Here is a 144,179-nt window from a genome sequence, read left to right as displayed (position 1 = left end):
CGGCATCGAGAACCAACGCCCGATTTCTCTCACCTCGTGCGTGGGAAAGCTGTTCGAACACATGGTGCACGACCGCTTAACCCAGTACCTGGAACATGGTGGACACCTACCGGACACCATGTTTGGCTTCAGGCAGCATCTTTCGACGCACGACGTGCTCTTACTACTCAAAGAAGACCTCCTTGATCACCTCACCCATCGAAGTAAGTACTCCATACTCGGAGTTGACGTCAAGGTGGCCTTCGATAACGTCAGCCACGACGCGATCCTCAACAACCTCGAAGGCGTTGGCTGCGACATTAGAACCTACACGTATGTCAGAAACTTCCTGACAGACCGTACAGCAACTGTGGGCATATGCAACATCCGCAGCAAAAGCTTCTACCACCGAAAAAAGGAACGCCGCAGGGTTCGGTCATCTCGCCGTTACTTTTCAATGTGGCTATGATCAATCTGCCAAAAATTCTCGACAAAATACCTGATTTACGGCACGCGATCTACGCTGATGACATCACGCTCTGGACCAGGGCTTCGAACACTGGGAGACAAGAGACCTGCCTACAAACTGCCGTAGATGCCATCGAACGGTATCTCAGAGACTGCGGTCTCTGCTGTGCCCCCGAGAAATCCCAGCACCTCGTCCTGAAAGCGAGAACAAGAGGCAGACCCCCCTCTATACGACGAGCCCGACCCTAGCGTAACGCTGAAAGGGACCTTAATTCCAAAAGTCGAGACCCTGCGAGTGCTTGGAGCTCACATCTACAAGGATGGATCGGGAGCTGCCACCATACCGAGACTCCAACTCACACTATCACAACTCACGCACCTCGTCAAGAGGATCGCGAATCAACGAAACGGACTCAAAGAGCACGACACGCTACGTATAATGCAAGCTCTGTTCACCAGCCGCATTACGTACGGCACGCTGTACCTAAATTTGAAAACCGCTGAAATTGAAAAACTTAATATCATAATAAGAAAGGCCACTAAAGTAGCCCTGGGACTTCCGCCAATGGCCTCTACCACACGTCTCCTAAAGATGGGCGTCCACAACACATGGCAAGAGCTCAATGAAGCGCATAGGAATAGTCAGCTGGAGAGGCTCAAGCTGACACCCACGGGGAGGTCGGTGCTCCGGTACCTCAACTACAGCGACACGTTCATCGCCGATGCAGACCGGAAAAAGCGCCTCCCGCTGTACATTAGAGAGTCGCTGTCCATCGCACCTATTCCACGCAACATGCATCCTACTTTCCACAAAAGTAGACGCAAGGCTAGAGCTAATGCTATTTGACAAAAGTTCAAGCAAGACTCGGACGCCCGCTACCCTGACGCAGCCAAGTATCCGCATAGAAACGCGTACGCTGTCAGCGTCGCAGATTCTCAAGGCCGATAATTAGCGTCTGCAACGGTCAACGCCCTCAATTCAGACGCCGCAGAAGAGTCGGCAATCGCTCTAGCAATCACAACATGTACAGACGCCGCGGTGATTTTCACCGACTCACAAGCCGTCTGCAGGAATTCTGCTAAGGGCCGTATCTCAGCCAATGCCATCAATATTTTGAAATGGCGAAGCACTCTACTCTCATACACTTGTGTATTATGGGTGCCAGGACACGAGGGTCTGCAGGGAAATGAAGCGGCCCACGCCGCTGCCCGCGAGCACGTCAGCCGGGCTGCCCCCTGCCCACAGGACATTCGACCCGTCGTTGAAGAGACGGAAGTTGTTCAAAACACCTACTCGTCGTTACTCCAGCATTACAGGCTGGAGCGACGAATATACCCTCCACCACACCCAAAACTTACAAAAGAGGAAAGCGTAATACTGAGACGCCTGCAAAGCAGCACATACACACACGGGGCCCTAATGCACCGTCTCTACCCAACGAGATATAGCTCTATTTGTCCGCTTTGCAACGTACCGGACACCCTGGCAAACTTGCTTCTTGCATGCCAGTGTATTGCCAGACGTAATCTGCAACAACACACGACTGATAACGAAGCAGGACGGACGAAGGAAGACCTAACCGAAACGTGGGAGGCGAAGCTCGCCCTCGAGGACCTGGAAGAGCAACAACAACTCGTCGCCAGGGCCAAGAGGGCAGTAGAGCCAGAGGGTTCCTGGACTAAGGAGCCCTCCCACCTCAGGGTGACATCGGGCATTGCTCGGAACACCGTTTCCAAAATAAACGTTTACTGCTATCTCTCTCTCCATTCCTCCTTTTTTTATTGATAAGTGGGGTTTAACGCCTCAAAACCACCACATGGTTACGACAGACGTAGTGCAGGGCTCCGGAAATTTCGACCACCTGAGGTTCTTTAACATGCACGCAAATCTGAGCACACATGCCTACAGCATTTTCGCCTTCATCGGAAAAGCAGCCGCCGCAACCGGGATTCAATCCCGCGACCTGCGAGTCAGCAGTCGAGTACCTTAGCCACTAGACTGCTAGACCAATGGTGGCCTACCAGGAATCTTTTTAAAGTAGTTTTCTGCATTTCAAGTACCGCTTCTTCACTACAAATTAAGCTTTCCTTCAGCCAACACTAAACAGAACACCATCGACGGCCTATACTCTCTCACTAGATATAGTCTTAGTTATACTCACCTTAACAATATATATATATATATATATATATATATATATATATATATATATATATATATATATATATATATAAAGTGATATACAGTAATCATATATATGAACGACTGTCACCTAAAGTAGAAAACCAGAAGATGAACCAGGCTAACACTTGCGAGGTTATCTATCTATCTATCTATCTATCTATCTATCTACCCATCTATAAGCGCTTCTTTTAATACTTCTTTCAGTGTAATTTACTTGATCAGGCGTCAGAGACACCAAATATCCCACTTATTTTTCGTAAAATACACGTTAATTATCCTGAAAACGCCATTCTTACAACGACATGACGCTTGGTAAGGGAGAAAATGCGAGTAAAGCAAATGCAGGAGGAGACACCACCTTGAGATTTCCGCACCAAACACTATGACGTCATAAATTTTGAAGACGTCTAGTGGATCTTACACAGACTTTAATTATGAGCAATAAAGTACATTGTCATACGTGGATTCCACAGCCTTGCATACAGAGTTTAAGAAAATTTATTTGAGCCATTGTTGCCAAAATAGAAATATACATTGTGAAATTTGCTGTGTGAAACGCAAATATTTCCACGCCATAGCAAAAATGAAACTTTAATGTCGATTTTGAACACAAAAATGTTTTATGCTGGAGTCCATCATGGCTCCTCTGTCACATTTGCATCAAGGATACGACGTATTAAAGTATATACTAAAAGGTGCAAGAAAAAACTCAAAGAAAAAATTGGCAGATCCCACGTACAGTGGGAATCGATGATATGCGAAGCACGAATGAGAAATGTTGATATGTCACTTTAAGATCAGATCAACGTTACGTGGAAGGGATAAATGATGCCGTACATGACTTCTGTGTCATGGTTATCATGTTTAGATGTTTTGGTTGCCCTCGTCATCTATTCACGTCACGTGATACCAAATTTAGTATAGGTGGAGCTAGCGAAACGGCCGCGAGCACGCTATGAGCTTGGTATGTTGCCATGTTCTTACATGGCAGGCGCATCAGGATTATTATGTCTGCTCCAGTCATATATTTCGTCATCCATTGACGTCAGGCAACACCAAATTTTGTATATGCGGAGCTAGCAAAATGACCGTGACCACATCATGAAGGGCCCAATATACTCCTATGTAGCGTTGACGCTCGAGCACGCTGGGCACAGCGACGCTGCGTTAGCAAAACGTGAGCACTCTGTAGTCTGACGCCAGGCGCGACCAGCGTCCGTTAGTGCGGTCCGACGGCAACCGGCGCCAAATGCGGCATGCTGCGTTTCGCGCCGATGCGTTACCCAGGCAACACTTCGTTTCTCTCATTTCTTGACGATGCGCTGAAACGCGCATGCGTCGAAGCAACGCAGCGCGGAGCGCACTTTCGAGTATATGGCAGGACCGGCGCCTGGCATGGCAACGCCGACGTGATTCGACGAAATGAACGCCGGTGAGCACGCGCACCACGTCAAGTCGAGATGTATATGCGCCTTGACTTTGGCATGTAGTCAAGTTCTCACATGACATCCATCTAAAATTATCTTCTTTGCACCAGTTCCATACCTTAGTCATTCGTTGGGGTCACATAATACCAAAATTGGCATATGTGAAACTAGCGAAACGGCCGCGACCGAATCATGAGCGTAGCGTGTAGTCATGTTGGTACATGACACGCATATCACGTTTATCATGTTTGCACCAGTATCATACCTTCGTCATCAATTCAGGTCCCGTAGTACCAAATTTGGTATAAGTGAAGCTAGTGAAACGGCCGACAGCGCATCATGAGCATGGCACATAGTCATGTTGTTACATGACACGCATCTCATGATTATCATGTTTGCACCAGTCACATACCTTTGTCATCAATTCACGTACTGTAATACCAAATTTGCCATATGTGACACTTGCGAAACGGCCGCGAGCACATCATGAGCGTGGCATGTAGTCATGTTGAAACATGATACGCATGTCATGATTTTCATGTTAGAGTCTGTCACTTTTGTGCGCCATGCAATCATGTCATACCATAACAGTTTTGTAACTTGCCATGTGAACAGAACCATGACATGTAAATCATGACATTCATGACATGCATATCATGATTTTCTTGTTGTGACTAGTGAAATAGGTTCTTCATACAGTCATGTTATGCTATACCAAGTTTGGTATCGATATCATTACCGAAACGGCCCGGAGAGCTAAAAGTCGTAGGCGGATAGATAGATAGATAGATAGATAGATAGATAGATAGATAGATAGATAGATAGATAGATAGATAGATAGATAGATAGATAGATAGATAGATAGATAGATAGATGAACGGACGGACGGACGGACAGACGGATAGATGGATGGATGGATGGTTGGATGGATGGATGGATGGATGGATGGATGGATGGATGGATGGATGGATGGATGGATGGATGGATGGATGGATGAATGGATGAATGGAATCTTTTCGAATTTGCTATGCACCCAATACTTGTACTTCAGGAAATAGGCGCAGTAGCGTGTGTGCCCTTTAGTAGTTGGATACCGGATTTCAACCACGGAGCTAATATAACTATCACATACTCCGACGCCCGTTGGCAATGGGCGCTTGTACCACGCATTATTGCTGGAATATTTCATGTTGCATTGTGAAGCACATATATACAGGACGTGTGTGCTTGTAAAGCATGAGAGCTGCTTTCACTGCATTTTCAAGCAGAGGAAGTTCTTTTCACTGTTTTCACAAAAAGAGGCATGGCCGTGGGGTAGAATGTCCGCTTGTCGCGCAAAGGTCCCGGATTCGATCCCCACTTAGACCCGAAAAACTCTGGTTTAGTCCCCATTCTGCTTTAGGATTTTGATCATTTACTTATTTTTATTTGTATCGTTCTCGGTTTTTTGGTCACACATAAGATAATTTTTCGCTCACAACCCACGTCGCCGAGGCCGAAACCAACGCCGAAATTCCTGCGAAATGAGCAATGTAACGCTATCGCGTAAAAAATAATCAGAAGGACTGTGCACATATAGGGCGTATAATGCATGAACGCAGTCTATAGACACACATTAAGCTGTTGTTCTGGCAGGGAACGCTTGCAGAAGGCTTATTCAAGTATATCGTCATGACGTGGTGCGCAATACTACCAACGGATAAAGGAACACAGAAGATTGTGAAAGTTGCGGACTAAGAGAGTGAGTGGTCAGAGACGGCGTTGGCGTGAGCACTGTGTCCATTATTCAGCCTCTAATATCAGCTAAATGCCACAGCGTAAGAACGTAATGCATTGAGAGGAAACCTTCGCTGAAAGCGGTGGTCGTTTACTTATTCATGCAGCTGGCACATACGCGTTCTATGCAGTCTATTACATTATTGTCGAACCACAGGACAGCGCCAAGCTCTGTTCCGCGAATATGTGTATACTCTCCCTTTTGTGTATGCGATCCTCCAGAGTGGCGGGCAGTGCGGCGGGCACGCAGTGCGGCGGGCACCTGCTAGTATATGGCAGGACCTGTGCTTGGCGTGGCAAGGCCGGCGTGACGCGGCGAAATGAACGCGGGTGAGCACGCGCACCGCGTCACATCGAAATGTATTGGTGCCTTGACTGTGGCATGTACTCAAGTTCTCACGTGACACGCATCTCATGATTACCATATTTGCACCAGTCGCATACCTTCGGAATCCATTCACGTACTGTAATACCAAATTCGGTATATGTGATGCTAGGGAGACGGCCGCGAGCCCATCATGAGCGCGGCATGTAGTCACGTTGTTACATGACACGCATGTCATGATTTTCATGTTAGGGACTGTCGCTTGTGTTCACCATGCAATCAAGTCATACCATACCAGTTTTGAAACATGCCATGTGAACAAAATCGCCGCAAGAGCTGCAGCACAATAAAACGTAAATTATGACATTCATGACATACATGTCATGATTTTGATGTTATGACTAGTCAAATATGTTTTTCCTACAGTCATGTTAGGCCATACCAAGTTTGGTATCAATACCATTGTCGAAGCGGCCAGGAGAGCTAAAAGTTGTAGGCGGCTAGACAGACAGACAGACAGACAGACAGACAGACAGACAGACAGACAGACAGACAGACAGATAGATAGATAGATAGATAGATAGATAGATAGATAGATAGATAGATAGATAGATAGATAGATAGATAGATAGATAGATAGATAGATAGATAGATAGATAGATAGATAGATATAGATAGATAGATAGATAGATAGATAGATAGATAGATAGATAGATAGATAGATAGATAGATAGATAGATAGATAGATAGATAGATAGATAGATAGATAGATAGATAGATAGATAGATAGATAGATAGATAGATAGATAGATAGATAGATAGATAGATAGATACGCTCAAAGTCGCCGATGTTCGCTAAGAAATGCTTCGGATTTAAAAGTTCCCTGATAGGTCGCGGGATCAAATCCTGGCTGTGGCGGCTGCATTTCCGATGGAGGCGGAAATGTTGTAGGCCCATGTAGTCAGATTTGGGTGCACGTTAAAGAACCCCAGGTGGTCAAAATTTCTGGAGCCCTCCACTACGGCGTCTCTCCTAATCAATTAGTGGTTTTGGGACGTTAAACCCCACAAATCAATCAATCAAAAGTTCCCTGATGCGGCATCGAACCATTGACATTTCAGTTCGAAACGCACGGCAACTCCTCAGCCACGAAGTTTACGTTGTCAAGCTTGCTAACGGCAAGCCATTAATATGCACCATATGTGGCCCTCATAACTCCTCAACTTCATGGCATTTTTGTTATCATTCACGAGATGGTGCAACGGGCTCACATTGTTTAGAGTTACTGTATATACTATCATTAGGTAGCGGAGTTGCGCCACTGATTAAAGTCGCTGCTCTCACGCCCATTCGTCAAGCGCGCTTACGTGCGCAAAAACGTCCATTTCAAAGAAAGCCAACTTTACGGCCGGGCAGGTGCTGCCGACCACCGCGCCATTGGCGCCACCGCCAACACTGCCAAAACAGGCAGTTCCGCGAGTCCGGCGAGGCGATCTTGCTGTATCACTTCGTTGGTGTTGTGGCTATGTCTTGTGTTCTCTGTTTACAGTGAGGGTCAGTGTTAGCGGTGTCTGTGTGGTGCAGCTCCGGGGCTCAGTGCTGTGAAGTTAGGACGATGACAGAATGCTATGTTCTCCACTGCACGAATCGACTAGAAAACCGAAAGGCTGCACATCACCAGAGACGCCATTCCTGACTGACATATGCCTATGAAGTGTCCTTATAAACTTCATGACGATATTCTTGCGACTAGAGAGAGTAACAAACAGAGCATGTATTCTTTTGTGTGTGCTCATTGGCCTACATGGAACGGGACGGAATGATACAATTGTGCTCGAGTCAATGTTCGAATAGCACCTGACAGAATTATGAAAACAATGAATTCAGTTCGGACACTGTGCGGCATTACCTTCGAAACCTCACCGATTGTTTACTTCACGCCTCAGATATGTATAGATATGCCGACAATTCTCGCTTGCTTGCGTTATTTGTAAAACACGGAAGAACTATCAATTGGTTTATTGAACCAGGTACTTATTAGTATAAAGCGGCTAAAAAAAACTGAATCGAGAATTTTGCGGAACCTATATGCGTGTGGTATTGGGTATACGATTCTCGACAAATCAAACCAAGGCTTTCTTGTTTGCTGTTTAAAACAAAACAAACTATCTTCCTATGGTGACTGTCATCGAACATGCTATAGCACCAGTAGTATCAAGACCATTATTCTTGCGAGTTTTCTTTTTTTTTTCTTCGAAGCGGAAGTCATTGCGCTAGCGACGGGTTATGAATGGGCGGGAAAGCGCACGGAGCCGCTGGGCTGCGTCGGCTCCTACATTCGGAAGGGTTGGCTTTCCTGCATGACGTGGACGTCTCAGTGGGCAAGTTGGTGAACCTATGCACAACTATGCTACCTAAAGGTAGCATATACAGATACCCTAGCGTTTATTAGCGTTGAGTGCCGCCTCTCACGTTTCTTCGAGCACGCGCCTCCACAAGGCATGGTCTCTCCTGCGCGCGCGCTCATCAGACCAGCTTTGGGATTCAGGAGAGCACGAATGTCACATAGCTCGCTGCCACGGAAGTACAGCTGCTCACACGCGATAAATAGCGCGCCTTGATGTGCGCGCGCCTCCAAAAATGGAGCCTGTGCGCACATGAAGGCTTCCTCACGATAAAGTAAGAATATAACAGTTGTTCGCACTTCTCCTGTGTATGCTTGTTCGTTCGTTTCGTGGGTCTTTCTTTTTCAGCACCGTGCATGAAGTGTCGAGCTTAGAGAGTTGTTTGTCTCCGCTCATGCTGTGTATGCTCATTTCGTGGGTTCTTTCTGCATGATGTGCGCTCTGGACGTTTCGAGCTCCTAACCGTTCTTCGCGTCAAGTTACAGTTTCTTGATGTAGAATTCACTCCTTCATGCCCTTGTGGTGACACAATGAAAAATAAACGCTCAACTGCCTCGGTGAAGACTTGTTTCATTTTCGTGGTATACGGATTCCTAAAAAGAGGGACCAGTCATGTTTTTTTTCTGCTAATAATGAAGTTATGACAGTGAAACATGTTTCATTAGAGTTCTCAGAGCACAGTTTATGGATCTAAACCAAGGAATTGTTTCTCTTTACTGCTCTTTTAGGAGAGACTTAATGCAACTTTAGTTCGTATGTGATGCACATTTAGTTGACAATAATTTGCATTTTATTCGACAATAATTTACTTCAGTTTGTCTCAGAAGAATGCGGGTGTTTGCCACACGTTGTTTTTGACACAATACTAGTTGTCTACGCCAGACACTCAATTTTCTTTTCGCTTTTACTCATTTATGGCCGAAAGAACGCTTTAAACTTCAATACTGGTTACGGTGCATGTGATAAAAAAATCAAGACAAAAAGTTTGGGGGATTATGCACAATATCTTGGAACAGACATCATACGCGTAAGTGCTTCTCTCGATAATAACTTTCGATCAACTTGACGTCTCGATGGCTCAGGCCGTGACAGTGCAATATGTGTTCAGCTTACTAGGCAAAAAAAATCTGTGGACCATAAAATTGCCTTTAAGAGTTAGACATGACGGGGATATCTCGTACCTATAGTACGTACTCCAAACAAAGTGCATAAATTCTTTTTGAACTTGCTATGCACCCAATGCGTGGTCTTAGGGGAATAGGCGCAGTAACGCGTGTACCTTGTGTAGCGGGTTACCGGCTTTACGCCAGGGAGCCATTATGATTAACGGATGTTATGACTCCCGATGGCAATGCACGCTTGTACCACACATTATTGCTGAAATATTACATGTTGTATTATGAGGCAAGTGTATACAAGACGGGTGTGTTTGTAAAGCATGGAAGTTACTTTCACTGCATTTCGAAGTGGAGGAAGTTATTTTCACTGTATTGTCAAACAGACGCGTGGCTGTGTGGCAGACGTCCCACTTGTCACGTAAACAACCCAGGTTTTATTCCCACCCGGACGCGGAATTTTCTATTATTTATTTTATTTGCATCTTTCTCAATTTTTCGGTCGCGCACAAGATGACGATTTTTCGCTCACAACCAATGACGTCGACTCCTACGCCGGAATGTACGCGAAACGAGCTCTTTACCGCTATCGCGTTGAAAGCTTCAGCTGTGTTTCTTTTATGGTTGACCATTCGTGAAGCGTTATATTTCAGACGAACTAGTTTCCCGTAAAAAGACATTCTAGAAAAGAACCCATAAATGATCGAGCAATGCTGCAAGAAAAGAATGCCAAGAAGGTGGCTGCGAGCACGGATGCTCCCGGCAATACGCTTCGCGAACACGGAGAACAATGAGCAGCAGCATGGCACACACTGCGGAAGAAACAAAGTTCATTTCATGCGTGCATATAAACAAGCGCCAGCGAAACGCAACAAACCGAGGCAGGCCGAGCAATACGAGCTGGGCGACCACTGCAGGAGCCGTCACTGGGAGATCTCGGTGAGCGAGAGCGCCAATATTTCCCTATTAAGCCTGCCGCGCTAACGGACGCTCGCACGTGCTGTTGCCGAGCGGCAGAAGCACGCTCCAGCAAATGCACTATGTGACAGCGGAGAATGCAATGAAAGAGAGACCAGAGACATCGGGAATGCTGCATCGTCTTTCAGCGTCGAAAAGAGTGTTTCGGAGACGTACGTCACTCTATATAAGTATAGGGTTGGGAGGGAGACAATCCTTGGTGGTCGCGGAAAAGATGAAGAGGGCATTGCCGTTCTGCGGATGACGTCCTCTGTGGCGAGAATGTCCATTAGTCTTACTATACGCTCGTAATTCGCGAAAGGGAAGGCTAACGCAAAGACACGAGGTGGTTGCTGTAAAACAAATCTCACACAAAGCATCGACTGATCTTCTGTCTCGCTTTCGTGAGATTGTGACACCGCGGCAAAAAGAAGTTACAGGAAATGACGGAAGGTGAGAAAAATGCCACAAAAGAGTCATTTATGTGGTAAGTCATGAATACCTGTTAGGAGACTCAAATATTCTTTTTTTTGTTAAATTGTATATAGCCCCAACTATACATGCAGTAAATAACATTAATATCGCAGTAAATACCATTGATTCAGAGGGCACACATGTAAAAAAAAGCAACAAAAATCTACACAATGTCGCACATAGAGTGAGCTCGTACAAAGCAGTCAAACCGTGAAAATATTGAAAGCATAAACTACATTCCAATACAGGAAAGCTACCGTGTGCTCAGATTTGGGTGCACGTTAAAGAACCCCAGGTGGTCTAAATTTCCGGAGCCCTCCACTACGGCGTCTCTCATAATCATGTAGTGGTTTTGGGACGTTAAACCCCACATATCAATCAATACAGGAAAGCTAAATATGAAAAAAGTCATCCTATAGTCGCATCATAAGGCTAAATTTTACTTATGCAAACATATGACAGCTCGAGCAAACTGAATAATTGCATAGCATGGGCAACCAGTGATTCCTGATCGTGTAGTTCCTCACTGCCCTGTTTACCAAAGTATTTATAATGTTTGAAGTGAGCAGGTAGGGCTTTTTTGGCCCGAGTAAAATCTTTACAGCGAGATTCACAAACTGGGTTCGTGGCGTTTGAAGTATATTTTTTCTTGTGCTTTATCGAATTTCTGCTTCTTACGGCAGTTGAGACAAGCGTCTACTTCAACAGATGAAAATCTGTTGAATAGGACAGATGAAAAACAGTGGGAGATACATCAATTGACATACCCGGCGAGGTGGTGGTGTCCTGTCAAGTGAGGTGCCGGAGTCGGACGCGTTTTTTGTACGCTTTTAGCGATTTAAAATTAATTATTGCGATTATTTTAAGTTATTTCTCTTGAGTATATTTAAGCACTGATTGTTCATTTTAGCATGGTGATATTGAACTTTGTTAGCCTTGTTTCGGCTTATATTGACCGCTTCCCTATGAGCGTCATCACGCCACAAGAGGTCCATGCGTGGATGCATAACAGGCCGGGCCACCAAAGTACGGCGTGCCTAAAAACGCACGAATAGAGATTATATACACACAATGATCCATGTTGGAGTCGAAGCATTGACACATCCAGAAGGTACACTAATGTAAACCACGAAGGCGAGGACTTTGAATACTAAACAATGCTTCATATGATCAAAGTAGCACGCCATTGTTTCGTAAAATAAAAATAATGCAATTCGATCGTTTACGACGGCAGAAAATAACGTGATTTATTACAACCTGCCTTAACATATCTAAATATTTTCATCCTCTTCTCACCTCGCCATGCTTGCAACACTACAAAATTTCAATGTTTCACCTACTAACAAGGTTAAATGATTACTAAAATTTGCAGGAAATCGCATCTTTATTAACATATCCTATCAAATAAAAGAAAGCCGAAGCATGCCTGTGCACTTAAAAAATACTTCACAAAAGGTAACGACTGCAATGCCACAAAATTTCGCTGCGATCTCTGATTCATTGCATCTTTATTGTACGCCTACAGAATAGCTAATTTGACATGGTTTACGTACTTATCTGTATTGATATTTGATGTATAGTATACATGCGATCACTTGCATTCAAATATGTTGAATGATAATGCAATGATTCTATAAAAATGTTTTCATTTTTTTATAAATGGGTCCCAATTTTTCGTTTGTTCTTATAATTGATGTTCGTATTTATATCTGCCTTTTAAAGCAACCTGTTCTTTTCAATGCGTATTTGTTGAGATCCCCTACTAACCAGTAGCAATTAGTTGAACCAGTGTTGTGTATTTTCATTGAATAATAAGCACCCATTAAAATGAATGAATGAATGAATGAATGAATATTTAACCATGTATCGACCTACTAGCTTAGTTACACGTTCCCTAATCATCACACGGCTTATGCAACGGTTCTATCCCTTCGGCATTTTAGGCATATCAGTTTTGCAGTAAGCTTCTCTTTCCCTCTGACCTACATACTGCGCACGATTTCTCTCCCGCAAGTAGGCGTGCAAACCTTGTTAGTTATCTCGTACCTTTTCACAGCTTTAGAAGCTACCTTATTTCAAACCTCTCTCGAATAAGTTTTATACAACTTATGTTTCTGTACTTTCAAATTACAGTTCTACTTGTTTAAAAGAGTAAAAATGCGAAGCGTTAAGAGACGTCATTTCTCGGGAAACCAATGCATACCGTGTATTTCCTTATATACTACGCCCTTGGTCAGCGAATGGGCACACTTTAAGGATAGTTGCCGTCAGGTTGTTATTCTTAAAATTCGTTAAATCAAGCGAAATTAATTTCCGCCCACCCATACTGACTGGATGAAGCTTAAGCAACGGAGACCTCTAAATCTAGACACATATTGCTCAGGCACGTGTGCCATTAGTAAGCCACTAACTTCTCGACGCACAAGAAGACGAAACGTAATATTCGATTTAGTTCACCTTAACGCTGATTGGAACCGTCCCGGAAGCTGCTGAAATCCGGAATTTCACTCAGGGTTTGTTCTTTTAGTCTTGTATGGGCCACATTTTCATCTCTGTGAAAGAGTTGGAACGCTGCGGGCCCCGGGCTATAGTCGTAAGCAAAATGCGAATACCGTTCTGTTTGTTTTCACAAGACAAAAGTAAACAAAGAACGGGAGGTCTGCGTGGAAAACGCAGCAGCGTCCCAGAAAAAGCTAGAAGGGCGGGCTTTCAGAGCCTTTCCTAAAGACTCATTGGGTAACTGCTGCAAGCATGCTTGCTGGGTACCCACAATGGCATTATTATTCATTTCTGGATAGTAGACCAGCATTTGCTAAGGTATTTTTTATCATTCTTCTGAGAAGCGTGGTATGCGCTAAACACTTGCAAGGAGTTTTGTGCCAATTTTTCATGCAGTGGCTGACGACGATGAGGAATTATGCCTAAAGTGGGCATGCGCCACAGTTAACAAGTGATAGAAAACAAGCTTTTGTTGTGGGTCTGTGCATTGCAAGATGCACTCGTTACGCTATTCGCATTGAGTGACGCCCATTTGTTCGTTTGCTGTTACAAAACGCTTTGTTACTCATATTTACGCAATTTTTTTGCTAATATCAAAACTTTCTAACGCATGTTTGCGAACAAGTTCGAAGCATCGTCGTGGCTCAGTGGTAGAATAATGGGCTGGCACGCAGCAGACCCGGGTTGGGGCCCCCTGTGTCCTCGGTGCTAGGTTTTTTTAGGGGCGAAGCTTCTTATGGCGTGGCTTGTGCGTCCCTCGCAGTACGTAACCACAAGTGGCACATACCCGAAATAGGTATAACATTTGACCTCCAAGGTGGTGCCGGTGAGAGATTTCTTCTGTGCGTTGTTTAACAATAAAACATTGTACTCAATGTACATGCTAATGGCTGCTAATGGGGAATGAGAGACAGGAGCATTCGGCTTTTAGTCAACGCGCACGCTGCGATCCCTATTAGCAGCCATTGGCATGTACATTGAGCACTATCGGACATGAAAGGGTTTCTACATTATACTCGCTGGGTGTAACCTCGTTAGTTTTAGAAAGGTTTAGCGAGCGTTGAGCCGCAGGGTCATGAATACAATGAACTAGTATATACCATGAATGAATTCGAGGTGGTTAAAGGGGGGAAGCAGATACGAAGCGCAAGCCGTAATAAATTAAAAGCTGAATCCTCCTGTCTCTCATTTCACATTAGCAGCCACTGGCATGTACATTGAGCACTATCTGACAGGAAAAGGTTGCTACGTTATACTCGCTAGGCGTAACCTCCTTGGTTTTAGAAAGGTTTAGCGAGCATTGGGCCGCAGTGCCATGAATACAGAGAACTAGTATATACCATGAACTCAAGGTGGTTGAAGGTGGGAAGTAGACCCTAAGCGCAAGCCATAAGAAAGTGTGCATGTGTCACCTCTCGTTTAGTCCTTGGAATGTCCACTGAATGGCGGTGCTTCTATATGGAGAATATATGATAAAAAGATGCGAGATGGTGGGACTTGGAGTGTTTAATAGATGGACGAACGGACACACAGACAGATACATGGACGGACGCATGAATGGACGCAGGGGCAGATGGATGAACGAACACAGGGACAGGCGCACGAACAGACGCATGGACGGTCACACAGACGGACGCATGGACGGACGAATGCTTCGCCCCACTCTCCATCATTCACTCCGTGGATATGCTGCCATTTTTTTTTCTAATTTCGCGAAAGTGGTTACGCACACAGGCGGCTGCGGCGGGCACCTACGGCGCCCCGTGTGACCCGAGCTTTGATCTCATAACAGCTTTCGCTGTAAAACTGACAGGGCTCTTTGGAGATTTTGTTGCTGTTGTTCATTCACATCGCACCCACCTGACTTTCACATTTATTTAGTTTCTTTATTACTATTCTTTAGTGCTGCTGACATTAAGTGCATTTCAATTCGCGTGCTGTAATTATGTCTGCGAGCGTTCATCTCAATGTGCAACTCTTTCCGGTCTCTTTTGCTGTTGGCGCGCATTTGCTCAAAGGCGCGTCTCCACAAAATTGGCTTCGAGCGAAAGCAATGCGTAGTACATCGTAAATTATGATATCAACTAAAAAGCGCGCGTCAACAAACAGAGTGGCGAGGGGATTACCAGAGCTGCCAACGCAAAATTGAGTGGGGATTAGAGCCTTTTGGTTGGGGATTACGGAAAGAGCAAGTGGAACTCAATTTCTTTGCGACATAAATCCTTGGAAGTTTAGCTTCAGTTTATCGAAAATATCGTTATCAACATACGTGTTTCGTAATATCTGGGATGTGCCTAGAAAGGAAATACAGGCTCTGGTGTTTTAAGGCAAGGCTGCCTGCACTTTGAAATCGTCGTCCTCGTCGTCGTAGTAGTAGTAGTAGTAGAGGTCACGGCTAGTGCCAATCGATTGAAGAAATAATTAAATGAAACGAAGACATGATGGCGCTAGAACAGACGACGATGATGATGACTTTCAGTACACCATGCTAGGAAAGCAATTCGCACGTTGCTTCATTGCGCTGTTTAGATACTTAAGTAAGGTGTAGTGAACTGAAGCGACGTTGTAATTTCATTGCTAAATTATTTAAATTTTCAATATTGTAATATTCTAAGGGGAAGTGTGAATCACGAGGCTCTGGCTGAAGCACCCGTGACTGCACTTACAGGTCCCGCGGTTTCTTTTTGCCCAGTGAGGGGACAGGCGCAAACATTATTTCTAGCTGTAAGTTGGTGATAACACGCCATCTTGCTGGCCAATGACATGTACTCGTGTGCTTAGACCTTCACTGCCCGACGGCTCTCGCATTGTTTACCAAGCTGAATATTTTGTTCAGTTCCTTCTTTTCCGTGCGACACTGCAAAGCAGTTTAAAAGAACCACTCCAGAAAAATTTAGCAACTAATTCGGAGGCAAGCCAATTCCAAAAGATCTTGATTCGTGATGTTGCTAATTCAATAAAGCATGGGCAGTTTCGAGTATTATGTACTGCAAGGAAATAATACCCAGCAATGCTGAATGAATGCAGTATTATAATTTTGTCTCGTGGCAATAGCCTGGCGACTAGTGGGAAATGGGCATACCTTTTGGCGTGGAAACTTCATTTCCAATGACTAAGTTGGCTTCGCTGAAACACAGCACTCTCGTCCTCAGGAAAGGAGAAATACTATCGACGGGTGAAAAGTATTACGCATGCTAGGTCTGACGCCTGAGTAAGAACAAGTGCACCCCGACAAAGGCCGCAAGACCCTTAAGCGATCGTTGGAGTTCAAGTTCCCAGGCCCCACATTGCTAGCGTTAGTGCATCCCTTGTGAGCAAAATTTATTAACAGCATAGCCGTTATAAACACAGTGTTTCGCGTCCGGGATCCATGGGCAATATAAACTGGTATGCACCAAAGTCATTGCGTAAATCCTGGTACTTGTCAATGGCTCAATAAAATTGAAAGCAGTAGTAAGTACAGCTAAGTGCCACAGAAAACTGTGCAGCTTATGAGAAAACTATCCTTCTCATGAAAGCGTAAATGGCAAGTAGTGTCGCAAATGGTACAGATAGAGACCCATTTTTATTTATTATAACAACCATTATCCCTAAATGAGAAGCAGTACATCCTGACATTAGTCCATGCCCTTTAGTGGTTCGTAAAGGTATATACATTAGGGCTAATGCAAAAGCGGCCCACCATATAGAAAGCACCAAGCTACAGGTAATGCTGTGAACAAGGCTTTGCACATACCGAGTCGGAGTAACAAAACAAACGCGGATTGTCATCTTGCTAACATACCGAGCTACAGCTACAAGCAAGGAGACTAATCGTGCAGTCTATTAAACGTTTTCTAGCAACTTACTTTAACAAGGTTCACTTCATTTAGGTTTTTGTGGTTGCACTGAATCTCCGAGTACGCGTTTGTGTATATGCACACATTCGCGGTGATACATATCAACCTACGTCTGAATATTTTGTCTTCATGCGCTACGCTTTTGAATCCTTATCGTATTCTTCACTCATCCTTCTTCTCTATACCTACTTTTCGTTGCTATAAATCCTTGTAAGTGCTGTACAGCTTCTCATGACAGATGCCAACAAACTCTCTCTTACCTGACAGTGTTTTCAGCCCGCGTACGTTATAAGTTACATTGAAGATGCTGAATTTGTAGTTTCTCGTTCCACAGACCAAAAAAAAAACCATTCTTCGATTGTATACGTCACCGAAAACATTTATAGAAGGAACTCCGATGCTTACACGGCAGGGTTTCTCCAGACTCACGTAAAAACGGATTAACTTACAGTGAACTTCCAGGTTCCGAATTTCCACGAATGTTCAAACTGCGTTCGTTCTTCCCTGTTTAGTCTGTCAATCTCAAGGATCAGAGAAAGAATCTGTGTAGCAACAAGAAGAAATATACATTAGTTAACACAAAGTAACGCCGTGCCAGGGCGAGAAAACAATGGTGCGTTGCCAAAGTAAACTCCCCTAACTTCAATCTTACCGAACCGTTTCGCACGAGTGCCTGCTCTGGGAAAGATTGTTTCTCCACAAAATCGCCGTACAAGAACGATCGACCGACTGCTCTTGGCTCGGCCGAAGTAGAAGGGCTAGTAAGACGCTGGCTCATCGAGAAGGGGAAGAGGCTCGGTCCTTGATCGAATTTCGCTTAGCTTATGACCACGACAACTTGCTCCCTCTTTCACGTCTCGGTTACCATTTCCAGCCAGCCCACCACATCCTGGTGCCTCACGAGTACACACCGGACTTGCTTCAATCTGCGCTATCTGCTGCTTTGTTACTTTCACTCCGCCAGACGACATGCACAGTTTGTTTACCCTTTCATGCCCGCCTGCTAAAGGTCTATTTGCACCCCGTTCGTCCGAAGAGCGGTAAGCAGCCGATAATCGGGAAAAGAGAGCAACAAGACAGGGTACATAGAGATTTTTTCGAGCGTACGGCGTGTTCGCATGTACTGTTTTTTATTCGGGTGCACTAAGTAGCTTTTTTAAATTGTTTTTTACACGTAAGTGTTCCATGCCGGAGTCCACCAAGATTTCGGTGACGTATTTCGGTCACGGCCATGACGAGATGGAAAAGAGAAAAAAACTTTCGTCAACGGGAGTCTAACCCAACCCAAAACCTCACGGACGGCTACCACATATGGCGGGCACACTATTCCCTACGACACGTTCCACGACTATGGAGGCCCTAAAAACACTTCTTCTGAATCTGATCCTTTCCTCTTACAATGCTCTTGGCTGGTGGCGTGCTGTCGCCGTCTGGGAGAACTATAGTGAATTATTTCATCGTGGCGATGGCCTCCGTGATTAGCTTCTAAAGCACTTCATTGCTACGAGTCCATTCGATACGGCGCGTTTAAAAGTGCAATGGTGTCAAGAAGTGCAATTTTGTCGACGCCTTAACGCACTTTAAGATGGCGACTTTAGCCCAAGCCCCGTCCGTCATCACTCATAACATCCACAAATACCAAAAATAGCGCTGCGACGGGCGCCTGCCTAGCCTGGTTAACTCTGTGTTTGCAGGTTACGCTCACTCTGAGAGAAATTGTGGCAGGGCTGCAGGGGGGCACCATGCGTGTTTTGTTTTCCTCTAGCTCAGCCGTGGTGTTGTGTTCTTTCTTCTGTATGCCGCGGGATGGCGACTCGAGCCTAAGATCTGCGTCGAATCAACGACGCTCTTCTGACTGCCACAACACTTTTTTCTGTTTACGCTGTCACCAGTTACTACAGCTCTCACTAGAGTTTTTTTTAGTCATTGATAATTGTCGGTATTCGTCGGGATGAAGAACCACCAAATGTAAACTTGGTTGTAGACCGATAGACGTTTCGCAAGAATTATTACGTCAATTTACAGTACATTCCACTACTTCTGTAAGGACAGGTCTTACTTTCGCGATATACCAAGCACTGTGACAGGAGGACCAAACATGTTTTTTTTTGTCTTTTGTATAAGCCTGATCTTCTATATATCGTACTACTGCATAGAGCGGGCCGATGGGGACGAACACAAGCGCAAAATGCAGTATGTAAACAAGTTTAAGCTTGTCTTGTTTCCTGCTGTGCCATTCGTGGCTATTAGCCGTAATCCGATCTTTACTACTAGTACTACTGTGAAAAAAAAAACACTAAAAAGAAAAAATGTTGGGATACGTCTACAGTGCTGTTTTTGCACCAATGAGGTGGTCGTCATAAAATGGGAGCCCCCGTAAAAGTTCTGATTTGCGCTACACTGTTTTGTTAGTAACAATGTTTCTCTTCTCTCAACGTGTAAGCGAATTGATTTTTGAAGGAAAACAAGTATATGCTTCACGATTGATGTGAAAACTCACCGATTCACCCGCAAAAGAACTGTTACGTGTTTTGTAGGGGTCTTTTAATTACAAAATTTAATCATTCTCTTCAGTTGCTTGTCAACAAAAAGTTTTTCGAAAGCAAAGAAAGTGAACGAAAAAAACACACATAAGAATAATGGTCAAAATTATCTGACTGTTGGCGTCAGCGAATGAAAGTGATTGAAGCTGATTCTAGCCGTCTTTTTTGCTGCAAAGTGTTACCACGGAACAACGGAATCTTGCATCAAGGCGTCGAACACTTGAAACAGCAAAACTGGATGACTCTGACGACAAATCTGGTTGCTTATACGTTGTCTGTTGACATTAGTTACGTAAAACAGCTTCTTTTTATGTTAGTTACCTGTCGTTACAATAGACTTTAGATAGGTGATTCTTCGCTGATTCTCACCGCATAGAGGTTCGAGTTTAACTAAGAACCACAGACAGTAACACGCACGAAACAGATTTCCCAACTATAGAGAAAAGAATTCGCGCTGAAACAAAATATTCCCCTCTTTTATAGGATCCGGAACCACCCGATTTTTGACTAGTGGCAGAAGTTACGGGTAGCTTAAACCACCGCTAGGTCTCTGTGAAACACGCTCGGGTTCTTCCACACCCGTCTTTACCGCTTAGATTCACACCTACGACTTACCATTCAATCTGGTTTATTTAGATCGGAGACAACCGTTGTCTGTCGCATGTGACTTGGGTGTCTTTTACGAACGCTTTTGCTTGTCGCATTGGATGGCCAGACAGTGTTGCGTGTGACCATTGCGGCGCTGATGAAACCATCGAACGTATTTTGTGTCGGTGCCCTCTGTACAAAAGTCAGAGACAGTCCCTGTCAGCAATGTTTACACACCTCGACCACCAGCCGGTTTCCGTAAAATGGATTTTGCAATGTCGGAAAGATCGAGCTTCACGCCGAAAAGCGACGAACGCCCTCCTGAAGTTTCTGCGATCAACCCGCCTCGTCCAACAATTGTGACATTCTAGTGTGTGTTTTCGCCTCCTTCCCGCTCTTTTTATCTCATTCACTTTTTCTTACTTTTCTGTTTCCTATTCCCCCTTCCCCAACGCAGGGTACCAAACCAGATACTTGCTTTCGGTTAACAAGATAAGCAACTTTCGTAACTTGATAAATTACGGTGGAGATCCGATACCGCTGCCAACCCGAAGATGATGTTTTAAGTAGTAACGACGAACGTTTGCTTTACAACGTGCATAGTATGGACTGGGCTTCCTTGCTGGCCACTGTTCCACTTAGACACATTGACTTTGCAGACACGTTTCTAGACGTGGTGTTTGAAAATACATGACTTCTCGCAGCGGTGCACGTTTATGTCTGCAGGTTTAGGTATGGAGGAAGCTTGAGAGCCTTGATGAATTTTGTCGGGGATAGTGACAGAATTGCTATGCCATACCTGATTATTTACGCAGTAATGATGAAATTTCATATAATAATGAGCATATAGCATGGAGGGGTGGCAAGTAGTGCGGTTTCACCGAATTTTTCGTAGCGCATACCTGTGACCATGGTGACAGTACACACCGAAAAGGCGAGACATTTAGGGACGTAGCCGCTTAAAAGCCAGCAAGAACAAGTGCTCGGAGGTTCCCAAAAAGATATTTAATAATATAACACACACATAACATATATATATATATATATATATATATATATATATAAAGTGTGTGTGTGTGTGTATGTGTGTGTAATTCCTGCAGTATTGCAAAAGCTCTGATTACATGAATGGTCATCAACCTATAGAAAGCTGAGTCGGCTCCACGCACGGCTGGAGGCGCGAATACGGCAATTTTTCATACATGCTGGACTGCTTTTACATGCTCTTATACACGCTGCACTGGTCGCACGGGACACGTACACGGTTCTCGACGTTCACCAAACAAGGTGAACGCTGAGCCCGACTTTGCAGCGCTCCCATGGCAGCCATCAAGTGTGTCTTTATTTGGAAAAGCAAAAGAAAGAAGAAAACGTCGCAACAGCGCTGTGTCAGCCACGCCGCCTCTTCGTGCTCAACGAGCTGTCACCAGCTCCGTATCACAAACGAACTTTTGAAGAGCCCCGGCTTCGCGAATTTCGCGAGCACACCTCGGGTCGTTTATTTCTGTCACGGAGCGAGATAGAAAGAGCAACCTTGCAGAGTGAAGAGTGGATGCCTTCGCCACGTGCACGGCGCTAGGCCATATTACTCAAGCTAATGGCTCTTGAAGCAGAATAAAGCAAATGGAAGTTGGGTTACTGCACAGATCATTGCGTGTACAATACACACCTCCTACCTTCAGTCTACCGTCTCTCACTTTCGTTCTTGTCTCCATTCACTGAGCTTGTATTTAAAACAATGTAACATGAACGCTGATGTGAAAAGTTATACAAAACCTGCGCTTTTTGCAAGCCATAATGTAGCATTGCACTAATAAAAGGACTACTTCTAGGTGCCTTTATATTATACTCCACGAATCAATACACAAAGTTTATACTTACGAAGATCAGACACCGGAGAATATTGTTTTATTCAAGCTTCATTTTTACGTACACAATCACTTTACTTAAAATGAAAAGAGAAAAATAAATAATTAAAGAACTTTCACATTTTTAAGGCTCAATGTCATTATACAGAGGAAAGAGAACTGTCACCGCTTCCTTTAAACGTGTAGCATCATATATCGCAGTGATGAGGGTGGTAAGATTTTCATACCTGATAGCTGTTAAGAGAAAAATGAAATGAAGCCCGTTATATAAAGCCGATACTGTGTGGAAATTTTTGCTCTTTAACACGTAAAGTTGACGAAAAAGAAATTCACGCTGTTGTTTTACAGCGACCGCAGCATACAAGATCTGTTAAGACGCAGAAAAACCAAAGTATGACCAGATTGCCAGTGGTGCTGCTGACGCACATGTCTCAGGACTGCTTGCTTGCAGCAGGAACGCGGAAGTGCTTGCAGGATGGAACCGAAGACAACTGGCTTACCATTCAGGTTGCGAGAACATAATGTTGTACTTGAGTCAAGGCGTCAAACTAATATAGATCCGCACTTGTCCCTCTTAAGAGTCATACCACTAGCACCATGGCGTAACGACGACGACAACGACAACGACAACAACACAAGCAATAATAATAATAATAATAATAATAATAATAATAATAATAATAATAATAATAATAATAATAATATAGGAAATAATGACTATAAATCCATCAATTATTTATTTAACGTGCTCTAAAGCAACCATGAAGTTTTAGTGTAGGCACACACAAAAATAACACAATAAAAATAAGCATTACAAGGCCGACAATATTCAGAAAATATAAAATAAAATACATAAAAAGAGGGCAAACGCACATACAAAAATAAATCAGTGCAAAATGTAAAAAATAAAAAAGACAGGAGAATTATGAAATGGCAGCAAAAAATAAAGGGGAATATACACACCTTTTTAAAAGCCTTCCTTAAATATAGGAAACACACCGAGATCATGAAAGTTCACATTATAGAGACTTAGTATTCTGTGAGCGATGGATTGTTGAAAGAAGTTAGTAGGTACATGAAATGGTGGATTCTCTCTGGTTAAATTTCGCGGAATCCGGAAATTTTACAACTGAGAAGTAGAGGGCAGCGTATTATACCGTGAACTAGTTTGTAAAAGAGTCAGAGGTCAGCGTGATTTCGTCGGCAGGGAAGTGATGGCAATGATGATAATCTGGCAGTGTTGGAACGAGATCCAGATGCAATTCTAGGGAAACGATGGTTGCGAATGCTTATGATTTTTTTTCTGGACTCGTTCTTAGCGTCACTGCCAGATTTAGCTATGCCATTCCAGACCACAGACGAATATTCAAGTTTAGAAAGACATATTTTGGTCTACAATTTGTGAAATGCTACAGGAGTACTGAATACTCGCGAGATTATAGACTGCTGAGAGAATGGAGGCAACGCATGGCAGCACACTTTGTGTGAGAAAGAAAATTTAACATGCTATGAAAAAGAACACCAAGATCACTAAATTGACAAACCTTGCATAACAACATGATATTGACAGAGTATGGAAATGACACGACGAATGATTTGAGAGACATACTAATGAATTCGTTTTTGAGGTATTCCGAGGGAGGTTATTGTTTTCGCACGATTTGTAGAAAGAATCGTTGCGACTTAGTGTAAAAAAAAACGCGACTTAACTAGGCGGGATGCCGTAGTGTTGGGATTTAGAAATTCCGAGCACTTAGAGTTCATTAACGTGCATTTAAATGTAAGTACACGACGCTGGACCATTTTTCCCTACAGTGAAAATATGAAAATGCGACAGCCGCGGCCAATATTCGATCCGGTGGCCTCCATATCAGCAGTCGAACCCTACCACCATGACGGGTACGATTGTGGCATACTTATCAATTTCCATTGAGCGGATGAGACAATTACTAATAACGCAATAAGTTACACAGCAAGGACCAAAAATAGTTCTATCGGAGTTTTTATTGTTTGTATTGTTGTTAAAATATCTATGAGATGATTATGATCAAGATGAAAACTGTATTGCTCCCAAAAGAGGGCACCGGCCGAGAGGCCGGTTACGCTGCTTAGAGGAGGTCAGCGGAGATCTCTTGGGACACGGCGCCCTCCAATGCGCGTGAGATTACCCGGCGTTGCTGTGCCAAGTCAGTGATACGCAGAAAGGGCTCCCATGTATCTTCTGTGTGAAAAGCGTCAGCGTACCGTGGGCACGTTCATGCCATGTGTATGAGGGTGGCCGATTGTGAACAGTATTTACAGTGTGGTGTCACGAGGTGTGGGTATACTTTGCTACAGAACCAGGGGTTGGGAAAGACACCTGTCTGAAGTTTGCGCCACAGGACGGCATCACCTTTGGTCACTTACACAGACATCTATGAGAAAAATTAGTGCGTTCAAGAGCGAACCTTGAAGTACTTTAACAGTCACTGCAGTGAAGGATGAATTATACCCGTCAGTAAAAACAAGCTCATACGTATACGAGGACTTTTTCTAGTCAAAAACGCAAAGAAAAAAAAAGAAAGAAAGAAAGAAAGAAAGAAGGAAAGAAAGAAGTAAAAAAAATAAAGAAAAAAAGAAAGAAATAAAGAGAGAAAGAAAGAAAGAATGCTGGGCCAAACCTTGCGCCAAGGCAACTGTGATTCCTTTCAAGCTGTCAAGCTAACGTGTACATCAACCGTGGATATCCTAACACAGTCACCATAGTGTCGACATGCAAATAAAAAAAAACGAGATATTGCTTTAACGAACATCTTCGGCAATGTTAACTCCACTTATATCTACTAAGGCAACAATATTACACACAAGATTGTACAGGCGTCCTAATTTATGCGTGCGATGGACTGTGTGTCAGCCATTCCATAAAAGGAAACTCAGTACGGGCGGGACTACGTAGTCTTGCGTTGGCCTGACTTACGAGCCACGCTTTCGAAAATCAATATCGCATGCAGGAGCCGCTGACATGGCATGAAGATCTGTTTTGATTCATTTCCCAAAGCTGTATCGACGGAAGCACAAGAAAATAGATAATAAACACACTTCAAAGACGACATTTCTTCTTTTTCTTTTTATCTTGAAAACTAAGCGAAACCTTAAATGAAATTTGTAGGGGAAGGGGTACTGACAGTGAAGTCGATCTATAAAGTTGATGGAATCACTGCTCCACCGAATCGTATCGGGGATAGAGCTTTGGAAAATTAATTGTGTCATAGCACCCGGCTTGTTTATCTTTATATACGCTACCGCTGAACCGAATTTGTTGCTCGAGGATCAAGGGAGCGCAATCAATTTCACGCATATAAAGTTCCTGCCTGAAGATCGATGCTGCCGTCGCTAGGCTCCACAGGGGACCTTTTTATCTTACTGTCTCCCTATCAAACTGATTGAAGGCATCGACTGTATGGGAGTTGTCTATAGACGGTTTTGCCAGAGCCTGCCGGTCTCTGGTAACATTGTGCGTTCACCGGGAAACCACCCCTAGAAACTTCCGGTTTAGCTTGATTTTGCGTGGTTTTAGCATTTGTTGTTGGCCGCGGCTGCTTGTGTTCCGATGCTTATGCGGATAAAATTATTTCGATGAAGCGCTGGCAACTCGAGTACAGCTGTATCAAGCCAGGATACAGTCTACATGCCTGAATTAATTTTATATGCCAGTCAAAACGTTACGTTTTCTGACAGATGACGATAGAAAGAGTGCCTGCATTGCAGCGATCACGCGAGAATGCTGGATTCCCACCAAGAGCTTGTAGGTTTGTCCTACCGATTTCATCAAAGGTAATGTAAAGCTCAGCGCAGAGTAATGGCACAGAGCCGATACTCAGATGTTGGACTAGTCGAAGGCCCCGTTACCAGGAACACATCAGTCACTCTCGTCTTCCACCCATGGCAGATAAGTGTGCTGACGCGGGAAATGGGTAGCAAAACGTGGAAGCTAACACTGGAAATCCGTCTCAAAGGTGTTTATTTTATAGTTTGAGCTATATCAATGATGCGTTTTGTTTAAAACAACACGGGACTTTCAGTAGCCGCACTTAACATTGATCGCCGCACAGTGTACGCCATGGTGTCCAGGTTTCGTTGTCGTTGCATTTGGTTTTTTCAAAAGCGACGTCGGCGAGTCGGCGCTCATCTGTGTGAGCAAATGTCTCATCGTCTCTCTTTTTGCCGCTAGTAAACATCACTGCATTCAAGCTCATTTATCTATTGGGTGTGTTCAACTTGAAAGCTTGGTTCATGAATAGCTTGTTCGTGCGTAAAACATAATAGTTCGCGTGACCCTGCAGCCGCAGTTTACGTCATCACATCAGTAAACTTTATAATTTCTTAATCACGCGAACACTTCGAATTGCGAGCGATTTCGATCGCCACTGATTTCTTTAAAAAGTGTCCGGTGTGACACAGGCGCAGAAATAAGCGTTTTATCCTCAGGTTGTGTGCTTAGACGAAAATACAAATATGTTCGGGGTTCAACAGGAGGAAGGTTTTCAGTTCTAGTCGAAAAGCTGAATTGAACAACTTCACTTTTCTCCTGCAGATCGTCGATGTGTGTGCGCTTTAAAAACGTGGCCAGGGAAAATACAGGCGTGCGCTGTCAATTCCCGGTCCGCGTCTTCAAAGAAGCGCATCCACATTGTCGACATGTAGAACCAACTGGCCCAATTAAGTTCGCTGACAAACTTGTCCAGCAATCTATGCATTTTCTGTTTGTATAGGCACGACCACTATCAAAGGTAAAATGGAGCAGGGGGCTGCACTCATTGATATCTTGCACGGCGCCCGTCGGCCACGCGAGCCGCGTTACCTGCAGCGGAGGCCGCGCCTGTGCCGGCCGTGTGCTACGTCGAGCCCCTTCGTGTAGCCGCTACACGTTGCTCCAAACAAATCCTAAGGAATGCGCCAGAAATACTAGAGCAGCAAATTCAAACACACCACGAAGACACCACCGGAACCATTGAAAAAGCAGTGCCGGAAGTGCCGCAACGGAAGTCTAGCGGGGTAGGCCGTTCGGCGCGAGCGCGTTCGTTTACAAACACCGAAACCGTCTATACAGTTCATGATCACACAAAAATCAGAGCTATAGCGTAGCACACAGTAGAAAGTAAAACATAGGGATAGTTTTCATGTTATTTATGAAATACCTATGGTTAGTACTCTCAATTAAGCTCGGGAAATGAGTTTCATTTGAACCCAGAGGCTACTTTAGAAACTTCTGTTTATTTTTGTGTAACAGAAGGCTTGATAAAAAAGAGCGAAATATAGTGGTGATTATTTTCAATTAGACCCTGCAAGTCAATAAGGCAAGCATATAAGGAGCATAAAAGAGCCGAAAGTATTCCAATCGATTGTTTACACTTGGTTTCATTCTGATGCTAACTGGCTGATAATTGTGAAACGTATGCGATCTATTTGTCACACTAACGAATTAGCAAAAGTCAGTGAATCATTAAAGTAGCAGCTTCTTTGTTCACCTTCTAAATGAAAGGACTGTGAGCCAAGTTTACTGGCATTTCTTCCTTCTATTTCCTTACGTTTTTTTTATACAAGACTGAAGGAACAGCCAAGGCTCCAACTTTTCACTGTCTGTATGAATGAATACGTGGTTGGGCAGTCGTAGCCTTCCCATTACTTCATTGTTTTACCTCCTACGCCCGTCTTAATACATAGTGGTACATTTGTTGGCTCAAGAACGCATGCCGCACTAAACTTTAAAATAAGCAGTGACGTTTTTTTTTTTGATATTCACCGATTTTATTAGAACTTTGAAAATGTGTTCGCGTTGGTACCGTGGTGATATGTGCCAAATTCTATACCCATAAGTAATTTGGTTTTTAAAGAACAAATTCTACAATTGGTAGCCGATTCTGGGATCACACTTGTGAACGTGGGGCACCCTGCGTATATGACGTCAGGGCCTACCTTTTTTTCAAAAACCCTGCCTTTTCTAGCAGACGGATGCAGCGCACGATTTCTGCTACGAGGTTCCGACGAGCGGCACAACTTCATTCCGCGTCAGATGACATCGCCAACTTGCTTCTCGCGCATTAGAAGATCGAGGCACGTGAGCTATATATGTTTACACACTGGCCTGTCGTGGCGGGGTGTTGCGGATCTCGTGACCTAATCGGCAACGACTTCTTGTGACGTGATTGGATACCCACCATAGATGACAGAGCCACTCCCTGTTTCGGAGTCTGTCTTGACTCGTCGTTTTTCGCTTAATTGATATTATTTACCAGTGCCTGGGCAAAATGAACCACCCTAGCTTTTTCAGGACTGTCAATACTATTAGAAAACAGCATTATCTCAGTATTGTTCAAAATGCACCGGAATTTCCCTTTAAGCGTGTTGTTCATCCGTGTAGCCATATATAAGCGCGAGTGACCAGAGAGCTGATCCATGTGCAACTTTCTTAAGGCTGAGCGAATGGTTTCGCGCGCGATGAGCTTCCCGTCTCGGTGCTTGCTTTTATCGACGCACTTGGCGTCAATTTGCTTCGGACGTGCAAGACTCGCCTGCACTGGTCAACGGGCTGTGCAACTTTGCAAATGGTGATGGCTCTGGGGTGTAAGTGAAAAGAATATTGAAATAGGGACGTCAGGAGAACGGGAACGGTGTGATTTTCTTGTTTTATAATTCCGTGAACCGGTGTCACCTTTTGACAAGGGCATTCTTACGCTGTGGAACATTGTTTAGACGACATTATATTGTATCTGTTCTTTCTTTCATGAACACCCGCAAGTACTATTAGTCGAGAGGACAATCCTCCATAACAATCCCTAGTACCTCTCGCTCCAATAAAAATATTGGGACAGTATTTCAGGCATGCTGTTTGGTACCTTTCAAGGGTACCTCATGAGATAAATCTCCTATATTGCCCTAAAATCATTAACTGTCGAAGCAGTACCCATCTCGCTGAAGAAGGACTGTTACGAGAATAGCCTTGCAGTTTGTCCTTATAGGACACTTGGCCCTTCTATAGCAAGGTTCATATGGCGTGTGCGTGTAAAAGAGGTACACTGAAAAAAATACCATCATGATGATCACCCTGAATGATCACCCTGATGGTATCACCCTGAATGATCACCCTGAAGATCACCATGAAGATCACCCTGATCACTGCGATGCGTGCGCGGCTCCAAACACTATCACTTGTACTTTGCCCTACAGGGCACGGTGTCCAGTGCACACGCGCTTACATCGTGATGGGGGTTGTTTGAAAGTGTAGTGCCTTTCCTGCAAGGATGAGGAAGCAACGAAAAGGAAGAAGGCAGGGAGGTTAACCAGAAAGACATCCGGTTGGCTACCCTATACTGGGGGATTAGGGAAGGGGACAAAAAAGAGGGAAGAGAGGGAAAAGAAAGAAAAGGTGGGGGAGAGACTGACAGTAATTTCACTGCAGCGTGTAGAACCCTATCACATGTCAGAGGCGTTCACACAAGCCTGTCTTTCTCAGGAAACACAGCAGGGCTTTCACTGCCTTGTGGGCTGTCGAGGCATGTGGACGTTGCTGTAATAGCACCTGCACAGAAAGAGGCCGATCATTCAGTCGCCGCATTGTGTTGGCAAGTACTTGTCTATCTGAGGCAAATCGACGACAATGGCACAGCAGGTGTTCGATATTTTCGTCGGTGCCGCAAACATCGCACGCCGCGCTGTCAGCAATTCCGATTAACGTGGTATAAGCTTTCGTGAAAGCAACTCCCAGCCAAAGGCGATAGAGAAGCGATGCTGTACGTCGATGTAGGCCGGGTGGAGGCCGGAGTTGTAGTGAAGGGTCGAGCTCGTGCAGTCTTGTACGTCGTATGCTTGGTGTGTTCCACTGAGTCAGTGTGAGACGGCGGGCCAGTTGACGAATCTGCCTCGCCGCATCCGCTCTTGAAAGCGGAATCGGAACGCTGTTCGCTTCTTTATGTGACGTGCGAGCAGCATGATCTGCAGAATCATTGCCGCCTATACCACAATGCCGAGGTAACCACTGAAAGACGATGTCATGGCCTTTTTGTATTAAAAGGTGGTGAAGTTTCACTTTTTGGTAGGTCAACTGGTCGTGGCATCCGCGTCGGAGAACTGATATCAGGCACTGTAACGCTGGTTTTGAGTCAAAAAACACAGCCCATTTACCTGGTCTTTCTTCTGAATCGATGTGTTCCAGGGCATTGCGCAGAGCCTCGAGTTCCGCCGTCGTTGAAGTTGTCACATGTGAAGTCTTAAAACACAGAGTTACCCCTTGTGATGGTATAACCACTGCTCCACCTGAACTAGACGGCGTAGTAGAGCCATCCGTATAAATGTGCTTGTGGTTACTGTAGTTTTGTTCCAGTAGGAATAGACTCAGTTGTTTCAGGGCATGTGTCGGTAAGTACGATTTTCTCCTCATTCCTGGAATCATTAAGTGAACTCGCGGCCGGCTCAAGCTCCAAGGAGGAAGCAGTGGCTTTGATGCAGGTGCGTATGTTTCACCAAACGATGAACGATGCTTGTAGATAATAGTGCCGTATGTCGTGCGGGGCCTTTCAGCAGTTGAGCTCGCCAGGTGGTGAGAAGGGGTCCTGGCATAATGCCTGAGCTGCATGCGCATTGTGTCGGTAATGATATGCGTCTTTATTGAGTGATCTTGAGCGATGGAAATGGTTTCAGCCATTGAAGCACTGCGGGGTAATCCAAGGCATATTCTAAGTGCTTGGGCTTGAATGCTCTGAATTGCGCGCCGGTTGGTCTTGCTGGTGTTAGATATTGCAGGTAAGCTGTACCGTAAGAATCCGATAAACAGCACTCTGTACAGTTGTAGCATAGATGGTATGGGCACTCCCCAATTCTTTCCAGCAAGGAATTTGAACATGTGGCATGTTGCGATCAGCCGCTTCTTCACATAGTTCACGTGTGGAGTCCACGACAGGTGTCTATCTATTATGACTCCCAAGAACCTGTGGCTTCTGCTGAATTATATGTATTCTTCATTAATCGATGTACTGTAAGCAGACATTGGTTTCCGCGTGAATGCTACCACTGCACATTTTCCGCAGGACACCTCGAGGCCTTGTTTACGAAGATAGCATGACGTCGTTGTAGCAGCCTTCTGAAGGCGGGCGCGAAGCTGAGGCCTTGTCAGACCTGATGTCCAAATGCAGATGTCATCAGCATAGACAGAAAGTTCTACAGTGCTAGGTAGCAGCTGCTCGACTAGACCAATGAGAGTTAGGTTGAAAAGGGTAGGGCTTAGCACTCCTCCCTGAGGAACTCCTCGGCTGCTGTAATAATCAGGTGTTGGGCCATTCGCTGTCATCACGTAAAATGATCTCAGCTGTAAGTAGCTGTACACCCACATATATATCTTGCCACCAAGACCTACTGTTTACAAAGCACTAAGGATGGCTTCATGGGTGACATTGTCGTAAGCCCCCTTAACGTCTAGAAACAGGGCGGCGCACAGTCTCATACAGGCTTTCTGGTGTTGAACATATGTCACCAGATCAACAACGTTGTCGATTGACGAATGGCCGCGCCTAAATCCGGTCATGGATACTGGATAGATTTCGTAGTGCTCTAAATACCACTCCATTTGTGTTAGAATCATTCGTTCCATCGTTTTTCCCACTCAACTGGCAAGTGAAGTAGGACGGTATGAGGCAATATCCAAAGGAGATTTACCAGCCTTTAGAAGTGGAATGAGGCGACTTGACTTCCATGCCTGGGGAACCGTACCAGTCTGCCAGGAGTCGTTGTATAGGCGTAAGAGTGCCTTCCGAGCTTCGTCTCCAAGATTACAAAGGGGACGATAGGTAATGCCGTCAGATCCGGGTGCTGAAGAACGTCTGCACAGAGCCAGTGCCGCCTCTAGCTCATCCATAGAAAACTTGCATTCCATTTGACAACCCACCGCCCTCACGTGATCCCCGAATGGAATGCTTTTCCTGCAAAGTGTACGGTGAAGCTACCGAGCATGCGAAGGTCACTTGGCTCACTGCAGTTGCCATGGGGGTGAGAGTAGCGTCCTTCTCAAACTTACAGAAGTAACAACTGTGACAGTTGCTCATTTGCACTCGTCCTGTGTATACATGCACGTTCGTTTCATGCGTCCTTATTTGTGTTTGAGCAGTGTGCTCTAAGTGCTGAGTGGTGGCATTTGTTCAAGCTCACCCAGAACCAGTTTTTTTTTACCATGCGTCCTTTGTGGTTGAAGAGCAGGCTGCAAGTTTTGAGCTGCTTGCCGTCTTCTGCGTAACCCGAAGTGGCGGGTCTGATTCCGGCCTTGACGATCATATTTCGATAAAGGAGAAAAGTCAGAGGTCCGTGCACTGTAGGACGTGACTGAATGTTAAAGGACACCAGATGATCAAAATTCTTGATCTCTCTATTGCGGCGTTTCTCATGATCATTTCTTGACTTTGAGGCGCAAAACCTCAGTTGTTAATATTCTGCTCGTATCAATCCAGTTTCATGCCTTCACATTTATTTCTTCTTCCTTGGGAAGACACAGTGACTTTTTTCTTTAATTTTTTTCATTCTGTATATATATGTCTCAACGAGCCTTTAATAATCAGGAAAGCGCATTCATGCACACCGCGTCAAAATTTGAGTTAAACAAACGATCTGAAGGACAATATCTTATGAGAAATTGCACATTATACGGTGTGCAGTACGGGTATTACTAAGACCCTTCGTCGATACATTGATGCGGCAATAATACTTTCTGTTTGTCAGGTGTAAACTGGAAAGTCTTTCTCTTTTTCCGTAAATCCACGAATATCATACATGCTAGAGATGATATAGTGTTCAGTAGGCAAGCAATATTAGGTCGGAAGACTGCGTTACGAGCACCAATACTTCTAAAAATAACGATACAGATGTCTTGGTTCTTTTCATACGAAACGAATAGTTTCATCTTAGGCTTGGTGTCACAATAAAAGTTTGTAAGGTATACGCGTACGTTGCCCAAATGATGAAAATGAACAGCAAAAAAAAAACGGTGTAGTGGTACCGGAATTTTGATGTGATGATCAACGTAACAGCCAACAATAAAACTAAAAGATTGCAATAGCAGAGCGAAGCGGTCGAGCGCAGCTAGAAGAGACAAGGTCCAGTCAGGCCATTTTGGGTCTCTCGACTCTCGTTCCACACCAACACGGCTCTCTCAACCACGTCCGGTAGTATGGGAAAGGTGGAGGAGAAAGGGGACGCTTCATTGAGTTGTTTGCTAAGGAATCAAAGCCACCGAACTACGACGGTTGTGTACGCCGAATGGAAGCAGGAAAGAGGGGCTTCTATAGAGTGCAGAACACGAGTGAATGGCGGAGTGGGAGAGGAAATGTCTGCCAAAGCCTTTCCCCAAGAGTTTGGTTGTTGCCCGCCGAAGGACAAGTTCGAGGCGCCTTGTCGGTAACGTTCGTTGCGAAAGAAGGAAATGCTCGTAATCCCCCAATTAGCGCTTACTCGCCAATCACTGCCTCGACAACAGAAGAGGTGATGATGATGTGTGGTGTTTTATGGCGCAAGTGCCAATTGATGGCCAAAGAGCGCCATTTCAATGAGTATAGAAATGCGGACAATGATATCTTGCGTGGCTGTATAGGGGCCTTAAAATTCCTCGCGATAATGCGGGTAAAAACATAAGTATTAAAGACATGACAGTGGCGTGATATGCATATTAAAAAGAGTGACAAAGGTTTTGATAATAGAAACATGTAAAAATATTTGGCACTAGCACACTTGTCTCATCAGTGCCCTTGTGTCCAAGAACTGCGAGGCAAGTGCTTTTAAATGTAATCACAGCAGCAGCGACCTCTCTTGAGAGGTTACGCTACGCAATGCCTGGGTATAATACATGGTAAAAATTAACATCTCTTAAAAACGCTAACAATGATTTATGGGTGAAAAGTGGTTCCCTACCGACAAACATTGCAGGGTGTAAAGGTATATGTTGTCGGTAGGGTAATGGGAAGTGTTGTCTTCTTAGAGTGTCTAACTGTTTACATTGGATTAAAACGTGAAGAACTGTTAAAGCCTCACAGCATTTATCACACAATGGTGGATCACCACCAGATAAAAGATGTGTGTGTGTCGTGTATGTGTGCCCTATCCTGAGTCTTGTTAGTGTTACCTCTGTTAGACGTGATTTTGATACTGGTGGCCAATGGCCAAGGTGTGGCTTGATAACGTGTAGTTTGTTTTGTGTGTGTGTATCCCACTTACTCTGCCAGTAGTCCCTGAGGTTTAGTTTGAGAGACGGCTTAAGATCAAGGGCCGGGATTGATATGGATGTAATGGCGGTGCTCTCATGGACGGATGCAGCGAGCTGATCCGCCCTCACGTTGCCTTGGATCTCACGGTGCCCTGGCACCCAGCACACTACAACATGTTGTTTGTGCGTGTAGAGTGTGCAAAAAATGGAGTAAAGTGAGACAAGTACTGGGTTTTTTTGTTTTTTAAGACTGTGCAGAGCCGTTACCACACTGAGGGAGTCTGTATAAATTACTGCTTTTTGTATTTGTAATTGTTTGATGTGTTTAGCTGCAACCAGTATCGCGTAAGCTTCCGCTGTGAAGATACTTGTGCGTGGATGTAGAGGGCCAGCATCCGAAAAGGATGGACCGACAGCAGCGTAGGACACAGAGGAGTTAGTCTTGGAGGCATCTGTGAAGAACTCAGGACATGTGTATTTGTGTTGAAGTTCCAGAAAGTATGTTCGGATATGGGCAATAGGTGCATGTTTTGTAAACTCTAGGAAAGACACAGCGCAGTCTATAGTCTGCCACTGCCACGGTGGCGGGTATGCTACAGGAGCCATTAAACTGTGTTCAAGTGACACTTCAGTTTCTTCAGCTAGACACTTCAGGCGAATTGAGAAGGGCTGCCTCATCGAAGGCCTGTTTTGAAACAGAGTTGAGCTCGACAAATCATTAATTGTAGAGTATGAGGGGTGCTTCTTGTCTGCTTTCACCTTAAGGAAATAAACAAAGGACATGTAAGTTCTCTGCACATGAAGCGACCACTCATTTGACTCAACATAAAGGCTTTCTACGGGGCTGGTGCGAAAAGCACCCGTAGAAAGGCGGATGCCCAAATGGTGCACGGGGTCAAGCATCTTCAAGGCACTTTGAGTGGCAGACTGATAGACAACGGCCCCATAATCTAAGCGGGTACGAATAAGGCTTCTATAGAGGTTCATGAGGCATTGCCTATCACTACCCCACGTAGTACGTGACAACACTTTTATAACATTCATGGCTTTTAAACATTTTGTTTTTAAATACTTGATGTGCGGTACGAAGGTCAACTTCTTGTCCAAGATTAAGCCTAAGAATTTATGCTCGGCTTTGACGGACAGACGTTACCCGTTCAGCCGAATGTCAGGTTCCGAGTGCATGCCTCTCTTTCGAGAGAACAAGACACACGTGCTTTTTTGTGGGTTAAGTCGAAATCCGTTTTCGTCTGCCCCATTTAGACACCTTATTTAAACACATCTCAACCTGCCGCTCACACATGGCTAAGTTGCATGACTTGAAGCCAAGCTGAACGTCGTCGACATATGTACAATAGAACATCATGCGGGGAATGGACAAGTGCAAAGAATTCATTTTGATGATAAAAAGTGTGCAACTAAGCACACCACCTTGTGGCACGCCTGTTTCCTGGACAAATGTTTGGGAGAGCACAATGCCTAGACGGACACGGAATGTCCGGTTTGACAGGTAACTTTCGATTATATGAAACATTCTTCCGCGCACACCAAGGTGTGACAGGTCTCTTAGAATTCCGAAACGCCATGTTGTATCATGCGCCTTTTCGATATCGAGGAACACAGAGAGAAAAGATTGTTTATAGACAAAAGCGGCTCTGATCTGTGCGTCGGTATGAACAAGGTGGTCTGTGGTGGATCTACTTTCTCGAAACCCGCACTGAAATGGGTCAAGCAAATTGTTTGTTTCAAGAATATGTAGAAGTTGGCAGTTTATCATTTTTTCGAATAGTTTGCACAAGCAGCTTGTAAGTGCGATAGGCCTATAACTTGAAGCTAAAGAAGGGTCCTTGCCCTCTTTCAAAATGGGAATAATAATCGCCTCTTTCCAGGAGGTAGGGATAGTGCGAGAAAACCAGATAGCATTGTATAAACAAAGTAAGGTTTTTCGTGTTTCGGCTGGTAGGTTTTTTAACATTTCATACACCACATGGTCAGAACCTGGGGCAGAAGTACTGCAGGAGTTTAGAGATGTTCGGAGCTCAGCTAGACTGAAAGCTTGGTTATATGCTTCGTATCTAGTGGATTTATGTTCTAGTTTCTGCTTTTCTATTCTTGTTCTGTATTTTTGGAAAGTGTCAGTATAGTGGGACGAGCTGGATACCCGTTCAAAGTGTGCACCGAGGAAGTTTGCCTGATCTTCCAAGCTATCACCCTGAGTGTTTACGAGTGGAAGTGTGTGTACTTGTTTTCCTGCTATCCTACCGACCATGTTCCAGACTTTAGCCTCCTGTGTGTATGAAGTGATCCCTGACAAAAACTTCTGCCAGCTTTCTCTTCTGGCCTGCCGACGCGTTCTCCTGCCTCGAGACTTTATTTTCTTAAGGCTCTCAAGGTTTTCCGCTGTCGGCGAGTTGCGCAGCAACCTCCATGCCCTGTTCTGTTCCTTTCGCGCATTACGACACTCTGTGTTCCACCATGGGACGTGTCGCTTGCCGGGCTGTCCAGATGTTTGTGGGATGCATTTGGCTGCTGTGTTAATAAGGAGAGCTGTGAAGTACTGCACAGCTTCATCTATGCTTAGCGTACATATGTCAGTCCAAGATAAGTGAGCTTTGTTATGAAACTGTTCCCAGTCGGCTTTGTGTATAAGCCATTTGGGAACACGTGGAGGACATTCGTATGATGTTTGTGTACTCAAAACGACAGGAAAATGGTCGCTGCCGTAGGGATTATTTAGAACTTTCCATTGGAGTAATGGTACAAGTGATGGAGATGCGATGCTGAGATATATGGAAGAGTAGGTTTTGTTCGCAAGGTTATAATATGTTGCCTCTTTCCTATTCAACAGACAGGCGCCGGAGGAAAAAAGGAACTGTTCAATGAGACGACCTCGTGCGTCGCAGCGAGAATCACCCCATAGACTGCTATGAGCATTCAGGTCACCAAGGACCAGATAGGTTCGGGTAGTTGGTCTATTAAAGACCCGAATTCTCGTTTTCCAAGACGGTGGTGTGGGGGTATGTACAGAGAGCAGATGGTGACGAGCTTGTTGAAAAAAACTGCTCGAACAGCCACTGCCTCTAGTGTTGTTTGCAGTGGTAAATGTGTGCATGCTACTTTTTGATTAACAATAATGGCTACACCGCCGGATGATGCCGCAGCATCATTTCTGTCCTTTCGGAAGAGAACATACCGACGCAAAAAGTTCGTGTTTTTAGATTTTAAATGAGTTTCCTGTACACACAGCACTTTCGGCGAATGTTTGCAAAAGAGCTCTTGAACATCATCGAGGTTTCTGAGGAGTCCTCTGACGTTCCAATGTATTATTTGTGTTGCCATATTGGAGGTAACGTAGTGCTGTGTGTAAGGAACAATGGGTGTGTCTGCTTCTTAAGCTAAGCGTTAAGACTCAAAGAACAGGGCCGTCGCCGGGCCCCGTTATTGGCTTTTTATTTCGTTTGGCGCGCTCCAGGGAGCTACGCCGATCTTTCTGCACCAGGGGTGCCGTGGTGTCCATTGCCTCCTCAGAGGCACTGCAAGCCCGCATTTGCGAGCTGGTTTTTTGGGCTTGGAACCTCGCCTGGTGAGACGAGGCCTTCATATCGGCCGACCCTGGGGTCTCCTTCACCTCGGGGGGCGAAACCTTCGGTCCTCTTGGGCTAGAGGTCGAAGGAACCTCCTTTGGTGCTGGGATACCCTGGCCGCTGCAAGAGCTTGCAGCGGCCTTGGTTGTCGCCGTGGGGACGAGTGGCAGGGCAGCCTTGGCTGTTCCCGCCGTGGGTGGGGGCATTGGCGACCGCCTGGGCACACTGTGCCTGGCATGGGCAGTTGCCGCAGGCCGTTGTAGTGCTGCCCCCTGTTGCACTACATCGGAAAACGATGGTTTGTTTGTGAAAAGCCCAGATACTTGTTGACGGGCTTCTCGGAAAGTAATGTGTTGTGTGATTTTGATTGTAACAATTTCTTTTTCCTTTTTCCATGTTGGACAGGTCCGGGAGTATGCGGTATGGGCACCATCGCAGTTTGCGCAGTGGGCCCCATCCTCCACCTTATACTCGTCCGTAGCGTGTCCTGTGGTGGCACACTTTCCGCAGGTGAGTTGGCCGCGGCAACTCTGAGAGCCGTGACCAAAACGCTGGCATTTGAAGCAACGTCGTGGGTTGGGAATGTAAGGTCTCACATTCAACTTCAAGTATCCTGTTTCGAGATGTTCAGGCAGGGTGCTGGTGCAAAATGTCACAATTATGTGTTTTGTTGGGATTTCCTTCTTATCACGCCTAATTTTGATTCTTTGTACTTGTGTCACCTGCTGGTCCTTCCAGCCCTCGAGGAGCTCACCTTCAGTCAGGTCAAGCAAGTCTGGATCAGATACAACGCCTCGGGAAGTGTTGAGTGAGCGGTATGGTGTAATTGAGATAGGTAGGTTTCCAAGCGATTCTAGTTTTGAGAGGTTTTCGTACTGGCTCTGACTTTTTACCTCGAGGAGGAGATCCCCACTGGCCATTCTTGTAGCCTGGTAACCTGGTCCAAGTGTAGTGGTGAGGCATTTGGAAACAACGAAAGGCGAAATAGTTCTGGCGTTCTTTTCAGCGGTTTCACAATGGATTACATGGTAGCGGGGAAAGGTTTCTTTCGGTTTGCTGAAATACTTGCAAAAGTCTTCGGTGCGCCCTCTCTTCGGGAGAGGACGATCATGCAATGGAGGGAGAGAAGAAAAAGCCATAAACTAAATGTGAGTTCGGCAGCCATGCCAGCCGCCCACCATGGAGCCCAACACGGGGACGTGACAAGTCCTAAATATATATGAGGCATGTCAACGTCAGCTGTACACAGCCGCTATAACCAAATGTATTGTGTCCAAGACAGAGCACATACACAAGGTTAACCCTTGCCGCCAGGAAAAGTCGGAAGTAAATAGAAGAGAGAAGAAGACAGGATAGATTTAAAGACGAGAAAAGACTAAGATGTAGAGAGAGAGAGAAATAGGAAAAGGCGACTACCGATTTCCCCTGGGTGGGTCAGCCCAGGGGTGCCGTCTACGTGAAGCCGGGGCCAAAGGGGTGTGTTGCCTCTGCCGGGGGGCCTTAAAGGTCCAATCACCCAGCGTCAGCTCAACCCCCAGGATCTCTTTTCCCCGGGCACGGCAAAGCCACGCACGGCTAGGCGTGGGAGGGAGTAGAAACTCCCCCGTTAGCTCGGGTCCGTGGTGTCGCTACACACCAAACGCCTGCTTTAACAGGCGCCCCTGCGGGCAACAACAGAAGAGGGAAACCCAGTGTGTTTTGTTTCATCATACTATTTTTAAAGAGCGTCTCTAACGACTGCTTTGTTCTGCTGCCTGGGCAGCGATGGTTTGTGCTTGGTGGAGGAGTTATTTTCCCAGTGGGGCTTACAAAGCGGTGCTGCTTCTTTTTACACGTTATCTATCTATGACGCGCGAAAAGAGGGAACTCACCATAAGCGGGTGGGCTTATACTCACGCCGTCAGAGAGAATATTACCGACTTTGTTCGATCGACAGAGCCTTTGCAGATATGAGAAATGGCCAGAGAAAGTGCCGGGGAGTATGATTAGTTACTCTATTACTTAACAATGACACACAAAACAACGTAAAAATTAAGTGGGACGCCCATGACACAAGAACTCCGGGACGTTCACTACTTTTTGTGGGTCGTGCTTTCATTGGAAATAACTGCACTAGTAGGGACAGAAAGAACAGAACTCCCAACTGGCTAAAAGTTCGGGTTGTCGTGAACAGTGAACGAACAGATCAGATTAATACGCTAGTAAACATAAACCAACGCCGAAAGTAAGGTAGCCAGATGCTATGAGTTGAGTACGGGGGAGTTTCCCAGAACTCTACCAAGGTACATATAACAGCTCGAGAAAACAATATGCTTATAAGAATAGAACGATGGCGAATTTATAACTCTAAAAATCATACGAAGATCAGTTACCAACCGATGGTCCATATAGCACGATGAAATAAAAAAGAAAATGCGAGCCACTTGGGCAGTTTTCCCACTACAAGAAAGAGGTTAATGCTCCCTAATTTCATTCATGCGTTTCAGACAATCTGGGAAAAGCACCACTCTGAATTGTTTATTCTCCCTCTGTCATTACTCGAGATCGTCGCAAGCTGGCACTGACGTCACATAGTGCCTTCGTAATAACCCGAAGCACGAAGAGCATTGCCTGCAACCACTTTCTGGTCTTTTTTTAATAAGAAGTCTTTCTTAGCGAAACAAAGGCACTGTGCTTTACCATCAATCTATCCATCCAACTATTCATCCGTCTTTGCATCCATCCCCACATCTATCCGTCCGCCCGTCTATCTATCTATCCATCCAACTATTCATCCGTCTTTGCATCCATCCCCACATCTATCCGTCCGCCCGTCTATCTATCTATCCATCCATCCATCCATCCATGCATCCATCCAACTATTCATCCGTCTTTGCATCCATCCATCCATCCATCCATCCATCCATCCATCCATCCATCCATCCAACTATTCATCCGTCTTTGCATCCATCCATCCATCCATCCATCCATCCATCCATCCATCCATCCATCCATCCATCCATCCAACTATTCATCCGTCTTTGCATCCATCCCCACATCTATCCGTCCGCCCCTCCATCCATCTATCCATCCATCCATCCATCCGTCCGCCCCTCCATCCATCCGTCCGTCCGTCCGTCCGCCCGTCCGTCCGTCCATCCATCCGTCCGTCCGTCCGTCCGCCCGTCCGTCCATCCGTCCGTCCGTCCGTCCGTCCGCCCGTCCGTCCGTCCGTCCGTCCGCCCGCCCGCCCGTCCGTCCGTCCACCCGTCCGCCCACCCGCCCGTCCGCCCGCCCGTCCGCCCGCCCGCCCGTCCGTCCGCCCGTCCGTCCGTCCGTCTGTCCGTCTGTCTGTCTAATGGACTACATTCTGATGCTATCATGGTCACCTACCTAACTAGGTATAGACGAAAATGGGCATAAGAGGGAATGGGGGTAAGATAAAGTATTCATGCTGTGTTTTCAGGACAGCATGAATAACGTGAAATGCTTCTCTCAGTGAGTTTAAAGTTTGATGCCATTTTTACATGTGTTGCTATTATTGCTTTCGTACTTGATTTCTCAAATGTATTTTCTAGTGATTGTAAGCCCTATTTTGGGCCAGGCTATTTGAATTTTTCTGACGTTTAATGAATAGTACGGGCACCACGAGCTACCTGCCTTATCCTGACTCGTTATTGCTACTCACGAAGAAATATCCAACCAAGAAAGGCTGGGAAGATATTGTTGACCCGACATAATTTAAATTATTTTTTACTATAGAATTATTAGTTACCGACAAGCATAGTGCGAAGCACTAATATTTTTCAGTCATACATTTATAAAACATTAATTTGGGAATCGCCTAAGAAAAACATGCAAAAAAGGCTACAAAAAAGGGCTACATAGACATATCTGCAATAACTTTGGCTGGTTTTAGAGCTGGCTGTTGAAGGTTTTTTTTTTTTTAAACGGAGAGTGTGGTTTCGTTATGGCAGCACTGGCTTTGTTCCTGCTTAGCGCACGAAGTGCAAAATAGTACAAAAAAAAATAAGGGGCACAAAAAAAATGTCACAGAGGGAAACAGAAGATGTACACAGTAACATGGAACATAACATAAGTAAAAAATGAGCCTAATTTTCATTTCTGCCATTGTTCTGAGCAAACTGTTCATCAAATAGTTACAGCACGTGACTTCGCAATACCTACTTTACTGCGGGTTACCAGATACGTTCCGTTCTCCTCTTTGTTTATCGACATTTGCGTGTATAAGCTCACATATGTGCGCCTGTAACCACGTTATGCGGCTTGTGAACACACATACATCAGGAGCGGATGACGTTTAGGAAAGTGCTGGTAAGACAACCATGACAGATACACCTTTCTGCTCATATGTCTCACAAACTGACGGGGTGCTGTCAAATGCAGATCGATTCCGCACACCTCGTCTCTGGAGGATCGCATACACAAAAGGGAGAGCATACACATCGTCACAGAACAGAACTTGGCGCTTTCCTGTGGTTCGACAATATTGTAATGGACTGCATAGAACGCGTATATGCCATGGCTGCTTGAATAATTAAACGACCACCGCTTTCAATGAAGCTTTCCTATGGCATTTACTGATATTGGAGGCTAAATAATGGACACAGTGCCCACGCCAACGCCATCTCTGAACGCTCACTCTCTTAGTTCGCAGCTTTTACCATGTTCTGTCTTGTTTTTATCCGTCAGTAGTATTGTGCACCGCGTCATGGCGATATACATAAATGGGCCTTCTGCAAGCGTTCCCTGCCAGAACAACAGCTTACTATTTGTCCATAAACTCCGTACATGCGTTATACGCCCTATATGGTACATATATGCATAGTGCTTCTGATTACTTTTTACGCGATAGCGTTACAGAGCTAGTTCCGCAGAAATTCCGGCGTTGGTTTCGGCGTCGGCGACGTGGGTTGTGAGCGAAAAATTATCATCTGATGCGTGACCGAAAAACCGAGAACCATACAAATAAAAATAAGTAAATGATAAAAAATCTTGGAGCAGAATGGGGACCAAACCACGGTTTTTTTTTTTTTAGTCCAAGTGTGGATCCCATCCGGGACGTTTGCGTGACCAGCGAACCTTCCACCACGAGGCCATGCCTCTTCTTGTGAAAACAGTGAAAAGAACTTCCTCTGCTTGGAAATGCAGTGAAAGTAGTTTTCATGCTTCACAACTACACGCGTCCTTTATACATGCTTCACAATGCCACATAATTTATTGCAGTAATAATGCGTAGTACAAACGTTCATTGCAAACAGGCGTCGGAGTATGTGACAGTCATATTAGCTCCGTGGTTGAAATCCCGTATTCCTCTACGAAAGGCACACATGCTACTGCGCCTATTTCCTGAAGTACAAGTAGTGGGTGCATAGCGAATTCGAAAATGTTTCATGCACTAAGTGTTTAAAGTACGCTTTAGGTACAGGATGTCGCTATCGCGTTCAACTCCTTAAGGAGAAGTTTGAAAATCCCGTATTTTTCTTAAATGACTTGTCTGAATATAAGCATGAAACACTATGAAAAATAGTCTGTGCTGTTTCGCACTTTGCCTCTATTCTAAGCGTAACCGCGATTCTTTGCCGTTGGTATCCGGCGTGCGTAACTGTGAGTGCAGAATACCCCTTTCTTACTCCTCGCATTTTTTTTTGCAATTTAAGATACGCTTGCTGAAGTTTAGCATTTATGCATGAGTTTTCGAGAGCCGTGGTATGCATGCCTGAGGAGCAGTGACGTCATATGGCGCACATCTGGCACGACGGAGGCCTAGAAGCTCCTACGTGTCGCTAGTAGGCTGGCGCTGGGCTCACGTGAGCACCCTCGCTACTGCATCCATCCATCCATCCGTCCATACGTGCATGCAAGTGTCCAGTCCGCCCACCCGAAGCTCAAGCTGCATATATCCTGACGTAGCTGAGCTAAGCCCCTACTTGTTTTTTTTTGTTTTTTTTCTCCTCAAGTAGTGGAACCCCAGCTGCCTGCGGTCTCCCCACTTCTCAATTTGCTGTTGCTTTTCTCGCCTTCAGTGTCTTGTATGCATAAGAGTGCTTTTCTAAGTTGTCATGCCTATTGACAATATCACAATGCTTGTGTTCACGACGAGCTTTTTTATACAAGCTTGCGCACCGTTGCACCTTACACTACCATTGCCCCCCCCCCCCCCCCCTATGCAATACTGGCCCCTAACCCTGTATTGGCAGATTGGCGCCTTTGCTCCGAACTCCGTGAGATATTACACCAAGCTACTAAGCCTCGACCTTTGTAACTTGGTATGCGTCCTTCTTCAGTTTTTCATGTATATTTTAACACCAGCTCAACAAGGCGTTCATTCTTAACTCGACAAAATTTTCATGATGCCTTTCCTACATTAAGAAATTACATGAATGGAATTGAGCTGCCCAGCTATTGCCAGAGTGGTGGTGTGCTAAGATTTTTCATTCCGAGGATTTGAAAGGAACCAAATCAAGGCAAATTCTCGTTCCTCGGAATGAAATAGAGGCGCCCATTCTGCAACAATGATAGCTTCTTTGCATATACAAGAGGCCAGGAGCAGCTGCTAAAGTTGAGTGTTACAATGGCGATTCAAGTGTGATTGCTATTTTGAAGCTTCTGAAAACATTAATGCCGAGAATTTGGCCTATTTTTCTACCACTAAAGCAGGTGCTCATTGCGCGACGAATGATTGATTTCATTGTCGAGGTTTTATCGTTCAGTCTATTTTCGCAGCCGTTTGTTAAAGTTTCCGAATTAGCAAAAGCTGTTTTACCTTTGTGGTCGGGCTTGGGCCATTTATATTTTGTATTTCATAGTCGTAAAATTCTGGCGCAGTTGCACAAGAAAAGGTGCATGTTTGGTCAGCTGATATAATTGAATTTGTAATCGTGCAGTGCCCATTCTCGAGGATTTTAATTAGAAGACTCTTCAACAAAAGGATGTGCAGATTGTGTCAAAAATTATATACAAAAAACGTAGTTCAAGTGACGCAAATGTTTCATTTTAATACAATGAGAAATTGAGTGAAAGAATTGATGTATCAGCAAAGAAACTAAAGAAGTGATACGAAAAGTTAGCAAATCTTTAGAAGCGAAGATCTCTAAATACGATGTCAGTCCGTTGGCGTTGAGGCTCGCCGTCGTCCATGCAGCCGTAGCGCAGGTGCGAAAAAACTGTGAGCAATACCGTCCACAGAGCGTACATAGGGCGTATGTGGTTTAAAAATAGACCGTACTCTGTCCTTACATCTGTCCATCCATCCGACCGTCCGTGCATCTACACGCCCGTGCACGGTGCGTACTTCCTTTCATACGTCCATCCATCCATTCATTCGTCCATCTGTTCGTCCTATTATAATAGTCGACGACTTCAACATAGATATTACGGACTTAAGAACCTAGCTTCGCTCGAACATGAAGATTCACTTCGTGGATCTGCAGCAATTTTTAAAATCTCGTGATAAATAAAAACACCTTTTTTTGTAAAGACAGTGCGAATGTTTTCAGTGTACACTAATGATGCGCAGTCGACGATGTGCACATCATCCGTTTATGAAAGTTTCAGTGCAGCATTACAACATATGATGCACGTATTTCATGCACAAGCAAAAAAAAAAACGTTAAACAAGTAGCAACGAAGGATGGGCACAGTCAACTACCACAAATAAAACATGACGTTATCCCAATATAACTATTTTTTTTCCTGTAGTCTATGCTGTTTGATAAACCTAAACATGTACGTTGAAGCATCTATTCAACAGAAACATTACGTTCAATGAAGAAAGTAAAATTTGATGGCCTTCACGAAGAGGCACACGCCAGTATAAGACATCGGAAGATGCAAGCTGTTTCTGCGCATGGGCGCGCCAACAGGAGGGGAAAGGTAGGTTGACGGGGGAAAGGTTGACGGGGGTCTTGTCGCCTCTTGACGTCCAGTCTCCGCACAATGTCTTGACGTTTAGGGCCTCAGTGGGAGGGGGTTCCGAAGAGTAAAAGGGGATGGGGGTGATCTTCCCTTCCCCACACGAAAAAACGAGGCTCACGCCTTCGCCTAAGCTGATTTTTATGCTAAACTGCCCCCAAAAGCACCATGTGATTATGAGAAACGCCGTAGTGAAGGGCTCTGGAAATTTCGACCACCTGGGGTTCTTTAACGCGCGCCCAAATCAGAGCACACGGGCCTACAACATTCCCGCCTCCAACAGAGATGCAGCCGCCACAGCCGGAATTCGATCCCACTACCTGCGGGCAGGCAATATCAACCAAGGGCGATGCCAGAGGGTGGCACACCAGGCCCGTGGCCCCTTCCCCCACACTCAAAATTAGTTTTCGACATGGCACAGACAGCAGAAAACGACTATTTAAAGCGGTGCCCTCTCCGAATTCAAAGAGATGCCCCCCACTCTCTCCCCTGGAAAAAATTTCTGGCCACGTGGTTGATATCAACTAATCTTCACTGAATACAGGGTGACGAACAGAAAGATCTCAGCTAGACGAAATGGCCTCCATCACTTGAGCCTTCCGACCATCTTACAACCGCATCCCGACGCAAAAGACCACTCGCCTATTTACGTTCGTAAATAAGGGGACGGCCAATAGAGGGGCGGCGTCGTCGAAACTATAAGTAAGGTAAACAAAAAAAAATTCCTGATGTGGACGAAGTGCCTTCTTTTCGCATTGAAAGGCATTCGCGATCAAAGCACACACGCCGAGAGTATACACGAGAAGTAACGATGCCCAGCATTCCAAGGAAACGAGGTCAAAGAGAGGCAGTCGGCCGCGGTATTATTGGTTTTCCTTCGCCACACGAGGGCGTTCACCCAGTGCGTGTGTGCTCTAGGCATGCTGCAGATGGACGAGTAGTGGAAAAAAACAACGCTCGCCGATACGACCACGAATCAATTGGTGGAGCTGCTGCCTTTCTACCGCAAATCACGCTTATTGTAAATATAAAAGATGTCTTTTTTACGAAGATGCCTCTGTTGGTCAGTTGACATTGCATCATGAAAGATTATGGTGCTCACAAAACGGGGACGAAGAAAGAGCACGAAGAGCGGTGATATGTGATTTGCATATTTTTTGTGTACACGAATGATAAAATTACCTGTTGATCAGCCATGTGTGCTGTGGGTTTTGTTTTTTTTTTTTTGTCCACGTGTGCGGGTGTGATAACCTGTCTTGATGTCCTCTTAGACGCCAAGAAGCAGTAATAGTCCGGAGACCAACCAATCTGATAATACACGAATGTAAGAGGTAATAACTGAGTTTACGTTTTAGTTTTTTTTTCGTTTCTGCAATATAATAAAGTATATGCACCCGTCTGCAAAATAGGTCGGGACGTGCGAGCGACAACCACGCCCCGCCACTGTGGTCTAGTGGCTAAGGTACTCGGCTGCTTACCCGTAGATCGCGGGATCAAATCCCGGCTACGGCGGCGGCTGCATTTCCGATGGAGGCGGAAATGCTGTAGGCCCGTGTGCTCAGATTTGGGTGCACGTTAAAGAACTCTAGGGGGTAGAAATTTCCGTAGCCCTCCACTACGGCGTCTCTCATATTCATATGATGGTTTTGGAATGTTAAACCCCACATATAAATCAATCGATCAATCAATCAACCAATCAAGCGAGCGACAACCGTAATCTGGTAAAACTACATCGCCACGCCATCTGACGGGGCGAGTGTCCATGCGCGTCTTTTCATTTTCACATCGACATCTTCTTACTCGCTTGACGCGGACCAAGTGATTATATGTAGCGTTTCGCACTAGGCGTCGCTTTCACTCTTGGATCCGGAGTGATGCGCTCAATTCGACGGGGGCACGGTGGCGGTGATGGGCATGCAACTCGCCATTCCCTTGGATATCATCTCTTGTCTCACTGGCGAACCGATGCGACACATCATTACTCTTGTCTTTGTACTTGTCGTGAGAAAGAATTCGGCAGATTCCACGTACCTGATAATTGACGTTATGTGAAGCACGCGGAGGGAAGGTGACCCCATTGTATTTTTTTTTATTGAGTGACATGTCATCGAATGACGTTAAATATTTGTACAAATGTTGCACGCACAGACATAAGTTGAAGAGTTGCAGATGTTTATATAACCAGTTGTTGGCACTTGCGCAACGATGGCAACTGGAACATGCGTATTAGAAACACCAAAAGCTGATATGAAGCGCTGATGCTTGTTAGGATGCTGGTCCTGGACACTGCTAGATAAAAAAAAAAACTTCAGCGCATGGCAACTAACCACAATTGACGTTAACCCAACCTAATGGCTGTATCAAAGGAGTACACACGGAATGTTGATAAAATTTGGAAGACAGCACTGTAATTACTATTCACGTTTCAAGAAGATTAGCGTCTATTTGAAAAGTAGTTCCGAGACCTGGCGTAGCTCTGTGGTAAAGTGCTTCATTGCCGCGCAGAATGTTTGGGTTCGATGCCAGCTGTGACCTTGACATTTATTATTTGCATTCGTCAGGTAGACGCTACCGATGTCCGTCATTTCATAACGCTCACACGTTAAATTTGTCCATGTGTGTTCTCGTCGTTCCTGGATAGATACTAAAGGTCATTCACCTGTGGCACACACCCGCATACCAGCGGCCGATAACGGCTCGTGGGTATAAGTCACTGTCTGGTGGGAAGTGTTTGACAACGTACGTGATGAGATTGTGACATTATTGATGTCTGGACCAGCGTGTCATATTCGTCAAATCATCTCAGCCTCCCATGCTAATTTTGGTTCAAGTCAAGTTAAGGCAGGTTCCATGAAAGCACCTAAACGTAAGCGGGTTCAATAGATAGATAGATAGATAGATAGATAGATAGATAGATAGATGCGCTCAAAGTCACCAAAGTTCGCTTAGACAGTGCCTCGCTAAGAAATGCTTCGCATTTAAAAGAACGATTGTGCACGTAACATTGAACACTTTCTTGCCACACGAAACACGTTGATTTGATCCCCACAAACAATGACCAATATTCTTTCTAAGTTATTTATTTACGGCTACCCGTGTTCTCACTAGCGGACAACGCGGATTCTGGGCGCTCCACCTACGACGCTTTCGTAACACCGACACGGAAATTTGTGCGAAAAAGCTTTCAACATTAGCACGTTAAACGCTGACTTGCATTGTCTGTGAAGTGAGCCGCTTACACATTACCGCCACTGTAACGCCGTCGAATCGAGCGCGTTAGGGATTCAAGAAAGAAAGTGACGCCTGGCGTAAAACGCTGCATGTGATCACCTAGTTCACTGGAAGCGAGTAAAAAGGTAGCCATGCGAAAATGAAAGAATCCGCATACGCACTACCACGTCAGTTGGCGCGGCGATGCAGTTCTATGAGATTGTGGTTGTCACTTGCGTGTCCCGACTTATTTTGCAGACTGATGCACATAGAAGGGTTGCATAGTCATGCACACTAGTGAGAAAACTTGTTAAATTGTTGCATAAATAGAGTGTCATGCAGGACAGGAATAGAAATGTCATAAGCAAGCATCCAGCCACTCATTGAAGGCAGTGACAAAAGCAAAACGGAATTTTAATTTCGCAGTCATGGCTAAGTTATGGAGCTACAAATTGGCAAATAAACGTTATACAAAGGTAATCAAGCAGGTTGATTCCTTTTCATATGCGAGTATAATGTAAAATTTAAATTGAAGGCATAGGTCGGTGAAGTCACTCATGAGCCGATTCACTCGGACTCACGAAGACTCAGGTGAAGCCGTGAGTCTAAGTCCGATTGTGCCCGGCTGAGTGATATTTTGGTGATCCTGAGTGAGGCTGGTTGAAGAAAATGTACGTGAGTGTGAACCCGAGTGAGCTCGGTCCAGGAAGATTTCAGTGAGTAGGAGTCCGAGAGAGTCCAAAGCGCAAAATATATTTCTTGAGAGAGTTAGAGTTAGTTACGTCTGTCTTGTCGACCTGTGGTCCTATCTTCTTATCTCCAACATCACAATCACCCCGACTTGAATTAACGTTTATACTCACGTCTATTCATGCTTATTGCACAGCAGTGTCGTCTACATAACATTTCAATATTCATCAGAGAAGTGGATTACGTAAGAAGGTGCCTTAACGTTCCCCCCTCCCCCACACCCATGAATTTTTCCAGAGAAGTTGTTGATACACATGTCTTATGCAGTTAACTCTTGAAAGACAAATGACCTAACTGGTTTGCAAGCACTCATAACCTGTATAAGAGGCTGTCACATCAACTGACGCCAAGGAGAGCACCGATAACGGGAAATATATGTGTTAACGTGTAATGACACCTTGGCCGAGCAAGCTCATTCTAGGCTAAGGGACTTATGAATCGACTCACCCGGACTCACTAAAACTCAGATCAAGCCATGAGGCGGAGAGTAAGGGAGTACTGGTGAATAATAGTTTGTTGGCTTTGAGTCCGATTGAGTTTCGTTGAGGAAACTTTTCATAAGTGTGAGTTCGAGCGAGTCCGGCTCAGGAAAATTTTTGTTAGTGTGAGTTCGAGTTAGTTCAAAGCGGAAAGTGCAAGTCATGAGTGAGTTTGAATGAGCTACACAGGTTTTGCCGACCTATGATTGAGGGTAAGATGAATCTGGCAGTCTCGGGCAGCCAATACAAGTAGGCCAACATTTATCATCTTGGAGAGTACCAACCATTAGCCACCCATTTAGCCAAAGCAAGCAGGAAGTGCGCTAATTTAGTCATATCACAGAAATACATATCAAACACTTGTCGACACTGTCCACCACTAATATCCGCCAGTATAGCACGCTAGCAAATTCAAAAGACCCGTTCTGAAACGTGTGTTGGAATGACCGAATGGCGAGGGAGGAGAGGATGGCAGTGCTGAAAAGGTAGCGTATTGCTCCATAATAAATTTCAAGGAATACAACATAGATCACAAGACACAGCGCCACCTTTAATTGAGATATCAATTAGGAGTAACGCTGTGTCCTGTCGACTATAATTTGTTGACCTGAACTTTAGCACGGAAGCACCGACTAGCTGTTCAGTACATTGTCCAAAATCGCACTGCTACCCACTAACGCTGATATTGGAACGCGGAAAATAGGTCATGGTATTGGGTACTTTCAGGGCGAACGGAATTACATACGGCTGGCACCAGGCTCTCGATTCGGTATCATCTCCTGTGAGGACATTTAGTGCATTAAACTTTTTTGAATTTGCTAGGCATGCACTACGTGGCCTAAGGACATAGGTACCGTAGCGTGTGTGCCTTTTGCAGTGGGGTACCAAGTTTTAATCACGGAGTCATTTGATAATCATATACTCTGATGGCCTTTGGCAATGACGCTTGCACCACGCATTGTCACTGCAATATTTCTAGTTCCATTGTGAGGCATCTATACAGGACGTGTGTGTTTGTGAAGCATAAAAGCTACTTTCACTGCATTTACAAGCAGAGGAAGTTCTTTTCACTGTTTTTATAAGCAGAGGCGTGGCCATGTGGTGGAACATTCGCTTGCCCCTCAACCGACCCGGGTTCTATCCTCACTAGAACCAAAACAACCCTCGTTTAGTCCCCACTCTGCTCGAGGATTTTTTATTATTTATTTTATTTGCATCATTCTCAAATTTTCGATTACGCAAAAGGTGATAATTTTTGGCTCACAACCAACGATGCCGACACCGACGGTGGCATTTCCGCGAAACGAGCTCTTTAATGCTATCGCGTTGATAAACCCGGGTATGCTTAGTAAAGCCTAGTTATAAAGTATATCGCAGCCTAGTTGTGTTTAGGCAAGCCAGTTTAACGCTTGTCAATATCAATCTGTACTAATAGATACCCATCACGTGGAATTAGGCAAAACTAGTGGAGATTTTGTGACGTGTCGCTAATCCAGTCTAACATGAAATGGCATAGCCATGTGGTAGATTAGACGCCACTAGGCTGTGTTCTTTTAGATTAGGTATGACTAAATAAACTCTGGTGAAAATAATCTTGAACCAGTCAATGTTGAGTGAATTGAGAATGATTAGCCGTTTTGGTGACTGCATATTGACACATTAGGCCGATGTGAATGAGTTCAATTAAGCTGGACCAAGGTAAGCAGAATCTTGAACCATCTAATTTTCAATAATTTGAGATTGCCAGTTGGGTGATAGAGTATGACCATAATAAGGCCATGTGGATTAAACCAGGTTGGGCTAATCTACTTGGGCTAATCACGAGCAAGTCAATTTGGAGTACGATTGTCTGGACTGTTTGATGCTGAAGCATGGTCCTGTTAGATTCATCCAGATTAGGTCAGATTAAGCTAATTCAGATTAAGGTATTTTTAACAAGTATCTTATCCTAAAGTTGAAATTCCACAGTCATTTCTAAGTGTGGCCACAATTGGAGAATATGGATTAAGCCGGCTACGCTATTTGAAATTATTCTAGTCCCGAGCGAGTGGACTTGGAGTGAATTTTTTAGATTGTCTAGCCAGTTGTATGTCCAATCGCGTCATATATGTCACTGCGTGCATGACATTCATGACATATTTTTTGCTGTTGTGATCAGCCATATTTTTCAAGTTATGCTGTTATCATGCCTTGAGAATTTTGGAATGCATTAATGTAATATGAAACGGCTGTTAGAACATTTACGCAGGGTCACGTGTGTCATGGCGCACATGACATGCATGACATGGCTTCCGTGTCATGACCAGTCATATATTCTAGCCATACGTTCCTATTATGTCGTCAGTTTTGGTACATATCAAGTTAATAGCGCTCTAAGAGCTCAATGACCAGGTCATCTATGTCATGGTCTATATGACATGCATGACAAGGTCATGAGCAGTCATGTATACTTTCCTGGTGCTTTTACCATACCACGTCGATTTTGGTATAGATATACCAAACGCCACTCGTATCTCCTTGATCATATCACCTACGACATGGCGTGCATTTTGGGCATGTCATGACTTATATGGAATGAGCAGTCATTTGTGTTTTTTACATGGTGTTGTGATGTCATGTCAATTTTGGTACTCGTCAACTTCATCGGCTGCGACAGCACGAGGACCTAAGCAGCCAGTGAGATGAACCGGTAGCTACACTCGAAAAACCTTTATTTCGCCAACAAATGCCTCGTGTGCAATAATTAGTGCATAATCTATTTGTTACCAACATTATATGTGCAAGCGCTACCACAAGAAGCCATAAACGGAGGCAAATTGCCGCGAACTTCACTGAAAGCGATCCCTCTGCATGGCAAGCAATGCCAGTGAACGCGAACGTTTGAACTAATAGGGTGTCCACAAAGCAGTCCTTCCACCTTGTTCCGGAGGAGCCCATCGAGGCACCCTATAGCTGGCTGGCTCACCATTGAAGCTTACATGTGCGTGGTCAATTGCAGTGCAGCGAGAATGTCTTCGAGTTCTCTGAAATAACTGATTGGTATGTGGGGTTTAACGTCCCAAAACCACCATATAAATAACCCTGAAATAACTTTTGACAGAAATATACCTGTGTTCCTTTCATCAACGGATGGTTCACGTGCTGAAAAAAAAATCCATTGCATTGGTGGCAAGATCGCCTTTTCAGTGTCCACTGATTTTGTTTGGCTGTTCAAAGATTTCTTTGTTCGTGGACCACAAAATGAAACTAATTCCTAATTACTCTTATTAAAGCAAATATACACGTTAATAACAAAAGAACTGCAATGAAACACTTCAGTATGACAGTGAAGTCTTGAAGAGTCTTTCAAAAAAAAAAAAAAAGAAGGCTTCCCAGTCCTTTTAACGACTCCAAATTCTTTTATATTCACCATTAAGCTGTATTTTCTCGCTGTTTTTATGGCGTCCAGATTGATCTCTCACTTAAGTACGCACTAGAAACAAAATGTTGCTATCGCGTTCAACTTCTAATGTGGGTCTCCTAATTTTTGATTATGTAAGCGCTCTTTGTTTTTGGACGACATTGTTTTGCCATAATTACAGTATTCGTAACCCTACATTCCCAAATGCAATGCCCTGTTAAGTGTCCTTGAAGGTAAATAAATGGCGATGACAACGAAGACATTGACGATGGTGCTTAACCTGGTTCTCAGAAGAAATGCTTTGCGCAGAATTTTGAACCAATACGAAATAATTTCAAATTGCTTGCTTTCAAAAGTGTTATTTTGTGTGGGAATGCAGTAATTTAGTTCACACTCTAGAAAAGTGGCTATATTGGGTTTATAATAATCAGCTTCGACACAATGTTGGTGTTGAGACACATAGCTTAAAGCCTTGAGACTCCTTATTAAGACAACGCCGCTACTAGATTACATAGTTACATGAGGAAGTGACTCTTTGCGTGTATGCGTAACAGTGAACGCAGCAATAACTTGTTGGGAGGCAATATCAGACTGAAAAAAACAACTAAAATAGGTGTCTTTATTTTTTGTGATATAATTTGAATGATTTTCTTTTCGTGAAGAGTGATTGTAATAATTTTTATGTTCCCCCAGATTCTTACAGTCAAGCCATACTCAAAGGCAGTAGTGCACTTTAAAAAAATAACTGAATAGGCGCGAGCACGGGGAAACAAATTTGAAAGCATCAACAAGCTCGCGATACGTTTTACTAGCAAAATTACATAATATTTAGCGGTCAATCGTATTTTAATAATTGCAAATGGTCCCTGGGTGAGCAGCGTCCTCGTCCTAAAAGTTCCATTGCACCTCAAAAGACGCCAGGGCCATATCCAGAACCGAGCCTACATTGACCCATTCCTTTATTTATGAAATTCTTTAGGTTAATTTCGATGCACCCAAGCATGAGGTTAAGCGTGTACGCCCACACACTCGTATAAATGCAGGCTGTTTGCCCTTTTAGCGCTTGTTCCCCGCGAATGTCTTTATCCGCGTGCGTGGTGACATGCTACATCCTAAAGCAATGAGTACTGCAGCCCGCACGCCGCACCAGAGCGTGAACAAAGTTTTCGGTGTACGCTCTTGTAGCGGCCACGGTCTCTACGCAGTATGTATGACCGACGAAGCGCGTCGCATCCCCAGCTGTGGTTTGTACCTCTGTGCACCAGCGGGCATTGCTTTTCCTTCATTATCTAATGTTGCGAGTGAGCACTTAGCACGGGATCTAATCACCTTCAGAACGCCGGAACTTTTCGAATAAGCGCAACCTGCTAAACGGAGCGCGACAAGAAGGCGACATCGGATGTGCTAGCTATACGGTATCCTGAAGCAATTACTTAAAATGACAACAGACATTGCCATATTTACAAAGATGGTGGGGGATATTCCCCTCAGGTTCCACATATGTTATAACTTACAGTAAACAATATTCTTTATAATGTTTCTTTTTTTCACGAACCTGTCACTTTCATACTTGTATAATTTTAATAATTTGTGGTCTTTCGTGGCAATAAACTTATGTAAAAAATATGAGACAGGGCTTAGCGCATAAGGCAAAACAAGAAGTGGCAAGCACAGCACTGTGTGGGTCGCATTTTATTTTATGATGTGTGTAAAGGGTTCTTTTATACTTTTTATTCAATCCTAACTGCTCACGCAATAAACTTTTCTTTTTTCTCTAAAATTACACAGAAATATAGCGTTCCCAAGCGGACAGATAAACCTGAATTCATTGTTTTGTTTTTTTATTGATTATGTGTTAGGTTAGCGCTGCCGCAAGACTACGACTAACTCCCAAATCGACCCTAGTTTATTCCTAATATTTACGCTTGACAACAATTTCTCGTAAGCTATTCAAAAGACAAACGGCCCAAGATGAACAGGCAGTATGGTCAGGAAAGAAGAAAACAAAATAGAAGGTAGAAAGCTTAACCAGGCACAACACACGCTGTAGATTGTTCGTCATAGATGTGCTGGCGGAATAAATTAGTCATCTTTTTTTCGTGTTGCCATACCACGAAAAACACAGAACCAAGCAAAAGGAGAAGACTTGCGCTGCCGGCTACTTGGTTGCGCACATCTTGTCCTCTTTCTGTGTTTTTATGCTTGAAGCGCCATGACCTCACTGAACGTAACAAACCCAGTGACCCAAAAGCGTGTAGTCTTAGTCTCATTTTTGTACTCCTGCCTCCTGAATGCAGTGCGGGCTGCCCGAGAGGAACGACGTGGTCCGGTCTTCACGCGTGCACCTCCCGAGTGGGTGGAGTTCCTCAACTCGTCCCAAGCAGTGGTGCCGTGCGAAGCCCAGGGTGTGCCTCGTCCCGAAGTGTGGTGGTGGCGCGTGGGCTCCGATGGTGCCGCGCCAGACATTCCCGGTCTACGTCACGTGCGGACGCACGACGGAGCACTTGTGTTCTCGCCGTTTCGCGCCGAGGATTTCCGACAGGATATTCACGCCGCCGTGTACCGCTGCGGCGCCCGAAACTCCGTCGGCTCCGTCGTCAGCGGCGACGTCCACGTAAGGGCCGGTAAGTGTACCCGCTCGCTGAAAATTTCTCACGGAGGTCGGCCGAGACCATGTGATTGCCGAGCACTCCATGGTTGATACGGGGAAGACATATTCGTGTCCGATGTGCTTGTGTGTTGTGGGCTGTGCATGGAACGAGTGATTGATTGATTGATTGATTGATTGATTGATTGATTGGCCTATTGGCTGATTGATTTATTGATTGATTGATTGATTGATTGATTGATTGATTGATTGATTGATTGATTGATTGATTGATTGATTGATTGATTGATTGATTGATTGATTGAGTGAGTGAGTGAGTGAGTGAGTGAGTGAACTTCATTCGATCCAGAAAAATGTGAGTGAGCTTAACTTCACTTGGCATATCCCCATAGTGGAAAAAAAATTACTGTAAAAGTTTGCACTACCTAGCGGAAGCGTGAAACAGCAAAACTGGAGAATTTCGAAGACTAACCTGGTTTGGATTTGTTCTCGGTTGTTCCTAGGCATTAGTTAAGTGATGCAGGCTGTTTCTAGTTTGTTTATAGGTCATTGCTAGGCTTTAGCTACGTGATGCAAGGTTGTCTCTGCTTTGATTCTTAGCGCAGAGAGGTCGAAGTTAAACGAAAGACAGTCACAAACACGACACGGTTGTCCGAACTCCACAAACAGAAACACGCCCCGAAACCAAGCGTTTGCGCTTCTCTAGGATTTGCAGGCACGTCATGATTGCCGCAAGCCTACCATTCCTTCGAGGCTTTCTCACAACCACAATCGCCTTTCTTGTTCTCTAGTATTGTCTCGTTGAATGTACACGTGGTCTTTGGCTCACCACCGTCACTTCAGAGCTGTTTGTTGTACTAAGTGATTTCTTCATTTTTAGTGAACCAGCGTTGACATTCCCGGTCTTCGGTATTCACCAGATTTCTGCAGCCGTACCCTTTAAAATTGTACTTTCTTGTGATCAACTCGCAAGGAATGCAAAACAACATCGCTGTCCAAGCGCTATCGCTTTAAAAAATATATAGTGGATGATAATAAAAAAATTTATTGCGCTTGAAGAGAGACAACAGAAGAAGTGGGACAGCAGATGCTGCAACCAGCGCGAAAGAGAATGAATGAGCACTAAATAGAGGCCATAGTTTCGAACTTAAATGATAGCGCCCGCCGCCCAGGTACACCAAACTAGGGCTTGTTGGACGTGTAAGTCGTGCCGCCGAGCAGGGTGCCCTTCCAATCTCTCCCTTGAGTCGGCATAATGAACGAGGGCATGGCCGGATTGGAGGGGTAGGCCCACGGCATGTGATAGGTGTCAGAAAACACCGCATCATTATGCGGACATAGAGCTTTTGGGCACAGTCATGTATTGGTGCGAAGGTGTTGTAGGAGTCGCAATTCTGTCCTTTTAAGGAGTTGTGTGTTTCTAATTTTGATTAATCCTGAGTGGTCACGTAAACAATTTTTTTACGCGGCACGTTAAATTTTTTTTGGGTCCCATTACTCAACGACAAAAGTGTAACGGTACCTTAAGAGAGTTCACTTGCCTCTTTAAAGAGAGTCACAAATTAAGCAAGTCAGAACTCACAAAAAAGTCATAGGGCTTACTTTGATTTTGTTAGAGTGACGTGAAGTGTTTCAATTACCAAAATACAAGTTAATTTTGTGTGCACCAAAAGCAGGTATTAGGATTGTATGACGGGTTGCTAGGCCAATACGCCACCATAATTTGTCTTGGCCAACCCTCCTTCTTATGTAACATCAAGACCTCTGGATTGGACACGTCAGCTTCTAAAATATCAATCTGCAGCTTTCGCTGTGATTACTACGTCATGTAGTCACCATTATTGCTTCTTCGGTTTGGACATAAAATCCTTGACAGTCTTATTAACATACACTTGTGAGCATTTTGGGGTGCTGAAGAAAGTTTGCTTAACAAATGCAGTTTATAGTACATAGTATAGTTTTTAGTTATAACTTATGTTATCAGTCCCGAAATTCCTGGCCAATAGCACTTTGACAGACTGAGTATTACGCTCTCCCAATATTTTCAAAGCTAATAGGTCATTCGGCCGGAGCAATCACTACCGCGTCTCAAAAACGCCGCCTTTGAACACTTTTTGAGAACGGTCAGAAAACGCAGCTGATCGGTAGTCGAGACACCCGAAAACACACGAGCCAAACACCATAACGCAGCACTCAGCCAGGAACGTACAACTAGCTCTCAAGCTCAGCTAGGAAATGCTCGCTTTTCTCTTCATAAATGATGGCATATACACAAATTTCTGGGCCACATGCCCAATGTTGACGGCTGATGGCTGAGCAGCTTGACTTGCATATGTAGCTATCGTGGACGCAAGCGGATTCCATGACATGCCCACGCGCATACTTGCGAACACACAAGTCGCGTGCTCGAAGAAAAAAAAACATAAAATAAAATAGGCATGACCATGAAGCCCACGCACAAAAAAATCCATGGTCTTGCCCTGTTGTCAACGCCCGCCCTCGGTAGCTTTTACCACGGTAACCGATACCACGGTAACCGAGGAGAGAAAAAATAATTGAAGCGTGAAAGAAGTTCCTGCGACTGCACTCATACACCCTTGACGAATTCTAAAAATGTTTGTGGCATGTAATTTGTGATGCATCATGCACTTCCAGGGAGACTATTCCCTTACTAATCCAAAACTTCGCGGGTCCACTTTAAATTTGAACATTGCGGCTGACTACTGTCATTCCTAAACGCATATTGTAGATCAGCTTGCTATTTAATTCATCAGCGTTTTTCGTTGATTACTTGTGGAACATCAACTTCTCCGAGCCTATTGGCATTAGCGGGAACGTCATAAGTTCCGTTGTTCAACTGCCACAGCAGCATGCTTATTATAACGATGCCAAGTCGACTTGGCAATTCATGGATTGACACATTATTATTTATCAATGTTAGATCAGCTTCAGACCAGCACATTACTTTCATACTCTTCGTGGTGATGGCTTGCCTCAGAGCACTATTACATAAACTAACAGTCAGCTGTTGTGTAGGAGTGCGAATGCCAATATTGCCATGAATTTCTTTGTACTATATTATGTATTGTTTAGTTTCTCGTCGTACGGAAATTCCAAAAAGTGATTGTAGTATTTACAAATAAATAAATAAATAAATAAATAAGTGTGTGTTGATAGTCCGTTCTGCGCATTTGTGGCTCGTGCGAAACACTTGAGCATCTTGTAGTGCACTGTCCAGCATTGCTACTCGGCATGCTTTGCTTATTAAGGCACATAACCTCTTGGGGTTTGAGGGCCCTACCATAGATGGTTACCTTTCCTGAGACGTTGTGGTTCTCGACGCGACCAGGCCCACCGAGCTCTACTGACTTTTATGCAACGAGCGCATCTGGGCAAACGTTATAGGCGTTTTTTTTTGTGAGTGTGTTTGCTCATGCTTGTCTCCGTCTTCACTTTTCTCTCTTCTTTCCTCTTTCTCTACTTCTATCTTTATCTGCTTTGTCTCTTACCTCCTCCCACAGAATTAAGCAGGCGTTAGGCTCCTCTAGGTGGCAGTTGTTATCTGGCTTGCTCTTTCCTTCTTTTCTCTGTGTCCTTGCATATACATGTATTAAAATCAAATAAAAATATAAAAAAGAAGTGCATCACACTTCATTTTCGTTTTCAATAATAATATAACACAAGAGAAATTGCAACTTAAAGCTTGAACTAAGTTCCACGAAGCAGCGTTACAGCAGAGGTAGCGAGAATTCAGTTGGTCTTAGTATAGAAAAGCTTTTACCGCGTAACATCTCCCTTTCCCGCTCCTCGCTACTATTGATGGCTGCTAAGGAGGACCCGTTCCAGCTTCTCTTGTTGCCTACTGTACATAGTGCTTGGGCGGGGACCGAGAACGTGTTCTTTCCCGAGGACTATGTTTCTATTTAATCTGCGACACATGACAAAGCTCGAGTAAAACAGCTTTGTTGTAATAACTCTGCACAGCGCGGAATCAAGCCAAGCGCTGCAGCGTTGGGCGCATCTTGGTAACAACGAGCTTTGTATTTCAAGGCGCTTCACTCTAATCAAAACAGCATGCTCGTTAACGTCTATGCTTATAACCCTTCAATCAATCCCTTCTTTTCTCATTTGCGTTTTTTATGTAACCTAATCTATTTGCACTCAACGCTTCGTACGTAGATATTAATCACTTAGCTACGATACACTGCGTGGCAGCGCGAAACGAGCGCACGCACTCTGTGCCTCGCATCCCCTTGCTGCTTCGTTGCGGATAAATTATCTCCCGATGTTTCCGTTTACACTGTGAAGGCGAGGTTATTTTTCAAACAAGCCGGCGCTGCGTTAAACGCAGCTGTTTGGAGAGCAGCTTGCTTTAAGGTTCGTGCCAGATACTGGCCGTCAATCAGTAATAACGGGGACGTTGGCACCTGCATTAAAACGTAAGTTGACTGACAAGAAGAAGATACTCGGCAGTAGTCTTAGAACCCGGGATTTTACATCCTAAAACCACGATATAATTATGAGAGATGTTGAGTGGTAGGATCTAAAACTTTTGACCATGTGGAGTTCTTTACCATGCACTGACATCGCACAGTACATAAGCCTCTAGCATTTCACCTTCATCCAAATGCTACCACCGCGGCTGAGATCGCGAGAGAACATGTTCTTGGGTCTTCTCTCAAACGCTGTTCTAAACAGGCTATGTAGCAACACCAGTGCTCCTCGAGAACTTTGATGTACCTAACCTAACTTATGATCACTCATGTGATCAAAAGCATGTACACTAACTAAATATATACCACATATCTTTGTCTTGTGATAGTAATTAGCATGGCGTGCCAAATAAAACGAACTTAGTTGCGTACTTTCCTGAAGTAAGTATCGATAAGCTGTAAATAGTGGTAAATACATTCAGTTTCATAACTACGGGCGATTAGGCGATATATATTGTAAAACATGGTGAAAAGCTACGATTTGATACATCATAAAATTTGAAAAAAAGACCATAATGACTCATACTAACAATCTAGACAATATTCATTGAATGCATTGTAATGACAAGCTTAATGTGAAAGATCCCTTTGTTCCCTCTTTCATTTCTTTGTTCTTAGTCATTTATAGCTATGCTCGTTCGTTAGGCTTTCGGCAAAGCCCATATTTATCCTGCGGTCTAAAGTAAGCCAGAAATGTTTTACTGTAAATATACTTGACATCGCAAGTGAGTGTGAAAATTTAGTGCTTTGCAGGTTTTGGTTTCACTAAACGCGCTGCACTATTACAGGTCGCGGGCACCTCCAGCCATCTAAGTTAAAGGCAGCTAGAATGAACAACTTGTTCGCTGCAGTGATGGCAAGTGGTCAACTTGTGGAACATCCAAATTTCAATAATCACGTAGTTGCTCCTGCTACTTTATTTGGCTGTGTATTCAAATACTGGTCGTTACATTTACCCTAAATACTTCATGCAAATATTGGTTTCAGCATTTAACCAAAGACGAAGTTCAACGTATCTCGCTAACCAGACCGAAACCACTCACGTTAAGTTCAGCAATTCTCTCTAGACGCCGCATTACCGAGGCATTATGCACACGTTACCAGCTCATATAGTTGCAATCGAAATGCATTGCAACCAGAAACAACAACAAGAGTATCTTTCATGTGTCTCGTGTTAGTGACAGAATGAGCGAAGTATGTTTACTGATAGCACACAAAGAGATCAGCGACAAATCAATAAATCATTACCCTGTTACTTTAGGCACTCGGTTTGAGGCCAAAACATCGGTTGAATTTACCAATGTAATAATAAACACTCCTACCCCTCCCTCCGCCCCCTTTACCAGACCAATGGGCTTTCCTGTTGCCACCACTCGATGGCCTGCATATGGGCATTTCTTTTCTACATCATCACAGTTAAACGTTTCCGTTCTTTTCATCATGTTTCCTAGAGTAGTGTTACATGCACTCTAATTTAATCCTTTACTGTCCCAGCTCTTCCAAAGTTACAAAAGCCCTACCCCGCCTTCATCACCGACTAGATTGGCTGAAAAATTCTTTACCTAAAAGCGTCAATGAGATTTGAATGTCCGCAAGTTTGTGTCGTAACGTCCTAACAGCGCGACTTCGCATTGCATGCTCAGAATCGCGGAAGCTAGAACGCTGGAACAGACGCAACACAGTCGATTGTGACCACCGCGCTTTCTAAACAATGTGCACGCACAGCGCCAGCGAAAGGAGTTCACGTTGTGCACATTTTTCTGGCCGAGCGCTCCCAACAGCATTATGGAGCTCCTCCAGACCACGAACCAGCACGCTTCGCTTCACCGCGCCGAGCGAGGAGAGAGCCGTTACGCGAAACGACCACGATTAGTCGTTCGCACTCGAGAGCTCAGATTTATAGTTCGCTAGCCGGAGCCAAGTGCCGCTGAGCACTAAAGACTCCGAAACGTTTAAACCAGAACGCCACGGCTGAGAGAGAAGATGGGGAAAGGCAGAGAATGGAAATACTGCTGGCAACAAGCTAGGTTATAGGGAGAAGATCGTTGCCTAAAGACAGACTGAGATGATGTGCCAAATGATGGCTGAAAAAATGTCTTTAATTTCCTTTTCTACTCATATGGGGCATGTGTGCCCTTTTTTTTAAATGACGATTTACAAAATGCCGCAATCGCTCAGCTCAAACTGACGTTGTGACAGGTGTTTTTTCACACCGACTGCTTTTGCGTTGGAACGTAGAGTGTAGAGAATCCGTATAGTTCGACTTTGAGCTCACTCGTGCTCAACCGGTGTACTCACATTCCAGAAAGAATAAAAATTGTGAAAGAAAAAGACTGAAGGGTGTGTAAATGTCTTCCACCCCAGCACACACCTGCAACTTGGTGAAACGCTGTCTGATCACGAAAGGCTGAGATCGTTTAGGATCACGGGTAAGCTATGATGACTCGTTCGACGTAAAATTAAAAAAACAAAAATAGTGAATAAAAAAATATCAACAAGTACGATGTCAGGCTTTTATGGGAGCTAAAAGAAGCAATGATCGTTATTGATATGGCAGGCGAATCACTCTACCTTGGATGGCACCTCACATTGTAGCAAACCGGCTGCCTACAGGCTGATTAAGCTCCCTGCTGTTCTTTGTCTCCTGTTTTCCTTCCTTCCTTTAACTGCCACTCCTTACAGTCGAGGGAGCACTGGGAATATCTTCTTTTTCATTGTACCTAAGCTGCCAGGTCTCTACATGGTGTACTCTACAGACACACTTGCAGCTAACGATAATACCATGGCTTCGATAAAATATGAGTGTCAATACCATAGGCTTTATGCCGGTGTGTTGATGTCACTCTCCGTTACTCCGTTTCATTCGCAAGCGTTTCAGTATGTGAACAGCACGCAATCCTATAGCACTCGACAAAACAAAATGCTGTTACGTGCGCACGAGTGAACGAAATGTTTTAGCCGAAAAAAATATTTTTTTTTCATATCACGCTCTCTCCATCGTGCAATGGGGGGAGCTTACTAATCCCAACGCGAATGGTGTTCCCACCAAAAAGGAGCAGAGAAAGTTCCCGGTTATCATTAGACTTGATGTTCATATAGCCAAGTATGCCATATTAGGTGAAACTGGAGCAAGCTTTTCAGAATAAACTGCGCTCCCCCGACCATTTGGAGTTTGTAAGGAATGGTCGATTGACAGGACAGGCTCCTACAGCGTGTGGTCTTTCTTTTGTGCTGCGAAGTCTTTTCTTACAGTAATTCAGTTCATCTAACTTGTCTTCTTTCCATACATATATGTTTTATGAGTCATATTGACCGTTCACGAGTAAATTTCATGAAAACTAAGGACATTCAGTACAAGCTAATCTATCTTAGTTTAGGCATAATATAAAAAATTTGACACCAGCGAATACCAACTATGCGAACTTTTACATTACTTGACAAAAATAAAGAAAGAGAATGTGTATCATAAAGACACTAAGGTGGTTCTGACGTCCATATGCTGAATTGCACATTCGTTTATGTTCTTATTCTTTGCACAAAAAGTTCCGTGCCTTAGTCATTCCGGTATCCTTTCTTTGTAGCAGCGTTTTTCCTTGTGCCAATTCAAACACACAATTAAAGACACAAATGCTTGAGGGAAGTTTGTCAGCATTGTAGTTAATGTCTTGCGTATTTAATTTTCTCTAGTGTCATATATGAACCATAAGCAAGCACTAGTGCGAAAGACTTCAAAAACCACAAACGTGCGCCCGACATACTTAAGTCATAATTATCAAATTGGTCTCGCTTCAGCTTTTGTTGCAATTTGCAGGTCAATTTTTTTAATCTCTTCATTTGAAATTAGAAACTCGAGTGAGGTTTCAATATTTCGTTTCGCATGACTCGGGCGAGAACCCAGTCCTCGCGCAAAGGTGATTAAGTGTAAATATGGCCGCTCGTGCTTTTTTGTGCCCGGCTCGCAAGTGAACCGCTACCCTCACCATTCCATGTGCGCGAGGCAATTTAATTTAAAACGGTGCATGATATCCAAGGTGCCTTCCTCGAAAAAAAACTTGAAGAAGAGAAAACAAAGTGCTTATACAACCAAGAACGTCACATAAACTACGTTAAGGAGTGCGCTGCAGTGCCAGCAATCAGTGTAATGAACACCGTGCACGAAGCTCGCTTTTTGAGGGCGAAGATCACAACTTTTTATATTGAGCAGGAAGCTAAATATGGCCGTGGGCACACTGTTTTCGCAGACACGGAAGTGAACCCCGCCACCAGCAATGTTTGTAAATATTTCTGCGCTGGAGTAGCTACCCGAGCTTTCTGTCCAGCGTTGTGTGTTTAGAGAATACGGACAACCAAATTATCACGAACATTTGAGTTAGGGCATCTCTAAGTTATAACTTAGAGGAGGGAGTTGAACGTAGGAAAATCTTTTCTTTAATGAGTACTTCCTTACTTACGTAAGCGCTGGCTTTCTCAATGCGCGACTAATTACTTGCTGTAAGTCTTACGAAAGACTGTCAATTTATTGTGTCGTGAAAACTTCGAAAAAATTTATTCTACCTCCACATCTTTTAACAGGGTACTTTTTTTTTGTTTCCGTATCACTGACACACCGTGTTCTAGATTTCTGCGTCATTGTTTGTTAGTGCCCTTAATTTATGTTTACAGTATTCAATATTCTATCTACTTATTTTTTTTCCAAAGTATCTGGTTTTTGTTGTTGTTGTTGTTGTTTGTATTTAGCTCGCTTTCATTATTTTGTATATTCTTGTTTTTACATTGTATAAGCGTACAAAGATTTGTTTCATGTGTCCGTTCCCCTATGTAATACCCCTTCGGGGGCCTTTAGGGGTATTACGAAATAAATAATAAATAATGATAAGGCATCCTGTACTGTCTCACCCATGTCATTCAAAGTTTCACGTTATCCGCGTGCACTGCCTGAGCTTAAGGACCCGACTCAGTTCCAACACAGAGTTGTAAATCTTACTTTCATAACTTGTTGCCTCTTCAGGCAGCGGGTAAACGTTTTTATTTTTTGCGAGGTACAACTCTATTGTTCACAGCAGCTATTTAAAAAAAAAGCGTACTTCATGTGTTTGAAGTGCTGACATAAGAATATGAAACTGTAGCGTGGTTTATTGGGATGACTGCAAGCAAATTGTAATAACCTCCTGGGTTCCTTAACATGCATGTCTGTTTAAGCGGCACACGGCCCACTTCTCGTTTCTTGGGTGACAGCCCTGCTGCTTCATAAAAGCCAAAAGAAAGTTGACGCCGCAAGTTTGATGTTAAAGCTCAACCAGGGTGATGCCAGCGTCTCCAAGATCTGTCAGGGTCGCAAATAAACAAAAAAAATTGTACACATATCCCGGAAAATTGCCCGGGGTTTTAGCTGATGATAGAGTTACTTCATATCGCAGCTGGCGAGTCCGGGCCAACGTGTCCTCAGTTTATGAGCTGGTTGTTCACGTCTTTTTTCCAAGCACCTTTAGTAAACACCGCGCAGGAGCAGAGAAGCCAAGCAAGGCCTTTGTGTTGTGTTGTGTTACATTTGTAGATGCCACACGATCGAAGTTTCCGGAGCCCTCCCCTACGACGTCTCTCATAATCACATCGTGGTTTCCTGACGTGAAAACCAGATATTCTATATTCTCTGACAATGCACTTGCCAATGTGGTGGTTTGTGTTAAAGAAATAATAACGGCCGTCTGTCAACCACTTTGCAAAAAACGTGTGTTGAGTAAGAAGGAATGGTATTTGTTCTTTGGCGTATAGCTAGAGCTCTCGCATAAAGCTGCTGTGTTCCAATGGTTTCAGTAATATGAGGCTGTACTTTTGTTCATATATTCATTCGCAGACTACTTTTCATTCTCCGTGAACGTTATTAAAATAGTGTAAAAACAACACAAACAAGGTATTGCAATGCAACAATAAAAAGCACACAAGAGTAATGACATCGTAACGTGCAACTGTCCGGAAAATGAGATTTTTTAATGCATACGAGCATTACAATACCTCACTTTCGGAACCAAAACAGATAAAGAGTGTGAGAAAGAGAGAGAGGCGCATGAAATGCAGGGAGGTTAAGCAGGTTTTTCCAGGTTTGTTACCCTACAAGGAAAAGAGACCTAGAAAAACAAGGACGCTTTCCAAAGTTGATGCTTTCGCACGTACACAACAAAACAGTCTCTAAACAGAGGATAGTGAACTTGTTTTCTTCAAGGATGAAACTACCAGTTCTAGCCTTTGTAGAAATAATACCAGTTCCAGCTTTGCGAAAGACAAATTTAGTTATTGAAACGTCGCCTCGAACACACCATCTTGATTTACGGATTTCGCCAGCGCGAACTACTATCTTGCCCTTCCGGTCGTTTTTGAATTGGCAGTTGCACAAGTAGTTTAGCATTAGGAATTGCGGAGACTTGACAGGAGATTTTCAATGCTTTGTAAAAACTATCAATTTCAACACTTTCTAAAACTTATTAAAATTGTTGCTTGCAGCGTAGTTCAATAACAATGATGATAATATCTTGCGTCTAACAACCCCAAATCAAAATATCATTATGAAAGACGCTGTATAGTGGAGGACTCCGAAAATTTCTACCCCCTTGGGCTCCATAACGTCTATCTAAATCGAAGAACACGGGCCTCAAACATTATCACTTCCATCAAAAATACAGGCGCTGAAGCCGGGATTTGATACAACAACCTTCGGGTTAGCAGTCGAGTGCCATAACGACTAAACTAGCGTGGCCGAGCGACAGCCTGAGTGACTTGTAATATAATGCTTGCGGCAGAAGTAAAGCACCGCATTTTACGGCTCACACATCCATATCACACTCAGTACAGTTTTAGGCCCTTGGTGGCCCAGACCGTCCGCCGTGGTGGAGCAGTATTTAACGTGCACGGGTGCTGACCTGAAGGTTGCGGGTTCGATTCCAGTTGTGGGGGTCGCATTTCAATGGAGGGGAAATGGCCGTGGCCCGTGCGCTGAGCGATCTCAGTGCACGTTAAATAACAAGTGGGCGAAATTTCCGGAGCCTCCCACTGCGGCGTGTCTCATAATCAAGAGGTTTTTTTGATGTAAGTCCCCAGATATTATTCTTCACTTGTCTAGATGGTGATTCACTTATTCCTATTGGGAAATAGGTAACCCCGCAATCAGCTTTGCCAAACCTAATTGTAAAACTTGTCTTAAGCATATCATCACTTCGCTAAAAGAACGAATATTTGCTGGGATTGCCTAAATAAGCCATTCACGCAAGTTTACGCACACAGTATACGACTGTTTCTTTTATGTGAATGAAAACTGAGGAGGGAAAGTAGGGGTCTAGTAAGTTTTGATCTAGTATATAAGTCGGTTGATGTAAGATTATTTTGCCAGGGATATACAGGAACCGACAATTGACATGTCCCGGGTTTGTGCGAAACGCAATCTGCCGTAATTAAGTGTCTGGTGCGTTCTACTGGGTGGCGTATTCAGGTACCGCCACCACTACGTGGGTATTTAGATATTGATCTGCGGCCACTCCACATTTTCTGTGAAACACAAACCACAAAACATATCACCTGGCTGCTACGGCGGTGCCTGTAGCTCACGCCAAACGTTGATCACCGCAAGTGCGGCACAATAACCGACAGGCAATATTGTTTCATGCAAGAATAAAAGCTTCAGCTAAATCATTTTCGTTCATGACATGCAGCGTATCGGTAGAAAGATAAGAGTACAAACACAGCGCTGTCCTCCATTCACTATTTATTTTGCAGAGGAAACAAATATATCTCTCTACAGAAAACGATCAGTAAAATCCTAACCATGACATATACAGTGAGGTCACTTTGAGCACGTGCCCACGATTGCACGTACATAACTTGGTCCACCCAGTGTTTTTCATCAGTGTGGTGTAGTAGGACGACACATGTCGCAACTAACCCATGAGATAATAAAAGTGGAAAAAGCGCTCAAACTTTGGCAACAGCTACGTAAGCATTACATCCGTGGCCCTGTCACAGCTTGAGCGTGATTGCTCGCCCGGGTCGTAGGGTAATAGTGGGCACGTGCTCAAAATGATTTGACTTGACGGCATTGTTCACTGTGTGTATAGAATTCGCTCTCATGCAAAATAAAGATCAATTAGAGATCAGTGCTTTTTCGCTTCGTCCATTTTTTTCTATGTTCACGCGCTGTACTATACGCAGTCGTGGGAATTCGTTGTGATCTCACTTTCAACATGGCAGCATTAAAGGACGCCTCCATGGCAAGCATATATTTTGCCACAAAGCCAACACTCTGGTTGAAGACTTGGAGGACACCCGAGGTTCGCGATCAAGAGTAGAACGCGACAGCGTGATCAGGCCCTGTGCGCATCGTCTTCTCAAATGCTATCCTAAAATTCGGTTCTAATTGAAGGCCTTAACCATGACACAAAAAGAAGGGAACACTAATGACTGTGCGTGTAACATTGAGCGTTTTAAGCGATCATAGTAAGCCTACTTCAATTACAGCTCTTGCGTGCCCATCCCGCCATAATTCCTCTTTTTTGGAATTCATCGAACCACCCATAACGAGTCCGTAAGGCAACGCGCAAACCACCTCCGCAGCTGTTTCCTTTTTTGATGCTGTTGGAGTTGGTGATGAATGAGTATACATGAGAGCACGTTTAAAACACCGACTCACTGCATCTCCCATGTCTTGATGCGCGCGATTCTACGTTTCTGTCACGCAATCCTATATACGTTAAGGAGACTCCTTTCATTGCATAACATTCAAATAGTGTGCTTTTTTAGGCATTTTCAAGCATAAGATTTGTGTAAATACACATTATATATGGCGTTTCCGGTAACACTATACCACTCAATTTATACTGGTTTGTCTAAGAATGACGTCCTTGTGCGTGTTGAGGAAACGCCTACTTCGCCAATATCCAGAACATTTTTCTAGAAACTGTATACAAAAACACTAGCTGCAAAAGCCTGGTTGAGCACCAAAGGTGTCCACAAATTTCACCTCTGTGAAGTTCCAGAAAGTACAGAACATTGCTTGATTAGTTGTAAGGACACCGCACTCTTTTGGAGCGTCCTGTGAATGGTTTTTCAAAAGTACCTAGATTTTGATTCTCACAGCGCAAATTATCTGTTACCACCCTAAAGCAATGGTATGCCTTGTTCATGCTCTGATAAGTGGACATGCAGAGTTACAGAAAACTCGTCTGTTAGAAAGGCACGCAAAACCAATGATGTAATCATTGTCGCATCTGATACGAAGACTGTACAGCTAAAAGACTTATGAACAGCTATAGCTTCAGCCAGACTGGTGTACACAGTTCGCGTAAAGTACTGTTCTAATAGTCTATTAGAACGCAGTGTTGTATGAAGTTTGTTTTGTAACACCTATTGTGCGTTTACGAAGGTGGCCTTAGGTACTTTGTACGCTATATACATATACAAAAACCTCATTTTCAATAAGTACACTATGACAGAAACTAAGAAGTACCGTGGTTCTGTGGTACGAGAACTGCCACGCAGACACTGCAACTTGGGTTGACGTTTCACATGAACAAAAGTTATTTTCATTATTGTTTATTTTCGTGCAATATGTGATATTTGTACAGCGTTTTTTTTTTCGAAGAATAAACGGTGACGATTATCGGCACATGAACGCGAGAAGAATGAGCAGCTGCTGTGTCTACACACTTTTATGGTGTCATTTTTGCACTGATATTTAGGGAATCGCTTGATATACGTCTCGAATGGGCCTCCGTTTCGCATATAGAGAACATAGAGCAGAGTTTGGTGTTTGTGAAGGACGACTATTCGATAAATAACCGCTGCACAGAATCTGCCAAGGAACATAGGGAAAGAATGACCACTGACGGGGCCCATCAGCTAAGAGTATGGTGGTCATTTATACGCCTGCCAGATGCATGCCTCAAACAAATGCACAGTGAAACGAGTAGCGTAGCCCCGAAGCACCGTAGTCCCGGCTTTATGAGATGAGATATCAGGCTCTGCCCATCGCAGAAGCAATGACCACCTTTGGGATGCCCAGGTGTTTTCTTGCCTATAGTCAATTTCATCAGATAGAAGCAACGTTTGGCTTTATATTACGATGTGTGTAGTGGAACCTCACCTAAGACCCTTATCAGGTTAGCGGGGCGTGTTGCGTGTTCGTTATTTCACAGGGGGCTTTACGTATAAAGTTATAAATGGGAATAAAGTGCGAGAACAGCTTCGCACGTACTGTTTCATGTGTTCTCAAGGGTCTGTAAGCTACAACAAGTCGGCAACGTGGAATGCGTTCAATGGTTTAAGACGAAAAGCCACGCCTTTTTTAGACATTCGCTTAAACTGGCTTCAACAGACGCAAGGTCCCATCAACTGTGTCATTCCGATTTCCCTTTCTACACCACATATAGAGTTCAGGCATATAAAGTGCATATATGTCATGGTGGCCTAACCACGCCTAGTGTGCAAAAGATGGTCATTGTCGTGTAACCGAGAACATTAAATGCCTGTGAAGTTTCTGCAAACATTTTCCCCCTGTCCCCTTGACTGTGACGTGGTGCCTTTCCTCGTTTGAAATATTACGCCACACGTGAGTTTGTCCGACATAAAACATGCGAGAACAGGCTCTTCAGTGGTAGTAATGAATGAAAAATTGAATTGCTACACAAACTTGAAGGAAAACAAGGGAGACAGGAAAGAGCGCAGCTTTTCTGACTGCGTTCTTTTCTGTCTCCCTTGTTTTCCTTCAAGTTTGTGCAGCAATTCAATTTTTCAAGTATGAACCAACTAGTCTGCAAAAAAGTATTGGTAGTAATGTCTCGGAGAACAATTCTTATGGTCTTTGTGATGAAGCACATGGCGCTTGTAAAGTAATCTGGTTAGCGTACATAACTGAGCGAGACTAACCTCTTTCACTGCTGCCTGTATACCAGCTGAGCATGCGGGCATTTCGTTCACTATTTTTCATCGAGACATTATTGCAAAATTTTCAACAATGCTGCATTTAGAAAGGTTTTTATAACAGAAGCCCGCGTACTGGTTTCTCGAAGTCTGTGCTTTTTGTCAGCAGCAGCCGAAACCTGATACTTGAGTATTTTTGCAACAAGTAACCTGACTTTAGCTTGGGTTAGCAGTACGCCAGTACAACAAAAGAAGATGTGTATGAGACAGATAGAATAGCGGTTGAATAAATTGCAGGCTGTCTTTTACTGCAGACCTTCCACGTCACCTATAGTATCATTTCCCTATAGTGCTCTGCTCAACTCTCAGGGAAGCGGGCATTAAACCCTGCTTAACAATGTCTTGGGGAGGGCGTGAGACTTCGAAACTCAGTTTCAACAAAGTTTGGCTGTACAGCAGCGGTAATAAAACATGTGGCAAAACATTTTTGACTGAATTCTCAAGTAAGGTAGAAAGATTGTATTAGTGCTAAAATCATTTTTCAATTATTTGATTGTTTTTATTTTTGTTTTCTTAGTTTTTCTACGTTTGTTCTTTCTTGTTAAACTACAGAATGTGGAGCGCTGACGCATTCACGCTAACACTTAACCCTACATCCACATCATGACTACTAATGTCCATCATTAATTATTAAGCAAACTCTTGAGGTCATAAATGCTTGTAGTAGCTGTAGTAGTTAATGGTGAGATTGGAACCAGAGAAAGGCATGTGAAAGCCAGAAAAGTGTGGCTGATTGAACGCCGAACTTGTGCCAAGGTCAGCCACTCGCGTGGTGTTGGAGTTCTTGAACGCCAGTGCCATAGAGAAACACAACACGTGTCATGTCGTCCCTTAGGCCGGCCACGATTATTCGCTGGGCGAGCATAAGTGGCTAATGCATAGCTACATCCAGAAGAAACAGGTGCACGTTCCAGAGGTTGTAGAACTATGTTTGGTATGTATGGATGCTATGAGCGACGCTGACACTCGTGGCAAGCTCACCGCTGAGGGGTGCGTTAAGGTGTTGACAAGATTGAACTTCTGATATTGAAAACGCGACAAATGGGGCAGATGCTCAAAAACTACGTGTTGAAGGAAGTAATCGCAGATGCCATGGTCAAAATGCACAACTGAAATTTACAAGAACATAGTGAGAGCACAGCGGTAGATATAAAAGACGTATTTTGGAAAGCCTACAAAATATCTGACCATGGCGCAATAAATAGCGTGCCCAGCATCTGCAGTCGTGGTCCCTGATGTGTGGGTTCGACTCCCGTTGACGGAACGTTTTTGTGTCCTGATTGTGCGCATTTTTTAGAACCCATTAGTGTGACGAAAACATGTCACTAGAGTTTTCGATGAACCCGGTTTAAAACACTCTCGTGTTAAAATGCAAGTACACCTAGGCTACTCACTCTAGTTCCAGTCAGCTCAATTTCACTAATCAACACATGTCAGAGTTTTCCTTTGCTTTCTGTTTCTCCGAAGAAAAGTACACAAACTTCCAGAAAGGTTCTTTTGATGAGAGCGCAGAGACTAGGCCAATCTTTACCCACATTTCTTGTCAATGTTTCGCTGGAAAAAGCACCAAAATTATTTTTTGAAACCACAGGCATACTCTAGAGCAGCAAATATTCTGAAAGGCAGGAACTATGTGATTATAAAATATTCTGAATGACTTTGTGGCCGAGTTGGTGCTTGCATTGCTGAAGAGCACTTGACTGCGGCGCGAAAAAAAAAAACATTTAGTGAAAAAAAGAGGGGGAGGGGGCGGGGCAAAAAAAAGTAAAAGAACTTTTCTAAGCGCCAATCAGCGCTTAAGCACCGATTGGCACTTTACTTTCTTGTTTTATACCCCCGCCCCTTTTTTTTTAAATTTTATCACAAAATGTATTATGCTCAACTGTCAAGTGTACCTCAGAAATTCCCTATGATTCCTAAATTAACAAAATCAACTTTTTACAAAATTTTTACATGTTACAAATCATGATAAACGACAAGGAATGCTCTATCAAGGCGATGAAGATGAAGATTCAATATAGCACTCGTGTTGTTGCTGCGTTTTCATTTTAGTTGAAGCACTCTGCGTGCACCGTGTGCATTCTGCAAACATTTTAGAAGCTTCCCGGTCAGGGAGGCTTCTAAAGATCCGTGAAAGGAAAGTAGTGCAAGCCAAATAGCAAATTCAGAGAATAATAACAATAGAACAAATATTATAACAATATATAGGGTTGAGTGCCCCAAAAACAAGACATGCTTAATTACAGGAAATCGCTCTGTGTCATATCCCCGTGAGCCCCTACTGTTAAAACGCAGCTTTTTTCTCAAAGAACATTTTGCCACAGCACAGAGCCATTTTTCTGGTGTTACATATTTCGTCATAGTTCTCCTCTACGTACTCTACGTATTGCTCTCGATATACAGTTTCTACAGCCGTCAACGTTAGTGTGCAAATGCTTTTTCAGTACTGCATGTAGGCTTTATCGAAATAAACGTCACTCTGTTGACAACAAAAAGCGAAGCCCGCTTGGTGCGCCAGTCGTTATGGTGCTCGAATGCAAACCTTAAGGGCTCGAAAATCAATTCCAGAGCAGTGACTCCGTTTCGATTGGGGAGAAATGCTAGCGACCCGTTAGTGTGAAATAATTTAAAGGCAAGTTAAACAACACAAGATGGCAAAAATTTCCGGAGGCCTCCACCACGGCGTTCCTCAAGCTCGCAGCGTGGTTTTTAGGCGTAAAACACTAACAGTTATTAACCATAAGCCAATCTATAGGCGCTTTATTTTCATCGTGGCAGCACAGGGTACTGCACACAAAGCCCATCTTGAATGCTGAACGTTGTTCAACGAATGTCACGGCTTGCGCCAGAATAGTTCGCAGGCTGACGACTCTCGCTGCGTCATTCGCGCAACACTCATAAGCACCTCATTTGAATACTCGTTTACATATAAAAAAGGCGGCAGTCGTGCGAGGCCACCATAATGGTGCTCGTAAGTGGTTTCCGAGAGGAATTAGGCATTCGCTGACCCGCACTGTCCAGATTCTCTCCGTACAGACACTCTCGGAAATTGCTTTAGTTCACCGTACCTGTAGTTCGTGCAGGCGGGTTCGCCGAGATCGTTTGGTTGCCGTTCCGGCTGCTTGAATTTTTCGTACCGCGTAGTCCGCATTCAGTCTTTCGCAGCGTTATTCAACGTTGCCTCAATTTATGCAAGTCTCGCAGCCCGTTTTGCATCCGGAAGGCTTTGGTTAATGTATCATAATGACGGTTTTCAAGACCCCCGACATTTATAGATGTTGCATCATCTTCTCGCACTCGAGAATGCCTCAGTTGTTACGTTCCGAAAGTGTTGTAACAATTTTAGGACTTCCTTTATTTGTTGCAGTAAGGCACATTGCATGTCACTCCTTCTTTACAGGAAAATGCTCCCCGCGTAACGTTTTTCCGCCCTATAATACACTCAGAAAGCACACTTTTTATCTCTTCATACGTTTTCGATTGTCTTTGCAACCTTTCCCGCCTTCACTAAGCTTAAAATAATAAAGCGGTAGCAATCGTGGTTTATCTGACTGAATTTTGTTCTGAATTTCTTTCTCCGAGTTTATACTTGAATGTTATCAGTATTACCTAGTACATAATCTGGACTTATGAAAAGACCTGCGGGCTGCTGTTATCATCGCGCATGACGCCCAAACGACCGATTGAAATATCACTTGCAACAAGCTATGATTATCAGATGCGTCATTATATTAACGATGATGCGCTATATTTAATTGCAGAACTTAGCATTTATGTCGTGAAGAAAAGACTGCAAAAGTGCGCTATGACAACAATCGCATCAGCGGAGCGGAGTTTGAAAAGCCAAAACGTGCCCTCTTACATGTGCGGCGAGTACAGTGACCTAGCAGTAAATTTGTAGGAGCCAGAGAAAAAAAAACAGAAAACTTAGAAGAAAAAATAACTTATCCACAACTGCAACAGATATTTACACTACACTATTATGCATATATAGTGCCACACTGGGCGACAGACATACAACAAAGGCTTATATAAACAACGCTTCAGCTTGATGCATGCTTGAAAGCCACTGTCTACCGACGAGTGCTGCATTAGGCCCTGACACTCAGCCACACTCATCGATCACGGGGACTTTCTGTCTATAGGAAACGTAGATTTGTATTTTGGGGGTGGGTGTATACGTGTGATGCACGAGCTAAGTGAAGCCTTTGACAATCCATAAAAACATTAAAAGGCAATATATATATATAGATATATATATATAGAAAGAAGGGTATATCTAAGGGCTCGTTCTTCCGTGTTTTTACACAATATTAATGAGATCTAACAGACAATAATGCCCAGGAAAGTATAGGGGAAGATATTAGACCAAATTGTAATGTAAATATGAAGAAAAGTGGGTGAATAGATAACTTGCCGTGGGCAGGATCTGAATCTGCGACCTTCGAATGACGCGTTCGATGCTTTACCACTCAGCTACCACGACCGCTATCCCCCCAGACACTTTATAGGGTTTAAATGTAAATTAAACGCGGGAGTGTCAGTCAGCGCCACCAGTAGCCATGGCAGCGATTGTGGCACACTATTTTGAGCCTGTTTGGCGTCACGTAGCACGTGAAGTTACAAGTGAGCAGCTGACCAATAGTCCGTCGTATACAACAAAGTTATCTTTTCACCCACTTTTCTTCATATTGTCACGATGAGTCACAAGTACTGGGGAGATTTGTTAAACCACCGGGTCGCAATCTCTAGGACGATGCGTCAGTCGTGGCTGGCTCTCGAGCAGAGAAGAAGCACGCGATCTTCTTTTTCCTCCAGATTGACAGCCGCTCTTGCTGTCGACCCACTACGTGCTGGTGGCATTATCCCCCCTTCCGAAAAGAAAAAAAAACCAAGTCCCAGAAAGAGGAAATAAAAGTACATAGCATCACCGCGATGCTACTACATAGGCACGTGAAAAAGAAATTGGAAATTTGGATAAAGTGAAAGCAAAATTGAAGAGCATGCCAATATAAGAAACGTCAATGAACGAGAGAGCAAGTTAACACAAATAAACAAAAAACACAAAGAATGCTGTACGGTAAAGGAAAAGTTACGAGCAACGCGCAATAAATGGTTTCATGCGCAACACATGAACGACGTCCGGCCTCAGTCGTGTCCTGCTCCGTGCATGGGGTGTTGAGTCCGGAACCACTTCGTAGTTCACGTCACTGACGCGGCGTAACACTTTATATGGGCCAAAGTACCGGCTCAGTAACTTTTCACTAAGGCCACGGCGGCGGACGGGCGTCCACACCCAAACTTGATCTCCGGGGTTGTAAAACACTTCTCTGTGGCGGGTGTTATAGCGTCGTGCGTCTGCCTGCTGTTGCTGGCCGATGTGCAGTCGCGCGAGTTGCCGGGCTTCCTCAGCCCACTCTGCGAATTCTTCGGCGTCAGTTGCCAACTCGTCTTCGTCTTGACACGGTAGCATAGAGTCTAGCATGGTCTGCACTTCGCGGCCGTAGAGAAGCCGAAATGGCGTGAATCGCGTGTTCTCTTGCACGGCGGTATTATACGCGAAGGTCACGTAAGGTAAGATCCGGTCCCATGTTTTGTGCTGTACGTCGATGTACATTGAGATCATGTCTGCGAGGGACTTATTCAGTCGCTCGGTAAGTCCGTTGGTTTGCGGGTGGTACGCAGTTGTCCTTCGGTGTCTGGTGTTGCTCAGTTTGAAAACTTCGTCCGTAAGCTGCGCCGTGAATGCCGTCCCTCTGTCCGTTATTACACTGGAAGGAGCACCGTGTCGTAACACGATGTGGCGCATGAAAAATTGTGCTACCTCAGAAGCCGTGGCTCGTGGGATCGCCTGCGTCTCAGCGTAGCGTGTCAAATAGTCGGTCGCGACGATCACCCATTTGTTGCTGTCCGCAGACAGGGGAAATGGCCCGAGAATGTCCATGCCGACTTGGTCGAACGGCGTGCAGGGTGCTTCGATGGGCTGAAGCAAACCGGCTGGTTTAACAGATGATTGCTTTCGGCGCTGACATTCCCGACAGCTCTTTACGTACTTTTTGACGCTTGCTGAAAGTCCTGGCCAATAGTACCTCTCACTCACTCTAACAAGTGTCCTTGAGTAGCCCAGATGACCGGATGTGGGTTCGTCATGGCAAGCGAAGAGGACGTCGTCTCGCATGTCTCGAGGAACCACCAGGAGGTAAGCACGGCTGTTCTAACGAGCGTTCTTCTTGTACAGCACACCGTCTCGCAGGCAGAATGACGTCAACGAGCGGGATAAATGACGTGGTATCATTGCGCCCTGACCTTCTAAATGATCAATGATTGAACGAATCTCTGCGTCATCTTGCTGCCGTTTGCTCAAGTCTGATGCACTAACGGCACCTAGGAAGCCTTCGTCTTCCTCTGCTTCCTGACTGACGACATGAAGGGGTGCGCGTGACAGAGTGTCAGCGTCTTCATGCTTACGGCCGGACTTATGGACGATGGTGACATCAAATTCCTGCAGCCGCAAGCTCATCCGTGCTAGCCGTCCTAAAGGGTCACGCAGGCTTGCCAACCAACAGAGCGCGTGATGGTCCGTCACTATCTTGAAGGGACGACCATAAAGGTACGGGCGAAACTTTGTGATTGCCCACACGACTGCGAGGCACTCTTTCTCCGTAGTGGAATAATTCGCCTCGGCACGAGATAGAGAGCGGCTGGCGTAGGCTATGACTCTTTCGGCGTCCTCTTGACGCTGAACGAGCACTGCACCGAGCCCAATGTTACTAGCGTCGGTATGGACCTCCGTGTCGGCATCACCATCGAAATGAGCGAGAACGGGCGCTGATTGCATGCGCTGTCGCAGCTCATCAAAAGCTGCTTGTTGCTCGTTTTCCCAGCCAAACGGCGTGTCGTCCCTTGTGAGACGAGTCAGAGGTTCTGCTATCTGTGAAAAGCCATGAATGAACCGGCGATAGTAGGCACACAAACCAAGGAAGCGCCGGACGGCTTTCTTATCGACAGGAGCTTGCAATTCGGCAACAGCGGCAAGCTTGTCCGGATCGGGACGGATTCCTTCGGCGCCAACTACATGTCCAAGAAATTTTAGTTCTTTATAACCGAAGTGGCACTTCTGTGGCTTTAGTGTGAGGTCCGCTGATCGGATAGCCTCCAGCACGCTGCGCAGGCGGTGAAGGTGCTGCTCGAACGTGGTAGAGAAGACCACCACATCATCAAGGTAGACAAGACAAATCTGCCACTTGAGCCCTGTGAGGACAGTGTCCATCATTCGCTGAAAAGTTGCCGGCGCTGAACACAAGCCAAAAGGGAGCACTCGAAATTGGTATAGGCCGTCTGGAGCCACGAAGGCTGTTTTCTCATGGTCTCGCTGATCTACCTCGATTTGCCAATACCCGCTTTTGAGATCGAGAGAAGTGAAATAATGGGCACGACGAAGTCTATCCAGCGAATCGTCGATACGTGGTAACGGATACACATCCTTTTTGGTCACGTTGTTAAGCTTTCGGTAGTCGACACAGAAGCGTAGCGACCCGTTCTTCTTTTTGACAAGAACGACCGGAGATGACCACGGGCTGTTAGATGGTTCAATAACGCCATTGCCAAGCATCTCGCGGACTTGCGTACGTATCGCTTCAGGTTCTTTAGCCGACACGCGGTAGGGGTTCTGGTGTATCGGGCGTGCGTCCTCGTACGTGATGATCCTGTGTTGAGTGATAGACGTCTGGCGGATCTTTGAGCAACTTGCGAAGCAATACCTGAACTCGAACAAGAGCGCTCGTAGCGCAGTCTGGTTATCGGTGGACAGATCAGTATTGATGTCAATATTACTCATTGACGTGTCGGTGGTATCCACTAGTTCTGACGTGAGGCAGTTGGTGACGTTTGCTACTTCGTGGGCAAACGCTATCGAAGGGCCACGGAACAGATGTCGATGCTCGTTGCTAATGTTAGTTACGAGCAATTCAGATCGGCCATCACGAAGGTGTATTACACTTCTAGCTACACAAATGCCTTGCTGCAGGAGGTGTTCTAAATTTGTCTCGGCCACCACATCGCCATCGCCCAAACCACGGCATGTTACGTCGACTAGAACACTTGCTCGTGGAGGAAGCGTCACGCTCTGTTCAGAAATACGGAGTACGTCGACACGCCTTCCGTCATCCTGCACGTTGATTGCTCGCTGGGCTGAGAACGTGACGCGGCGCTCTTGCAGATCAATGATAGCTCCATTTTCCTGTAGAAAGTCAACTCCCAGGATGACGTCACGGCAACATTCGCGTAGAACGAGGCAGCTTGCTACGAATGTATACCCTTGGATCTGTATTCTAGTTGTGCAGGCACCCAGCGGAGTAACGACGTGGCCACCAGCTGTCCGAATCTGCGAGTTGTGCCACGGCATGATGACTTTCTTCAGCTTCGTTGTCAGTTTCCCGCTCAGTATGGAATAGTCGGCGCCGGTGTCCACTAACTCATTAACTGCACAACCATCAATTGTCACTGCTATGTCGAGTGAAAGTCGGCCATCTTTTGCAGCAGTATGTGATGTCGAACCGGTTTCTGTACGGTTCTGCGTTGATAGGAGGTCTTCAGCACTTCAACGTTCAGCGACCCCGCCCCCAGAGGTCACTTGGGCTAGTTTTCCCGGCGTGGGCTGGGAGATCGTGTGGTAGAATACCACTGGCGCGTTGATGAAAATCGCCTCGGTGATGGCGAGCGCGACTGGCGCCCGGCAGACGGTGGTGCATGCTGCTGGACGAGGTAGTTTTCGATTTCGCGCGGTCTCTGGCCGTAACGGGGTGGCGGTGAGTACGCAGAGAAGCCGCGAAGCCCAAGACGGCGATATGGGCACTGGCGGTACAAGTGATCAGCTTCTCCACAGTGAAAGCACAGAGGCCGGCGATCAGGTGTGCGCCAAACATCAGACTACCGAGGAGATGTGCGCCGATCGTTGATGTACTGAACTGGTGGCACCAAACGATGGGCGACAGGAGCGCCAGGGACAAAGGGCAAAAGCGGTGGCGTGTACGTGCCTTCGTAGTACGGTTATGTGCTGTGCTGACTGGAGTGCAACAGCAGGAACAGGATGGACGAGTAATGGTGGCGATGCAGCAGGGCGTTTCAAGGCTTCCGCATAGGTTGTCTCACGGCGGTATTCAGCAGGAGCTGGTGCACCTGTATCAGGAGGCAAGGTGTTCCGGAGGGCCTGGTGCAGCTCATCCTTGATCACAGTTGCAATTAAGCTAACCGTAGGATGAGGTGTTACACCAGCCTTTTGCAACTCTTCACGTACTATATCACGGATGAGTTCACGTAGACGGTCGTTGCTGGTTCTAGTGGCGGTGAAAATGTCGGCAGTAGACATGCCACTGACTTGCCTGTCGTATTGGTTGGATCGCTGCTGCAGCATTTTTTCCATTGTCAAGGCATCGGACAAGAACTCCGCGACCGTCTTCGGAGGGCTGCGCACGAGGCCGGCAAAAAGCTGGTCCTTGACACCACGCATCAAGTGACACAACTTCTTGTCCTCCGTCATTCTTGAATCGGCGCGTCGGAAGACGCGCGTCATGTCTTCGACGTACGTGGTCACAGTTTCGTTCGGCAACTGGACGTGGGCCAGAATACCTCGTTCAGCTCGTTCTTGGCGATCAGCACTGGCATATGTCTGCAAAAGTCTACGAGAGAATTGGGGCCACGTCGTCAGCTGCTCCTCTCGGTTTTGATACCACGTACGTGCCCCGTCTTCGAGATAGAAATAGACACGACCAAGTTTTGCCGCGTCGTCCCACTGATTCAAGGTGGCTACACGCTCGAAGTCCGCCAACCAGTCCTCGACGTCCTCGTGCTCCGTGCCAAGGAACGTCGCCGGTGCCCGTGGGCTTTCCAACGTATAGCGGTTCGACGTCGTGCTTCCCGTGCCTGTTGACGAGGTTTGCACCGAAGCGCTGGTCATGTTTGTCGACGTGGTTGGAGCAGTATCGTCAATTTCCGGAGGCAATCCCCCGATTCGGCGGCTGGTCCGATGCACGGGAGTATTGATTGGCACTGGACTCGCATCACGGCTTCCTGGGGGAGTCTGCAGCATCCGTGAGACTACCCAGCACCTCCACCAGTTTGTCACGATGAGTCACAAGTACTGGGGGGATTTATTAAACCACCGGGTCGCAATCTCTAGGACGATGCATCAGTCCTGGCTGGCTCTCGAGCAGAGAAGAAGCACGCGATCTTCTTTTTCCTCCAGATTGAGAGCCGCTCTTGCTGTCGACCTACTACGTGCTGGTGGCAATATTTACATTACAATTTGGTCTAATATCTTCACCTATGCTTTGTTTGGCATTATTGTCTGTTAGATCTCATTAATATTGTGTAAAAACACGGAAGAACGAGCCCTTAGGTATACACTTCTTTCCTTATTCATTAACGAGGGTCTTGTACTGGCAGATTTAGTGCCTTTAGGTTGTATACGAGGGACTATTGGTCAGCTGCCCACACGTAACAAGTTCACGTGCTACGTGACGCCAAAGAGGCTCAAAAGTGTGCCACAATCGCCGCCATGGCTACTGGTGGCGCTGACTGACACTCCCGCGTTTAATTCACATATAAACCCTATAAAGTGGCTGAGGGGATAGCTGTCGTGGTAGCTCAGTGGTAGAGCATCGAACGCGTCATTCGAAGGTCGCAGGTTCGGATCATGCCCACGGCAAGTTAGCTTTTCACCCACTTTTCTTTATAATCACATTACAATTTGGTCTAATATCTTCCCCTATACTTTCATTGGCATTATTGTCTGTGAGATCTCATTATATTGTTATAGCCATTATATATATATATATATATATATATATATATATATATATATATATATATATATATATATATATATATATATATATATATATATATAAATTTATATATATATATATATCAAGTACAGCTGGACTTTCAGCAAGTGCTTTTAACCATGGCTGGATGGTAGCCTGGATGATGTGACAGACCGACAGATAGAAAGAGACAAAATTTCTGCCGGCAAGTATTTTACGAAAAAACCATCGTCTTTTAAAAACGTGCTTGCCGTTGGGCTAAGTTTTATTTATTCATGTAGCTAACACTGCCGACTTTTATTCCAAGTCGTCGGCAAGAGTGGTTACATATATACACATTTGTTAATATTACATTTTACAATGCAATAAAACGACAGAAAGTACTTATAACAAAAACACTGTGTCAAGGAAAAAAATATACAAGAGTTCTAACTTAGAAACATTGAAAACATAAGTCAGTATGAGACTTTTTTTCCTTTTTGCACAGAATGAGCCAATTATGCCTAAAAAAAGACGCACGAGTGACTGCTACACCGAAACAATGAGCAAAAAAGAGCGAAATGACAAAATGACAATGAATAAAATAAAATGTGCCCACAAAGTTCTATACAATCGAGCTAGCCCTTAACATAGCAAAGCAATTCAACTCAGACACAGAAGAAATTAGATGCAGTGCCAATAATAATAATACTAATAATGATAATAATAATAGTAATATAATAATAATAATAATAATAATAATAATAATAATAATAATAATAATAATAATAATAATAATAATAATAATAATAATAATAATAATAATAATAATAACAATAATAATAATAATAATAACTACAACAAATAAATCAAATGATGACTGGCAGATTCGCTATCAGTTTCATGAATAAAAAAGATAGTTGAGGATAATGCAGCTTCATCGGCCAGCGCGTTCGAACTACGTCCTGTTTGAGAAAAGGATGAATTTTCGAAAGTAGTGGCTTTACATGAAAATTCTTGAACTCTTTTGCTATGGTACTACCACATCATTCCTGATTTTGATGCTTCCTTCCTCTTTCAATCCTCGACCCGCAGGTCGCGGAATCAAATCCCGGCTGTGGCGGCTGCATTTCCGATGGAGGCGGAAATGTTGTAGGCCCGTGTGTTCAGATTTGGGTGCACGTTAAAGAACCCCAGGTGGTCGAAATTTCCGGAGCCCTCCACTACGTCGTCTCTCATAATCATATGGTGGTTTTGGGACGTTAAACCCCACAAATCAATCAATCAATCTTTCAATCCTCCTCCTTCAATATTTGATGGTTCAATTTGCCTCTATGTTGTGGTTTCTACAACACAACAGCAATAACCGTCATCTGCGTGAAGGGCTTTTTTTGCTTCGTTGCCTCGCACCCGATACTTTTAGGTGGAGCACGGCGTGCGCTAAAGGGGCAGTATCATTCTTGAGAGAAAGATAACAAGCGCGTAGCTTTTAACCAAAGAAACGCAAGTACGCAGAAGAAATCACTACTATTGTTGCTCGGCAAAAGACGCCCTAAAGGGACGTTTTCATTTTTGTGTCTCTTCAAACCGAACAAAGTGCCTTAGAAGCCCGTGCACGTGTGTATATTGCGTGTGTGCATGTGCATACTGTGTATACACGTGTAGACTGTGTATGTCGTATATGCAGAGAGACAACTTTGTGTTTTGGTCTTGCGAGAGATATTCTCAAGCCAAGTTATAGGGCAGCTGTTACACAAACTCTTTATTCGGAACGAAGCTAACACTGGTCCAGGTTCGTCAAACTTATGTAAAACTTTTTGAGACATAATCTTTATACTAATCGAATGCTAATAGGAGTCTGTTTTTTTTCTTTGGTCGTGAATTTACTCGGCTATTATAGCAACAAAGCTCAATCAGTTCTGTCAGAGCTTACAGCAAAGCTGATTGGGAACTGATGAAGATGTTTCAAAGGCTTGTTCACAACTGGTTGTTTCTCAACTATTCCTACACAGGGCTCATGGTGTGTAACACGATTTTCTCCTTTTCCACCGAGCCATTGTCATCTGAATACATTCATACTCACAAATCCCCCTCCCCCCACCCCCCCCCCCCCCCATTTTTGTTTGCTATGCCATGCATAGCGCGAAAAGACCATTTCTCAGCCCAGCGCTCCCTTCAGGTGAAAATGATAGACATGCGTTTGCCTACTGTAAGTTGAACGCGAAGTCAGCCGTTGTATTTCTGAATAAACGCAAAATCAACTTCACTACCATTCAGCTGTGTCTTTCTTTTCTTTCTCTTTTTATGCACGCAGCAGTGAACCAGGAGTTCGATGTACAAGTGTACGACGAGTTCGTCATCAAAGGCAACACGGGCGTCCTACGCTGCCAGATACCGAGCTTCGTCAAGGAATACGTCTCGGTGACGTCATGGGTGCGGGACGATGGACTCGTCATACACGCCGACACAAATTCAAGTGAGATGATTTTCTCAACTGCGCTGATGAGCCCATTATAATGATTATAAAGTTTCTAAGCTCAGTCCTTAATTATGTGGCCAAACGAAGAGTAGTGAGTGCGTTCACAAATATTTTGGTGAACGTTTTGAGCATAATTGTGTGTGTCTAGGAGATATATTTTCACTTGACTTGCACTGTTCATGAAAAAAAGAAGTTATGTTTAATTGCTTTCGGATAGTCCTAAATCGCCTCGTAATAACTTTTTTTGAGGAGGCGCGTTAGCTCTTATGTGGGTCGCGCGGCTCTCAGAAAAGATTGCAATGGTTACAGAAGAGAGTTGGAGTTGACGCGTCTATTTAAAGAGAGTCATACACACGGCAATTCAGGAGTCTCTAAAAAGAATGAAAGGACTCTTTCTATTTTCTTAGATTGTACTGTACATCACCGGTGACGCAGGTGGTCGCTACACTGTGTTTCCATCTGGTGAGCTACACGTCCGCGAAGTGGACACGAGCACGGACAGCCACCGCAAGTACTATTGCCAGGCCAAGCACAGACTCACGGGAAAAGTCTTTAGGAGCTCTACACTTGCCAGACTAATCATCATTGGTACGTACCCTGTTCAGTGTTTTTGATTCACTAAGTGATCAGACCATGATAACCATGACCTTTTTTGTGTCATGTAAAAACTGGGTTCATTGTATGACAATCCAGCTGGTACATGAATGAAACCCGCAAATTGCCAGAATGCAATCTTTGTTGCAGTGTAGTCCTACTATCTCTAATCAATGTTTCAGAGCGTAGAAGAGGCGGTGATTTGAATCTATGCATAGAAAGGCTTGCAAGAAAGGGATTGTTAACTCTCATATTAAAATATTTATGTTCTTAAGCAAGAAAATTAACCCTGCTTAACCTAACTATCTAACCGAACAAAATTTAGTAGCGAATATGTTTTGTGCGCCATTATTTTTCCGCTGCCGAACTGGCAGCCTAATTTTACCCTCCGATGGTCTGTGTTGCACGGGCTTAAATAATATACCGCTAATACATGCGCTCAGGCAGCGAACAGCTAAAAAATTGGCGGTAAGAATGTAGACCTACGCAAAAGCAAGGTGCCTAGGCAAGCTAACGACCTGTAGACATCGGGGGAACGAGATTGCAAATGAATGCCCCCCCCCCCTCTCTCTCAAACCTCACCTCCGCATGTTCAGTTTTCATCTTTAAGTATGCAGTAGTATAACAAACGTTTGTGTCCCAGCCTAAGCGATGTAATCAGTGTTAAGATGACTTCTAAAACAACGGCTACTCATCATGATCGGCATGACAGTCATCAGTACTTGCCCGTATGGAAATAGCGAGAATATTTTTTTTCGGAAAGGGGGGAAAGGGTTTGGGGTTAAACCAAATTCTATGTATATTCATGCGTGCGTTTGTATGTATTTGCGTAGGTACACGCAAGCAACATTGAAAAACTACAGAAGGGCTTTAAGCCCTTCTGTAGTTTCTGTTTAAGCCCTTTACTGAACGGGGCTTTACTGAACGGGGCTCGACAATTTGTTGCTCGACAGCTGTATAATAGGGTGTGCTATTAATAATCACCTAAATAATGAACCAAATAATCAAAACACTGAAGTTTCCTCGCGCTGGCGCTTCGCATTGCGGTATATATTGAAGAAAAAATAAAGTTTATTAAGCACATAAAATGATACATAAACAGGGCCTCCACATAAAAACACATGGTAGTGCATATTTTAATGTGCTCTTATTACCATCTTTGAAAAACAGAACGAGAAAGACAACTTCGTACAATAATATGGGAGGCTTCAACCTCTTTGAGCCACAATACGATTATGAGAGATGCCGTATAGTCGTGGGCTCCAGACGTTCAGATTACTTGGTCTTCTCTAACGCGCACCTAAATCTAAATACACGGTCCACAAACATTTTCGGCTCCATCGAAAATGCCGCCGCCGCCGGGATTCGATCGCGAGAACTGCAGGGTGGCACTGCAGTGCCATAACCACTAGAACACCGTGTTGGGGCTACAGAATCATGCAGTGAAAGCAGTGTCGTTTGTGTCGTAGTTATGTTGTAAAGCGACAGTATATACGATGGTGATATTGATTTGTTGGTAACTGCAGCGAAATGGTCAATTGTGGCCATTGAGTGATATATCTGTGATGCTGGCACTGACGAATGAATTACGATTATAGGATTGAATATCGCTGCAAAGTGGCCCCAAATCAATCTGCAGGCACAAAATTGAAGCTTTGATTTAGTGTTGACGTAGTAAGCTGTTTAAGATGTTCGTTCTCGCAAAGTTGTGCTGAATGTGCGCCATTTGAGTTTGTACCGAGAACGAGCAAACTCATCCACCCCTCGATAGATCGTTGTTTGCTAGCTATACTCGCTATCGGAGCGCCATGTTTAGCCGGTCTTGTTGTTCACCAAACTTTAATTTGCGGAGCCGCTTTGTGGCACTCTTGTTTACGTGCTGACGAGTTGGAGCCCCGTTTGTTATCTTTATTCCAAACAGTGCAGAAACTAGACGCATCAACGGGTTTAACCACCATTTATTATCGTGCACATTAGTCCTGCAGTATAAATTATTTCCAGGTGCTTTAAAACCAACGCTAAAATGATTTCATAACAAGCACTTAAGCCCAAGGACCCGTAAACCATGCAAACTTTGTACTCACACTCCAGGTTTTTTCCAATAGAAATCAACAATGCGGCGCCAGTAAGTTTCTGATCTCCGTCTTTTCTATTCCTAATGTATTCAAGTTGCTTTCATGACACACTGGGTTAGTCGCTCTACATTATCGCAGCTAAATTAAAGAGAAAGTGGAGGTGAATGACCACTTAGTAATGCAAATAGTTATCGAGAGCATGTCTAACAAAATCTCACTTTACAAACTTATTTTACTCTTGTCATTTTGTTTAAAGCTCTTCTAGCTTATCTACGTCATTTCGCCATGTAGCTCGAAACTACCGCAGCGAGCATCGCGTGCAGGTGATGTTCCCACTCTGTCAAAATTGCTGCCAAAGAAGGAGACGTGGTGTGTAGGCCATACGAAAAAGCGAGATCGTTTGGGGAACATGCATTCGCAACGGAAAAAATAATCATATTATTGTCCGCAAAATAAAAAAAGCGACACCGGTACTGCAAGACAATTTTGTTTTGGTTCACTTGCTCGTCAGTAGCTGCTGATTTGCCTCGTTCGATGTATGCAAAGTTCTGCAGCAGAACTACGCAAATTACCACATTATTTTTGCTCGGACGTTGCGCTCTTTGGTTTCTCTCTTACATTATGCCCAAGGAACTGTGACATACACGCACACGCACACACACACACACACACACACACACACACACACACACACATATATATATATATATATATATATATATATATATATATATATATATATATATATATACGCACTTGGCTGTTACTAACTGGTGCACGAAGAATACAATGCGCATGCGCTTCGACCTGTCGCAATTTTCAGCGACTGTTTATTCAAATCGACCTCCTTAACTATGCTCTCACAAAATCTTTCATGCTGTCATTCATGCTCTGACACGTCAATTTTCGTCTTTCATTTTACGTTCTTCAAGTGTTACAGCATTTAGGACATTTTTCTTTTACAAAAACACTGCGGAGTGAGAAAATTTTATCGGCTTGCAATCGTAAATGAACGAGAGGGTGGTGAGAAAAGAAAATACGTCGAGCTGCGCATACGGGATTCATAAATCATAGGCAGTTCCGCAACTGCTTTTCTCCCGAAGTTAGGTTCTTGACGTATCTTGAAACAGCCCAACATGTGTGCTCCGGCTTTCTAATATTCTGTTACTATTTTTCTTGATGAAAGTAGGTCACACGATAATAAACTTCCTCTTGATTTCATTTTCTAGTGAGCTTCGCATTTTAAGAGCGGTGTGCTTTCCGCATTCCACTGTCCCAGGTATTGATCATCTTAATCATGAACTGGTACCTGCTCACTCTTCTTCAACTTTTGCGCTGCTTCTACAACATGCGCGCCGATTTGTCCGGCATGGAATACAAAAGCTATGACGGGGCAGCCTGTTCCGTGTCCGAAGATTACGTAAAATTACGTTATAACTAATCACTGAACTGAAATCACGTAACATCACGTAATAGCTATAGTAATTAGACATGTTCCTGCTGCAAACGTTGACTTAGCATCCGATTAAGAGTATAACTCAAGAGCATTTTCGCCTTTTACCCGGTATGCAGATGGCCCAACTGTAGCGACATAAATGGTAGCCAAGCACGGCGTACACGTGATTAGTATTCAAAAGAGGCAGACGCTCTTAGTGGTATCTTATAATATTGGAAAGTAAAGTGCGAAAAATAGATTAATAATTGTGGACTGCTTTATCATTGTTTGATGACAAAGCAGCATAGGTGCCGTTTTACCGTGGCTCAATATCTTACGTCATCTTATTGTCAAAATCTTACGAGAGTGCCTTAACGAGTTGCTCGATGGGTTAACGAAGGGAAGCAAACAGATCAGCAACCATACTTGTGTCTGTCGTCTTTCTTACGTCCCGTGGTTGAACTTATTGCTTAGCTACCTCCCTTACTCTTTATCGTTCCTCGCCGTACTCACATTAGTCCATCCTCCCGAGCAGGTAAGCTTAGCCTAATGCTCCTTCCGAGAAATTTTATCACACATTAATAAGAAAAGTGAGAGTGAGAGAGGAAGAGCATAACGCAACCAGATTATACACATGCCGTGATTCGCGGTAATACACTCTCAGCCAGAAGCGGGTCGATGGTATGTCCTATGCAGTGGCATGAGCATGAAAACTACCGACCACAATCTAGTTTTCTCCAGTGTGACCTAATACTTTTTTGAAGCATTCCTATGAGAAAGCCCCAAAATAACTTTCATTTTTCTTCTCACTGCCTGCGTATTATTCAGCATTTTCATAGTCTTTCCTGTGACAGTACCGAGTTTTCGTTGAAAATTAAAGCAAATGCACGCGCCGAAGTTTCTTCCTAAATGTCCCTATAGAAATACTGTCACACGATCATGACGTTTATGAAGGAAGCAGTCGGCGTGTTCAAGACGAAACTGGGCGAACCTGTGCCCGCCAAACGAAAAGTCAGACTACAAGCTACATACCATGCAGAACACAGCGAGCTCAGTGCGTGTTGCCATATTGAAAAGCGTGTCGCGCCATCTGTTGCCAGCTCGTAGAAGCAACCCCCTGCACTGCCACGCGAGCAGACGCTCCGCCAATCAAACGCAAAACCTTACAGCCCGAGTCCGGCTGTAAGCCTGTTCCGCGCTCTTCCTCTCATGAAATTTTGGGCTGATTTCGTGTGAAACATTGAGAAGACCTTCGTCGGCAGTCTGAAATGTCTACATCGCGTGCATTGCAGACTGCGGAAGCAGCTTCATCAGGTACGTACTAACACGAACAATGGAAAGCGTTGCTTTCGACCCTGTCAAACTGCAGCGTGCCTTGGCTGTGGCTAGGCAGAATTTGTGCAGTAAGGTGGCCTCAAAGCAGCGCTAGAATCTCGCTCCAATTTGCGCTCATGCACTACATGTGTTTATCGATTGCCAGTCATGTCGAGCACTCGGAATACACACGCGGTGTGGAAGTGCCAGCGAGAACAAGATTTTAAAATGCTACGATAACGTCGGCGAAAAGCGCAGATTCGCCTAGTGACAGCTCGAGGCATGTCGCAGTTCGACTGAGTCGCAAGCCATGTTCTCCGCGCCGTTCGCGTCTCTTTGCATCGCAATAGTACGCAGCTACACTTGTACTAAACGTGCGCGGCGTGCATCTATGCCTGGGTCGCAATATAGATCCTATTATTGGCATGCGGCCTGCGACACACTACGGCAATGATTTCGTGCCACTAAAGACATGCGGCACGCAAATCGCTGCTGTAAAGCGGGAAAGCTGGTGTCGCACTTGAATAAACACGATAAGTATACTTACTCATATACTTTTCTGGGCTCGTAGTCTTTTTTGCTGATTGCGACTATATATATCCACTGGCGACGCAGCTCAGCGCATTTTCTTGCTCGTGGAAATCGATGGAAGGTGAAAACCCCGCCCCAACACGATTCCCGTGGTGCGCCGTGAAATTCAGAGGCAGTGCTCAGCAATATCTTCCTCTTGCGCTGGTGGTTGTCGCATCCGAAGACGGCGTAGTGGCACGCGGATTACTTCTTGTAAGGGGGCGCAGCGTGAACAGGTGCTTTATCGTGTTTTTAACTCCCAGCGCCACTGCGTACCATGCTGGCGATGAAGAAAAAAATTATGGCGTCTCTGGGAGCGAGAGTATATACTGCCGAAGGCGCTTAGTTGTGAGATAGGCGCCAACAGCGTCTCGGCCGTCGATAATTTGATCTGCGGTGAGGTGTGTTGGCATTTAAACGTGAGGCATCCAGCATTCAAGCCGTAATCGCTGGTACTCTCTCGCATTAACTCTACTACTCGTGTCCTGCGTGTAATTTTAACACAATGTGCTCAGACGATCGCAAAACTTCTAAAACATTGTGGTGCGTTGGGTTCTGAGCGTTGCTAGCAGTCGCTTTGCGGGTAAAACCCGGTGAAGTTAAAAGATAGCACTAAACACGTAGGGCAATACTTAACAGCAGTGAAAATGCATAGGGGCAGCGTTATGCAGCTTCCATAGAGCGAAAACAAAGATGTGACCTCCCGTAACTTGGTACCTGCCACCAGTAAAAGTAATCTTTAAGAAAATTAATCAAATTGCATTAGGAAGCACTGTAGACGACGCTTTGAACAGCCAATAGAGGCTTTTTTAAGCTTCTCCATAAACTTCCTTACGCTAACGTGTTACCGGATACCGATTTGCGTTTGCTGTCTTACCGGAAGTCATGTTTTTCAATGTTTTAGCTGCTATATATGTATACGTAATCATCTGCGTGCGTACGTTAACACGTTCACATTTACGCTTCCGCAAACTATTAATAGTGAGGCTAGCCGCATTTAAACGCTATTTACCTTGGTAGAGTTGAATCATGGCTGCGGTAAAATCATGAGACTTCTTTTTTACTGTGCACAGTATCCTCATATGCAGAAAATGATGAAAAATACAATGTTACTGCAACGATGGTGTTACCATCTTATGACACTTCGTACAACCACAGTCATAAACACGTTGATTTACGCGTAATATTTTTGAGGTGAAAGTGAATAAATGATTTAAAGGGTGGCGCATTCGTATAATAACCCCGGTGCGCCGTTTTTACGCCAGAAGTACAATGTATGTTGTTCCTGCAAAAACAATTTTGATTACCTGGTTCAGTATGGTCCCACTAAATGGCGCGGCTGAAATAATGTAATCACTATTAGCGCTGGTACTTCGTCTTATTTTCACTCGGCGGCTTGAATCTCTGTGCAGCGAATACCAAGAGTTCCTACGAACGAATGAGATATGGGAGATAAGACCGCAAACGTGAATCCTATCCAGCGGGTACTTTACGTTACGCAAAGGTTTACGTTCTGTGAAAACCCGTGCATGCGCAGATTCTACCTGGTATCCAATAACACGGTAACACAAAGAAGAATACGGACAAGCTGAACGCTTATATTCAATGGTTCTCAGTCCGCAAATAGGCGTTGGTGATACAGTGCGCGTGTGAGAACATGAGATTGCAAATATTCAGTAGATTTACACGTGCCTCGTGTAGAAAAAGAAATCACTGAACTTTTCATTGCTGTATTTTGCTGAGCTCTTGCGTACTCTTTCATTTTATAGGATAGTATTTGTACAAGTCTTTGTACAAATCGCATTAAGAGGAGCCGTTGGTGCTTCCATTGAAACCGCACACCCGGGGTAACTTATTCGGGCAACATGTAAATCCGGCAAATTTGAAACATTCCCTACTTCAGCCAGTTCATTTTATTTCTCGCTGAGATGAGTACAAGTTCATGTACTATATCGGCATCAAATGAAACGCGAACAGCGGAGTGCGTGGCACAAGCCTTATCAATGCATAGTGCGTGCCGTCGACCTGTCATCGGCACAGACAGGCGTGCACATCTGGTGTAGCAGCACTGCGCAATCCCCCTATAGTGCAATATTTCTGCTTGTGCTCAGGTATGAGATTTGAAAGAAACAAAATAAAAAAACAGAGGTTAAGCTATTGCAGCCGAAGTCGAGTATTGTATCATGGTTCGTCATCACGGAGTCCATCGTCACGAAATTCCTGGCTAATTCTATTTATAATAAACAAATGTAAGTTCATAATGCTTGCGATTTCACACTGTTTCACTTCGTCCCGGTAAAGTGAAACGTTTCGCGCTCTCTCTTCCGAACAAACGCTCGGCATTTAGAGTTAAAGTGATGCGTTTTCGGCTCGGCCTCTGAAAGAAGGGTGCAGGTGAAGCAGCACTGGCGAACGAGATACGACGATCGTTTGAAAATCAACCGCAAACCGATTATATTTCTCTTTTCGTTTTATCGTGCCAAATCACCGATTGCACTGTGATGCTGAAGTAAAAGCAAGGAATTGCGAGTGATGTGATCAAAAGCGCTTGGCACGCCCACGATGGCCACCATTACCACCATATGAAAACTACAGCAGAAACGGAGATAACGCACTGTAGGGGGATGGCGCAGTGCTGCCAAACCGAATGGGCCTGTCTGTAAATGGTGATGACTGGACGGCCAACACTATACTGTTTCTAATGCTTGAAACACGCGCTCCGCTGTTCGGGTTTCATTTGACGCCGATAGTACATGCATACATCCGTATAAATCCACGTACCCGCGTAATCAGTATTTGCTCGAACAAATAATGCCAGTTCTTATTTAGGTGCTTATTCGTGACTCAAATCTTTGTTCTGTTACTTTTACTCCCCCTCCCCATGTGTAGGGTAGCAAACTGGACGCATAGTCTAGTTAACCTCCCTACCTTTCCTACATTCCTTCTCTCTCTCTCTCTCTCTTTCGTTGTTCTGTTCATCAGAAGTCATAATCTGACCTTTTTAAAAATATTTGCAAGCTTGAAGCAGAATTTCAGGGAATCATACAACAAAGTCGGCATACGATCAAGTCTGATAAGTGAAAGCATTTCGGAATTTAACACTGCAGTGCGTGAAGGAGAGCTGATTTCCGCGCTTTCAACAATTCACTGTACAAGTTTGTACCATAGGAATGTCGTTGCTACGTGGTACTAACATTGTCTTTGGTGGAATTTGTATAATAAGTCGAAAGCATTAGGTACCTACCAGACGCCATATTATCACTCAAAGAGGAAGAACAGAAAGAAATAGCTGATAAGAAAATAAGGCAGTGCACGGCGAGCGCCAAACATCAGCTGGTTTTATTTCGGGAAAAACACGGAAGAGACCACCTAAAGTGCATGCGCGCAGCAGTAGCAGAGCTAATCAAGCATCGATCTGAAATATCTGAACTCATTGCCAAAAAAAGGAATAAACGGGTCACTTACACACTCTATGTCCTTGCTTTTGATATGGAAAGCTTCCAGCAACTCTCTTCCCAAGGTATCTCCTCCTTTAGGTGCCTCTTTGAACCCGATGTGTCACCGTTCCAGCAAACACAAGTGATGCAAAAATCAACATCACGTTATGATGTGACCACATGACGTCATCATGCAGTCACTATAATCTTACATGAGGGTACGTCTCATGTTGACGTTATCACGTCATAACGTTGCTTGTTCGAATGTGAGCCAATCCCACCGAAACTGCGAAGCCCCATGGACTAATGAAACAGCAAAGCTGATGCCATCTTTCGTCATTAATGCTTGGCGATGGCGTTGACCTCTTCACGCTTCACTTCTCGCGGGTGGTTACGTCAGGTGCCCTCTTTCTCGGGACTGCGGAAAGTCTTGGCCATTCTAAAAGAACGCCCCCCCCCCTCTCAAGAAACAACCACCAACCTCCTCTATACTTTCCCAGGCAATGTCTGGCGTGCGCTTTCTACCAAGCCTCCCGGTGCCCTTAGATATCCCCCCTTTTCCCTTCAACGGGTCTTCTGATAAACTTGGGCTTTCCTCCGAGCTGCACCCTCCACCCTCACTCCAAAACAAACCACCCACCCCTTCCCTCAGTTCACACCTATATGCTTTTTTTTCTCATCCACACTCGGCGCACCACCACGTTGTTTCTCCCCTTTTTCCAGAACTATTATGAAACTGCCAAGCTCCGACGAGCGAGACTATGAAACTATGAGGTCAAGGGTTGATTCAGAATTGCTTCGCTGTTAAAAGAAGACGAACATGACTTGCGCGTTTGAGTCGTGTTTGGGCAAACGCACAAGGGACCGTTATACTTGGACCGTTGTTTTGTTTCTGTACAGACACGCACGTGAACACAGCGCCGAGACAGACCGATCGCAGGCCCTTGGTGCGGCCACGCCAAGGAGACAACGTGAAGATACCGTGCGCGGCGCAGGGTTACCCCATTCCCACGTACTCCTGGCACCGACTGGAAGGCGGCTGGAAGGTCTCTCTCGACTCGACAGGTCGAGTGTCCCAGGTTGACGGAACGCTCCTATTCCGACGCGCCGTTGTTGGCGACGGTGGCAAGTACGTGTGCATCGTCAACAATTCCATCGGTGAGGACCAGATGGAGACGCTACTCACGATCACAGGTAAACTACCACCGGCGCTTAGCTGTGCTTCCTATTGAGATGCATAAATTAGCGCCTGTTTCTTCATCCCTATGAAGTTCTACCACCACCAACTTCAATTCTTTGTACTGTGTATATGATTTATATGATGGTGAAGCTAGTTAGATAATGTTGAACTATTCACCCAGATGGCGACATCAGATATAGCTTCAAATTGCACAGTCCACTTCAGTGATTTGCCTTCGTCGTTTATCAAATAGCAATGAACCTAACATGTCAGCCAGTGATTGTACCACTAGGGCAGAGTTCAGAGGGTTCTGACATTCCGCAAAGTTTCTTCATGCTTTAACTTTTCGGGGGACACTAATCTATTTACATACTTCCACATCGACCACCGGTGGCTAAAGTTAGCCGTTGTATACATCAACATTCCTATGAATAAATTTTCTGGTTATGACTCTGCCACCGGAGCTTCTACCAGAAACGAATATGAAATTTGAAGCGACCTTTCTGATCAGATTCTATGTTGCCCATCACGTGACAAATTAACTACTGATGTACAATGGCTTTTTTTGGCTACATTTGTTATGCACGAGCAGTACCTAAACACCAGGAGTTTACCGTGCGCTCAAACAGACCCGTGCATACACTATATATTTTGAAACTATCATTAGAAACACGTCTCTCTTGCGTTTCCATATGAACCTTCATACATCTCAACAAGCGCACTGATTAATTACAAATAAATTACATACTGTTTGCGACTTCAGTGCAAACATAGCGATACCTTGAGGTGTGCACTGCAATGCATTCGCAGCACCACTGACGGCGACCGTTCGTCCGAGGCGAATAGTGGCCACCGAGGGTGCTCCGGCGACGCTGAATTGCACCACCTCCGGTCACCCCGTGTCTTCCGTGGTGTGGCTCAAGAACGGTCAGCCCGTGGTCTCCTCGCGCGTCAAGATGCTCACGCGGGAGAGACTGCACATACCGAACGTGCTGCGGGACGACAAAGGAATGTACCAGTGCTTCGCGCTCAACGACTACGACTGGGCGCAGGGAACAGCCGAGATCACGCTGGGCGGTAAGCGCCGACAGCCATGGCATGATGGGGGTTTTTGATCTGTCCGGTATTCGGGTAACGCAAAGCGAGGCACTTTACAGAATTGCGTGTGCCCTATAGCTACTACCACGTCAAGTGGCGCCATCTGTGAAAAATAGAGCACAAATAATTAGGACTTAATCTACGACCTCCGAGATTTCGTGAGCGCCACTCACTGAGCCTACAGCATTGCTTTGAATAAGTGTCTCAAAAGTGGTGCCGAATGCACACAAGTACTTTGCTTTCGAGGCTTAACAACAAAAGTTGGAAGTAAAGAAATGCAACTATACGAAGGTACGGAGCTGTGTACGCAGACAACCTGACGGCCCCTTGATAGAATCGAGGGGAAGGCAACCGCTCTCAGTGGTGCGGTTATGTTTACTGAGCTCGCGCATGTGCAGTTCACAACCGGTATTTCTGCGCACGCAAAGTATTTCACGAATACCGGTGTGCCGAACAGCCTAAAAACCTCTGTTATTTGCGGTATACAGTTCCGCATGCGCGTATACTAACCATTACACCACAGCACGCTACGGCACCATGTAACAGGAAACTGGCTTGTGTGGGCACCGATGGGTCTTTTGCACACGGTGCGAGCATTCCTGCAGTTACTCCAGAAAACGGGTGCTTTACCCCACAAGGGGGAGAGTGCCCCTACTTGCCGTGCCGTGCGCAATCTTTTGGGCGCATTTCACCTTTTGGAGAAGCAAAGAGCCCTTTTTTGGGTAATTGCGCAGTTCCTCAGAAAAACCTTTTAAAGTGTAAAGATTACCACACCAAACACCACGATGTATATTTCGAGGGCTTCTACCAGGTTTTACGTAGTGCTTAATTGGCAATAATGAAGCACGGTGCCCTTTGTATGAGCAATAGACCTTACATATAAAGTTTAAGAAACTCTCATGAGGCCAATGTTGCAAAAACGCGAAAAATACATCCCGAAATTCATGACGTCACGCACAAAAATCATGGCCTGAAATTTTAAAATGCAACTTCAACCTTGATTTTCTCCTCTAATAATGAACTTACGTTGATGTAGCTTTCGACATAAGAGTTCTTAGAGCAGAGTCTATCAACCTAAACTGATTCACTGTTTGACTTTAGCGTCCCTTCAAAGAGACTCGCATAAGTAGGAAATGCGAACTCATAAAGGCGTTCAAAGGAGTTTTTCTCTCTCATTCCATGGTAAGACAAGGGACATGTTAGCACGTCGTTTGAACGGAGCAACTCTTTTTCTCGTACAGACGATCCTCCCGTACTCGTTCACCGATTTGCCGAGCAGACCGTGGAACCAGGCTCACCGGTGTCACTCAAGTGCGCAGCGACGGGTGAGCCGTTGCCTCAAATCACGTGGAGTCTCGACGGAGAGCCTGTCATCGAGAGCATGCGAGTGCGCATTGGGGATTTCGTCACTAACGAGGGACAGGTGTGTTGGTCACCATGTATTACTTGAGGCAGAAGAACACTGGCCCGGCTGATGCGCCTGTCTTTTACACAGCGCTCGCATTTTTTTTTTCCTTTCTCAATTCTCAGCACAGAGTAGCCAGCCAGATGCTTGCTAAGCAATTTGCTTTCTACCTTTCCGTTTCCTTTTTTCCTGCTTCCAGCGACGCAGTGTTTAGTGACGCTATTAACGAGTGATACTCTTCTTTCTCATTCAAGGATATCTCGCCAAGCACTTCCGGTTGTATGAATAATCCTAAACGTACTTTGAAAAATAGAAACATGTGGTTCCGGTTCAAGTTGAAATATATATTAGATTCGTGCTATATCGGAACCTAAGGTAACTTCGGATAGAGGTTCATTGACATTCAGAATAATAATGAAAGGTGATTAGGTTCTTTGAAATTTCGTGAGCAGCTGGTATCATTGCGGCACCTGGCGGAAGAGATCTCAACCCCGCGCTTTTTTTCTTCGTGGCCTCTGGAATCCGCTTCGTCAGCGGAGTACACGCGAAATAATCCCCAAGAATACACCAGAGCACACGAACGATGACGTTTGAGTGCTGCCACCAGGTGCCTAAGTCGAGGACTAGGCTTCAATCGGTGAACTCACTCGGACTCACTCATACTCAGATCGAGCCGTGCGTCTGAGTCTGGGTGAGTCCAATTGAGTAATATTTTCGTGAGTTTGAGTCCGATTGACCCCAGTTGAAGAAAATTTTCTTGAGTGTCTGTCCGAGTCAGTTGGCTCAGGAAAATTTTGTTGAGTGTGAGTTCGAATGAATACGAAGCGTGAGATATATTTCTTGAATGAGTGAGTCTGAGTGAGTTTCACTTTCTTTTTCTGAATTATCGTCATAAATACTCATCTTCAGATTACTGTCAGCATTACCTGGATTTATGTTTATACTCACGTATTCTTGCACGCATATCAAAGCAGAGTCTTTGATACACCATTTCAATATTTATTGATCAGAGGCGTAAATTGCGTAAGGACAAGTCTTCACTTTCCGCCCTCCCCCTCCCCACAAACTCTTCCAAGGCAGTTTTAAATAAATATATCATACGTTGTCCTCTTTTTTAAGACATATGACCTCACATTGGTTTACGACCATTCATAACTTTTATTTGAAGGCAGTGTATCGAAAGGTGCCAAAGAGAGAACCCATTACTTGGGATATTGATGCTATAGAGCATTTACATCATGGTTGAACAACGTAATTCTAGGCTAACAGTCACACTAGTCGACTCGGACTCACTCAGACTCAGATTGAGCCGTAAGTCTGAGTCAAGGTGAGTTCGGGTGCGTAATATTTTATGGAGTCCGAGTGAGTCCGGTTGAAGAACATTTTTATGAGTGTGAGTTCGAGTAAGTCCAGTTGAGAAAAAAAAATTGTCGAGCGTGAGTTCTAGTGAGTTCAATGCACGAGAAATATTCCGCAAGTCTCTGTGAGCTCCATAAGTTCTGCCGACCTGTGGGACTAGGGTCACCTCCAGCATTTTCTTTTGCTTTGCTGCCCTCACGAACAAGCAGGGGACATCTGGCATACAACCATCGCAGGTGAACAGCTTCGTGAACGTAACGGCTGCGACAACCGAGGACGGCGGCCGATACCAGTGTCACGCGAGCAACGACGTGGAAACTGTGTCCCACGGAGCGCGCATGAACGTCAGGGGTCATCCGTTCGTTCGTGTCATGCGCAACGTGTCCGTTCTGGCAGGACGCACGCTGATCGTCCACTGTCCGGCCGCCGGATACCCGCTCACCCAGATATTCTGGCACAAAGGTGAGTGCGAAGAAAAGCAGTAGCTCCAAGATTTCGCAGAAATACTCTACGAAACTAAGCAGTATAAAACAACAACAATACTACTGCTACCAGTACTCCTCCTCCTCTTTCCCCTACTACTACTACTACTAATACTACTACTACTACTACTACTACTACTACTACTACTACTACTACTACTACTACTACTACTACTACTACAACAATAATAATAATAATAATAATAATAATAATAATAATATAAAGAGAAAACAAAGAATAGGGGCCTGAATACACGTAAAGGGGGTTATTGGTGATATAATGTTACTCATAAGATTGTAGCGCTACATTTGACGAGGCCAAGAAGTAAGAATAATAATGGAGTGAAAACAACTAGTTGACTAAGAATAACAATAAGGATTTGGGCGTTACGTGATGAAACCCCCATATTGTAATGAGGCGCGCCGGGAGGAAGAACTTCTCAAATGTACATCTGTCGCGCGTTTGACACCGCACAACGAACGAGCCTCCAACATTTCGCCTCCATTTTCTTTTTTTTTCTCTAATCTTAGCCTCCCTATATCTTTTATTTCCCATACCCCATTCCTGTGATGACCTGTCGAGGTGTCCTTGTAAGGAGGGACAGTTACGAATCGGCACTTTTGTCTTATTTTCTTCTGTTATAACTACTTAAATATATATGGGACCGCCACAGCCGAGATTGAACACGCGGCTGTCTGTTTAACAGCCGAGCAGAATAAGAACTGTTACACCGAAGCCTACAAGTACCCTCCATCTGGTTGTAACTTCAGCATGGTAGTGGCCTAATGTATAAGCTATAGCATCCCCACTCTTATTATTTTATTTTATCTTCGCGCGTCTACATTTACGAGCCACAGGGGACGCCCGGCTCCCGCAGAGCAAGCGCCAGAGCGTGTTCCGAAACGGCACGCTCACCGTGCATCGTGTAGAGCGGAATGCCGACGAAGGTTTCTACAGATGCACGGCCACAGGTCCCTCCGGGAGGTCTGCCTCCAGGGAACTCTACGTCAGCGTCATGGGTGAGTGCCACCAGTCGAGCGGTGCTTGTTTTACGTCACTTTCATTCTCACTCTATTTATTCTTTCGTGTCTAGTGGCACCTATTGTGGGTCCCTTCTCGTTTCCGGCGAACTTGAAAGAAGGCATGCGGGCCATCGTCACCTGCTCCGTGCTTGAAGGGGACAGCCCAGTGCGCATCCGATGGCTCAAGGATAGTGCGCCCGTGGCGCCGGACGGCAGGAACGTCAAGGTCGAATCGAGCAACGAATATTCTTCCACGTTGTTCATCAAACAGGTGAGAGCCTTCTTAATCAATTGAAGTAGTTTACAAAACCACCCCAAGTTTTGTGTGTGTGTGTGTGTTTCCGCGAATTTTGTTTCTTCATTATTCTTTCCTTATTTTCTCCCATTTTTGTTCATTTTTCCAAACTGTTTTGTTGTCATTCTAGAAAGCATTTGGGGGTCTTAAGGGGATATTTTCACATTATGCTTCCTGTTTTTAATAAACTTCGCACTTAGCTTATAATACATTTGGGTGGTGCCGCGCATTTCGCAACGATAGAGGCATCACGCCGTCCAATGGAAGGCTGCTATTCCCTGCTCCGGACTCGAATTACAGTTATGGGCAGTCCAACGGGCCCGCGACCCAGCATGGAGCCTTGGCCTTTGTGTTCTGATGTAGAAGTGCCGCGAAAAGTGCTACAGCACGTTCTGACGAACTATATCAAAGTTATCTTTTCAATAGATCTATCCATCCGTCCTCACAGCTATGCCGGTGTTGTGCCCTTTTCCACGGCAATTTTCGTCTGCTTCCTGCCTATTTCGTATTGTACATGCTCTCATATAAAATATTGAAAAACGTAGTACTACAAATAGAGCCGAACACCCTTGCCTCATCCTGCCGTATACTGCCCTCTTTGGCCGTTCGAAAATCCCAATTCTAGCAGCATTGTACTTGTGTAAGACGCTTTCGCTTTTTTTTTTCATACGTCGTAGGTATAGAGAAAAAAAAAGAGAGATGATTAGGAAGGCTGGGAGGTTAAGCAAACATTGGCGTCCCATTTGATATATTGCTAAAAGTCAGCTGGGGTAATTTTCAAAGTGCTCGAGCTACTTATTTGGCCCATTTCGCCTTCCATATGCTTCAGCCGAAGCAAACTAGCAAAAATAGTTTCCTCGTCTCTCCTGCTCAGGTCGGCTACCGGCATCGTGGCGAGTACACGTGCGTGGCATCGAACTTGGCGGCGTCCGCGAACTATTCTTCAAACATGGTCGTGAACGGTGAGTGCCAGTGTTTCTCTGGTCCCATGCGCATAATTACCCGATAGTTGAACGAGGGGATTACCATCACGGCAGCTAAATTGGTAAGAGCGTCGGGCACGTAATTCAAAGTTTGCTGGTTTGATCCCTGCCAGCGGCAAGTCGTCCCATCGTCCATATTGCTTTCTTCATATCTATATCCCAATTACTACAATAGACTTTCAACAGTACAATTAACGTGCCCTATATCTACCTCGGCATTATACAACTGGTTTTCATGAAGGTTGTTTAAAACAAAGAAACGAAACATAATATCCCCTTCCTTCATTCGAAACAAAAAACAGGAACAGGCATATTAGCCGTTCTGCTATTCTTGGTGATAATGGAGATATAACGTTGCTCAAGGCTCACTTTGACTATTGAAAAATAAATTCTTTGTTGTTGTTGTTTTTTTGCTTTTGTGACGTGGCGATCTCAGTGCCTCCAAGATGGAAAGTGGCTCCAAGAGAGATGTAGCGGAAGCTGCTAAGCACCACCGCATTCTTTTCTATCCCGTCTGCAGCCGGCCGTCGACAGCGCACCTACTCGCGGCGCCAGCTCCTCCTCCTCCGTGTTCGGGGAACAACGTGTTGTCGGGGCCGGCTCCGGGGATTAGACCGGCAGCATGCTACGTCTGCTCGCTTGGTGGCCCCCGTTTCCTCTTTCTTGTAGAAGAACGCGGGGGTGCCTCCTTCTCTCCCTCGTCGAGGGGAGCTCTCGACTCGCACGGAGTGGAAATAAACAGTCTTGCCCTGCAACTCCAAACCTGCTTCACGTCTCCTTTCTCGCTGCCTCCGGCAGCCGACATTCCCGGCCGCTACAAAATTGGTGACCCGAACGCTTCAACGAACACGCCGCGATGAGCTCCGACGACAACGCTGCTGCCTCCACGCCTGCGGTCATCGCCACAGAACTGAAGCTACCAAATTTTTGGCCGAAAAATCCAAGAGTTTGGTTCAGCCAAGTGGAGGCCCGTTTTCAACTCCGGCACATCACCTCGCAGTCGACAAAATACCTTCACGTCGTCGCAGCCCTGCCCCCCGAAATCGCCGACGCTATCGACGACATTTTGGTTTCACTCCCCGCGCAAGAAGAATATGACACCCTCAAAAAGACGGTGCTGGACCGCCTCGAGGCGCCTGAAGAAAGCAGACTGCAGCAGCTCTTGTGTCGCGAAGAGCTGGGCGACCAACAACCTTCCCAACTGCTGCACCGTATGCGGCAACTACTCGGTGTGCACGCGCGTCAGGACGGCCAGCTCCCACTTCTTCGTGAACTTTTCCTGCAACGGCTCCCCCAGTCGGTGCGCGTGGTTCTCGCGGGTTCAAATGAGACGTCCCTTGATCGACTCGCGCAACTTGCCGATCGCATCACGGAATACTCAACTCCAACCTTTGCGCCCATAGCTGCTGCAAGAACACATGAGCAACCAGATCGACTGTCGCGCCTTGAGGAGAAACTGCAACACCTTACCGAGACCATGCAGAAACTTGTGCTATCTGGCGCTCCCCAACAGGACGAGCAACGACGCAACCGATCCCCTTCAAGACACCCAAGCTCTTCCCAGAGAAGCCATGCACGAGATACACAGGACGGAGTTTGCTGGTACCACCGTCGTTTCGGCACGGGTGCTAGCCGCTGCACTCAACCTTGCTCGTTTCCGGGAAACGCTCCGGCCAGTCGTTAACGGCGGCTTACGACATCGGCCCTCCACCCAGCCGCCTGTTTTTCGTAGTCGACCGCGTAAGCAACTCGCGCCTGCTAGTCGACACGGGAGCCGAAATCTCTATTGTCCCGGCAACCCCCGAGGATCGCCGACGTAGCAAGAACACATCGTCGCTGCAGGCAGTGAACAACACTGCCATCGCTACGTACGGCTTCCGTTCGCTGACAATAGACGTCGGACTCAGGCGCCTGTTTCGCTGGGTCTTCGTGGTGGCGGATTTTAATTTCGCCATACTCGGAGCAGATTTTCTCAGCCACTTCACAAAAAAAGAAGTTAACTTCTTTGGCGCAAACAATACGGAAAAAAGGAAAACAGAAGGCGAGGAAAGAAACAGATTGACGCCGATTTTTCCGTATTGTTTGCGCCAAAGAAGTTAACTTCTTTTTTTGTGCTATGTACCAACTAGACCCAACGCAAGTTTTACTCAGCCACTTCAACCTGGATGTGAGCGTACGTGACCGTTGCCTCAAGGATAACAACACATCTCTCAAAGTACGTGGTTTGGAGTCAAACATCTGCTCATCTGGCATCTGCGCCTTCCAGCCAGTATCAGCCTACCACCACGTCCTGGTCGAATTCCCCTCGCTCACCAAGCCGCGCAACACGGAACAGCCGGTGAAACATAACGTGACTCACCACATCGTCACCACCGGGCCGCCAGTCACCGCCCGGCCACGACGGCTGTCCAGCAAAAGGCTTCAAGCTGCACGCAGGGAGTTCGAGCATATGCTGCAGCTGGGAATTGTACGCCCTTCGTCTAGCAACCATTCATCGCCGCTACACATGGTGCCTAAGGACGACGATTGGCGCCCGTGTGGTGATTACAGAGCCTTGAACGCATCGACAACGCCGGACCAGTATCCTCTGCCACACATTCACGATTTCAGCGCGCGGCTGGCAGGTACGAAAATATACAGCAAGATTGACCTTGTAGCGGCTGTTATGACCGGCGTCAGCAGGCGCCATGCTGTCGCTGAGAAGCGTAGCCGGGCCGCGTTCCCACGCCTGGAACTCCAGTTTTCTCGGAACCAGCGTCCAGAGATGACGGGGGAGCGGCGCTCTTTTAATCCCCAAACAAGTAGCCGACTCGCCGAATGTCTATGCTCGCCAGCTATTGTCCCTGCTAGCCGGCGGATGAGACGTCCTGTCGCCACGAAGCTGTAAGCCGTTCCGGAGGGGACAACAAAGAGCGTATTTCTTTGAAGAAACGGCGACCGCCGCCACAAAGTGCCCGGCTAATTGAGCGGACCGTTTGGCGGACCGTTTGATGTCTGCTGTCCGAAGCTTAGGACCCCTCGACCAGCGACATACACGACGAGCAAAAGACTCTCTGGCGCCACCTTTAAGTGCAGTGATCTTGACTCGAAATTGGCTGTTCACGTGCGCCGTGCATGCTCGTACCCCTCACCTGTTGTGTGTGTATGTGATTGGTGTTCCACTGAAGAAGGAGGAGCCCGAGAGGGCTTATAACGGCGCCGCAGAGTGCAGGACGTCGCTCTGAACCCAGTAAAGGTTCAACCACCACGTTCGTAGTATGTGATGGCTCTGAACCAAGAAAAGGTTTAACCACCACGCTCGTGGTTTGTGAACTCTTAACATCATGCTGTAAATATTTGTAATTAGTGCCATAAACCTTGTTTGTTTTTCGTATCCCCATCTTGTAAGCGGTCGTTTCCTCAACCCGAAGCTACACCACGCTACCACAGCACCCCGGGATCACAACAACTGGTTGGCATCGGTGGGATCACGACAACTGGTGGCTGCGGTGGAATCCGAAGCGACCTTCCTTCCGACCCGCAACACGGCATACCACCAAATCCCCGTCGAACCGCAGGACATACCAAAAACAGCCATAACAACTCCGTTCGGCCTGTTTGAGTTTGTCCGCATGCCCTACGGCTTGAAAAATGCCGCACAGACCTTTCAAAGGTTCATGGATGAGGTCACCCGGGGTCTTCCTTTCATCTTTGTCTACCTGGATGACATTTTGGTGGCCAGCAGAACGCCTGCGGAGCACGAAGAGCACCTCCGCCAGCTCTTTCAGCGTTTGGATGAGCACGGTCTGGTGTTGAAACCTCAAAAGTGCGTGTTTGGAGTAGAGGCGCTCAACTTCCTCGGCCACCACATCACTGCTGAAGGCATTATGCCATTGGAATCGAGGGTGGAATCCGTCAAGAAGTTTCCAGCTCCATCTTTTCGCAAGCTGAGGGAGTTCCTCGGGCTCTTAAACTTCCACCGGCGCTTCATTCCGTCTTGTGCTCGAGTGCTCCAGCCATTGACCGACCTGCTGCGCCGAGACGACCAAAAGGCACCAGAATTTTGTTGGTCTGACGAACACCAGAACGCTTTCCAGAAAGCTAAGGACGAGCTAGCCGCGGCTACCCTCCTCATTCATCCACGGCCTGAAGCTCCTACACGCCTCATGGTGGACGCTTCCTCCACATCGGTCGGAGCAGTGCTGCAGCAACAGGAGGGCGCCCAGTGGAAGCCACTGGGCTTCTTTTCGAAACGTCTGAAGCCTGCAGAAGCACGGTACAGCACTTTTGGAAGGGAGATGCTCGCAATATATTGTTCCATTAAGCATTTCCGCTACTTCCTCGAAGGCCGTGAGTTCTACATCTTGACAGACCACAAGCCCCTCACCTACGTATTCAAAAACAACAGTTCCTCCTACTCAGAACGAGAGATCCGTCAGCTCTCATTCATCTCCGAGTTTTCTACAGACATCCGCCACGTTCCCGGGGTCGAAAACGAAGCAGCTGACGCCTTGTCTCGCGTCAATGCTTCCAGCACAGAAGTCCTGGACTTCGAAGCTATGGCCGCAGCTCAGCGGGACGACCCCGAGTTGACAAGACTGAAGGGAGGGGGATCTTCACTCGTGCTCTCGGAGGTTGCACTTCCCTACGTCCAGAGCACAATAACCTGCGATACCTCCCAGGCAGCACCACGACCTTTTGTCCCACTGAACTTTCGCCGAGTGGTATTCAACACTTTCCACTCCATCAGCCACCCAGGTGTCCGTGCCACCCAGCGGCTGATAACGCAACGCTTCGTTTGGCCCGGAGTCAACGCGGACGTGCGACGATGGGCTCGGACATGTGAAACGTGTCAGCAAGTGAAAGTGACTCGCCACAATCGGGCTGCACTACAGGAATTTCGGACTCCTGAGTCGCGGTTTGACCACGTTCACCTTGACCTCGTCGGACCACTACCGCCCTGCCAAGGATTTAGGTACCTGCTCACATGCATCGACAGGTACAGCCGGTGGCCCGAAGCTATACCAATTGCGGACATATCAGCTGAGACCGTCGCGCAGGCCTTCATTCAAACATGGGTGTCCCGCTTTGGCTGCCCCGCCCGCATAACAACTGACCGGGGACCGCAATTCCAGAGCAACCTCTTTTCCGCACTTTCAACGCTCCTCGGCACGAAGCTGCAGCATACAACCGCCTACCACCCCGCCAGCAACGGAATGGTTGAGCGCTTCCACCGGCAACTCAAAGCCGCACTGGCAGCGAAACTCGACCGCCAGCACTGGGTGCAGAAGCTCCCGCTCGTTCTTCTTGGCCTACGCTCAACGGTGAAGGAAGACCTCGGCTTCAGCGCAGCGGAAATGGTCTACGGCTCAACAGTGCGCCTCCCGGGAGAATTCTTCTCCGACCACACACCTTCCGCCCCAACAGCCTCCGATCACATCGAGAAGCTGCGCGCATGGCTCGCGCAACTCAGGCCAACAGCACCTCGCATCGCCCGCAACAGGAAAGTTTTCACTTTTCCTGACATGGACTCTGCTACCCATGTGTTCGTGCGACACGACGCAACGAAGCCGCCCCTTACTCCGCCGTACGATGGCCCATTCAAAGTTTTGGGACGTACTAACAAAACCATCGCAATCGACGTGCGGGGGAAACGAGAAGTCGTCGCCGTTGACCGCGCCAAGCCTGCTCATATTGAAGTTTCCATTCAAGCAGCCTCTCACGTACGATTTCAGTGCTAACCATTGGACTGTGACCTTCCACTATTCAGCCAGTAACTGCTGTCCTTCTTTAAAAGCTCCGCAATCTAGGGGGGGAGCCTTTGTAGCGGAAGCTGCTAAGCACCACCGCATTCTTTTCTATCCCGTCTGCAGCCGGCCGTCGACAGCGCGCCTACTCGCGGCGCCAGCTCCTCCTCCTCCGTGTTCGGGGAACAACGTGTTGTCGGGGCCGGCTCCGGGGATTAGACCGGCAGCATGCTACGTCTGCTCGCTTGGTGGCCCCCGTTTCCTCTTTCTTGTAGAAGAACGCGGGGGTGCCTCCTTCTCTCCCTCGTCGAGGGGAGCTCTCGACTCGCACGGAGTGGAAATAAACAGTCTTGCCCTGCAACTCCAAACCTGCTTCACGTCTCCTTTCTCGCTGCCTCCGGCAGCCGACATTCCCGGCCGCTACAGAGAAGGCGGTGGTGGTTGGAGAAAACGTCGTGATCGACTGCCAAGCTGAAGGCTTCCCTCCGCCCAGGATATGGTGGGAAAAATCATCAGGTGGGTAATGGCGTGTTTTTATAGCTGATGGGCAACCGAAAGCAGCGGCACCTGTGAACTGAAATCTGCATCAATGGCTGTGCCACAAATGCCGCATGCCACACGTACTAAATATCGCGGTAAACGTAGATAGATAGATAGATAGATAGATAGATAGATAGATAGATAGATAGATAGATAGATAGATAGATAGATAGATAGATAGATAGAAGGGTATTTATAATGACAAAAGCTTCGACATCGGCCTAAAGTTGTGATTTCGTGGTCAACGCTATGAATTGAGGAATAAGGACATGGAAGAAACCATTCATTAAAATATGAGAATATACGTGGTAGTCACAGGAAGCTTGAACTGTTAATTTGGAACGACGCTATGAAACTAAATGTTTCGTGTCGACATTCTTTGACAAACGCGTGATGCCGCTGTCCGAAATTGTGATCTTCTGGTTCCAGCCGCAAGACCGACCGAGTACAAAGCGATCATCAGCAACTCTCACATACACACGCTTGAAAACGGCTCGCTCATGGTACGCGAGGCTGAGCGCAACGACACCGGCTTTTACCTCTGCCAGGCCAGCAACGGCGTTGGATCCGGAATTAGTAAGGTCATCGAACTGAAAGTACATGGTGAGTGTCGGGTATCAATATTTCCTTCGAATTATTAGCGTACACATGAATGCACAGCAATATCGACACGGCAGATTTGAGTTGGTTATTTTGCTCCCCAAGTTTTCTTGTAACGATTCCGCGAGTATACACGAGGTTTATCTCCCACGCGCAGTTCACGAATCATGATTCATAGCATATCACATAACTGCACGTAAAAGCTGTTATTGAATAAAATGAGCCTTAAACGACGATCACCTAAGTTCAGGCCAGTGCGATATGTGAGAGTAATGGCACCAGGTGGCTCGAGCTGTTTTTATTTTCCGACAATGAAATAAACGTGACATATATGTTGACTTTACAAGAATTAGTGTATCTGCACCAAAGCTTTAGCTCCAGAAATGTTAGCCAGGTGCCACTGCATGCGGAACTGCAGTGAAGATTCCTCGGCAAAGCACTGACCTATTCTTTTTTAGTTTTCTTTGTAATTCTTCTCTTTTATTTTACTCTTGCAGTGTCAGCCCACTTCAAAAACGCATTCAACTTGAAAACTCTCCGCAAAGGCAACACGGCCCGCATCAAATGCGAAGTTTTCGGTGAAAAGCCATTGTCCATCTCATGGAGCAAGAACGGCCAATCGATATCTGCGAAGCAAGATCAACGGTAAGTTTGTGGCAAATTTGCAGAGCGAAATAAACCAGTTGCACCAAAGGCAATTTCTGTTTTCGCAGATGGGGGTCTATACAATGACCAATGCAAGCCGGGCAAAAAAAATCACTTCTGATTGTTTTAATTTAATACGAAGAATGCTTAATGCTCGTACGGAAAAGTTGGGAGTTTCACGCAGATCTCCCCAAGCGCATTACCACTACAGTAAAAAACTCGTTTTGCATGAGAAGTACAGCTTGGAAAAACAGGATGATCACAGACGCATAACAGCACGTGTTTTTTGACCGACTATACGCATACGTTTTTTTTTTTGAAGATTTTAGTAAGGTTTCACACACTCATGAAAAAATTAGGTTAAGAGCGAGAACAGATTTGAAGAACGTCAAGCTGAAAAAGAAAGGTACACCGCTGTTAGTAATTTCGAAAAGCAAGGAATATAATTTGGGCGGTCTTGTAGCGTATTTTAGTGTTGTATGAAAAACTGGAGTGCTCGCAGGAAGCTCATTTGCTCAATGACAGGCTGCATGACCACTAGTTAGAAGCACACTGCCGAGCACTTGTTGAAATACGTCATTATACCTTGCATGGTGTCTGTGAATTTAATTAGTACGTTGTGGTTCTAGAATTTGGTTTTATTTGTTGAATAAAGCGATGTCGCCGAATAAGCGTCTCACGAGTGGTATTGATAATATTATTATTCATTTAGTGCACCGAAACAGTTATTCTAACTGCAGCATCGCGCCGTTTTAGGTTTGAAATAAAAACCAGCGAGACTGAAGACAGCGTCCAATCACAACTGGAGATTCATGCCGTCGACCGGAGGGACTCGGCACTGTTCGCGTGTCATGGCAGCAACAAACATGGCAAGGATGAAACTAGGACGCAGCTGATTGTGCAAGGTAAGCGTCCGTAGGGTAACAACGTTCACAGCAGAATATTTGAAAATGGAGGTGGGTGTTCAGCAAAGCTTAGATCGGATAATGTGGCATTGCCATAGTACTGGATGACTCCGGAAATTTCCACCTCTTGTGCTTCGTTATTGAAGTATAGAGTTTGTTTAACAAAACAGAATGCAGAGGCTCAACTAGAGGACAATAGTAATCAATGTTGAAGTTTACGATTGGCAATTAGCTTTGTACTTATTTTGAAAATCAATAATATTAAATAGTCCCTAATGTATACCTTAATGTACACGTACGTTTCTAGCCTTTTATGCAGCACTCCATTTGTTTCTTTACTTGGTTTCATGATGTGCTCTCAGCTTTCCCGTCTATCGCAAATTTCTTTTTTTTTATGTCGATAATCGTCCATCACTAAACAATATCTTAAGGGATGGACAATTATCGACAGGAACGGCCGCATTCGAATGACAACCGAAAGTAAAAAAAAAAGAACATGCGTCTCTGTATTTCGCAGAAGCTCCTGGGGCCCCGTTCAACGTGGGAACGTCTGAAGTCACAAGCCGGTCGATGACAGTTTCCTGGGACCAGCCTTACACGGGGAACAGTCCCATCTCTGCTTATCGAGTGCAGAGCAAGACTTCAGGGAGTACGCTGTTTGCGTTGCTTTGACTCCTTTACTATAAAGGCTTTTCACGGTCAACCCATTTCTCTTTACCGAGTTGATCACTTAACGTTTGGGCAACTCCTTAATGGCGTTCTAGAATTACCTTTCACTCATATGACGAACATCAGCATTTAAGTGCAATTTAAGTTCTTAAAAAACTTCTAAATTACCACCGAACTTCTTACAGAAGCTCTTTAAAGAAGTTCTTTTGGGAACCTCTGAATTTTCAGAACAACTTGGAAGCTTTTTAGAAATTACGCATGTGCAGATGATGTCCAACGTGCAGCACCATACAGCTTACCCTGAGTTTATAAAATTGGCTCACAATTTTTCGATAGGGTGTATCCTCAAGACGAAAACCTTTTGTTCCACCAATTAAGCAATGACACAGCAGAATTCACGTGCAGGAACATCGCATGTGAGATATAATCATTTAGGCACACAATAAACGAGTATGGCGTAAAACGTTTGGAACTTCCAAAGGTCTAATCACTGATCGCTCATCGCTAAGCTACGAATAGCACCACATTCATTTTTTTTTTCAGCCAAATGGAGTGGAGATATTATGGAAAGTAAACTTCAAGGAAGAGTGACCACGCTTACTCTCAGGGATCTGCGTCCAGTCACCACGTACCTCGTAAGGATTCAAGCAGAGAACTCCTTGGGTGCTGGAGAGTTCAGTCAAGAAATACAAGTCACAACCGATGAAGAAGGTGAGGATAATTTGAAAATATGTAAGGCAGCATACCACTAATTTGAAGGCGTACTTCACAAGCAACTCAATTTTAAGTGCACGCCTTACTGTTAAAGTGATCTCGCGAAACCGTTACCTGTTAGTGAGTTAACAGGGGACGGTATTCACTATTGTCTGCTTGCTGCCAGGTAATAGTGAATTCCAAACAAGAAGGGATAGAAATACATGTAGCCCTCGGCAGACTCAGCAGCCATCGCGACATGATTTTAATCCATTATTAATATATTAAGAATACGCTAACCGCGAAATGCTTCATTGGCCACATCTTGGGTTCTGCATTATACTTTTTCTTTGTTATTGATGTTTTTGAAGGGAATCTTATTTGTGCAAACGAAAGTAGAAGCATCGTGTACAACCATGCAGCAGGTGGTCACGTCAAAGCACTGTAGTAGGAATGTGCAAAGTCACCTGGGAGGCTTGCTTAGTGACGAGACGTTAAAGATTCTACGAGACTTTTCTAGTTACAGTCATTTATTAAAGAAGGTGTAGTTTCCGATAATAGTTATCTTTAACACTAAAAATGACTTGTGTAAAGTAGCCAAAATGTTTAGGCATTGAAATAATGAAAAAAAAGATGTCCACGTTGTTAGGCCGAAGATGCCGCCCGAGTTCAGGGACTCAGCGCCGCCATCTGAGGCCACCAAGACCAAGCTGCCGGCCAAGTTCTAATAAAGTTTCCTCTCTCTCTCTCCACGTTGTGCAAATCGTATTTTGGCCAGACTCACCTTTTTTTTCGGTTGTTACGATATTTTCTAGCATATAGAGTTGAAACTGCCCATAGTTCAGTTTTTTAACAATTTAGTTTTGCAGTAAACTCGACTTCGCCTTTGGTTATGGAAACATTTACAAGATCTGCAGTGACATAAAATCGCTCAATTTGGCACGACATGTTTTCACTGCGCTTACTTTAGTTCTTTTAAAAGTGTCGAACGGTGCTCGCGTAGACAAGAGTACAAAAAATTGTTTATTGTTTTATATTTAAGCGCCCGAAGGTCCACCACTGAATGTACAAGCTTCTGCAGCGTCATCAACATCCTTGAAGGTATCCTGGCAGGTAAGATATAGAACGTGACTTTTTTTTTATTATAGAGTACTTTTAGGCCCCACTCGCGCTCCAACCTACGTTGGAGCGCGAGTGGGGAAAGGCTACTACGTTGGTTACAAGAAACACGGCACTTCGGACACGTATACTTACAAGACAGTCGACACAACGGGAAGCACCAGGGAAGAGGTGGTGCTTACTTCTCTCCAGCAGTCCACGAAGTATGCCGTGCTCGTGCAAGCATTCAACGAAAAAGGAACGGGTCCACCGTGCGAGGAAATTCATCTTGAAACCTTCGAGAATGGTAACTTGCAATCACTTGATAGTGCGATAGAGTTATTAAGGTCAATATGTTTTTAGTTCCAGTTATCAGTGGCATTCATGCGAGCTTAAGCGAAAAGCGAGAAGCGTTAACCGGGCACTAAAACGTGGTCATCGGGATACCGTTGAGCAGCCAAATAAAACATCCGGGCAGCTAACTTAAACTTCGAAAAAAAAAAAACGCCAGCCCTGCGCGGAAGGCGCAGCACAGTCACAGCGAAAGCCAGAAGAGCGGCCTTTCAGGGCCTTTTCTGAACACTAATTGGGTAACTGCTGCAAGCACACTTGCTGGGTACCCACTACGGCATTGATAATAATAATTTCTGGGTAGTATAGGCCGGAACTCGCTATGCTATTTTTTGTCATTCTTCTGAGAAGTATGGTATACCCTAAACACTCGCAAGGAATTTTGTGGCAATTGTTCATGCAGTGGCTGACCACGATGAGAAATTATATCTGAAGTGGGTGGGCGCCACAGTTTATAGGTGATCAAGAACAAGCTTTTATTATGGTTTGGAGCATTGGACGACCCATTTGTTACACTATTCGCCATTGTGTGACGCCTGGTTGTTCTTTTGAAGTTCTAAAACGCTTTATTATTCATATTGACGCGATTCCTTTTCGGACATCAAGCCTGCCTAAGGCAGTTTTCGAACAAGTCACAAGCACCGGCGTGGCTCAGTGGTACAATACCGGGATAGCATGCAGCGGACCCGGGTTCAAGCCCCACTGTGTGCTTGGTACAAGGTTTTCTTTTTGTTCCGTGCGAAGTGGTTGCGGTTACCGGTGGTGACGGCGACGGTGGCGGCGGACAACTACGGTGCCGCGCGTGACTCGAGTTGTGATCTCATAACAACTTTCGCTGTAAAATGTAGTTTCTGCCCACCTACCCTTTATACAGGGTTGTATTACATACGGTAGGTAAGGCCAAAAAATTGACTTTCTTTTAATGAGGGGTGAAAGCTTCACGTGCACTATCCGACAGAAGGGCTTTCATGCGCGCTGAAAGCTTGATGACAACGCTGTAGATAGAAGAGTATAAGATATAGCAAAAATAAAACCGAAATGGGCGAAACATAGCGATGTATAAATAAGGAAGCTGCCTGAAGAAAATCAGTAATATACTTCTGTCACTGTATATACCCTCACTCTAATCAAACTACGGGATTCAACTGTTTAGTTAAGAACAATCACTACAGACATCCCGTAAAATGTCATTCAACTACGGTGTTTACGCCTAGCGAAGGCAGATACGCTACCGCTGTGAAGGTTTCGCTTTAGTAATGCATTATTTATAAATTATTATTATTATTATTATTATTATTATTATTATTATTATTATTATTATTATTATTATTATTATTATTATTATTATTATTATTATTATTATTATTATTATTATTATAGTTGTAGAAGCGCAGAGTGTACTATACGATCTAAGAATTAGTATTGCAGAAATAAAAAGCATATGCGACTACGGCTGCCGCAAAATGTCTCATTTCAATACATGGACATAGCATCTGTACTGCCACAAAAACCAGAATAGCGTGCTGACCAATATACCACATCGTACAAAACAGGGTGACAACCTAAAGCAGGAGCAATGTGAATGAAGAGATAAAGTTGTCAGCCAATCCTGCACGGAGCTATTCCGCGCAAAGAAATAATCAGTGGGGACGCAATTAGTTTTTCTGTCGTTGCCAGTGTCACGGCCTTTCCCAATAGAGAAACACCTATTGCTACACATACTGAGAATAGATGAATATTGATAAGTGTCCATTGATGTTTTGCAGATCCACCACCATCGCCAACGTTAAGCGTCTTCAGCACGAGTTCAACGTCGATTCAGTTGCAGTGGAGCCCAAACGAGGGCGAAGACACGTCTATAATTGGTGTGTCATAACTACTTAAGTATTACGTTGATCTCGATACCATCCATTCGAGGTAGCTTGCGAGACCGTGTGAGAGTGTGTATGCGTGCGTGTGTCTATGTGAGTGTGGGAGCAGGAACCTTTGCTTAAACATCTGCTGAATCTCAGATCTCACTAATATTCTCAATATGCATGAATGTAACACCTGTACTAACCACATTCTTTGATTCACCAGGGTTATTTTTCTTTTTTTTTCTTTTCTAAATACTGCTCAAGACACTGCATATAGCTGGCAGTTGGAAGGCATACGTTAAGGCAAAATGATTTTTTTTTGTTTTTTGCTTAGAAATTTTACGAATAGAAGTTGAAGTCACCGAGAGCCCTTTTTTCGGCATATCTCTAGTAAGAACGAATGGACGAAATGAAAATTTATCTTGTATAGTTTTTGTCAAAACTGTTACTTCGTACTTTCAGGTTACTACATCTACGTTAAGGCTGAGCACGGAACCTGGGAGGAGCATCAGGTTTCCGCTCATCAGACGACCCACACTTTCCAAGACCTTCTGTGTGGAACTAACTACCAGTTCTACGTCGCCTCCTACAACAAGATGGGCAAAAGCGATCCCAGCGAAGTGATCTCGGCAAAAACTCAAGGAGCACGTGAGCTAAACATGAATATTTCTCTCGTATAAAGCCGCCTTTTTCCTAATCAAGATATATGTGTACCAATAACAAATATTTGGAGTTTTAGGTAAAGGAAGCATAAGCATGATTGTGTAAGAAGCATAATTTGTTGCTTGCAGTGTTGCTAGTGAACTGGTGTTCATGGAATAGAATACGTTAGCAAAAGCTTACTGATGCACGCTACCAATTTTTCGAGACAACTCATGGCACATACTCTTTTTATTGTTCACGCAGTGAACAACTTCCTATCAACGTTAAACATTGCACTGCAGAACTTCCTTTTACGGTAGTACAATGTAGTACAGCGTACGCAGTAAACGTAAATGTTTGTTATCATTTAGCGTGAATCTGCGGCGGTTGTATTTCCAATGGAGGCGGAAATGTTGTAGGCCCATGTGGTCAAATTTGGGCGCACGTTAAAGAACCCCAGGTGGTCGAAATTTCTGGAGCCCTTCACTACGGCGTCTCTAATAATCATATGGTGGTTTTGGGACGTTAAACCCCACATTTAAATCGATCATTTAGCGCAAATTCATTACAAGTGGGTCAGCGACTGACGATAAATACTTCTTATCCGCTTACAACAAAGGTCAGACCGCTTGTTTCAAGATAAAAGTCCAGTTACCGATCAGAAAATATTTTTTTTTGCGTCAGATGATGAGTGGTGCCAAAAAAAAATGAGAACCATGAGTAAATGGCTGTTTGTTTCGTTGCTTGTTGCGTTGTTTCATACAGCTTTCACAAGAAATTTAAAACCTCTTTTGCCACTACTTCCTTTTGTTTTAAAGACAATATTCTTCTTTGGGATATTTACACGCAGACACTTTTGTCCGTCCGTCCGTCCGTCCGTCCGTCCGCCCGTCCGTCCGTCCGTCTGTCTGTCTGTCTGTTCAGGCAATGCCTCCTAGAAAAATTATGCCTAGAACGTGAGCCGCGAACGTACCCCCGTACCCTCGGATTTTACCCTTTCCCTCTCGTACGAAGGCGAATGCCCCTGAGAACACAGCAATGCTCTTACAGTTGCCTCCGAGCATCTGTGTTGTCATGCGACAGAACGGTACGGTAATGTCATGTGACTGAGTGGTCCCACGCGGCGAATGGTCGCAACACGTGACAGATTTTCTAGGAGGCGTTGGTACAGGCATTCGAGCGGAAGCTCAACCCCTTGCTGAACGCCCATCTATCTCGATCACCTGGCTGTGTTTCTAGTAGTGAAAATTGTCAATCGAAAAGCAAACATTGCACATATTCAGACGCAACATGAATGCGTTAGTATTAGGTAGCGTGTGTCTTTATTTATAGGAAGCTTAGGTAAGTAATTATAAATGCCACAGTGTTTATTATACTGCGCGGAAAATGTGACGTTATGAACGAAAAAGCGGGTGTTACCTACGCTTCACTAAAACGGCATGGTGCTGCTACTTACCAGTTACTCTACGTTCTAAACTTTTATTTGCGTACATTACAGCCAGATGGCGCCAATATTTCACTCAGCGCCTCCCGATAGAAAATGATCATTTTTTTGCAGAGCATTTCTTAGTCGCCCCCACTGTGCCCTCCCCCATCCCTGCGCATGCTTGTATCTCGCGTCTCGTGCCAGCCCAGGAAGACACCCGCAAAACTACCTCTCCCCTCCCCTCTCTCTCCTCGCAAGGCCGACACAGGCAGTGTCTGGTAGTAAAAAAAGTCACAGTTTCGCCACAAGGGCGAAGCATTGAATGCGATAGGAACAACTTGAAATGTAACCCTGCGAGCAGCTAGCAAAATGTAACATACAACGCGCTGCTCACGCGCAAATGACGCACGGAAACAACACTCACAGGGTGAGAGCTAACTAACAATGTTTACAGCTTGCCACTTAACGTGCTGTTTAAACAAAAACGATGCACGAAACGTAATCACGGGTACAGATATGACTGCGAACTAACGAGTGTCCCAGTTGTTAATTCGCTGTGTTTCAAAAGTGTGCTGTTTTCACAAACGGTGCCTGCCCAGTGAGCGAAGTGACCTTTGTGGCCCAAGAAGCTAACGCAATCGTACCAGATATAGGCAAAGGCACACGAGTCTCCTCACCGAAGGATATGCGAACGCGCACAAGCACCTAACTGCCTCCCCCTGCCTGCCCCATCCGTGGGCCAAAGTACGCGTAAGAGATAAGCAGGCATTGGCGCATCCTAACTGGGCGCCAAGCATCAGCGGCTTTTTTAAAGATGATGGGCTTATTTGGGGACCTTCGACAGAAAAATTTCGGTCTGTTGGTCTGTCTGTCTGTCTGTCTGTCTGTCTGTCTGTCTATGTATTTGTCCGCCCTTAACGATACCCCAAACGGCCGAACCCATCCGCAGCACCTACCAATATTGCTCAAAATTTAGCGTTTGTACTTGTGCGATAGTCAATTAAAAAGCAATTATTGCGCATTTCTGAGGCACCATAACAACACGTATATATTCTGTGTGTCTTTTTACTATAAAGGGCATACATAAATAATTCTGAAGACCATAGCGTTTGTCACGCTGCACTGACGATGCAATGCTTGCACGAAAAGCCAAGAATTCCCAGCGCTTTGCTTAGACAACACGGTGGTGGCACCTACCCGTCTCCTTGCGTTCTACACCTTATCGCCTCCGAGACAGGTGCGCACTCCACCACGCTTTGTTTTCCAAAATAACTGCCAGATGGCACTCATGTCTCAAGTGTGACATGACTTGATGCGCTCGTTCGCCTCCGCGGCACGCTCGAGGCACTAACGCAGTGCCTCCAGAATACCATTCACCAATTTTCTTGCTCAGAACATCAAATAAACGTTTTGTTCAATCCCTACAGACGCAAAACTATCGCCTTTCGACGAAATTTGCAGTGTAACATGCAGATACAGGGCCAAGTTTTTTTCTTTCTTGTGTTTTCATATATATAGATGTGCATACGTATACGGTGCAAGACGGCGGCGGGGGCACCGACGGCAAAAAAGCAGCCGAGACTGTATGTATGATTGCTGTCGCAATAAAAACGACTGCTCGCGCTGCACAACCGTGCACTGGCCTACCCGTATATGTAAGCGCTAGATCGCACGATTGGAATTAAGTCGAGGGTGTCTTAACTTGGCTTTTGCTTGACTTTGAAGGCAACGCGTTTATTTTATTCAATAAATGGAAATGATAAAGACAATATAGCTATTAAGAATTTCCAAATCGTACCAAATTACGTAGCATTCAAGCAATACTCCCACAATTCTGCGACGCGTTTCCTCGAGTTCCCCCGTGGGAAGATGATGGCGGCAATTTTTCTGACGTCCTTTGTAGTGAAACATGCAGATACGGAGTCATTTTTTTCTGCGAAGCAGCGGTTTGACTCACGTGTGTAACGCCGCATAGAGTTTTCAAAAATTAATTAGAGCGAACTTTGGTGCCACGATCATTCAGCGACCATGGGAATCATGATGGGAATGATGGGTCGTACACGGATTCGCCTAGACTTCGCACTTGCGAGCGGCGAATTGCACTTGTGGATTCGTTTATTGCTTTGTAGAGTTTTCTTTCGAAAGATAGAACGAGCCCTTTCAAACTTCGGGACCAGATTTGAAATGGTAAGCGTGAACAACAGGTGGTGAAGCGCAACTGCTGAACACTTGCTGATTTTTTTTTGTGCGACAGAAGAGCCTCAAGCCACGCGAACCCACACAAAGTCAGAAGTTCGATGATTAGACAAATCCATGTACTATACACCATTCCCATGCTCGCTGAAGCACCGTGCGTTGCGGCTCCCATAGGCACTAGTGCCAAAGCTCTCTCGTGTATATTTAGGAAATACTATGTATTGCCGTACGTACGTGTGTCCGTACGAACAGGCTGCAATGCGTCCCCTTGCTGCAGCGCCCGCAGCTGCCGCCTTCTCCGCCCACTAGCAAAACACTTATCTCTCGCTTAACGCTCTCCATCGCCCACAACGCTGTAGCGCACGTCGAGTGAAAACACTCTTTCGGCTCGCTTATCTGCGATGAAACTTGAGACTGTTTCATATGCCATGATTGCAGCGAAAAAAAAAAATCATTCTGTTCGCTCCAACCGCTTTGTTCGCAACCGCCGCTAATGGCGGTTTAGTTTCAAATGGACCGCGAACAGTCCGCGATTCTCGCTCTGTGACTGCAGCGGCGAGAAATGTTTTTTGCCGCAGTTCGTTGTGGCAGACACTGCAGAAATTTTCAAATATGGTGTAACAATCTGTGCGTTATGATATAAACTTTCCATAAACGGCAACGAAGAACACTGAAATACTGAAATACGTGGCGCAAGGTTGACAAAGAGAAAAAGGCAAGACAGAAAGACCGCCATTTCTGTCTCGTCTTTTTCTCTTTTTCAACCTTGCGCCACGTATTTCAGCATATTATGTACCAACTAGCCCAACATACCCTACTGTTAAGAACACTTGTTTTTTATCATCTAAGAACACTTTCGAATCTAAATTAATTCTAAATTGCACAGCATCGGCCATCACTAAAACAAACACGTTAACGCTATTTGAACGGTTTGGCCGGCCCGGCCATATTTAGACGGGTCCTGACCGAAAATCGCTCCCGCCGCTGCGACCAGAGCAAAAATTTCTAACATGTTGGAAGCTCGCCGCGGACACCTGCGGTGGTAGCAAACTGGCATTTTTTTTTTTCGCTGCGAGCGAATTCGCGGTCTGAAAATCACTACTTTTCGTGTCATGTGAAAAGGCCTTTACACGAAACCACAGTGTAAAATACAAACACTCGCACCTGCCGTGTCTGCGTTTCAAACAAACGTTTACTCGAGTAAACGCTACACCACGTTTTGTTTCACATCGTTCTTCCTGCACCCGCGTCAACGCCCATTTGAACCGGGTGAACGCCGTGCGCACCGCTGCTGCTTCGCGTCCCACCAGGGGGATTGTTTAAAATAATTTTTTTTTAAATTTAGAATCAGGGAAACTGTAGAAACAGTATGTGACTATTCTGTCACGAATACACATGTTAAATTCATTCGTCAGGCGTTGACATCTTTCATGTAATATGCATTACATGTTGCGCACGTGGTAGAACCTTATTTTTTTCGTGACTTGTATTTGATACCACATTCTTTTCTAGTCTTTTTTATTTTTTGAGATTTTGTACCTTTTGTGCGTTGGCTGGCATGTTACGTGCATGTTTTGCTTTTTGACCGTTATGCTTTTACCCGTTTCTGTTTGTTTTGCTATTTGCCTCTCCCCTCTACGATGCGGTAAAGCCCTGAGGGTAAAATAATATTAATAATAATAATAATAATATTAATATTAATAATAATAATAATAATAATAATAGCTATGCGCTATACTATTGCGGTTTTCTTTGCAAAATGTTAGCATTAGGCCCGGCAAAATGTACAAATTCTTCATGTTTTTTAGTGCAAATTTTTTGTATGGCTTCTAAATCGAGGTTATGTACTGGGATTCCTGAACAGCATGGAAGTAATTGTCATTACTTCCTTACTGTTCTTTTTTTTATTAGAAGCAGAAAAACTGTGGAAGCCGTATGTGACTACTGTGTCATGTACAGCAGTACGCATGCCATAAGTTGCGTTATTTTTCGCATATTTCTTTTCTTTGTAAGAGCGTTAGCATTAGTCAGTTCAAAGTGGACAAACTTTTTCTAGTTTTTGAAAGCGATTTCTTCCTGTGCCTCCTCCATTCACATAGTTTGGGAGATACAACGAATAAGATTGGCTGAAATAAAATGGAAAACTGTCACAGAACGAGCGCTAAACAAGAGCGCGCCGCCAAATCTTTGCGACAACGGGCGGCAGAAACGCCGCGAGGTAAAAAAGAAAAAAAAAAGAAAGCAAACATCCAGGGCTCCCGGGCGCGCGCTCTCCCCGCAGAAGCACGGCTTCGCAGACGATCCTCCTCACCCCACATCGGCGGCCCAGCAAGACCGCGATTTTTCTCGAACGAACGGGGCGGGGTCAGACCGAGCTGAGTCATCCGACGCGGAGGGCAGACAAACCGTCTCGCCTCTCCCCAGCCTTCGCTGCGTATCGCGCCGACGAAATGACGAGAAAGATCTGGAAAGTCGCGTGCAAGGTATTTAACCGAGCAGCCGAGACGAGAAATCAGGAGGAGACGGAAAGTTAGCGCCGGAGCGCGTAGGAATTCCGCCGTGTAGTCGGCGAAGGTTCTGCCCGTAGTGACAGAACAGGAGGAGACGGAAGTTAACGCCAGAGTGCGTAGAGATTCCGCCGTGTAGTCGGCGAAGTTTTTGGTCCGTAGGGACGGCTCGAGCTACAGGCAAGAGCGTGGGTTTACCGCTATCGAGCGAAGACGCGAGCAACAGCTGCGTGTGTGAAGCCGACGGATTTCCGGCGAAGAAGTTGAAGTTTGAAGAGTGGCCAATTGAAGACGGAAGGTTTCCTGGAAGAGAACTTCGAGAGCGGCGGAACGACAACAACGCTGGATTTTGAGTGAGTGATTCTCGGAAGAGTATCATTCGGACTTTTGTTCCAAGAACTTTGGACTGAATAGGATTTCTATCTCTTTAGTCTTTAAGTGTCTTGGTTGTTCAATGCATGTGTCTGCATTGTAGTGCGTAATGTTGTCCGTGTCCGTTGTTGCAAGTGTGGCTGATTGTACTGTGTAGTACATTGTCTGTTTGGTGACGTATTGTATGTAACTATTGTGGAGTGTGCATACGTGTGTATTGTGTTTTGATCTGCCGTTAATGAGAATATAATTTTGTTTGTTTATCAACTCTCGGCTCTGTCTTGTTCTTTGGGCCACAGCCGGCGTCCGCTGGCGCACCAATAAGGACCACTTCTAAATTGTCCACGCTTTCGTGGTGCGGTTCGGGGGGCCGATACTTCGGCTCTTGGAATTAGCCCGGCGATCGCCTCCCTATTAAACGGGACAGGTGTGACAATTAATCTGGCGTCCGCGAGACAGAACCTTTTGGTGCACAGTGTGTCCAAAGTAGTGAGAAAGAGCCTCGAGTTGTTGATACTGCTATCGGACCTATTTTGTGTGTTGTTCAGTGTTCTCGTTAACGAGTGCAGGGGAGTGTTCCGATAGACTGATTTAGGCAGATACTTTTTGTACGCGGCAAGGTTTTATTTGCGAGTTGCGAGACACAATGGATCTCGAAAAGTTAGTTGCGCTTGGTGAGAAGATGGGTCTTTCTGGCGCCGAACTACGGAAGTGGGTAAGCCAGAAGGAGAAAGAGGCGGTGGAGAGAGAGAGGTTGGCAGCGGAGAGAGCCAAGGAAGAAAAAGCCGCTGAGTTAGAACGAGAGAGGTTGGCAGCTGAGAGGGCCAAGGAAGAAAAAGCAGCTGAGTTGGAACGAGAGAGGTTGGCAGCTGAAAAGGCGAAGGAAGAAAGAGAGCAGCAATTGAAGTTGGAGCTGGAGCGAGAAAAGTTGGCAGCCGAAAGGGCGAGAGAAGAAAGAGAGGCAAAAGAGCGCCAGCTGAAAGAAGAAAGAGAGGAAAGGGAGCGGCAGCGGCAGCACGAGATGGAACTCGAGCGGCTCCGTTTGCAACAGCGAAGCGAAACTCCCGTCCAAGCTAGAGTTGAAAGCAGCGAACGGGAAGATCACGGCTTCCGCTTGAACCCAAGCAAGCTGCTCGTAGCGTTTGATGAAAGGAAGGACGACCTAGACGCGTACCTCCACAGATTTGAGACGATTGCGAAGAGCCAGAATTGGCCGGAACATCAATGGGCAACTGCTTTGAGTACTTGCTTGAGTGGTGAAGCGCTCAGTGTGTACGGAAGGCTGACGCCGACCGATGCAGCCAACTATGCAAGGGTGAAAGCTGCTTTGTTGAAGCGATTTAGATTCACTGTGGAAGGATTCCGGGACAGATTTCGGACAGGAAAGCCAGCTGATGGTGAGACGGCTACGCAGTATGCCGCCCGACTTTGCCATTATTTCGACAGATGGATTGAACTTTCAGGGACAGCACAGGAGTACGATGAACTTAGAGAGCTGCTAATTAAAGAACAATTTCTTACTAGTTGCCACCCAAGCCTGTCGCTGTATTTGAAAGAGAGGAAGGCGGAGTCATTTGAAGGAATGCTTGAATTGGCTGATCAATTCTTAGAAGCGCAAGGAGGAACTAATTTGGCCAAGGTCAAGAAGGATTGTCCCGATGATTCGAAGAAATTGGCTCCTGAAGAAAAGAAGCGTGCACCAGAGAGCATGCAGCGATGTTTTCTGTGCAACCGAGTAGGTCATCGCGCGAAAAATTGTCGAACGATCTTTACGAGCCCTACGGCAGTAAAATGTTTTAAGTGTAGTCAGACGGGGCACAAAGCAGACGCTTGTCGGAACGGAGTGAGTCAAACTCACCAGGTATCCTGTGTGCAAGTGGCACCGAAATCTGATAATAATGCCGTCACCGATGGATTCGTAGAATTGAAGAATGGGGAGAAAATTCCTATTGTGGGTGCTGTAATGTCAAAACAGCCAACCGGTGTTACGAAGGGAATGCCAACACTTCCTGGAAAGATTGCAGGCAAGAAGATTACGGTTCTAAGAGACACCGGTAGCTCCACGGTTATCGTGAGGAGAAATTTGGTACGGGAAAGAGAGTTGACAGGCAGAACGAAACCGGTTTGCCTAATTGACCGTACGGTCCGGATGCTTCCCGAAGCAGAAATTGAGGTTGAAACCCCGTACTTCAACGGGAAGGTTACTGCGTTATGCATGACGACCCCCCTGTATGACCTTGTCATCGGAAACATCGACGGGGCGCGAGGGCCAAGTGATCCGGAATGTTTGGGAGAAGACCCGAAGATAGAGCCCTCGCCAACACAGCGGCCGCGAGATACAGTGGAGGAGCATCCCGTGACGGGTCTCACTAGAGCCCAAGGTGAAGCTGCGGCGCAAGAGACAGCGAAGGAGAAGACGATCGTGTCGAATAAGTTCACAGGCCGAGCAACTGGACGTACGTCGGCACGACCTCAACCGACAGACAGTATAAAGGAGACGGAGTTGGCCAACCGGGCAAAATGTAGAGGCATTATCAAGCGGGTAAATAAACAGACAGGACCCGTCGAATGGAATGACGCGTTAACGGTGTCGGAAGAGACAACGATGGCTGAGACGACGCCTCAGATATCGTCGTTGGAAAGGGCTCGCCGAAAGGGAACGTGGAAAAACAAGAAGTCGAGCGAGCACCGCAAGAAAGGGCGCAAGCGCTGTTCGAAGTACACAGGATAGGTGCTGAGGTGGAATCAGAATGTGTTCGGCAGGGCTGAGTGACATATGTTGAGTTAATGTTCTTGTTATCCTGTGTCTCAAGTGTATGTCGAGTGAGTCAGTGTTCTGTGCGATGGTGTGATGTATAGTGTGTATAATTGTTGGATAGACAGAACTTTGTACGTTTGTATTGTTTAGAATGTGTGATGAAGTGTTGTAGGCATGTACCTGTGGCTATATTTCATGTGTTGTGGAATTGAACTACAATGTACGATTGTATTGAGAGATATATTGTGAATGTGAAGTGTCATGAGCGACGGATTGTGTTACAGTCTGTGAGAATGTGTGGACTGTTCGCGCTCGTTTGTGTGGTTTTGAATATTATGAGATAATATTCTTAAAGTGGGGGGCAGTGTCACAGAACGAGCGCTAAACAAGAGCGCGCCGCCAAATCTTTGCGACAACGGGCGGCAGAAACGCCGCGAGGTAAAAAAGAAAAAAAAAGAAAGCAAACATCCAGGGCTCCCGGGCGCGCGCTCTCCCCGCAGAAGCACGGCTTCGCAGACGATCCTCCTCACCCCACATCGGCGGCCCAGCAAGACCGCGATTTTTCTCGAACGAACGGGGCGGGGTCAGACCGAGCTGAGTCATCCGACGCGGAGGGCAGACAAACCGTCTCGCCTCTCCCCAGCCTTCGCTGCGTATCGCGCCGACGAAATGACGAGAAAGATCTGGAAAGTCGCGCGCAAGGTATTTAACCGAGCAGCCGAGACGAGAAATCAGGAGGAGACGGAAAGTTAGCGCCGGAGCGCGTAGGAATTCCGCCGTGTAGTCGGCGAAGGTTCTGCCCGTAGTGACAGAACAGGAGGAGACGGAAGTTAACGCCAGAGTGCGTAGAGATTCCGCCGTGTAGTCGGCGAAGTTTTTGGTCCGTAGGGACGGCTCGAGCTACAGGCAAGAGCGTGGGTTTACCGCTATCGAGCGAAGACGCGGGCAACAGCTGCGTGTGTGAAGCCGACGGATTTCCGGCGAAGAAGTTGAAGTTTGAAGAGTGGCCAATTGAAGACGGAAGGTTTCCTGGAAGAGAACTTCGAGAGCGGCGGAACGACAACAACGCTGGATTTTGAGTGAGTGATTCTCGGAAGAGTATCATTCGGACTTTTGTTCCAAGAACTTTGGACTGAATAGGATTTCTATCTCTTTAGTCTTTAAGTGTCTTGGTTGTTCAATGCATGTGTCTGCATTGTAGTGCGTAATGTTGTCCGTGTCCGTTGTTGCAAGTGTGGCTGATTGTACTGTGTAGTACATTGTCTGTTTGGTGACGTATTGTATGTAACTATTGTGGAGTGTGCATACGTGTGTATTGTGTTTTGATCTGCCGTTAATGAGAATATAATTTTGTTTGTTTATCAACTCTCGGCTCTGTCTTGTTCTTTGGGCCACAGCCGGCGTCCGCTGGCGCACCAATAAGGACCACTTCTAAATTGTCCACGCTTTCGTGGTGCGGTTCGGGGGGCCGATACTTCGGCTCTTGGAATTAGCCCGGCGATCGCCTCCCTGTTAAACGGGACAGGTGTGACAAAAACGAGATGACGAAGACCATCTTTTCAAGAAGTCTATACCTTTAATTTTGTTTGTGCTGAACAACAAAGAATTGATTGATAGTTTTTCCTCAATCGTGCGGTTTGGCGCTAGTTGTATTTGCAAAACACCTTAACTTGACCAGTGTTAATGATAGTGGTTGTTTTTTAAATCAGTTAGGTATGAAGGCAGTTGAATGTAAATAGATGTGATTGATGCTAATGAATTTTCAAAGCCTGTACCGCAATTTTGGCATTGACATTATAATCATGTGTAGTGGTTTTTTTTCTTTATCCTCAGGGCCGGTGACTCCCAAGTGTGACGCCGTGATAGGCGTCAATGAAACGGCACTGAATAATGAACATTTGCTGCTTTGTCACCACTAAATTTATAGTGATGTGCACTACATCAGTCCTATGTTGTCCTGTATTTACAATGATGCACATGACACCTCTCTCTCCCTTCTCAACGACAGTGACTTCTGAGCGTGACGCCGTCATAAGCGTCAATGAAACGAAGCTTACTAACGAAAAATTTCGGCTATGCCCCCACTGAATTTATATTGATATGCACCGCACCCTGTCCTCTGTTACCATGAGTTTATGATGACTTGCACTGAATCTTCCCCGGTACTCAACGCCAGTGACTCCAAAGCGGGACGGCGTGATAAGCGCCTACTGGACGAAACTGACTATACCCGGCGACAACTTTCTGTGGCAGCACGGCCAAGGCTACGAGGGCGGAGCCTATGCACATGTGCTACTGCGCCAAGTAGTCCGACCGCTTGGACGGGTGTTTCGGTTTCGATTTCACCAGCGCATACTTTATCCTTTGTGTGTCCGGCGTTGACCCAGGTTTCGTCAAGGTAGTATATGGGTCTGGAAGAATAAACAACAAAAATGAAGCATGTCATCTGCAGCGAAGCGCGGCGAATGCAGCGAAACTCGGCTCGTGTCACAATTATTAAAAATTGCTCGCGTTTCGGCTCGCGTTTGCTCGCGTTTCGCTGCAGGTTTCGCTGCTCGCGTTTCGCTGCGTTTGCTCGCGTTTCGCTGCTTTTCCTTACTTGCGCGTAAACGTTGTACGCCACCTTCTTGGCCTGTACGGACAGCTTTTGATTTGACAACGCCTGGTACGGCTGAGCAGCTGGTGGACTCGCGGCACGCGGCGGTGTTTCCTCCGTAAGCGATGTTGACGAGCTGTAACCGGCGGACGCCATCTTTGACAGTGAGGAATGCGGTGAGGTAAAAGGGCGACGGAAGCCAAAAAACCCCCAAAAACCTGAGAGAGCGTGAAACGAAATTTTTTCTACTGCGCAACGTTTTTATTCACTAATTAAAAAATAAATCCGCGAAAATTGTAAGTGACGAATGGTAAAATCTTAGTTACCCAGAACAGTATACAAACGTTTTCGTTGAGGGACTACATGCTGTGGCGCAGTAAGACAAGCGTGCTTCGGCTCCGTAGCCTTGGCTGTGCTGCCACAGAAAGTTGTCGCGGGGTATAATAGTTTCGGCTAAGGTGACAGTGAATTTAAAATGATGTACACTGAATCTATCTTTTGCTATCATAAATTTATAACGATAGGCACTGCATCTGTCTCTGTCCTCAGCGCCAGTGCCTCCTAAGCGTGACGCCCTGATAAGCATCAATGGGACGATGCTGATGGTGCACCTGAGCAGCTGGAGCAGTGCGGGATGTCCGATCCAGTCGTTCACGGTTCACTACCGGATAGAGGAGGAAGACTACGACTGGGTCCTAGTGTCCGACGCTATACCGGCCGAGCAGAAAGTGCTTGTCATCTCGGGCCTACTTCCGGGAAAGTCGTACCTACTGCGGGTGGCAGGTCACAGCGAAGCCGGTACATCGGAACAGGAATACACCTTCAGCACGCTCACGAAAACAGGAGGTACTGCTCGCTCGTTTCTTGATACCCTGTTATAGAGTAAAGCTCACGTTTGCGAAGAGCCTCACAATAGGGTAAATTTCAGTAACATGCTCTTGCAGCTCCCCGTTGTTCGAAGCAGCTGAAAATTACGATGCGTCAATACTACGACGCACTAGCTTTATTAGACTTCTTCGGAATGCCACAACTTTTAGGGCCATAGTAAAGTGGTTATCGTGCGTGAAGTCCCACGAAGAAAAAATGTGCGCCCCACTAGCGCAATCCTACAACAGTACACAACCATAATATGAATACGACTGCACTTAGCAGTGGCATCCGTTTTGAGCATACCTAGTTGTGTCATTACAAAGGGGCATTTGATAAAAATGGCTCAACTGATAAAGCCCAACGTAAAAACATTTGGCAATACAATTCTTTATTGGCTTTCAATCCATTTAAAGGGGAATGTAGTGTGTGTAGTGCTGTTTTGTTCTCATTGCAAATTTCACGACAGGTACGACAGCACACCTCCTCACAAAATGACCTCAGGAAAAAATTGATCTGTCATGCAAATTACTAACAGTTCCATTCAAACTTCCGCCTTCTCAATTCCCCGAGCGAAAAGAAGCGTTAGGCACTTAGCTTTGGCAGTAATTATCGTCACGCCACTGTTTCTACGTCGTATATTTTGTACTATATGGTACACAACACTAAAGGACAAAGTACCATAGATATTTCTGTTCCACGGTTGTTTTTTGCTGCAGCCAGCATTCCACCACTGAACAGCCTCGAAAGCCGAAGACCGGCGTTCTACAAAAGCGTCAGCATCATGGTGCCCTTAGTGTGCGTGGTGGCGATGCTCGTTCTCATCGTGGCCGTGCTCGCTTTTATCATACCTCGGAGACGAAGACAGGCGATGCCTCATCATTACAGAAGTAAATATGACTACGACTTGCCTAGTGCACGTGCCTTAGACGCGGCAGATGTGTTATGCCACCTGAGAGAATGGTGGGGTGCACAGAAAAACATCTTCACGGCACTGTGAACCTCGAATGGGCCGATTTTGTGAAGGAGTATAACAGTGAATGCAGGTGATTATAGAAACTCAAAATTATTTTTTCAAACTAAAGCCTGTTGTGACGGGTAAGTAAACCGATAAAATATTGCTCAATTGGGTCACGTCAAAACAGAAGATATGCTGCTCCTGTGTTTCTTCACTCGGCTAGATCGTATGTTTAATGCTCACCCTGACTCAGTTTTGCCATCAAATAGACTGGATATTGAAAAGACACTTAAGACGTGCTTTTTCTAAATGTGTCCCGTTACGCTGCACATAGGGAGACATAACGTCGAGTAACTGTTCGTGTTTATTTGTTACGCTGTCATATGCATCACGCGGGCAACATCCGAAGTTGAAGCGCTTGTATGGTCCAACAGCATGCTTGAACGTAGTGACCTGTTTTCTATATTAGGAATCACTTCGCGTATCTGTGCAGATTCATGTTCCGACGACAAGAATATGGAAGCTCTTAGCCTTTCCACACTGAAACAGCCAGGAGAGCGCATGGAAACGGCGAGCCCTGGAAAGGAGCAGCTCTACTATCCATCCCCTTACGCAATGGGCCGAGTGCAGACACTGAGTAAGCAAGGTGTCGGTCCCTCAGACACCGACGCTGCAGCAGCAGCTGTGCAAACACTGAAGAGGGCGAGACGAGAGCACATCTACGAGGTACCTTACCCGAAATGGGTGCGTTCTCACTTTCATCCAATCACATTGTTCACTTTTATAATCTGCCGATGTGTCACCGTATGCCTAGCGTCGAGATCAACGCATGCGCGTCTTATAAAATGTGACCTATAATTTATTCTTGTAAGACATCAAATATTGAAGGTGGCCCTAATATTTTCCTGGGGTGTCTGGTAAGTGCACTCGCTCGTCAACGTAAGAGTGTCCTTATGTACTTCATGAGGTAATTTCGTATGTCATCGCGCTACCAAAGAGGATCTAAGAGCTCACGAGGAAAAGTGCCTGGCTGAAGTCTGCTGCCCCAGATGCCGCCCTAAGGCAACCCGCTTCCCAGAAAATGTTCTGCACATTTATTGAATTGATGTAACTAATTTTGATTATTAGCCGGACAGTTAACTGACCCTTATCACCAGCAAACTTACTGTTCGATAATATAGGCGCCCAAACGAGTCTGAACTTGAAGAACCGTCGCTTTCATGCAAGTTTATTGTTAGAGTACTTTTTCTCAATTCAAAAAAAGTGGAAGGAAGTTCGTCATCAGAATTATTTGGATAAGTAGCAATAGTGTAACTCAGAAATGAAAGCACAGGCTGAACCACCAATAGAATGTATGTGCCAGCAAATGGCAACCCTTCAAATATATTTGCCACACTATCTGAACTGAACGTTTTGTATCATATGTGCTCGAACGCGGACGTCTTTTATAGCACGACGCACTGGTTCTCGACGTATAAATTGTAAACACAAATTCAGTGCAAGATGATTGTTGCATTATTTTGAGAAGCAACATTTCTTCCTATATATCATTGCGAAAAATTGGTTACGTCTTACTCGGTGTATGTCCTGTCAAACTCACAGATTGAAGAGGAGGGCTACCCTTACGTGGCGGATGGTCCAAATGAACAGGTGCCGAATATATACCAGGCCCCTAAAAAATCAGGCATGTAATTTCAATACTCAAGCCGATTGCGTTGCACCGGTTACATGTCTTTTTTATATTTTTGTTCTGCATGCTGGTTGCCTTCTAGTTGCTCGTGGGGCACTCGGGTGCTGACCCGCATGTTTCGGCTTTCATTCCCGGCTGCAGATGCTGTATTTTCAATTGAGGCGAACAAGCTGTAGGTCTATGGGCTCAGATTTGGGTGCACGTTAAAGAACCCCAGGTGGTCGAAATTTCCAGTGCCCACCACTACGGCGTCTCTCATAATCATATGGTGGCTTTGGGACGTTAAACCACACATATAATCATCATCATCATCAGTTGCTCTTGGAGAAAGTAATGCCACTTGCACTGAGATTTTCTTTTCTCAAATAACAGCAATGACGTCAAATATGAACTCACGCACCACTTCGCATATGACAATCGATGGAAGAAGGATACTCAGAGACAAAGAAAGGAGCCACAGAACAGCGTTCAAGTCATCGAGTCTCGCCTCAGATGGGTGAGCGCTTCACTTGAACAAGAAACAAGAACCTTGCCGATGAAGACAATGCTATATAATCGAGCAGCGATTATATCTCATATATAGCAACTCACTGCTCAGCCTGAATTGTTAAGGCTGATACTGGCGTTTTACACCGAGGGAGAGGTAGTATTTTTAACATCTCAAGTACAAATTATTGACCTCTTGCTTGTTTTTTCCGCTATCTATCATTCAAAAATCCGACAAGCAAAAAAAAAGAAATTAATTTATGGGCAACTTATTACCAAGTGGTAGCTTCTGTGTGCACAGAAAGAGAGAGAGAGAGAGAAAGCTTAGGAAAGACCAGGAGGTTAAACAGGTTGCTCCTGGTTTGCTACCCTACACGGGGTAAGTGGGAAAGGGGAAAAGCGAATAAATAAGAAAATAAAGGAAAGGCGTGGCTATAGGATAGCGTGCACAGCAGCACGTGTCCTGCACATGTGTCCTACGCACAGCAGCATAGTCACAGAGTACGGATAGACTCCCACTCTCCTAGATGACTTGCACTGCAAATCACAATGTTAAAGAGGGCTTGCAATAACTGTTTTAGGTGTGCCGCTATCTGGAGTGTATAAGTGTGCTGCTAGCAGGATGAACGCGCATGCGTTCATCCTGCTATTGTCATTGGGTTGTCATTGGGCTGTTGTCATTGGGTTGTCAATATGGTGAGGAGTGTGTGCGTTGTGCTTTGTATGTATAAATCTGTACTGCACTTCTCTAAAAACTTTTCCATCGTTTTAATGCTAAGCCTTATCAACATACTGGTTTTATTTATACACATGTCATTTATTGCTTTTTTCTTTATTTCTGCCTAAAGTCATTCTGCTGATGACAGCGACAGTGAAGGCGCATCGTACACGTTTCGTCGAACAAAGGTAGGAAGCTACGGAGATCGCACGGAGATCTCGGAGGCGGAGTGCGACCGAGAACAACACGTGAGAGGTGAGAACAGCGGCAACTCTGCATTCTGCACTAATACGTAGATATCAGTGAAGAAGTACTAAAACTATCTACATTTCATTACTCGGCACACAGCAGGTTACCTTAGGAGCGATTCTGGCTGGCTAAGCGCTGGGCTTATCAATATGAGAACTAGCAATAGTCCAAACGTAGGCATGCGGAAAATTAGCTTTTATTGAAATGTGAAATTCATAGGATGAAAATAATAAAAGGCAGATAAAAAGGCTGTGCACCCATATCCCTTGAGTACTTTTCTTACCTAATAATCCTCGTGACAACCCTTCACCCACTCGTTACTTCGGTTGCTTGTGTTGGTGTGTTACGTTGGGCAGTAGAATTTAAACCAGCTCTCACGTCACTGCGAGGTGGTGTCTAACCATAAACTTCTACTTGCTATACGACAGCATCAAGGCTTGAAAGTTTGAGTTCTGCCATTTGCAACGAGTGGGGTCAAATAACAAGCTTATACTAATATCATCATTCGTACTTTTTTTCTGTCGATCAGCCGCGAAACGTTTGGAAGCACTTGGAGTTCACGTCAATCCCGGCTACAGCATAACTTGAGGTCTAGTGCACCCCCACCATCAAGCGAACGTGAAAGAGACTTGCGTGTGACGTCACAGCGGTCTTTGGACGCCGGCTGAAATCGCGCAGCTGTGCGGATGTTACAGCACTATCCATCATCACCGTGCCTACACAATGTGCCGTGTATAAAATGTGGACATGTATTGAATACCAGCAGTCTTCTGGAAGCCTCAAGGAGCGTCTGAAGTCTGAAATTACGTGCCTCAAGTGATCTGCCGAGTGATTCTTTCTTTTTGTACGTGACTGTGATTTCAAGGACATTCTTAACGCATTTATGAAGCAGTGGAATATTCTTGTGTTGTACGGGAGGTTTTCTTACTGCCAAATGTGTCGTCTGGTGTTTCTATTGTGGGAGTGAAAGAAGTGATCGCTGTTTTACGGTTTGACGCAAACCGTTTTGTCACACGAACATTTTTTATGCTAAAGTAAACACAGAGACCGCAAGCATCTTAGATAAAAACCCGTTTTTTTTGTGCAGCAAACACGGACAAAACAAAAGTGGGGGAGTTGTGGAGCTTGAAAAATAAACAGTGGTTTATCTGCCATACCATACAGGAGAGAAAGTATAGGAGGTAAAAACGCATCAGTGAAATTACTAAATTAAATATAAAGAATAGCAAGAAATTAAACCAGATGGAGTTTGTACATTTATGTTGTCATGTTTCAGCAGAAAAGTTTGAACAGAACTGATGCTCCGTGTTCTCTTTGAGAAGTCTAAATTATGGCTGCCTACTGCATACCCCAACAAATTTTCGTAATTCAATGTTACGTTTAACTGAGTTAACATTCATTCACGTGTATCAAGGAGACCAATCGTGCTTCTTAGGGTAACATTCATTTTGTCAATCGGTTCGTTGCCTTTATATTAACAACAATTGCTTTACATCACCATACTAAAGCAACAGGACAATTTTCTTAGTGTTCTGTTTATGAACTCTTGGCATCCACTATGCAGAATGGCTGATTTCTTGAGCAAAAAAGAGCGAATTCTTGTTGAACAAAATGACTTCTAGTAGTGTTTCTTATTGTTCTCTAACAGTGGTACCTGCATTCGAATTGAGCGATCGAGAGAGAAAATGGTGCGCGGATAGCCTGGGATGATAGACAAACATGTGTTGTTTCAAAGCTATCAATCGCTAAACATTGTGATATTACAAACAATTTCATTTTATACCGAGGCATCCTACACTTCATAGCTTATCTTCATAGGTGGGTCGAGTTTAAAAAATGGTTCTACCAACCAATCAAAAGATATGCCACTTTTTGGCACATTCACCACCAATACGTTAAATTTTGGCCATTAATATATTTAGTGGTCAACGTTTGAATCAAAAGGTGTTGTTTCACTGTGAATATTTATATTTCAGCCATACTTATTAGGTTATAGTTGCTATCTATGTTATTACCTAAGACTGTCGGATAAATTTGGAATTCTTTGAACATGACAATCCAAACCACCTAAACACAATCGCAGTGTTGAATGAAATCGCCATCGGCTAACAGTCTGCAATATTGATTCTAATTTATATTGGCAATTTCGTGACAGTGCTCTTGTAAACCTGTTCACACTAGAAAGAAGATGACAAAGTAATATCTGTGTGTTCGAAGTGTATTTTAGTTCTTGCTACGCTTTTGACAGTGCATTCGAGTTCTATTTCATTTTCCTACCAGAATGCAGAGCTACGGTATGGTATCTATTACAGCTTCGTCCGACGCGAATTTACTGCAAGAGAAATAGTACAGAAGGAGAGGCATTGAGGTTAACACCTTTAGAACGACTGGGTTGCCACACTACAGATGAAATACACCACACTGAAATTTCAAGGCAAGCAAGTACCCAAAAGTTTCGCAAACATCTACAATTATTACGTGGACGAAGTTGTTTTGGTGTCATCATTGTCCATAAGTTCTGTTTAACGTTTAGTTCACTGCTTCTATCATTGCACCACGTCATAGTGAATATTTGGCTAAGAAAGCATTTACATTTGCAATTCATTGGTACTCAGCAGACATTTCATACATTCGTGTATTCATTTGTTGGTTTATTCATTTATTTTTTAGTATATGAACGAAATAACTTCCATATTAAATTTAGCTAATCTCGTAGCACCTTCACAAAGCCGTAGGGCTATTACGCCGACAATCAGTAAAAAATGTAGGAGAGATCAATAACAGATATTATAATAGTGAACACACACATTTCTAAAATGTGCGTCCTAAAAGCGGTTTGCGTTTACTACACTTAAAAGTTTATTCAACAAAACAGAGATGAAGATCCACATCAGCTGAAACAGTGCTACCAGCATCGTGCGTAGAGAATTCTTAGCTATTGAGGGTTCACTCTTTTGACCTTCCTCCTATTCCTGTGCGCCACATTTTATTCCTGCAGGCAGTCTCACGTAGCAGTCAAAAAAAAAAAATCGGCAATGCTTGAATTACATATATACGTTTAAAAATTACTCGGAACACACAATGCTCTCATTTAATATATAACTACATAAGTATGTACAATCGGAGATATCATTTATTTCTGACAGGAATTTTCTGCGTGCACCTATAAATGGTGCTACTGTCAAAAACGAATGAGCAACGCTGCACACTGAGTTTCAAACACGTCGAGAAGACAAGTGTGATACTTTTGGTATTAAAATGTAAATACCTAAATGGGTGCCGCCTGTTTCAGTGAAGCAGGTGGCGTTTCATATCCGAGATACAGAGTGAAGAAGTTGCTGCGTGTGTGTATGAAGACATTCTGTCGGTAATCTATACGCGTCACACGTCTTGCGTGAGTGATGTGGTATGCTGTGCATAGGACAGTTTTCAAAACACGAGGAATGGAATGTCATTTCGTTTTGCACAAGAATGTAATAAAGTCTCGAAATATTTTGTTTCCTTGAATTGATCTTCATGCTTACGCCCTGTCATCTGTTACCTTTTTCATTGCGCTTCACAAAATTTTCTCAGTACGGCGGTATAAAAAAATGATTCCAAGTTAATTTAGGTGAAATTTACAATATTGTTATGGTATTTCAAGTGCTCTTGCGTTCCTTTCGTAAAAAAAAGGGTAACCATAGATATTCTAAAAACATTTTTGATGAATTTCTACAGACTGCAATAAATGCTGTATTGAATTTCCGTTGACTTGCGTGTTACATTTGTACGGTGGAGTAACTTTGAAAACTCCTAGTAGGTTAGTAAGTAAAATGTTGAATTTTCAGCTATGCTTCCTGCTTTTTAATACGGGCGTTGTAAAAAGACGTTTTTGTTTACGCATTTATATCGTCAAAGGCGCCATCTAGATGGTTGTATATGGTGTCGTGGAAGCAAGACACTCAAATTTGAAAGTGGAAGAAGGCTTGTGTGTGTGACTGTGGAATTTTTAAGGCAAGGTAGGCTTTCTGTAAGATAGATACGTGGTTCGGTTTCCGACGTTCGCAGATAATGTGCGGATAGTGTTTTAATCATTGATGAGCGATGAATATTGATGCAAGTATATTATTAGCAAAAAACAATATTCTACTTGGAGCACAGCACATAGGCACCCGTTTATGCACCAAACAGCATCGCCATCACAGTTGGCGTCGCCGTCGGCGGTGTAACTGATAGACATGAAAAATTAAATAAGCGAGAAATGCGCAAGGTAAAGACGCAATTGAACTTTGGCACTCTTTATAGCAGTCCACTATTCTACGATAAAGCCAAGCTGTTTGTTGCGCATGGTAATTACTGAAAATGCGGTAATGTGCAACGAAGCGAAACAAACACTTATAAACGCCTCTACAAGCGTACAATAAGCATTGCACAGAAAAAAACGTTCAAATAACAATGCCATCCAAGCGAGAATCAGAGCAGTGCATTTCGCGAACACTCCATGGATAACCGCCCAGCTGTACCTGGAGCTAGTGAAGGTTTTTTAGCTGTACAGCCATTTGTATAAAATGCAATCGCGATGATTCAATGAGTTCAGCATGCTTATCTATATAAACTCTGCATACTCATTAGTAAAAATAGGTCAACATGCATGAATTAATTTAACCTCTATTTCGTAGAAAAGAATGATTCTTTTAGCGGCAGTTTGCGATCAGGTACCGAAGAGATGGTAGGTTCATCAGCATAAGCGTATCAAACAAACAACAGTTCATGTGAACAAGTCTGCGTTAAAGGCTCAACGAAATCACTCTGGCACAAAAGGGTCGATCATCTTCTACACCATTTTGATGCAGGCCCCTAAGACTAGCAGAGGCATTGAATTGCACTTGGGTGGTTCGATTGATATGTGGGGTTTACCGTCCCTAAACCATCATATCAATATGAGAAACTTTATAGTGAAGGACTCCGGAAATTTCAATCTAACGTGCACCAATTTAAATCTGAGCACACGGACCTACAGCATTTCCGCTTCCATCGAAAATGCAGCCGCCGCCGGGATTCGATCCTGCGACCTGCGGGTCAGCAGCCGAATACCTTAGCCACTATACCACCGTCGCAGGGTTCGCTTTTGGTTGGCACGAGATAATGGAGGCTGTAGGAATTTAAAGTAGTTAGCCTTACTTGTCACTTCTACAGGCCATTTTTGCTAAGTAGTTTCAAGCCCCACTTCGGCTGCTGCGAGCGAAGCTCCATGGCGCTTGAAACTCATTGGAAAAATGCGCCACGCAGGTGTCATATCTGGCAAGGAATCACGTTAGCCTATGCAATATAGCAAAGTTAAAGGCTAAAATAAAAATCAATGATCACAGCATGCTAATTGCGCATGAATCTTGTAGTTTAATGCTTCCAACCTTCTGCGAAATGCTCATCCATAATTCTTCATCATCGTCAGCCACGCGCATCATCAACAAAGCGCCCATATTAGCTTACAGATATATAGCGGGTACGTCACTTATCCGCAGAAAGATCAAAGATGGCATACTTGGTGCTCTCCTATTTCACACAAAAATTCATTTACGGCGTAGCCGATTACTTGCGGATAACAAAAACTTCAAATAGAGTTGGCCATGCAGCAACACGAGGCAGCGTTCAGACTTCACCTTGGGCAGTGTTGTATTTGTCGGTGTTTTTTTTTCGAAAATTAAATACACGTCTTTATTTTTAGTTGTTAGCTTGTTAGTGGTATTCAAGTTTCGGCGGGAGTACGCGAGTTCCATGTTGCTCTATGCCCGTTACATAATGGCGACAATAAAGGACAGTGACACTGTAAATATAGAATAACCTTGCTCGGGAATTTCTGCTACTTATTCCACAGTGAAACACTGTTAGGAAGTTTTAATATGTGCAACCAAAACATTTTACAGCGTACACAGCCCTTGTGTAATTAGTAATTTTCTACGACGTTCTCATCTTGAAGTTAACTGTCAACTACTTCGATTTTGATTTAAAGGCTTAAAATCGAGTTGTAAGTTACTTCGACGAGTATCGCTTACACCGCTGAATCATGTGCGTTAAATTGCTGCTAAATGACGGTATTTCTTTAGTTGACCCTAATCAGCGCTATAAAGCAATGGGTGTGAATTCAGCTTGATGAGTAATCAATAGTCAGCACATAGTGTGAGATACATGCTTCAAATCTCTTTTCGCACGTTTTATTTACACACTTACAAGCAGTGGTTGTGGTGATGAAGAAATGCAAAGCTGGATAATAAAAATAATATATACGCTATATATGGACAAGAAATGTTGACTAGTATTTTCGGTTCCTTTGAAATTTAGTGATCATTGCAAATTCTCGCCTTTGTTTATCCAACAGTCTTACTTAGAAAGCAGACACTAACTGCAGTGTGCATATTGAGAGACACAGTGCAAATCGTACTCATTGAGCAAATATGAACAGCAAAGTGGTCCTAACACTTACAAATGAACCTTTTTAAAGTGACTCAAAACGCCCCATCCACTGTCATATCAAAAATGTAAAGAAAAACAATAAAACCCACCAACTACTGTCTGGTTAGGTCAAAAAAGGCAATAATAAAACCGCTGAGTTAGATTTACCTGTACTGTTTTTGTATAACGCAATAGCAATCGAGCTGTTCAAATTTACATTTATGCAAAAGATCAACGTTGAATTTCGTAATCTTTGTTTTAATTGCCGCCAACACCAAATCGACTTCTTTATTCTCATTTTCTTTTCTTTATGAATATTCGTCCTACTTTCATTTTGTTCACTTTATGACAAAACCTTTTCGCTACATTTTTGTTAAATGAGATCATATCGTTTAATTTCGAGGCTTAACGTAAACTACCGTTCTTGCGAGCGTGATGCCTACAAATACGTCAGATTCAGTGCAACGACAAAGATAGCAAAAAGCATATACCAATAAAAAAAGCCAAGTCTATTGTGAAAAATTTTATTTGCAACATGTTACATTCTCTTCCTAGAAGAACTTTATGCCATCGTTCCCATCATAATATAAAACCGACATGGCCTCCATGAACCGTCTTTCAGGGAACACTGGCTCGCGGTCCTTCGCTTTTGTGCTGTTGCCAAAGGGTAGTTCCTGCATCAAATAACCTATTTTTTTTTATTGTATGGATCATCGTTCTGGAACGTTGCTTTGGCACGCGCGCACAAAAGTTCGCATTTTAGTACGGGCCATACGCCCTTTTATGGTGCCCAACCGAGAACAGCCAACAATCACAAAATAGAGTAAAGAGCTTATAGAATAGCCCTGAAGTGTCACAGATACTAGGAGATGTCGACAACCTATATAATGCGCAGAGAGTACAAAAGGTAGGCAACGCATTATGTGCTTCTTTCTTAAACATGTCAAAGCAGTTATTTCTCAACAGTGTATATACTCTTTCATGCTTGAGGCCGAAATAATATAGCACCGGCCATGCGTGACAGCACCCTTTATTTGATCTGCTTCTATATTTGGGAATTTTTGTATAAAAGCAGCTGTGCAAGTATGCACACTATCAGATTAGTTTACTTTTATATTTATTGTTATGGTGACAGCTATAAGGTTTTCATAAAAGTGCTGTGACGTACGACGCCGGCACAAACTTATATTAGAAATTTGCTGTATGCGTGAAGTGAACATATCAGCAAGTTTTACCCTAACTGCCGCTTTCTTCTTCTCTTTAAAGCGAAACCTTAAATGCCTCATCAAGTACAAAAAGTGAATGCCAAGAACAGTTGTCGTTTTGAAGGACCCAATATAAGTTTATCCAATCCAAGAATGGTTGTGTCACGGTGAACAAGAGTGATGCAAAAAAAAACATACAATAATCACGTGAAGACATTTCCACATGCCATCCTCCGGGTGTACAGAATTCGCAGAGTTTGTGACGTCACCATGATATCAACTAACGCACAGTCACATTATCATATGATACCATTACTTCACAGAAAAGAGACCGATCATGGAGGCAGTGCTAAACTAGGTGATGTGGAGAAAGGTTGAAATGCCTCGGATCCTGTAAGCAGTGCTGAACCTGGTTAGGCGTGCAAAGCTTTCGCAGGGGGAGGGGTACTGGAGGATCAATAGACCGGTTGATTGAGAAAAAAAAGGCAACTTTTACCTTCGATATGCATTGTGCGAATGAGTAATAAACCCTGTCAGTTTCTTTTCCTTACCTTTGTGGCCCCGCCGCGGTGGTCTAGTGGCTAAGGTACTCGGCTGCTGACCCGCAGGTCGCGGGTTCAAATCCCGGCTGCGGCGGCTGCATTTCCGATGGAGGCGGAAATGTCGAGGCCCGTGTGCTCAGATTTGGGTGCACGTTAATTAAAGAACCCCAGGTGGTCAAAATTTCCGGAGCCCTCCACTACGGCGTCTCTCATAATCTTATGGTGGTTTTGGGACGTTAAACCCCACAAATCAATCAATCAATCAATTCCTTACCTTTGTGATACTGTACCCTTTTTCATTCATTGTAGGGTAAAAAAATTGGCCCCGTATCTGCATGTTACACCGCAAATGTCGTACGATAGTCTTGCGTATGCAGAGAGCGAACAAAACGTTTATTTGATGTTCTGCGGAATTAAAATTGGTGAGCGGTATTCAGGAGGCGCTGTGTTAGAGTGCACCGAGCGTGCAGCGAAGATGAATGAGCGCATCAAGTAACGTCACACGTGAGACATGAGCGCAATCTGGCAGCTATCTTGAAAAACGAAGTGCGGTGGCCTGCGTGCCCATCTCGGAGGTGATAAGGTGTAGAACGCAAGTTGACGGGTAGGTGCCACCACCGTGTCTCTTAGCAAAGCGTTGGAAACACTTGCCTTTTCGTGCAAACATCGCATGGTCAGTACGTGCAAATTTACGGTCAGTACGTGCAAATTTGTCCAGGCTTCATTTTTACTGCCTAGTCACAAGAACCGTTTGCAATAAAGTTTGCGTACGAAAAAATGAAGCAAGTTTCAATTTTATATAACCCCATATTGCTTTGTTTTACACTCAGAAAATAAGCGTCGCTAATCTCAAGAACGTGATCAATCCGAAGCAGTTCCGAAGACTGTACTTCCCATTATTCCCATGCGGGTACAAGCGCCGCTAAATGCATAGAGTTTCCTAAAATTAACTAGAGGGGACTCTGGCGTGGCCATCGTTCAGCGACCATGGGAATTATGGGTGATGCACACATTTGCCTAGTGTTCGTACTTGCGGGCAGCGAATTGTACTTGCGGCTTTGTTTCCTGCTGGTTACGGTTTAGTTTTAAAGAAAAGAACGAACCCTTTTCAACTTCGTAACCTGATTTGAAGAGATAAGCTTTAAAAAAAATAAGGTGGTGAAGCACAACCCCTGAATATTTGCTGATTTTTTGTTTCGTAAGAAGACAGCTCCAAGCCACACGAACACACGCGGAGCCAAAAGCAGGCCAGAAGTACGAACATTAGACAAATGTATGTACTACCCATCATTCCCATGCTCGCTGAAGCGCCGTGCGTTGCAGCTCCCGTAAACACAAGCGCCAGAGTTCCTTCTAGTGTATATCAGAAAACTCTATGGCTAAAGGAGCCCGCGTAGACACTAGCGCCAGTTTCCGCTCTAGGTATTATTTTATGAAAGTCTATGCAGTGAAGAAACGAAAGAAAAACAAAAACGGTATACCGACGAGCTGCGTCACGGTTGGATGTGAGTCGCGCCTCACAACTTGGTTTTGTTTGTTGGCGCACATCGCAGCTCTCAGCGCTTATCGCGGAAGTTACGTCTTGACGTCGCTATAATTTTACCCATAATGTCGACATCGGCCTACCTGTGTTTACAAACATGGAATGGGTCTATAGGGGCTGCAGTGCTTCCTACCCAATTCGATAAACATTACATATGTACTTTTTTAATACAGCCGTCACGTCGGGTTGACAGCAATTGTGGCACTTGCCATGCGCTAAAGTTGACTTATGTAGCATTGGGCCAGCATCCTCGCAAGTATCAACGCTTAATATCAGCTTCTGATGTTGCTAATACGCATGTTGCAGTTGGCATCATTGCGCGAGTGCAAAGAACTGGTTATATAAACATCTGCAAGTCTTCAACATGTCCGTGCGTGCAATATTTGTACATATTTTTAGCATCGTTTCATGTCATGTCGCTCATAAAAACATAGCAACACAGTCACCTTCCCTCCGCATGCTTCGCATTACGTCGATTCCCGGGTACGTGGGATCTACCGATCTTTTTTTAACCGTGCGCGCTAGCTACTAGAGCTGGAAACACACACCGCGTTTCTCGCGACCAAAAAAAAAAAAAACACCACTTGCGGTGAACTGCGCTATTGGCTGCAAAGTGTAAGAAAAAAAAACACATTATTTTTCTAACGCTGAGTTCTCACGTGCAAAACACCGTTATGGACGCTACACAATGCATTCGCATTCCCTAACGATTACTTTCTGGGGTATCACAAATTTTTTTTTGGTGGGCTCCCTACGAGCAGGATTTTATTCAGTACGTAGGGCCGAATCATCTTCATGCAGTTCGTTATTCAGTAGCTGACAAAGTGTAGCAGCTTCACGTATACACCACTACACACACAAACACACATTCACAGACGTAATTCTGAGAACACGCTGATATTCCCTTCGATATTGGTGCGCTGCCAGTGCTAAATAGATTATAGAAATAGCCCACCATTTCCTAGACAAAGGACGTGCGGCTCAGCGGCGGTCAATGTCGCGTGCTGCTGAGTGAGAGGTCACTCGAATGCAACAATATATATATATATATATATATATATATATATATATATATATATATATATATATATATATATATATATATATATATATGATGCTATGATGAATGGCAGACGTGACCTGGCTCATACGCCATGTTTATTTCATTAAGCATCCCTTCCTTCTCGGCCTCTACTAACCATCGCTTCATACGTCACACGATTCCCCCTCCCCCCGAAAGAAGGCATGAATTACGAACAAGAAAAAGTAAACAAGGAGAGGTTGAAAAGTCACAAATGTCTAAATGCACAATTCT

The 144,179-nt window shown here is 44.9% G+C and overlaps 1 protein-coding gene across 1 annotated transcript; it reads left to right on the top strand.

The window, feature by feature from the left end:
- Nucleotides 1-56,215: 56,215 nt before the first annotated feature.
- LOC142793076 (cell adhesion molecule Dscam1-like) lies at nt 56,216-136,668 on the top strand. The gene is made up of 26 exons (XM_075885732.1): nt 56,216-56,627; nt 85,186-85,344; nt 85,783-85,935; nt 95,673-95,966; nt 96,763-97,029; nt 98,292-98,473; nt 100,051-100,276; nt 101,155-101,316; nt 101,391-101,590; nt 102,489-102,569; nt 108,689-108,839; nt 109,293-109,466; nt 109,961-110,108; nt 110,865-111,013; nt 111,531-111,662; nt 112,226-112,393; nt 113,418-113,488; nt 113,531-113,780; nt 115,591-115,689; nt 116,143-116,328; nt 128,727-129,023; nt 129,764-129,934; nt 130,496-130,746; nt 131,605-132,188; nt 133,027-133,151; nt 133,675-136,668. Exons 1-24 carry the CDS (start codon nt 56,216-56,218, stop codon nt 131,692-131,694), a joined length of 4,473 nt encoding a protein of 1,490 aa, XP_075741847.1. The 3' UTR covers nt 131,695-132,188; nt 133,027-133,151; nt 133,675-136,668.
- Nucleotides 136,669-144,179: the final 7,511 nt, after the last annotated feature.

This window comes from Rhipicephalus microplus, chromosome 2 (genome assembly GCF_043290135.1).
Source record: "Rhipicephalus microplus isolate Deutch F79 chromosome 2, USDA_Rmic, whole genome shotgun sequence".
Taxonomy (NCBI): Eukaryota; Metazoa; Arthropoda; class Arachnida; order Ixodida; family Ixodidae; genus Rhipicephalus; species Rhipicephalus microplus.
This window is presented reverse-complemented; position numbering and strand designations above follow the sequence as displayed.

Bases quoted from the DNA above. Each gene is read 5' to 3' on its own strand.
- LOC142793076 (XM_075885732.1), top strand. From the start codon at position 56,216: ATGACCTCACTGAACGTAACAAACCCAGTGACCCAAAAGCGTGTAGTC. The intron at 95,967-96,762 runs GTAAACTACCAC...ATGCATTCGCAG, and splicing joins GACGCTACTCACGATCACAG to CACCACTGACGGCGACCGTT. The intron at 97,030-98,291 runs GTAAGCGCCGAC...TTTCTCGTACAG, and splicing joins AGCCGAGATCACGCTGGGCG to ACGATCCTCCCGTACTCGTT.